This window comes from Rhinichthys klamathensis, unplaced genomic scaffold (genome assembly GCF_029890125.1).
Source record: "Rhinichthys klamathensis goyatoka isolate OS25496 unplaced genomic scaffold, OSU_Roscu_1.1 h1tg000114l_1, whole genome shotgun sequence".
Classification (NCBI taxonomy): Eukaryota; Metazoa; Chordata; class Actinopteri; order Cypriniformes; family Leuciscidae; genus Rhinichthys; species Rhinichthys klamathensis.
In genome coordinates this window covers 1,645,092-1,763,222 of record NW_026606651.1, presented here as the reverse complement: position 1 = coordinate 1,763,222, position 118,131 = coordinate 1,645,092, and the positions used below count along the sequence as shown (strand labels likewise).

The 118,131-nt window shown below is 37.0% G+C and overlaps 5 protein-coding genes across 6 annotated transcripts; 1 reads left to right on the top strand and 4 right to left on the bottom strand.

Moving 5' to 3' along the window:
- Positions 1-1,493: 1,493 nt before the first annotated feature.
- rnft2 (ring finger protein, transmembrane 2) lies at positions 1,494-20,735 on the bottom strand. Of its 2 annotated transcripts, XM_056254758.1 has the most exons (12): positions 20,659-20,735; positions 20,294-20,484; positions 18,143-18,220; positions 16,390-16,769; positions 15,524-15,646; positions 15,261-15,337; positions 14,343-14,443; positions 13,342-13,495; positions 3,857-4,006; positions 3,529-3,594; positions 2,526-2,627; positions 1,494-1,968 (listed from the first exon to the last, which is right to left on the bottom strand). In XM_056254758.1, the coding sequence occupies exons 2-12, from the start codon at positions 20,389-20,391 to the stop codon at positions 1,834-1,836; spliced, it is 1,464 nt and encodes a 487-aa protein (XP_056110733.1). In that variant the 5' UTR covers positions 20,392-20,484; positions 20,659-20,735; the 3' UTR covers positions 1,494-1,833. The 2 variants fall into 2 exon arrangements, with proteins under 2 accessions (XP_056110733.1, XP_056110734.1); XM_056254759.1 differs by lacking the exons at positions 20,294-20,484; positions 20,659-20,735 and adding an exon at positions 19,630-19,787.
- Positions 20,675-29,356, top strand: spring1 (SREBF pathway regulator in golgi 1). Its single transcript, XM_056254663.1, has 5 exons — positions 20,675-20,731; positions 21,684-21,840; positions 24,931-25,082; positions 29,058-29,171; positions 29,273-29,356. The coding sequence occupies exons 1-5, from the start codon at positions 20,675-20,677 to the stop codon at positions 29,354-29,356; spliced, it is 564 nt and encodes a 187-aa protein (XP_056110638.1).
- Positions 29,357-42,278: 12,922 nt separating this feature from the next.
- Positions 42,279-71,403, bottom strand: castor1 (cytosolic arginine sensor for mTORC1 subunit 1). The gene is made up of 9 exons (XM_056254757.1): positions 71,163-71,403; positions 63,614-63,684; positions 60,711-60,904; positions 51,588-51,723; positions 50,286-50,409; positions 49,459-49,569; positions 49,288-49,370; positions 47,609-47,703; positions 42,279-42,393 (listed from the first exon to the last, which is right to left on the bottom strand). Exons 1-9 carry the CDS (start codon positions 71,273-71,275, stop codon positions 42,325-42,327), a joined length of 996 nt encoding a protein of 331 aa, XP_056110732.1. The 5' UTR covers positions 71,276-71,403; the 3' UTR covers positions 42,279-42,324.
- Positions 71,404-78,878: 7,475 nt separating this feature from the next.
- Positions 78,879-89,094, bottom strand: nipsnap1 (nipsnap homolog 1 (C. elegans)). The gene is made up of 10 exons (XM_056254756.1): positions 88,954-89,094; positions 87,798-87,925; positions 87,337-87,382; positions 86,756-86,850; positions 84,374-84,444; positions 84,140-84,280; positions 83,997-84,028; positions 83,822-83,916; positions 82,129-82,212; positions 78,879-79,452 (listed from the first exon to the last, which is right to left on the bottom strand). Exons 1-10 carry the CDS (start codon positions 89,031-89,033, stop codon positions 79,388-79,390), a joined length of 837 nt encoding a protein of 278 aa, XP_056110731.1. The 5' UTR covers positions 89,034-89,094; the 3' UTR covers positions 78,879-79,387.
- A 693-nt stretch (positions 89,095-89,787) lies between these two features.
- lrrc74b (leucine rich repeat containing 74B) lies at positions 89,788-111,416 on the bottom strand. Its single transcript, XM_056254755.1, has 10 exons — positions 110,974-111,416; positions 106,868-107,054; positions 99,349-99,491; positions 97,609-97,741; positions 96,149-96,355; positions 92,255-92,364; positions 90,974-91,089; positions 90,548-90,626; positions 90,293-90,388; positions 89,788-90,211 (listed from the first exon to the last, which is right to left on the bottom strand). The coding sequence occupies exons 1-10, from the start codon at positions 111,130-111,132 to the stop codon at positions 90,077-90,079; spliced, it is 1,365 nt and encodes a 454-aa protein (XP_056110730.1). The 5' UTR covers positions 111,133-111,416; the 3' UTR covers positions 89,788-90,076.
- Between the last annotated feature and the right edge of the window lie 6,715 nt (positions 111,417-118,131).

The window sequence follows — 118,131 nt, the reverse complement described above, 5'->3', positions numbered from 1 at the left end:
GCATCTGTGCTGTACATTACAAGCGTGCTGATCACATTCATAACAACCAATACTTCATCCCGGAGGTTTCTTGATTACCGAAGCATGGCAAGCCGATGTCATTTGGTACGCGTTTGTTTGGTTAGAAGTCTTAAGGTCAGTGCAGTCAAACCCAGCGGTGTCTCCTGGGAAATCCTTCTAAATAAAAGGCTGATGTCATTGTCCCCTGGCGTTTGCGAGGAAATCTTTTCTACCACTATGGCAATAGGAGCCTTGCCTCAACTTTGATGACCTTGCAGTTGAGTTTTTCTTGTTGCTGGTAAAAGTTGAGAGGGTGCTTTGGATATGCAAAAGCTGTAAATGATTAAAATATGATCAATCACGGTCAATCTTCAGAGGAGAGCTACCAAAAAAACACTACTACCAAAACCTCTCCTCTGCTTAATGCACTGTAACATATAGTTATAAGCTACTGTAAGTGACTATGCCATTCAATATCTGAGCTGTGATTTTGTTTCTTTGTGGTTTTTATGAGATATTTATTAATTTGATTGTCCTTAACACTGTACTCTTCTCAATGGAAAGCATATTTATACTGTAGAATGATTTTAAGTGTATTTGAACTTGATGTTGTTCACAGATGAAGACAAATCTTTTTTTAGGACTTTTTATAAAGGGCTTCTGGCTTGATTGTTTGTGTCAGTGTTAATCTAGAAATGTGACATGAATGAGATTTAATGCGAAATGTGAATCAAAGGGCATGCTACTGATGTTTACATAAGCTACAATCTTTTATAGTTTACGTTACTACCATGTGTTTTAAACATGTTTTTACCTCTGCTATTTTGATATTGTGAGTTTTGTCATTTATGAAAATAAAAAGGCTTTAAATATACACAGCAGTGTTATTTAAGTTTTATGAATATTTTGAATCAGTTTTTACTTTTATATATTTATATAGTTTTCATGTTAATTTTAGGATTTTTTTTGTTATTCCGTTATTTAGGATTAATTTATTTAGATTTCAGTTTATATTTGTTTCCAGTTAATAACTTTAGTGCTTCAACTTCAATGTATTTCAGTTTATTGCCAAGGCAACATTTCTAATTTTCATTTAGTTTAAGTTTTTCACCTAATATTTCAGTTTTATTTTATTTCAGTTTTATTTCAATGAACAGCAAAGTTTTTAATAGTTTTATGATTTATTTAAGGATAATAACCCTGACACAGATAACTTAAATGTCATTATGAAACAGATAGCTCTAGACATTTAGGCAAATTAACTGGGCTGAAAAATGACTTATTCAGTATTATTAATAAATGTAATTATCAATTCACCACCACTGTTTTCTATCATATTACTGTTGTCATGATTTTAAATAAATAAACCAATGAGACGATAATGATTTTACCACAGTGAACTCGCTTAAATTTCCCATGGTTAACTTGCTCTAAAGCTTTATGTCTTGTGAATTTTCATTTTAATAAACAATTTAGACCATTGCAAAAAACAATTGACTCTGGATTAAGTTTAATAGCTTGGATAAACCAAAAATAAAAGTGTTACAAAACAGTTGATTATCATGCTTAATAATGATAATATTAAAAAGTCAACAAGTTTTACTTGTTGAAAAGCATGTATAAGAAGACAAAACACACTTTTTCAACTCTGCTATCAGACATAATGTAATGCTATTGTACATTCACCAATGTAACATTTTGTCACACTTCCCTACAGTACACGGCCATGTTTCATCATATGACATTACGAACAGCAACGTTTTATGCATGGTGAACATGTTTCATCTGATTCAACTGGACCAGAAAACCTTTGTCATTCAGCTGGGTCTCTGTTCAGTAGATCTGAAAGTGTGCGGACGTTGTCCCATCCTTCCAGTTACGCAGAGTTTCGACCACTGCTGACCGGCACAGCGGACACGTTCTCTCGCGGTCAAACCACAGGCATAAACACTCCTCACAGAACACATGCTGCAAAAAGACAACACATTTACCACACAGGAACTCCTTCAATACTGTTTTAAAAGCATCTCATAGAGTTGAGAGCGTGCAGATCTGTTCCCATAAATGTTTTTTAAAGTGGTACTTCACCGCTGGCAAAATGGGCTTTGAATAAAACTTGGCTGCCTATACAATAGAAAGGCAAAAAAAAAATTTAATCAGGGCTACCTGACTAGAAAAGGGAGAAAAAAGGCTGCTGTCTTCCCGTTTGTCAAAAATTCAACGCCCATAGGGGGAGGGGGAGGGGATGAACGAAACTTTCGTTTTCATGAAAGCCCCGGAGCTGTCAAAAGTCTGCCGGATGACATGTTTGACGTCATCCGGTGGACTTCAGCGGACAAATAAACGCGAATTTCTCAGTCCAGGTAACACGGAGAATGAGTGTACATTGTTCATTTACTACAGACATTGTAACTGTAACAATACAAAGCACCATATTACCATATTTTTGACCATATTGCACAAATGCTCAAAAGACCCTGTAATATATGTAATATTAGTGGAATAAGTGAGTCATTGTCTGTTACCTGACAGAGCAGTGCGATTGGCTCTCTGAATTCACCCTGGCAGATTGCACACACATCCCCAGCCTCGCTGCACTGCTGAGTACTGGCTCTCATGCCGTAACTCTGTGAAACACATGCAAATGCATATATATAAATAAATAAAAAACAGTAATATTGTGAAATATTACTATTTAAAAGACCTGTTTAATATATTTTAAAATGATTATTTCAGAATTTTCAGCATCATTACTCCAGTCATTAGTGTCACATGATCCTTTAGAAATCATTCTAATATGCTGATTTGCTGCTCAAGAAATATATCCTTTTGATATCAATGTTTGGGCTTTGGCCACTAAAAACAGCGGGACATTCTTAAACGCTTAAGGTGAAAAACACTCTAAGTGCCTTAATGTACTAAAACAGTGATATTGAAAGATCAAAATTCAGTATACACCTTATTAATGATGCATATAGAGGCGGGCAGATGAGCCTCGATTATGAAAGCAATGTGCTAAATGGTTAAGCGGCTTCTTTATAATGGTTTTCTTTGGAGAAATGCTTAACGAGAAACTGTGCATTGTGTTTAAATTCTGGGTGCATCTGCTTGCCTGTACATAGTTTGCATCATCAATAAGGTGCATGTTGAATTTGGTCTTTTAATATCACTGTAGTACATTAGTGCTTAGTACAAACCAGGTAAAATAACTGGCGGGCAATGGAGGAAAGTCTTGTTTTGCCCTCCAGGTGGGCGTTTCTATAAGGGTCTGACTTCATATGAAATTGTATGTCTGTTTTTAAAAAGTATTTTTTAATGTTTCATAAAGAGTAGATGCCATTTATTATAACGATGATGCACATACAAAGTGACACCCAAAGTACCAGAAGCCAAAACGTTTCTGGAGCATCGTTCAGTGACATTTCCAAGTCAAACTACTGTTATTTATTGTTATACATATACAATTGTTACACATATTTCTTTATTGTTCACTTTAATAAATGCCTAGAGAGAGGACAAAGCACTCACCTGTGAGCTACAGAGAATGGCGAATGCTTTTCGAATGCCGGATATTCTTCCACACAAATCAAATGACTGAAACAGAGCAAAATTGCAAATTTAACGCCACACACACGTACAGAAAAGATCGCCTGAATAATGAGCTCTGAAAAACACATTTTGAAAGGCTCTGAAGTGCAACGCCACATGAAATTTATCTTTTAGTCTTTTTTAAAAGGTTTGAAAAATATAACACTATCTGCAACAAAAGAATCAAGTAAATAAAATAAAAAAAAACACAAAGGAGAATGACATCAGCATTAACGTTACATGGAAAAGGCAAAATCAGATAGACTACCTTACAAAGACTGTAAATGATAATCAGCGTAGCCCCCAGGAAGTAGCTGCTGGACGGATCTTCACCCATGATGTACTTGTACCACAGCTGGATGGGAACCAAAGCTCTGAAAAGTTGACTCAGCTCCTCTATGATTAGATAAAACTTCCCCTGAAAGGTCAAACACAGATATAGATCTACATTTAAACCTCTCAAACTAAACCCTTGATAAAGACTCAGAGTCTCTGTGCAGATATGAACGAATTCTTCTGGAGTGGAAGAGCAGGTCAGATGTCAGACGTGCCCACAAAGGTTTCAAAGGATTTAAATCAAACAAAAGATTTATATTAGTGCGTCTACTTTTCAGATCTCTAATCATTGTGGTGTCTGGTGTGAGATGCTAGACTGTGTAATTTAGCAAACCAATAACACTGTATTGATCAATGACCAGGACTATCGGTTCAATAATTGAAAAATCAATCATCTGAAACAATATATTTTATTCTACAAGCCTCATAAATGTAATGGGTTTGTCTAACACTCTCTTTTTTCTGTCTGTCTGTCTGTCTCTCTATATATACACACATATACATACATACATACGCCATAATATATATATATTACACACACAGACATACAGAAAAGTAATAACACATCATACTGGCTAATTATAATTAAAAAGTAGTCATATGAAACAATGTACATACTAACAAAATGATTTATTTACATCATATTTATGAAGCTATTGGGATAAATATCTGTTTTTCATTGGATTGGAAATGGAAAACACCTAGCATAATATTAATAATTATAACAATAATACAGTTTTTCTCAGTCGATTTGGTGCATTTCTCACATCACTATTTCATTTGCACATGTTCAACCTCCACATTTAGTCATTTGGGCACATCATAGTAGCAGTTTTCATTCCTTCCAACAAATTGCAAATGCTTTTGGACATGCATCAATTGCTTTCATAAAACTCTCTGCTGTTTTATAACATTATTATTTGCTTTAGTCATGTCAGTCAAAATTAACTATACTTGTGAATGCTGAATAGGCATTCCATATAAAACTAATAGTCCTCATTTCATTGCTTGAGTCATCACATACAAAAATGTTGATCTAGTAGTCAAAATCTGTCAAGCAAATTGTACAATTCTTTATCTTTTTTTTATCCTAAATTGACCTGATGAGAAGGGATGTGCATGAATGATTTAGTACTATGTATGTTGTATGTTCAGTTCCAATATATACTGCAATATTGTTTACAGTTGTGCACAGCTCTACCCAAAGGGAGTTTATGTTTGTTGTAAATAAGGGTGTATTTTTTCTTTTGCACAATGCTGTGAACAAATTAGAATTGCAAAGAGCATATGCAGTAAAAATGTGAAACATACATATTCAGTGTCTAGTACCTCACTAAATACAGTAATGTGCAACTTTACTGTAGTTTTCAAATGGCTGTGCAAATAGTATATAGTGCTGTCTTGAGCATTTTCAGGTAGTGTCAACAAGATCTGACTTTTTTGCATTGGAAAACATTTACAGAGTAAACTGTCATAATGAAAACATGACAAAGCCATTTGACTATCTTGTTCACTATGGTGTCAGGCCTTTTCATCTCGATGACACTGACACTTTCATGGACATGAATACTTGCTTTTGAGGAATGAGCTATCCATTTTGAGCAAGTGACACGCTTTTGCAGGTTATCAACTAGGTTTTGCAGTTTGTACTAATTGTTTTGAGAACTGCATTAACTGTTGTGCAAATGTAAATAGTGATGTGAGAAATGCACCAAAGCGACTGAGAAAAACTGTAATACATTGTTAATTATGATGAGCCTGTATGATTAAATAAACCTTTAGTAGACAAATTATCATTATTATTTCTTAATTTCCACTAATTTTTTATCAGATAAAGCAGCTAGCATAATAATAACAATATTAAATTCCACTGAAAGTTTATTTAATCATACAGGCTCATCGTAGCTACAAATTAGTCAAATGAAACAATATACTTATGGATAAAACATATAGCATAATAATAATCATTTAAAATTATTATTATTATGCAGTACATTTTGATTTAAATAATTAAAAAAGAATCATCTGAAACAATATACTTACACATACATATTCATGAGGCTTGTAGGATAAATACATGTTTTGTTCATTAAATAAAACAGCTAGAATATTAATAATAATAATAATAATAATGTGTACAATATTATTATTATTATTATCCACTAAATGTTTATAAACCCAAACAGGCTCATTTCACTATGATGCTTGTAAGACTTCCAGCTATGACAGCCAACTGTTTAACAACACTCTTACACACTGAGCGACACTCAAGCACCGGCATGAGATGACAACACTGAAACCACCGCACATCCTTCCTCTAGCTGAATTTGAACATGATCCCAGTCTCATCTCATCTGTTCGTTCAGTAACTGTGAACATCTTACCCTCAAGCTTTAAAGATGCTGTGACATTTTAGGGGGGGGGGGGGGGGGGGGGGGGTGTTCTTCTACCGAAAAATGGCCACAGTCCAGCTCTCTGCGCTCTCCTGGCAATTTACTGCGCAGCAAACAAAACTGGCAGAAACGCAGTACACCTGCTACCCACATAAAATATAACAAGCTCACCCAACCCAATCCCTAATCATAACATTTTCAAAGTAGCGGGATAACAGTAAATCTCATCTAACTTCAGTGTAAAAGGGCAACACTTTCACGCCGAGCTACGTCATGCAACGAAGCCTCTGCGTCTAAACTGATATTGAACAACAGGATCGAATGCTTCAAATATACCCAACAAAGCTTCTGGCTTAAAGCATAGACAGCTTTGTTGCTTATCGAGACAAAAACAGCCATTATCCATTATATAAAATTCATTATATTTCATAATTTTCTATTCTAGGCTTTTTTAGTTGGGTTTAGTGCCTCTGCAGACACCGTAGTGACCTATAACTGTCAGATTATACGTTCGCCGTCTCAGAGTCGAGTGTGGCTGAATGTGTAGCTAATGTGAAGTGGTTTTTGATCAAAAAGACTAAAATCAAGTCTGAAAACACCGAACATGAAGGAACCAACAAAAATAAAACTTGAAATGGTGATTACACCAACATCTACTCTGATGGTAGACGGTAAAAAGCTGTATAATCCAACACAGGGACAAGACACAATTATTAAAAAACTATTCAGGCAGAATATTTATTGTGTTATGATATTCATAGCTACTTTTGTAACTGAAATTAAGTTGGCAATATAAACAATAATGTACGTAAATTATCTAATTAAATCAACATCTATAAATGTATATAGTGATAACTTGTTAAAAGAACCCATATTATGCTTTTTCAAATATTACCTTTCAGTGTAATATAGCTGTTTGTGAATGTAAAAGGTCTGCAAAGTTTTAAAGATCAAAGTGCACGATAAATAAAGTTCTTGTCTCCTACTTGAGTCCTTCAACAAACGCCAGTTGTAAGCTGAGACCGGAAGAGTTTGGTTTGTGTTGTCGACATTTCTGCTTTTTTCTGCGAATACGCTTTGCATGCACTTCCAAAAGATGAAAAACTAATGCCATCCTTCATATCACTGTGTATCAAGTGCTGAGGAAGCCTCAAGAGCTCAGAAATTCAGATATTATAATAATGGCCGTTTAGTTTCAGACACACACTGTAAGCAGTTACCAATCACAACAGACTGGGCTGTTTGACCAATCAGAGCAGAGTAGCTCACGGAAAGGAGGGGCTTAGAGACTGAATCTTTGAACAAACCGTTTTCAGACTCACTGAGAAATGAGGTGATGATGCAATGTATATTATAAGAAAATTAAAGTGATTTTTGACCTTGGATGCATGCAAAACTATTGTAGCAGACCTCCAAAACAAAATTAGGAACCTTTAAAATAGCATAATTCTTTCACCTAGTAAAGATAAAAACCCCAAAATCCAATTAACTTGCACTGATGAAAGTATAAGTCATCTACATATCACATTAACCACCTAGCAACCACCCAGAACACCCTAGCAACCTCACAGAAACCCTTAAAAACAAGTACCAATCATATTTTCTTTAGAAAAATGCACAAGAGTCACCTGTACAGATTTTATAGAAGAAATGTTTTTTTCTTTATACAAAAGATTTCTATTTCAAATAATGCTGCCTGTTTCTATTGATCAAAGAATCCTGAACAAAAATCAGTTTACACGGAATATTAAGCAGCACAACTTTTCAACTTTGATAATAATAAATGTTTGTTGAGCAGCAAATCCGCATATTAGAATGATTTCTGAAGGATCATGTGACACTGAAGACTGGAGTAATGATGCTGAAAATTCAGCTTTGCGTCACAGAAATAAATGACATTTTAAAATATATTCAAATAGAAAAACTGTCATAAAACTTTAAATCATTAAAACTTTAAATCATAATACTCGTTTCAAAATATTACGTTTTTTACTATATTTTTTATCAAATAAATGCAGAGACATCCTGCAAAAGAATGAATGTATTATTGCAAATATTATTACTAACAAAGGATTGGGTATCTCAGTTTAGTTACTAATCCAAGATCCACAATCATCTAGTGAAATTCCAGATAAATGTCTGAAGTCATAATCACCCACATCAAGTGCTGACTGCCTGACACTAGTCACAGCACAGGATGCATAATGACTTGTTGGACTCCACCTGACAGCGATTAATCACCCTGTTGGGGAGCTTGCTAGCTGACTGACGGAGATCTGTAACCTCCGTACGCAAGCAATTCATCTTAGCCAGAGTCCCTGCAGCCCTGTATTCGCTCACACTTAAGCGATTAGACAAACTGGAGCTGGAATTCATCCAACTACTGAAAAGTTGGTCCAACTGCATCGTGGGGGAGCGGCTCATTTCCTCTTAGTTTTAACAGCCCTGTCCGTGACTTCAAAACAACAATAAAGAAAACAATTATCAAACACAGGTGGAGGTCCTCAGGGTGGGAAATGGATTAATTTATCTAAGGGCAACATCATATTTCTTATAAAAAAAAAACTTTTTTCTATGCATACGTTTTTCATTTGGCAGGCACGGGTTTGAATCTGACCCCCATTCCCATTAATTTCAATACACAAATGCTGTATTCAAGTCATGTTATGATATTTAAGATTTTATTATAGCTGCAAATTTAGTGAGACAATTAAAGAAATATTAGAATGAGCAAATCAAGTTGTATGCATTTTGTGTACTGTGTAGATGAAGAAACCAGATCAATCTTGGCAGAAAATAATACTTAATTAGTTGGTTAGGGAAGCAACAAGCTTGTGCAAAAAAAAAAAAATGTCCCATCATTCTTGTGATTGCATAAAAGGATAAACTACAGAAAAAATGCACCACTTGTTCTTCATTAAAAAAATAAAAATGAATAAATGACCATTTCAGATGACACCAACTTTGAATTGACATAAAAAAAAACTGTCAAATGTTATCCATATACTGTATCATTTTGTAATATTAATAGACCTTATTCAGAGCAGCAGCATGACGGGTATGAAATTGAGGCTGTGAGGGATAGACTTGCCGTGTTTCCAATGGCATCCGCTGTAAAAAGCTGTATAAAACTCCTAGATTATGTACAGTTTTGACATAATCTAGGATTATGAGTTTTTTGTCAACTAAAATTTCTTGGAAAGATATTTTTCCAGTGTTTCATGAGCAGAACAATCCAAAAACATTAAATAACAGTACAGCCCATTGAAGAGATGCATGTCTATCCCTCACAGCCTCGCTTTCATTCCCATTAAAAATCAAAGATGGCGCTGCTGTGAATAAGGTCTATTGCTGCCTAACTTGTGTCTTGTTGTGTATAAATGATGTTAACTAACCACATAACATATATTATTGTTACAATTTCTGTCTTGTTTCACCTGTTTTGTTTAAGGACTTTTATTTTGATATGTATTTTCTGTTCCTATTGTTTCACTACCTGTGTTTAGTTCCTGTTTGCCTTTGTTCCCTTAGTCACCCTGTTTGTTACCATAGTTACCCTTGTTTGTTCCCATACTGATTAATTAATCTCACCTGTCCCTTGTTAGCCCCTTGTTATCTTGTGTATATATACCCATGTTTCAGGGGGCGTTTATACAACACCGTTTTCAACTAAACATAGAAAAACAATTATGCGCTTTGGTCATTTATTTACCCGACAGCGATGTTTTAGGGGCCAGAAATCGCAAACTTTTAAAACCGGGATTCAAAGTGCATTTCATTTTTGAAAACGATACCGTTATCGTCACTGTGTAAACAACAAAACCACGAATCTCTGAAAGCGGTGAAGTCATGCACATGTGTATTAAGTGTTCAGTCTATAGGTGCGTAGTGTTTCTTTACAAAGTGACAACGCCAACTACTGGCCAGGGAGCAGAATACAGCGTTTTTATTCGTTTTCGCTGATTGTTTTGACAACGTTGACACGAAAAACACAAAGGAAGAATGTTTACGTTTTTAGTACATCACTGTCGTGTAAATGTCCCCTCAGTAGTCTGTTGTCGATTACTGTCTTTACATCCCTCTTGTGTGTGTGTGTGTGTGTGTGTGTGTCGTTTTCTGCCTTTTTTAATGTTTATAAAAGTAATCACAAATACTGTAAAATCAGTAATATTGTCAAATGTTATTACAATTCAAAATAACTTTTGTATTTGAATACAGTCTTCAGTGTCACATGATCCTTCAGTCTAATATGCTGATTTCCTGCTCAAGAAATATTTCCTATTATTATCAATGTTGAAATCATTTGTGCTGGTTTATATTTTTCCTGAAACCGTGATGCATTTTTGTCAGGAATCCTTCTGAATAGAAAGTTCAAAAGAAGCATTAACATTATAAATGTCTTTACTGTCGCTTTTGGTAGTGTATGAAAAATTATGCTTACATTTCAATTAGGAGTATCAAATTATTAAAATAGTATGCCAATAGTTATTTAAAATAAAATCAACTTCCATTTTCTATGTGCCTATGTTGGTAGTAGACAACAAGGCCACTTACTAGGTTTTGTGACAGAATTATTGATTCCTCAGTCCTCATATACGTGTGCACTGAAGTGTTATGGACAGTGTGAGTTCATACTGACATGCACAGGCTTGCTGAAGCAATTATCTGAGAGGTTATACTGACATGTATGGATGCATGTGTATGTGTTGTGTTGTGTCTTTGTAGCTGTGGTGATGCTGGGCATGGAAAGTCAGTGGAAAGCCTGACACATTGACCATGACATCATCTCCTGAAAGTGTGCCACCTGGGCTTGATACAAGAGGTGGAAAGAGTGTGTTCGTTTTCAGGGGGTGGGTATGGAGATGACTGAGAGTTGAAGTTAATTGCTGTAATATGGGCAGGAACAACAGTAAGTTCCTGGAACAGAGCTTAAGAGGAACAGAAACTGTGCAAATCAGATTATCTTTGCAGATGTGGATGCAAAGTGTGTGTTTGAGTCTAAGAAATGGTTTGGAGCAGGTTGCACATGTTTGATAATTCTATGTTATAGAGAGTGTGATGTGTTTACAGAGCGGTTCTTGCTGTAATAGACTCATACTGTCACTCCAATGAATGGGTGATTGTGTAAGAGCGTATGTGCGTGTCTGTGTACATGTGTGTTCCTCAGAGAGATGACCTCATCCCAGCCCCGGTGGGCCAATGAGCTCACACACTGCCTTCATAGCAGCCAACCACACAGGCAGGGTGGCACGGCACACTATTTTGTTTTTTTCACCTTAACTTGCCAGTTGCACGCAGTTTGAACTGGTACTTTGGAACTGAATGGAGCTACAGGGGATATCCTCCCTGACCATAATCTGATCATGCTAGAGCTGCACGGTTAACTGTTAAAATCTCGATTCAAGCACCCATGCGATCTCATTCATAAATGACAACGATTTGTCTATGTCTATTAAACCTTTGACAAAATCACACGGGAACAAATAAAAGTTTATATCTTGGATATAAACACTGATGTCTATGGAAGTGAACAAAATAGAGCAAATCCTTTTGAAAGTAACTTGCCGCTTCTAAATAACGATTGTATAATTTTATTTTTCTAATTAATTAAACATTTTAGATAGACTGCATCAATTCCCATTGTGTCAGGACTTCTAGTAAATTACATGTTATTTTGTTTAGTTGTCTCTTGTCTGTTCAGAATCGTGGGAAATCGTGATCTCTATTTGAAAGAAAAAAAATTGTGATTCTCCATTTATCCAGAATCGTGCAGCTCTACATCATGCTAAAACTCTAAAACATGAAGACTTCAGAGATCCAATATAAACTGCGTTTTCTAGGATGTTTTATTTGTCAGCGGCTTGATTTAAAGTCCAGAAGACAAAAAAATAATGCATTGCAAACATGTAGAAGAATCAAACATTCATTAAAAAAAGGTTTGCTTTTTGCAATAGTTTGTACATAGTCAACAAATAATTTTAGCACTGTAAAACCTAATAAGTTGGCAGAGCTAAAAAAAAAAAAGAGATTAAGTAGATTCTAAAATCTTGATTTTGTACTACCCAAACATGTTAATTGCAATTTAATTTAAATTTTGACTAAGCTAAATTTCAAATACTTCCCTACTATATAGTATGCGAAAAATAGTATGCCAAAAAAGTAGTATTCAACAAAACAGTAGGCAAAAAGCCCCTGATGATCTATTACTTCTGCCGATATTCTGAAGTATGCACTTTACTATCCCATGAGGCCATGGGAGAGGATTTATGAATGGAAGTGAAGCTGACATTAACTGACACTGGTAGGTCACATGACAGTAGAAACATGGCGAATGTAGTACATCCAAATTTAATTCATTCAACACACATTTTATATATAGAACTTTTTTTAACGGTTGCGAAGTAATTTTTAATTCAAATGTAGTACCTACTCAGATAGTATACCATTTCAGATGCAGCTATATTTTTGCAGTCCATCCTTCACCTAACTACAGGATCTACTCTTCACCATAATGGTAACCCCTGCAACACTGCAACATAACAGAAACCCCTTCACAACACTAACACATCTCTCCCTATATTCATCTTGTGCAAAAACACACAAAATAACACTTAATTTCAATATTTACTCACCCTAAGCAGTGTGATGCACAGCATGCTTGGAACTAGAACTCTGCTGTACTCATTCAGTTTAAGTTCAGCTTATTAAAATCAGTTATTGAGTTCACTTGACCTTTTTCAATTAAGTGCAATGAACTTTCAGTAATATTTGAGTGAAATAAACTCATTTCATCTGGTTAATTTCATAGTTCTGGTTTACAGTGTGCATTTTACCAGAGTATTGTGGAAATATTAATATAGTATACATTATATGCCATTCTGCTCTATAAATACCAGTATGGGCATCTGTTGACATATCGGTTGAACAATATTCAAATGACATTTATATTGTAGGACTGTAGTATTCGACTTGGTACAGTACACTGAAGAAGAGTAAAGTGAAACATGGTAAATTGTCATCTTACCCTGGACTTGAATGCGAGGATCATTTTAGGGAGGAACAGTATGAGGCATTTGAGCTCGATGGTGAAATATTTCAGCACAAAATCTGTTATTCCAACAGCCCAGATCAGGTCAAAGAAATCAAAACTATTGATGTTTGGCTTAGCAAAAATAAGGCTGGGGAGAAAAAAAATATTTTTTTAAATGTTTCTTAATATTGTAATTTATAATAATATCATTTAACTACAAATAATGTGATTTTATAATATACATTTAGAATATTTATTTAGGATATACTACCATTCAAAAATTTGGGGTCAGTAGGAAATGAATACATTTATTCAGCAAGAAAGCATTTAATTAATCAAAAATAAATAAATTGATAATGTTACAACAGATTTATATTTCAAATAAACGCTGCTCTTTTAAACTTTCTACTCATCACAGCATCCTGAAAGAGTGCATCAAGGTTTCCACAAAAAAATATTAAGCAGAGCAACATGTTTTCAACACTGATAATAATAAGAAATGTTTCTTGAGCAGCAAATCATCATTTTAGAATATTAAAGTAATGATGCTGAAAGTTTCTTTTAAAATATATTAAAATACAAAACGGTTATTTTAAATTGTAATAATATTTCACAATATTACTCTTTTTACTGTATTTTTGATCAAACAAATTAAGTCTTAGTGACCCCAGACTTTTGAATGGTAGTAAATAAGAAATAATAACAAACAAACTACTAAAAATGAAAACAGTAAATGATTTAATTTAAAAGCTGGTTCAAATGTGAATAATGAAAAATGATGGAAAGCTAAATACTCACAAATGCTGATATACACAAACATAAAATGAGAGATCACGCTGCAAAATGACAACATGGAGTAAATGAAAATTTTCAAATGTATAAAGCAAAAAAACATAACATTCTTGGAACATGCAGGATAACATAAAAATAGATGAATGTTTGATACACATAATCAGTTACAATAGTGACTCTGAAACTAATGAATGGGACTGTACCTGTTTTGAAGTTCCTCAACACTGAAGGTGTAGTACACATACACAATGTTGCCAGCGAGAAAGATCATAATCCAGAGAGTGGTAAACACAGATCTCTCCTCCTGAAAATACATCCCATCACAATGACACGTACAGCATGTACTAAGCAGAACAACTGGTCATTGTTGAATTAATACAGCAGTGTCATTCTGGCTAGGAACTAATTTTAAAAAAAAAAATAACGTTGAAAGCACAAGTTCATTGTATTTACACTCATCAAGGGAGCTAGTTGCACATTACTGGATATAATAAGAAAAATTTAACAAAAAAATAATATCACACACATGACCTTTATCAAAGCAGTTATTTATTAGAAACTTATCCAATGCGACTTGCGGGAAAACCCCACTGTAGTGACTTAATACAGTGACTTAACACTGTAGTGACTATGTATACACTATACTGTTCAAAAGTTTGGGGACAGTTGATTTTTTTTTTTTATAGAATTTAATACTTTTATTCTGCAAAGTTACCTTAAATATATCAAAAGTGACAGTAAAGACATTTGCAATGTTACAAATTTCAAATAAATGCTTCTAATGAACTTTCCATTCATCAAAGAATTCCACAAAAATATTAAGCAGCACAACTGTTTTCAACATTGTTAATAATAAGAAATGTTTCTTGAGCAGCAAATCAGCATATTATAATGTTTTTGTAGTATCGTGTGACACTGAAGACTGGAGTAATGATGCTGAACATTCAGCTTTGACATCACACAAAAAAAAAATCATACTGACCCCAAACTTTTAAACGGCATTGTATATGTCTTGTTTGAGGGCAAATGCAAATGTCTCCTAGTGTATATGAGCAAATGCAGAAACCAGACCAGCCAGTAATTTAACTAGAGTATAAAACGATGAATCAAACATATCTCACCCGCAATGCCACCTGATGCTTCAGCGTTGAGTTAGCAAAGGCAAATGTGCTGATCATTCCAATGCAAACAGCAATTCCTGAGAAATACAAAGAGAATCATGTTTCAGCAACTTGCATTTTACATATCTTCTGAATATGAATACAGTAATTATTACATTTCAAATTATATATTAATTATCTCTGGTCCAACAAAACATCAGCGATCAGTTGCTCTAAATAGCATATCACAATCTCAGTGATAACAGCTCATATATTGAACCTACCAAGCTTGTGCTGAAAGCAGACTTTAGCAAGGAGTATGAGGATAAAAGGGAATCCTCTCTGAAGCCATGTGACCACAGCCTTGAGCTCAGAGAGAGCAGGAGAAGGTGTAGAGGCATCGTCACCTGCGAACAGGTAGATATGTGAGAAATTTTGAACGGAGAGTTCACCTAAAAATGACAATTCTGTCATCATTTACTCCCCCTCAAGTTGTTTCAAACCTGTATGAATGTCTTTGTTCTGCTGTACACAAAGGTAGATATTTGGGAGAATGTTTGTAACCCATTGACTACCATAGTATTTTTCCCCCTGCTATGGTAGTCAATGGGGCCCAAGATCTGTTTGGTCACCAACATTCTTTAAAATACCTTCCTTTGTGTTCAGCTGAACAAGAAAAAAAGTACCGGTATCATGGTTTTCACAAAAATATTAAGCAGCACAACTGTTTTCAACTTTGATAATAATAAGAAATGCTTCTTGAGCAGCAAAATCAGCATATTAGAATGATTTCTAAAGGATCATGTTATGCTGAAAACTGGAGTAATGATGCTGAAAGTTTACAAACAGTTATTTTAAATTCTAATAATAAAACGGTAGTGTATGTATCATTACACTAAAATTGTTCATGACAAGTCACCTTTATTTCTATAGCGCTTTATACAATACAGATTGTATCAAAGCAGCTTTACAGTGATAAATAGGAAACAAATGATTCAGTGTTGCAAAAAGATTTCTATTCTGCTGTAAAGCAGCTCTAAAAACACAATAGTAAACAGTCATTATTCAGTTGAAATCAGTTCAGTGTTGATTCAGTTTGGTTCAATGGATCATGTGGTCCTTGGTGTTGTAAACTAAATACATCTCTCACCTCCATCATCTCTGCTCCCGTGCCTCTCAGCAGAGGTGGCCGCATGCAGGAGAGAAGAGCGGTGCTGGCCGGAGTGATGATGAAGATGGTGGTGATGATGATGATGATGGTGCGGAGGAGGGCGAGGAAGATAAGGTGGGCTCTCTGTCCGGTGAGAGCTTTCGTCCCTTGAAGAGGACACCATCTGAATGAAGACGTCCGGTGGAGAACCCAGAACCATTCCCGCAGACTGGAAGGGAGCTGAGGACACGTTCCCCGCAGAGACGCCCACCAGACCAGAGAAAAGCTGCTGGGGCGATGTAGGAGAGTCTGGCTTCAGACAGTCAAACACTCCTCCTTCATCAAGACTACTCTCTGAACCGAGAGTTTGACTCCTGTTCCTGCAACGAGACAAGAAAGCAGTCTGCATTTGCACTGCAAGGCCTAATGCACATGTTCCACTGAATCAGTAGCAGAGTTGCTTGTTTGTTTGTTTGTTTGTTTTTTCGAACATTGGGCTAATGGGCTTCAATACAACTACATAAAAAAAATCAGTGTGATTACATGGAAAAATTAATATATATTTGTTAAATAAAGCATTAGCTAATATAAACTAACAATGAGCAATGTATTCTACAGCATTTATTCATTTTTGGTAATAGAATTAAAATTGTTTATTTGTTTGTGTTACAATGAATTAATTAACTGATATTAACAGATAAAACTTTTTATACAAAAATTTTAAATGTGTATTATTGTTGAAATTTGCATTAACTGAGAATAATAAATGCTGTAAAAGTGTTGTTTATTGTTAGTTTATTTATGTTAACTCTGTAAAGCTTGACATTTGAAATAATAAAAAATAAAACAAAAAATTCAATGAAAACATTCATTGAACCTTTAGAAAAAATATTTGATACATCTGGTTTTTGTGGCTTATGTAGTATGATATAGGAGAATATACATGAATTGAAAAAAAAAAAAAAAGTTTATTCAGAGGCCCAATCGGAGCAAAAATATACAATTTGGTACGGTTGCTGATATTTATATGGCCAAACAGTAAGATGAAATTCTGATAGCTTCTCATGAAAATAAAGAAGAATTTTATAACAGTATAGCAGACTTCTTACATAAAATACACATAAATAACAGTTGTCACTCTATATCTGCCAATAATATTTCTTAGTAAGCTCATATTTAAATTCTTAGAAAAAAATTATTTCTAGAAAAAAAACAAGGTATGGATAATCAAGTAACCCTAAGTTGCTTCAGTCCATCATGTGTTCATCTTCAAATATTACCAACAACATTAAAGCTATTTCTAAATTCACAGCAAAAAGACACGTGAACCAAGATCTCAAGGTGGACATATTTACAATTATACTACTAAACAGACATTTCCTTGCTAAAACAGTATAGACTATCAATCAGATGACAGAAGGGATGTAGTAGATCGTGTACAACAGGTTTTTCACCAAAGTTTTGATCATGTTAATTTAAAGGCCTTATAAATGTGCTTTATAGCGTTAACTAATGCAGTTCACAATTGTTGTCAAATGAATGCCCAGTGATTTAATTCAGTAACTATACCTGAACTTATTTGTCAACTTACAGTGACTTAACAGGTAAAGCTTGCTGACTAAGGATGGTTCAGGCTAGAAAGCCTGGAGGGGCAACCAACATCAAACACAAATGCTGGTATCCAGATAAAATTATGTTTTAAAATTAGACTTAAAACTGTAAAGATGTTTAGAGTATATGAGTAAAACCCAACCTTTCTGGTGGCATGCCCTCGGTGTTGCTGCTGTGGCGTCTCTGCATGGCACCCGCTTTATCACCAGGAGCTCCAAAACTAGGGTAAAAGAAACACAAAGTTACGATTTAAGAAAAATGTACTTACTATTTACATAAAACAATTAAAATAAAATTGTGCACAATGACATTGTATAGAATAATTCAGAACATTACATGATATTGTGATGCATAAGAGCATGAACAGTATACACACTATAGAATAGGAAATGTTTAGATGATGAAATTGTGATATACAGTTGTAATTGAAATGATTCAACCCTCCAAAAGTACCAAAGATGCTTGCCATGAAGGGGTTGAATAATTTTGAGACTGCAGAAGTCATTAAAAGTTGCATTTTCAGTTGAATTTGGGGAAACCACTTGAAACATTAGTTGTGTTGAGCGATTTCAATTACTTTTGTTTGATTTGTTTATTGCAAACAGCTGAAAGTCTGTAAATTTTGCTAATAAACCTGATTTGCAATGGGGTTTGAATTTTTTTGATTACAACTGTATATAAGAGACAGTTCAGAGAGGACCTAATTTCTTCCGTGGAACACACTGTGGAAACATCTCTGACAAGAAGTTTAACAGCTAATAATGAGCCGCTTTCTTCCATAAAAAAATAAAATAACATATATTTTTTAAAAAAACCTTCCTCCATGAATGACATTTTAAGAAAAAATAGTAGCAGGTTTTGCACTATATTGCTAGTCTTCTGAAGCAATGCATCTTTAAGCGAGGAACAGGCTGAAATTTCATTATTCGCTGAAAATCATGCTTGACAGCAAAAGTCACCTTTCACTTTTATTTTATGAAATGCAGCCTAAACATACAACTATGAATAACTCCTATTATGTTCCACAGAACAAAAAGTCATATGCATTTTGTAAAATACAAGGGTGAGTAAACGATGACAGAAATTTCATTATTGGGTGAAGGAAAGATAAACCATTTAATGAATTTCATTACATGAATGTGTGTATGTATTCCAGATGTATGTAGATAGATATATCTCATTTATTGTAAAAGATAGATAGATAGATAGATAGATAGATAGATAGATAGATAGATAGATAGATAGATAGATAGATAGATAGATAGATAGATAGATAGATAGATAGATAGTATGGTAAACATTTGAGACAGACTGACAGATAGATAATAGATAGATAGATAGATAGATAGATAGATAGATAGATAGATAGATAGATAGATAGATAGATAGATAGATAGATAGATAGATAGATAGATAGATAGATAGATAGGTAGATTACATTTTCTATGTTGTTATTTTTTTTATGACAGTTGTGTAGTAATATCTATAGTAACTATAGTATTTTAGGCCGAACTAATATTTCTACACTTTGGAAGAAGCCATGGATGAACATTAGCCTGTCTGATGAATACTGCTTTTTTCGGTTTAAACGCCCATCTAGTGTCTTAGAAACGAGCAGAATTATCTTACCTTCATCATAGCTTGCAACAGAAACGCACAAATTAACCTTTAACCGCTGTTTTGCGTGTTTTTCTTTTTAAACATAAACCCTAAAAATGTGAAAACATCAGTCAGTGATGTAGACTGCAGAGCGGATGTGAACCGATTTGTATCCGGAAGTACACACGGTGGGCAGCCAATCACGACGCCGGGTTCCCCCGCATTTCCGCACGGAGAGAGCTGTTGTTGTACAGCCTAATTTCTGTAACTCTAAGTATTTAAACAATTTACGATCTAAACAAATAATCTCATCACAATCCTGTGATCGTGCATATTAGATTAGATTATTAGAGTAAAGCCGCGCAGGTTTCAATCGGGTTGACAGCAATCTGGTTTTGTTTGGGATTTTGCAGCTAATAGTTACATCTCTCATAATGAGATCAATGTATAAGTCTCCATCCAGAACATTTCATGCATAAAATGGGTTAAATGTCTATACAAACTCACTGTTTGTCCAACTAACGACGGCAATCGATCTCTACCGGCGGCCTTTGTTTGTCATATAATATTCTTCACGCGATCGCTGAGAGTGACAGTGAGTGTGTTTGATGCCGGAGATGCTGTGTTAGATGAATCAGCTGGATCTCTCTGTCTGAGATCACTAGTGCTGTTTATTTAGCTCCATCACATCTACCTGGACCTGGTGCACATCCAGAAGAACGCCTCCATGGTGTTCCGCCGGCTCTTGCGCAAGCGTTGGGTCCTGGGTGTCGTGTTCGGGTTGTCGCTCATCTACTTTCTCACCAGCACCCTCAAACAGGTATGTAACGTTAACGTTAACGTTCGTGGGGTTGTTGATGCTGCTGCTGTGTTGCTGTGTCCCCACTAGGGAGGAACCACGATTGATAGTATGTCCGATAGCAAAAGTCTATTTTTTTTTTTTTTTTTTTTTTTTATCAAAAACCTGTGCTGTCAAATAAATATATTTTTTAGTCCATCTCAGACTCTGCAAAACGGACTTCAGGTTAGGAGATGGACTAAAAAACTCCTAAAACTTACTGGCAGATTCTGGAAGATGAATTCTTCAAACAGGATGTGGTCGTGCTGGTCCTTCAAGAGTCACTCTCAATCTGTCTGTCTATAAAGCCTATTAAAAAAATATATTCTTCATGTATTTTACTACACTTCAGTTTGCGATTCTTATTAAGCCAGGGTAATTTTTTAGGGTTCTTTATCTAAGTCTCTGAGATCCTGTCACCTTGCATTTCTGGAGACTCCAGGTAGGTTGCAGTTCTGGAAACTGGTGGCGCTGGAGACTAAAGGGTTTCACACTTAATTCTTCACCTTAATTCTTAATTATTTACATTAATTCTTTTGCAGTTAACATATGCATTTTCTTCTCCCCCTGTATTTGTCTGCACCCTGCTGACCCAATGAGCATTTCACTGTCAAATGGTCATGTCTTAATGGCAATTTCTAGTATTGCATTAGTATTGCATCCTTCTTATGGGCATTTCATCATTTTTGACTTTTCAGTCTGCGTTAAATCTCTTTTTTGGCTTATTTGATCTGTAAAGGAAAACATGCCTAATAATTATGCACACCTGAATATAAGGCGTTTTTCATTTCCAGCCTTCATGAATAGTTATATATATCACTTATAAATAATTAAAAACAAAATGAATAGTAGTTATTAAGATTAATGTGGTTTGTAATTGTTAAAATGTGCCTGGAAAAAAAAAATCAGAAAATCAACGTGCCTAATAATTCGGCACGCAGTGTATATATATATTGGATTGGTTTGTGATGATAGGAAACCACATTTTAGAGACCGTCTTTGGTACACTGCAGTTGTAAGGAGAAAATATTTAGCAAAATGGTGAATTTGCACATGGTTTGTCTTAAATTATATTAAAAACCCCACATAAACAAATAAACAACTTTTAAAACTTGATTTTCACTACAGGGGGTCTTTTAACTAGCTTGACCAGCAATAGGCCCTTGCTCATCTCAACTTCTGAGAGGGGACGAACCATGTATTGGAAAAGGAATGATATTCTGTGTGTGACATGTGATGTGTACAGGAGGAGCGAACCATCCGAGATCGGACCCTCCTGGAGGCGAGGGACTCGGATCACCCTATCCAGTGGAAGGTCAAGTTCATCCTGGGCAACAGCAGCAGGCAGATCTCACAGTGCAGAAACTCAATTCAGGGAAAGAACCTTCTCACTGATGAACTGGGTAAGTGATCATCCCCTCACCACCGTGGCCAACTATTCACAACACAGCCGTTAGGCATTAAAGGTAGGGTAGGCAATTTCGCAGAGGCGAGCAATAGCAAGCTAGCTTTGAAAGCATGAGATCCCACCCTCCCTTCATTCCAAAGCCATGCCTCCTTCAAAACACATGAACGCACTCAGCAGTGTCTGCACAGCGTCGCGAGAGACGTCATTAAATTACCTCATGTCTCAAAAGAACATAACATTACAATAATTTTGAACGTGAACAACTTCCAGAGCTCTAGTTGTACCAGCTGACTGCTGCAGTTACTTTCAGCGCTGATAGAGTTGACCTAGAAACGCATAATCCGAGGCTGTGGACGTGAACAGCTCCGGGTGGAACGCAACGGGTTGCCATCTAGTAATTACAGGGGCGTAGTAACCGGGGGGGACACGTCCCCCGCACTTTTAGAAACAGGTGATTCTGTCCCCCGCGTTTTTTTTTGACCCAGTGCCACTATTTCCGCCCGTGTTCTCTGATTTGTTACTTAAACTTGAGTGAACTAACATTCAGCCAATCACAGCGCGAATCATCTATTGGGCGCGTCTGCCATAAGCTTCATATATCTTGTTGCTCTTGCGAATTTTCGTGTTCGTTTTTAGTCGCTTTGCTGTTTGGCCGTCTAATGCACCCCAGAAAAAAAGTAGAGGACAATTACATAATTTTTTTTTAAACACACTGTAAGTATATTGTGTTACAGTATGTCGCGATGACATGAATCACACGTAAAGTTTCCTTGTTATGATTAAACCTACTGTAACGCAGTAAGACAACAGAACCCGTATGGACCTCGTCACGTCGCGCCGGATTGTGCCGAGTGTTAAATGCTCTCCTACTTGTTGCTTTGGATAAAAGCGTCTGTTAAATGAGACATAACAGATTATTCCCAGCAGGCACACTACGTCATAAGGCGTTGATATTTGGTTAAATTTCGGTTGCGACGTCGGGTGACCAAAATTCAATGTAAATTCAGCATCTAATGTCAATGTTAAATTGATGTCCAATACCGAATACATTGATTTAGGTTTTACTGATATATTTTTATAAAATGTCTGTTGTATAAAATTACTGTAGGCTAGATGTAATCTGTATACTCATTAAACACTTTTTTTTGGTCCAACTGTTAAGAAGTAAGATAAAAGTTATTGTTCAAGTGTAGTTTAACTGAAATATTGTAAATATCATAAAATATTTTTATTTCATAAAAAATAAAGTATAGATGTCCACAGTGGTCTGACAGTCCCAAATCCTGCAGTATTTTTTTATTTCGAGTATGATTTCACAAAAATAGGATGCTGTAAGCTATCATATTGTAGCATATTCCTTTTGTAAAGCTACAGAACTTGTTTGACTCATCAATGTTTTGTAAGTTTGAGCCATGTGTTTATTAAGGTCTGAAATAAAACAAGATGAAATATTCCCAGCACTTTCTGTGATGTAGTATGTTTGTTTATCACAGGAAGTAATAAGTAATGACTCTTTACATTAAGGTAGAAGCCTAGTAGTGAGAACAGGGTGTTGGGGAATCACTTTTTCTCTCTTTTTCATCAAACCGCAGTTTTTGCAAGTTCCCGCAATTTCATCGCATAAAATTGCATAATATCCCGCATATTCCATCGCATTTAAGAAAACGTGCCACATAATCAAGGATTTTTGCCCGCAACAATCACAAAAAAACTCCGCATTTTTCTGGAAGGACTGACCTTTGGGTCACATCACCATACAGCTTTTGTCCCCCCCACTTAAATGGCTGCTTCGCCCCTGAGTGATCACGATTACAACATGGCGTGAACGCAGCATAAGCTCATGGTTTTGGACCAGCAGGAAGTGTAAAGGGCGGCTGCTGTTTTTGCTTGTGGCGCTCGGTGACTGTCTACAACTCTGCGTTACACAACGTGCTGATGACGTGTGATGTCTGTGCGAGCAGGGTGCATGAAATACATATGTTGACAGCTAGGATTATTCAGAGCGAATCCAATGATTGGACGAACATTTTTTGGTCCTGAGACAGAAGATATAAGTACATATTTTTACATTTAGACCACTTCTGTTGATTGCTATCAGGATGTGAAAAGAGTTTCAACCAGTATCACAAAATTGCCTACCCTACCTTTTAAAGAGTGTGCTCTGTTGTAATTACTGGTGTCATTTCCACTCTTGAAACTTGTGCTGTGTAAATTGTTAAATATTGGGGTGAATCTCAAGAACCAATGTCCGAGTCCTATTTCACCCCCACAATCAAAAATTAGAACATTTAAAGAAAATTATGTACATAAAATTTTTTTTTTTTTTTTTTAAATGCACATTTTGCCCCAGTTCTCATTGCCCCAGTTCTCATTAACCCAGTGCAACTTTGAGGGTTTTTAATAGGGATTATTCATTGATTGCCATTACTTTAATACTTACTGTAATCTGGGATTTTTCCCATTATTGATATTTAAAATCAGCCTTACTGAAATTTGCAATCTGTAAAATGCAGTTTTTCTCATTATTATTTAAAATCAGTGTTAAGATAGTACAGTATTAAACACATAAATAAATATATAATTTGTCCATTCTGCGGTAATGAAAATTTGCCAGAAAATGTGGTTAATTGTAATGAAAATAGTGTTAAAATTCTAAAATCTTTTCATTTTTCATTTGGTTTTGGGTTGAGGTATGACTTGGACATGTTCTTTAGTTGTGAGATTCACCTGATTTTGGACTAGTTTTATAAGGTGATTGCATTTGTTAATAGGTGGAACTTCCGAGTGACACTTTTACAGTATTAGTTGAGGGAGAAACAGGGTCGTAGCAACTTTAACTGGATTATTATTGCCTTTGGAGAGCATTTTGTCTTTTTATGGGATTGCATTTAAAAATAGATGAGGAGCGTGACTGTAAAGTATTGGGACAGAGAGGGGAGAATGTGAATTGATGCAGGCTTTAGAATGACTAACCACGCCATGTTTGATGTGTAGCTCCTTTTTTCAAACTGTCTCTGGGCTTATGTGTATTCACGTGTGACCAATTTTCCGTTTAACACAGACTTTCCTTTTTCTTTCTCTTCAGGTTATGTGTGTGAGAGGAAGGATTTACTGGTGAATGGATGTTGCAACGTTAATGCTCCCAGCTCGAGCCAGTATGTCTGTAAAAGCTGTCTGGCCAATGGATGCTGTAGCATCTATGAGTTCTGCGTTTCCTGCTGCCTCCAGCCTGATAAGGTACTTCAAACAACAAATCTTCATTTTTATTACTATTCATAGTGTCTGAATTACTTTTAAACAGTCCAGCAATGGATGAAAATCTTTTTACTAGAATGGTTGTAATCAGGGTCCAAAATGAACTTTATGTGGAGTGAGAAAGTGTACATTCATTTTGTAATAATAAGGAATTTCTTTGTATGTCTATTAAATGCTTTCATCTGCCACAATAATATAATGTACTTGGGTTATCTTATGGGGCTTTTCTCATCACATATCGAATATGTGATTAGTGTATATGATATATTAGTATTATTTATATATTATTTTATTATAGATTTAAATTGACTGACGTTATTTTTATTTGTTTATAATTATTATTTACAACTTATTTCATGGTGTATATATATATATATATATACACTCACCGGCCACTTTATTAGGTACCCCATGCTAGTAACGGGTTGGACCCCCTTTTGCCTTCAGAACTGCCTCAATTCTTCGTGGCATAGATTCAACAAGGTGCTGGAAGCATTCCTCAGGGAGTTTGGTCCATATTGACATGATGGCATCACACAGTTGCCGCAGCTTTGTCGGCTGCACATCCATGATGCGAATCTCCCGTTCCACCACATCCCAAAGATGCTCTATTGGGTTGAGATCTGGTGACTGTGGAGGCCATTTTAGTACAGTGAACTCATTGTCATGTTCAAGAAACCAATTTGAAATGATTAGAGCTTTGTGACATGGTGGAAGTAGCCATCAGAGGATGGGTACATGGTGGCCATAAAGGGATGGACATGGTCAGAAACAATGCTCAGGTAGGCCGTGGCATTTAAACGATGCCCAATTGGCACTAAGGGGCCTAAAGTGTGCCAGGAAAACATCCCCCACACCATTACACCACCACCACCAGCCTGCACAGTGGTAACAAGGCATGATGGTTCCATGTTCTCATTCTGTTTACGCCAAATTCTGACTCTAACATCTGAATGTCTCAACAGAAATCGAGACTCATCAGACCAGGCAACATTTTTCCAGTCTTCAACTGTTCAATTTTGGTGAGCTCTTGCAAATTGTAGCCTCTTTTTCCTATTTGTAGTGGAGATGAGTGGTACCCGGTGGAGTCTTCTGCTGTTGTAGCCCATCCGCCTCAAGGTTGTGCGTGTTGTGGCTTCACAAATGCTTTGCTGCATACCTCGGTTGTAACGAGTGGTTATTTCAGTCACTGTTGCCCTTCTATCAGCTCGAACCAGTCTGGCCATTCTCCTCTGACCTCTGGCATCAACAAGGCATTTCCGCCCACAGAACTGCCGCTCACTGGATGTTTTTTCTTTTTCGGACCATTCTCTGTAAACCCTAGAGATGGTTGTGCGTGAAAATCCCAGTAGATTAGCAGTTTCTGAAATACTCAGACCAGCCCTTCTGGCACCAACAATCATGCCACGTTCAAAGTCACTCAAATCAACTTTCTTCCCCATACTGATGCTCGGTTTGAACTGCAGGAGATTGTCTTGACCATGTCTACATGCCTAAATGCACTGAGTTGCCGCCATGTGATTGGCTGCTTAGAAATTAAGTGTTAACGAGCAGTTGGACAGGTGTACCTAATAAAGTGGCCGGTGAGTGTATATATACTGTATATATATACACATATACAGTGAAAGTGGTACTATTATTTTTTCCTATCTTACACTTGTGGCAAACAGTACGCGCCACTAGGTCACTTGCAATGTCATGCAGTATCCAGTCTTACTGTAAAAAAAACACTTAAAACAATATCGAGACACATTGTGGTTTGTATTTTCCGTTTAGTAAGCACAACAGCAGAAATGCGTTGCAACATGTTCTGAAGTTGCTCATTTTTGCATTATTACGCAATTACTATAAACAAAAATATAAATTGCATAATGCTATAGATATATATATATATATATATATATATTAGGGCCGGGACTCGATTAAAAAAATTAATCTAATTAATTAGAGGCTTTGTAATTAATTAATCGAAATTAATCGCATTTTTATCGCATAAATATTTGACCTGAGAACAGTGAGAAGTAATTTTTTTCACATGGATTTTTAGTATACCATTGAATAATGACTGCATACATAAGCTTAAGCAACAAAATATTGTTTATTTTTGTTCAACCAAGTCCAGCAGACCAGTGCAATTTTTGCCATTAAGTGTAGCAATAGCATATTGCTACACTACACTAATAGCAATAGCGAATTCCTTGTTGCATAGCTTGCACACAACCATGCTCTTATCGACGCTTCCATCCGTTCGTTTTTTGTAACAACATTTCCCAGCCACCGGCCAACCAAAGCGATCTCGTCAGCTTCTCGTCATGAACGCTAGTTGGTGCGCCAGTATAATCGGTCCGCCGAAACTCATCCAGTGAGAAAATATTTTTTTGTGTAATTAATTAACGCGTTAAAGTGTCGGCCCTAATATATATATATACACTCACCGGCCACTTTATTAGGTACCCCATGCTAGTAACGGGTTGGACCCCCTTTTGCCTTCAGAACTGCCTCAATTCTTCGTGGCATAGATTCAACAAGGTGCTGGAAGCATTCCTCAGGGAGTTTGGTCCATATTGACATGATGGCATCACACAGTTGCCGCAGATTTGTCGGCTGCACATCCATGATGCGAATCTCCCGTTCCACCACATCCCAAAGATGCTCTATTGGGTTGAGATCTGGTGACTGTGGAGGCCATTTTAGTACAGTGAACTCATTGTCATGTTCAAGAAACCAATTTGAAATGATTAGAGCTTTGTGACATGGTGGAAGTAGCCATCAGAGGATGGGTACATGGTGGCCATAAAGGGATGGACATGGTCAGAAACAATGCTCAGGTAGGCCGTGGCATTTAAACGATGCCCAATTGGCACTAAGGGGCCTAAAGTGTGCCAGGAAAACATCCCCCACACCATTACACCACCACCACCAGCCTGCACAGTGGTAACAAGGCATGATGGTTCCATGTTCTCATTCTGTTTACGCCAAATTCTGACTCTAACATCTGAATGTCTCAACAGAAATCGAGACTCATCAGACCAGGCAACATTTTTCCAGTCTTCAACTGTCCAATTTTGGTGAGCTCTTGCAAATTGTAGCCTCTTTTTCCTATTTGTAGTGGAGATGAGTGGTACCCGGTGGAGTCTTCTGCTGTTGTAGCCCATCCGCCTCAAGGTTGTGCGTGTTGTGGCTTCACAAATGCTTTGCTGCATACCTCGGTTGTAACGAGTGGTTATTTCAGTCACTGTTGCCCTTCTATCAGCTCGAACCAGTCTGGCCATTCTCCTCTGACCTCTGGCATCAACAAGGCATTTCCGCCCACAGAACTGCCGCTCACTGGATGTTTTTTCTTTTTCGGACCATTCTCTGTAAACCCTAGAGATGGTTGTGCGTGAAAATCCCAGTAGATTAGCAGTTTCTGAAATACTCAGATCAGCCCTTCTGGCACCAACAATCATGCCACGTTCAAAGTCACTCAAATCACCTTTCTTCCCCATACTGATGCTCGGTTTGAACTGCAGGAGATTGTCTTGACCATGTCTACATGCCTAAATGCACTGAGTTGCCGCCATGTGATTGGCTGCTTAGAAATTAAGTGTTAACGAGCAGTTGGACAGGTGTACCTAATAAAGTGGCCGGTGAGTGTATATATATATATATATATATATGCCAGTACTTGGCACAAATTTGTCTGTTTTCTTTGTTTTTTTTAAACATTGGTTGCAGCTAAAAATCTGTAATCAGTCTGTAAACAATGTGTGGTGGACAACTCTGCTGCTATTAATAAATGTTGCATTGGTATTTTGATGACACTATCCTTGCAAAAACATGTAAGATCTAAAAACAATTCTAATTTGATGATCACTAGATGTGCGTCACCTAACCGGAATACGAAAATCAGGCGACTCTCGTTGGAAACTCCCCTCTGACAAAAACTCTTTCTGTCTCCTGCTCTCTTCCCATCAGCAACCTCTTTTGGAGCGTTTTCTAAACCGAGCCGCAGAAGGGTTCCAGAACCTCTTCACTGCAGTGGAAGATCATTTTGAGTTGTGTCTTGCCAAGTGTCGTACATCCTCACTGGTGAGCGTCACACACTCTATGTCGGTTTATTGCGACTTCAGCTTGTTTGTGGCGTTCCAGACCAGAATACATGAAAATACCCTGCTATTGTCTCATTTCAGAGCGTCCAACATGAAAACACCTACAGGAACCCGCAGGCGAAATACTGCTACGGCGAGAGCCCACCAGAACTTCTGCCAATATGACTCTGTTTTCGAATTGTTTGTCAGCGAACCAACCTCGAATAATGAAGGAGATTTCTTGGAGGTCTTCTCAGGGGTCCCGATGGGCCAAAATGAAGAATAATCTGAATGCACAATCATAAAGAGACTTTACACTGCATATGTGCATAGTATCTATTTTTACCTCATCAGTGATGAACATCTCATCAAAGAGTCCGCCCATTTCTAGATTAGGCCACATATGTGTAGCCTGGCTAATTTTATCTTTGAGTGGGATTCCATAAAGAGTCATTGCTTCATGCTAAAACACTCATGGAAACCGTGAAAGCACCTCAGATGTTTCGACAGCAGCACCCCTCACACCCAGGGTATGTGTGAGCTCAGATTTGTACGACCTTGGATGTGAACTACTATATGTTACTTAAATGTGACTGGGACACTGATGACTCTATTTCCACCGACATGACAACATCCTCATTGAACTGCTATCTTTCTGACAGTATTTTTTTTTTTTTTTTTTAAGCACATTATGATAAATACTTTGCTTGTTACATATACATGGAACATTCCAGCCGTAAATAAATTATAAATGTTTGCTAGATTATGTTAATTTCCTGTCTAGCAATGTATGTTTATGCTGAAATATAATTGAATAATGGTTTGTATTTAAAAATAAAAAACATCGGTCGCGTATCATTATGTGTAGTTAAGTTGGCTTCAGAACTTCCATTAGGGAAACAGACTGAATCCAAAATCACCCCTTTTACCCTCAAATAAGGCATTATTAGGGAACAGCCATTTGCAGTGGTGTCCGAAAAGCAAAGTGGACGTTTTCGAGTGCACTCATTTAATCCAATGAATGATATCAAGCTGATGTACTCGTTTTCATTCACTCAATCGAGTGAACTGTATTAGTGGACTAACGCAGGAAATATTGATTGAGGGTTTAGGGTGCGATTTCGGATTCAGCCATAGTGAGCATCAATGCTCCCTAGTTTTCAGGGTGCATTGTGGGACTTTTTAGAGAGCAAAGGTTTCAGTGCACTGGTAGGATTTTGCAAGCGAGACAGCCCTTAAAGGGATAGTTCACTTTGAAATAAATTTTTGGTATGTTTTAGCTTACCTCAAGGGCATCCAAGATGTAGGTGTCTTTGTTTCCGCAGTATTTTCAATTTTGATATTTTTAGGTCAAACCGTTCTTGTCTGTCAGTCATATAATGCAGGTCTATGGTCACCACCTCAAAGAGCATACACAGAGAAGTCCAAATTAAACAGGATTTAATGACTCGTAAATGTAAGTACACATTGATGGCCTAAGACACGAAACGAGCGGTTTGTGTGAGAAAACGAACAGTATTTATATCGTTTTTACCTCTTGTAACGCACAGACCGAAGCGCCCGCGCCCTCAGATCACTTGGACGTGGCTGTGTTTACAAGAGGTAAAAACGATATAAATACTGTTCGTTTTCTCACACAAACCGCTCGTTTCGTGTCTTAGGCCATCAATGTGTACTTACATTTACGAGTCATTAAATCATGTTTAATTTGGACTTCTCTGTGTATGCTCTTTGAGGTGGTGACCATAGACCTGCATTATATGACTGACAGACAAGAACGGTTTGACCTAAAAATATCAAAATTGAAACTACTGCAGAAACAAAGACATCTACATCTTGGATGCCCTTGAGGTAAGCTAAAACATAACAAAAATAAATTTCAAAGTGAACTATCCCTTTAAGACGTCAGACTCTTTGATCATTGCCCTAACTATTGGACTAGGAGCTGATTGAGACGCATCCCATGTAAACCCATTAAACGAATACAGAGAAGGATGTTTCACATAGAGAAAATTCAAACACAGATGTAGGCTGCTTGTGATAAAAAACTACGTTCATCTATTTAAAACAGCAGTCCCACCACGGAATTGACTTCACAGATCAAACATTACTTTAAAAAATTTCTGCACCATTTTTACAGTGATAGTTGACATTATGCCACAAATGTTGCAATTCAACATGCAATTCATGGATTTCCATTTTAAACCACCTAAAATATCTCAAGCATTTCTTTCTTCTTCCTCAAATTTACTTAAGGTCATTTGCGCCCCCGTTTATAACTGAAGATTGTCAAGCCCTAATCTGAGCAATGTTAACTCATTGTGAAAGTGGAAGTATAAATTCACTGCTAGAACATACGGTCCATTGCTCACGTATCTTTGTCAAGTTTCAGTCGTAATTTAAAAGATGACTTGTGGACATGGATCTTTGTTGTGAAATCTTATGAGCATAAAAAGAAAATATATTTTGGCTTGCATTATATCAAAACGGGTCTCTGGTCTTTTTGTTATGGCAATTCCTGCTTTGTAGGTAAACTCATCAAGTTAAATTGTTTATTGCGTTTCTGTGAAGATATTTTTCATGCAAGTTGTTTTGGCTTTTAGCTGTAAGGTGAGCTAGTTCATGGCTACTACAAGACTTTGGGTTAGTTGTAACGTGTTGAATAAAAAGCTTTCTAAATCAATTTCTTTTTAAAATTATTTTATACATATCACCCTGGTGTATATAATGTTACATCTCACCCCAGGGTATGTAACAACTAACCCGACCAGAAGAATATTAAAATGCTGTTAATGGTAAAATAATTTGCGCTACAAACCAGTGTGTTTATGACTACGGTAATAAATTGAAATAATATGAAATTTGCAATATAAAGCAGCATAACAAACAGTTTTTGTACATCTAAAATAACTGGAAACAAATGAGACCAGAAGCCTTGACACATTCAAGTTACAAATAGCCGCACCCGCTCTTAACTTAAAAATAACGTGGATATTTACCTTCCAAATACTGGTGTACTGTTCAGTAAACATAGTTTTCAAAAATTGCCAACGGCCAAAATAAAGAAATCATTTGGGGATACATGCCTACTATTAAACAATTAATCATCCTGATTATTCCAAAAGAAAAAGAAAAAAACATCTGCACTGAAATTAGAAAATTAACAAGCTCAAGTTTTTCATGGCCGCATATGACAGTTTGATTAATGACGGTCACTTGAGACTATAGTATTATCCCACTGCAGACTTAGCAATAAGATTGAGTCGACCACCTGCTTCCCGCTTGTGCAATTAACATTCTGAGGATTTAACACATGGCTATGAGAATTTGTAACAAAAAGTTTATTGTTGTATTGTATTGACAACATATGAAGTAACATTAATATACAATTTTTCATGTTAAATAGAGTGACAATATATCTTACACAACATACAAAAAATTGAAAAGTGCAAAAATATATTTAATAAATAATTTATTCTATTGAATTATGATGCACAACAATATAGATGAAGTAACAATAATATAAATACAATTATGTAGATTTCTTTTAGCTTAAAATACAAAATATTGAAAATGGATAAAATCTTTCATAAATTAATAAGTGCAGTTGACAAATAATATGGACTAGTTTTTTTTGGCGTCAAGCATGTCTCGGTTTGAATTATTTCATGTATGGTTGATGAAGTTCTTCAACTCATCCAGAAAGTCTACAGAGATCTTAAGAACAGCAGAGCCCCACTGTTTTTTTTCATATGTATTTGTATGTGAGAAGACGGGCTTCTTTGTCCCTTTTGTGCATGGACCTATTGCATGTGCAACACAGGCACTGGTATGCTTTAAGTCAACGTCGATTTCGTTAGGTATGGGATTCGCGGTACTATTTAGCTCACTTTGGTGTTTACGTATCAGCTTAACTGCCTCTTGCATGTAGTGAAGTCCGCATTGAGCTCTGTGCCTTTTCTCTTCAGTGGTCGAGTTCTTCAAGTCAAGCTCTGAAATTGGTTCCGCCCATGGTCCAATGTCATTTCCGTTTGCTAAGAGCTGAAGAGAAAGAGAGGGAGATGGTTTTAAATAGTTTAAAAAAGCTGCTATGTCCTGTTAAACCATCTTATGGCAACACTTCACAATAAGGTTTCATTAGTTAACATAATAAACTGCACTTCTACAGCATTTATTAATCTTTGCTAATGTCAATTTGAGCATTTACTAATACATTATTAAAATCAGAAGTTGTATTTGTTAACATTAGTTAATGCACTGTGGAGTAACATGAACAAACAATGAACAGCTGGATTTGAATTAACGAACATTAACAAAGATGAACAAATACAGTAACAAATGTATTGCTCGTTAGTTAATACATTAACTAATGTTAACAAATGAAACCACATTGTAAAATGTTACCCATCTAATGAAACAAAATACCATGTAATGATAGAGAAATAATACTGAACTCCAGAAAGAAATATCTCAGAATCTTTCGGACAGCTACATATATGTTAGTGTTCATCATCATCATCATTATCATTATCATAGTGTAGATGGAATGCAAATACATAACGTGTTATAAAAATAAATGTCTTATCACTTAAATATGTTATCACTAATCACATAAAAATGTCTTATCACTTTAAAAAGTGTCTTATCACTTTAAAAAGTGTCTTATCACTTTAAAAATATGGTTGTAATTCAACAGTCATAATATTCTGTAAAAAATTAGTTTTCGAAGTTGTAAATAAAACGAAGATTATTGGAGTATGTCACCCCTTTTTACTTCAAAATTTCAATTTCAATGGGAAATGGTTTCAAAGTAAATCTTACACCAAGTTGCAATCTCTGCTATAGGACACTGTGAGAACTTCATATATATCCAGTAAAAATTGGTAAATGTTCACAGGGCAAAAATGTAGAATCATTTGTTGGTTTGATATTTCATACGATGCAATGGCATTCAGACATTGTAAAGTGTGGCATAAATTCAGTGTTCTAATGTAATGTATCTCTTGAGCAAACTCATCAGCATTTCTATCTCACTAAATACAGGAAAAGATTGATACTTACAAAAGCGTACAATATTTTTCCCATTCTAAGCTTGGTGAGGTTTATGCGGCTTTTAACATTACACCCTCCACCTGTCTGGATCATCGTAAAAAAACACCAAATCAGAAGTCCTAAAAAGAAAAGTACATTGGTTGATGTCAGGCTTAAACTGTCATGCAAGTAAACTAGTTCTTACAAAAGAATTACAGATTTAACTGACCTGGTTTTGGATCCATGATGAAAATTCACAGTGTTCACAGTAACTCTCGGTGCTAGAGCAAACTCTTCAGAGTATGCTACGTTTTCAAAGTCAAATCTGTCAACTTTCCATCTTTTATATGCCTGTGACTGCTTAGTCACAAGAAAGGAAATGTGTCGGATATATCACACACACAAATCTTACAAACACTTTCAATTAAACCCAAGACGTAAAAATGCTTATCTTCTTTGTGGATGATTATGCTCTGATAAGTATGACATGTCATGCTGGTGGATGTTTCCCTGAGTTCGAATGAACATGTGATGGACGCTTAGACTCTTAATGGGCTGTAGCTAAATCTGAAGTGTTTGGGATGCCAGTACTAATAATCACTGTTGATGACAACACATCTAATGCAATGTTCTGATCATGTGATGTGTGATTAAATCCTATGAAATCCCTGATTTTACTTTTAGACTTGAGTCGGTGAAAATTTATGTTGCATATACGCTGCCTCGAATGTCAATGTAATGTGATGCTTTGTGACTTTGTCGCTGCAAAGTTTGGGTCCTTTGTTACAAACATATTATGTTGTGTCCGTTTTATCATCCCATGCATATATTAAAATACATATACGTACAGGCATAATGTCACATGCTTTCTGTTGAATTGTTGTGACTGTGTTTGTCATAACCTAGATGTGATGTCACACAAAAATGAGTTCCTGTGAATATCCAGTGGGAGATGCACAGAATGTATCTATCCCCTTATAAGTCACTTCCTATTCAAAGTTGGATGATTAATTGGAGATGCTCTTGAGAAGAGACATACTGTACAATACACTAAGTATTGTATTAATAATATAATGCAAGTTTTGTGGTCTGGTTGACAATCTGCACTGGAAGCTGTAAGTTTGTAGGTTTAAACCTCAAGTTGACCCAGAATGATTGACCAAGTGATAAACTTAGTACCGCATACATTGAACAGTCCGTTTCATTTTTTTTAGCAGTGACTCTTTTGGAATAGATAACCAAAACATACTTGTATTGGATGACAAAGAGCCTTTTCAGGTCCTCCTTTTGTGTATACACTATATAGCATAATATTACCAGTCAAAAGTTTGAAATAATTAGGATTTTGTTTTTTAAAGAAGTCTATGCTCACTAAGGCTGCATTTATTTGATCGAAAATACAGTAAAACATGCAGTAATAGTGTTCCCTATTAGCTGGGAGCCCAACCCTCAGTTGAGCGTGAACAGATTGAATTAGGGCTGCAGCTATCGATTCTTTTTGTAATCGATTAATCTAGCACTTAATCGATCGATTAATCGAGTAATCGGATAAAAATTTGTGTGTTTTTAAACAACCAAAACAAATAATGCATAACGAAAATGATGTGGCTGTAAAATGATCAAGCATTTGGCTTTTATTTATCAAAAAAAAAAAAAAAAAAACCTGGTATTTATTCCAACTCCAACATTTGGCTCCAAAACTAAGCCTATTTATTGCATTTTTTACCCATTTAGTATAAGTGCCAAGTAAAAAGGTATATGCAGGTCGTACGAATTCGCCACACTATAAAACATGATTGGTTAAAAACAACAATTTCTGGGTTATTTGGCAACCCAGCACTGGGTAAATATTGGACAGAACAGATGCTGGGTTATTTTACCCAGCTTGTTGGGTTTTGTACATTAACCCATTTGCTGGGTTGTTTTTTGACAGTGCTGGGTCAGTCAATTTGATATTGAAGGTCTTTCATTTTAAATAATAATAATGCACTCTAAAATCTCTGACAGGAACAGTTAAAATTAGGGCTGTCAAATGATTAATCGTGATTAATCACATCCAAAATAAAAGTTTTTGTTTACATAATATATGTGGGTGCACTGTGTATAATTATTTTATATATATAAATACACACACATGCTTGTATATAATTAAGAAATATTTTCATGTATACTGTACATAGATTTATAAATAATTTATATTATATATAAATATAAATATTTTATATATAAATAATATTTTTTTTCTTAAATATACATGCATGTGTGTCTATTTACATATATACAAAATAATTATACACAGTGCACCCACATATATTATGTAAACACAAACTTTTATTTTGGATGTGATTAATCGTGATTAATCATTTGACAGCCCTAGTTAAAATACAATATGTTTTTATTCAATTCGCACTAGATCAACAGCACTCCTATTATATAGTCAGTGGAGCTCACGGCAACTTGTCGTGTCGCGTTTTAGCTCTGGTCGCGTATTCGTTTGGCGGGAGGTGAAAGGTCGTGGTGGCGCTGGCTCATCGTTCGGCTAGCGTTCCCAGCGGATGTTAGCTGTTATTTAAATGTAAACAAGAAAAGGTAAAATGTGAGACTACAGACATTTTCCTCTTTGTACAGTAATAATTTGATAGGAATACATTGTAATAAAAACCTTGATTTCATTCAGGAAGTTACCCTCAGAACAGAAAATAAAATGTTGACAAAGTTATCCAGTGTTAAAGTCCCCATGAATTCAAAATTGACCATACTTACTTTGTTTGCCTAAATTGATCGTTTTGTGGTAAACAATTCATCCATGCAAGTCAATCCACACAAAAAAAATGTTTTGGCTTCGTAATCTTTAATCAAAATCTGAAATTTCCCCTCCCCTCTGCATTGGAGGACCTTCCCTGATGACGTATAGGTTTGACGGTTTGGGCGTCTTCTTAACATCCGTAATCACGCCCTTCCAACTGACAGTAGACAGGCTGAATGAAAACACCTACTTTTCTAGATCCAATCAGGTGCTAGTTGGGGAAAAAGCCACGCCCACTATTTTGCCTCATTTAGTATTCCGTTTCTCTCGGAAATATGTCACAACGCTGGAGAAAAGTCGTTTGCAACTTCCGGTTCACGGGGACTTTAACCGGTTTGGCACAGTCACAGACTACCCAACATTGGGTTACAGGCTGAGTAGGTATGACCCAGCAACTGAGTAACAGAAAAACTACCCAGTACTAGTTAAAAATATAAATAAATAACCCAATAAAACACCCAGCAGGCACTGAACCCAGCATTTGGGTTTAAAAAACAACCCAGCATTTTTTTAGTGCACCGATACTTCAAAACGTAAACGAATTGTCATGAGCATAATGCAGTTTACTGTACTGTAATTCCCTTTGGATAAAAGTGATACACGACTTACTGAATTAATAAATTGCAAATTATCTATTGCAAAATTGCAACAGGAAAGAGATAAAGCATTTCATTACACAAATGTAGCCTAATTTACTCATGTCTTCCTCATTCTATTCTAGACTAGGGCCTGCGCCTCAAGATTTTGCGAGGGAAAACCAGAAACTCGATGTGAGAAAAAGCCCACGCAGGCTTTAGAAATTCTTTTTGACCACTTCACTTTTCTGTGTTCCATTATAAGAACATGGAAAGTAATCGAGGTAACATTACACACAGATCTTCAGTAATCGAGGTAACATTACACACAGATCTTCAGTAATCGAGGTAACATTACACACAGATCTTCAGTGAAATAGCGATTTTTTTCAAAGCTAATTGGCATGTCATCATAGGACTGAAAGTTCAAACGAAATGGTTTTCCTGTTATTATCTATCAAATCAATTTAAATTCCGACAAACATCAGTTTCGCTATGTCTTGGATGGCATTGCGTCGGTTAACATCAAGGCAAGTGATGCTTTTCCACTAACTTCACTTTTATGATACATTTTTTTCCATGACTTAGCAAATAGCTTACTCACTCAAGGAAATGATATACATGTATGTATGTGTGACGGTGTCCTTCTTCCACATGCAGCTGCATTGTTGCACAAAGGAAACATTTAGAGTAAAAGAGATAACCTGTTCCTTTCTGCATTAGGAACACTTTTGGGTATAAGGTATACTCCCTTGTATGGTAGGAACAGATTTTTCAAAAGCAAATATCTGAATCCTTAGATGATGATAACACCAAACAGCACAATCGCCACTTCCCTTTCATGAAAGTGACAGCACAATCAGGAAAGTGTGAAGTTGCCCACAGTCATGTTGTCTGAGATTGTCATTTCCTGCCCACAATCGCATCATGCTCTGACTTTTTAAAAGCAACTTTATCAGATTCATAAGGAGATTCTTCATAAGGTGTGGTGACAATTCACAGATAAAGTGGTTAGTTAGCGATGGGTATTTTCAATGACCAGTATAAAATTCTGCCTTGTGCATCATAAACTTTTCCATATAGCCTACGTGCACCTTTATCTCTAACCGGATAGATACACATAAAAATGACGTTTGTTTGCTTTTGAATGGACAGGATGTATTTTTGAATAAACTATATATACCATGGTCTGTCTGAATACTCGATTCTGATTGGCTGGAAGGTGTGCGGTTAGTAAGGGATAATCCACGGCTAGTTGTGCATTAAACGATTTTAATGCATGATGTGGAGGCAAAGAATCGCCCGATGCAAAATGGAGGGTGGTTGCCTCCGAGAAGTGCATTCAAATCGTTTAATGTGATCAACACATGACACTATATGTTTAGTTTTAAAAACAAAAACGGTTTATTAGATGTGATTATGAACAAACACTATAGGCTATGTTTGTTTTCAGTTTATTATATGGGTGTTTTTTTCTTTTTTCTTTAGATAACCGCATGACAGTTTGGCATAATGTGATGATAATAAAAGTTAACTTATTTGTTAAAAGAGTGAAAACTTATTTGCACTCTTGTGCTTTTAATGTCTTTTGAATGTTTATTTTAATTTTGGGGACCTAGATATTTCTTGTACAGCACTTTGGTCAACCAAGGTTGTTTTATATGTGCTTTATAAATAAATTAAACTTGAAACTAGGTTTTTCAATGAACAATCAATTGAAATAAAATATTTAGTTTTTTTAATTAGTTTAGTTTCTGCTGAAAATGACATGATTGTACATGAGATGGTTCACCCTGTTGTTGATGAGCTCTCATATACTGAAGTCTAAATACACATGCATTAATAGGAGTAACAAAAAACTTGATTTGATAGATTTTTTCCTCATAAATTTCAAGGCCTGTTTTTATTGTATTACAGTACATGGCTAATCATAAGATGCTTTCTGAGAGATGTAGCAATAATAGTCGAATGTCACACTGTCTGTTGATTTCAATCACAATCTGACTAAATACAATAATATTTGCTATTGATTCTGAATTGATGGGAGTTGGAAAAGAATGATTTTAGTATGTCACATTTTGTTTTGTTATCAGGGTGTAAACTCACATCAACAACTGCTGCCATTGTCTGTCTTCACGCTTCACTCCCACGTCGCTATTACAGCTTTTCTCACATAGAAAATGACCAAAAATATGTATGACTTTTGCACAACACAATTGTTTTTCCATGAATGCTTTCTGGGAACGAGAATGTCCCTTCCACTAATACAACCCGCAACAACTAAATTTAAAATGCAATGCAATTCCTTCATAATGACTTATAATAGACATTACATAAGCAGTGGATCAACCCCACTTTTCATGTGTTATGTGGTAACACTTTAGTTTAGGACCCAATTCTCACTATAACTAGTTTCTCATTAGCATGCATATTACTATGATATTGGCTGTTTATTATTATTTATAAAGCGCATATTCTACATCCTTTAACAATATTAACCATTCATTGATAATATTATAATACCTACATTACTACCTTACTAACTATTAATAAGCAGTAAAGTAATTAGTTTGAGTTTGAGTCAAAAGTCTCGTCTCTACATGACACTACAGTACAGACTATCATGCTACTTACCCGCTACCTGAGTTCCAGCCATCGATCACCTGCTAACCTTCACACGGAAGTTCAGTCTCCAGTCTCCGGTCATCAGCCTGTTCCCAGTGACTCTCCATCCGCATCTGTAAACAAAGACTATGGTTATCCTTCAGCTAAGTTCCATCCTGAATATCCTGCTTGCATACTCACCTTATCTCTGTCTGGATCTGCAACCTGTAAATAAACACTATTTCACTTACCACCTGTCTGACTCCTGCTCCATTCGTGACACACAGACATATATGTGTGTGTATATCATGTATTATGCATGCAGAAGTAATTGTCGTTTTAACTTTGTAAAGAAAGACAAAACGCACCCACAAACACATGCCTTAATGTGGGTTTTTAAAGAGGAGGCACACAAAAATTTAGCAGTCGGATTTTTTAACTACTTTAACATGGCTTTTTTTGGTCACTTATAGACCTGAATATTTATAGAAAACGACACAGGCATCAAGACAATATACATATAAGTTACCTTACCTATAGACCTAGTCTACCACTTGAAACAAAAAAAAAATCATTCCTTATGTCTTTTTAAATGTTCATGTTAAAAGAGCACGTTCAGTCGTTTAGTGAAGCTGATTGCTGTAGCCTATTCAACTTAAGCATAGGGTCTTCCTTCATTTTGATTTTGTAGCTGTTGTTTGAATGGTAGTTTAGTAAATTTGTCTGCGGTCAAATATTCAATATCTCTACTCTCCATCAGCGGTAGCAGGTCAATCTAATATCACGTAATTTACGTCTCGTCGATGATTGGTTGTTGATATACCAAGGGAGGCTAGCCTCCTCAAAGACATGATAATACATACACTGACTGCTACATACATTGCACATGACATGATCACATGACAAAGGGAAACACATGGCAAACCAGGAAACATGAACATGAAACAAAAACCAAAACTATACATTAGATACAATCATCTAACAAAGTTTCAAATAAATATGCTGCTGTGATTAGATTTCTGATAAAACTCATTAAATTTTTACTAAACATATGATGTACCCATTATTATATATTTTACTTGTTAACTAATGCTTTTATATATATATATATATATATATATATACACACATGCAGTGCATGCATATTAAAGTGATCACATCTAACTATAAGGTTTTTCCAAGTGTTGTGTGTATTCCAAGTGTGACTGTATGCATGACCCTTTAAACACAATTTCAACAAATGCCAAAATTATTTTTATAATTGTTTATTGATCAAGCAGCAGTTACAAATGTGTTATGCAATTCCTTTGACACTGTATAAAAAGTACCAAAAATGACATTAGTTAAATGCACCTAGTCTACAAAAAGCAAGAAAGAATAACAAATGCTCAGAATCTATACTGACCTTTACAAACAAAAGTTTTTACACACCAGTAACCTTGGTCTTTGCCAATATTGTAGAAATTAGATAAAAATGAACATATGAAAATAGCTCCTTTATGACATTGTAGTAACAAATATTTTTCCAAAATAGGTCACAAAACAGCAGCCTATTCTGACATTGAACAAATAACAAGTGAAACTGTAAGGCCACACTAGAGCTGGGCATGTTTAGAGCTCGCAAAAGAATCAAACAAGAATTTAAACAAAAAGAATCCCTCGTAACAGTTTGACTTCAGTATTTGCGATATGCTAGAAATGCTCATTCAAAAGTGATCAGTATAAATCACCATCAGTAACTGCTTTTCTAAGTGCGATGTTTAAATGACACCAAAAGTTGCAAAACCGTTTAAAATTCCTTTTGCTTGACCTTACGTAAAAATACAAATAAACTGATTCTGAAAACAACGGAAGATTTGTGCAATACACAAAGTATTTTTTTACGGAACATAAATGGCAGTAGGTAAACCAAACAGGGATTTCTGGTTATGTCTTATAATGACCCCTGCAATGAAGAAATAAATGTACAAAATCAATAGCGTCCTCTAATCTTACAATTCCGCTGAGAAAAAAGTGCTTCAAACAGTCTAGCATTAAAACGGTCATGTGAAGTAATACTGTGTTAGTGGCTCAAACAAGATCCACCGTGAAGGTCTTTTTCTACCGTCTATAAGCTGAAGATGCATTCAACCGCAGCCTCAACTGGACATGTCCTTCCTCTGAGCTTGAAGCATCTCGGTCACGCTCACAATATCTTCTTCTGGCACCTGAGGGAAAAAAAAGGTTTCAATTTAGATGACACAAAAACACAGGGATGATCACATCCCATCCAAATATGCATGAAATGACATGACTTTCACCAGATGTTGGTAAAAACCCAAGTAATCCATACATACAAAGAAACCAAAACAAATAAGTTCAGAAATTAAGTTATGTGTAATAATGTGAAATGACTCAGGGAAAAAGTATTGAACACATGAAGAAAGGGAGGTGCAAAAAGGCATGGAAAGCCAAGACGACAGCTGAAAACTATCAGTAATTAAAAAGCAATCCAGCCCCGTCAGTGTAAATTAATATCAGCTGGTTCAGTCCCAACTGAAGGCCTACAAAAAGGTCTCATTGCCAAGGTGTCACACAAGACACATCTCATGATGGGTAAAAGCAAAGAGCTGTCTTAAGACCTTCGCAACCTAATTGTTGCCAAACATAATGATGGCATTGGTATATAAGCTTCTGAATGTTCCAGTGAGCACTGTTGGGGCCATAATACGGAAGAAGTGGAAAGACAATCATTTCACCATAGATTTGCCTTGACCAGGTGCTCCTCGCAAGATTTCTGACAGAGGAGTGAAAAGAATAATCAAAGAGTTGTCCAAGAGCCAAGGACCACTTGTGGAGAGCTTCAAAAAGACCTGCAATTAGCAGGTACTGTTGTCTCAAAGAAAACAGTAAGTAATGACCTCCACCGCCATGGCCTGTATGCACGCTCACCACGCAAGACTCCATTGCTGAAAAACAAGCATGTTGAAGCTTGTTTAAAGTTTGCTGCACAACATTTGGAGAAGCCAGTGAAATACTGGGAGAATATAGTGTGGTCAGATGAGAGCAAAATTGAACTGTTTGGATGTCGTAATACACACCATGTTTGGAGGAGAAATGGCACTGCACATCACCCTAAAAACACCATACCAACAGTGAAGTTTGGAGGTGGGAGCATCATGGTGTGGGGCTGCTTTTCAGCAAATGGTACTGGCAAACTTCACATAATTGAAGAAAGGATGAATGGGCAAATTTGACGAGACATTCTTGACAAAAATCTGCTGCCATCTACCAGGATGATGAAGATGAAACGAGAGTGGACATTTCAGCAAGACAATGATCCCAAACACACAGCCAAGGAAACTCTCAAATGGTTTCAAAGAAAGAAAATAAAGCTGCTAGAATGGCCCAGCCAATCACCTGACTAAAATCCCATTGAAAATCTATGGAAAGAACTGAAGATCAAGATTCATAGAAGAGGCCCACGGAACCTTTAAGATTTGAAGACTTTGTGGAAGAATGGGCCAAACTCACACCAGAGCAATGCATGCGACTAGTTTCTCCATACAGGAGGCGTCTTGAAGCTGTCATTACCAACAAAGGCTTTTGTACAAAGTATTAAAGCTCCTGTAGGTAACTTTTAAAAAACATGTATTTGCTAAAACTGTCATTATGTCCTGACAGTAGAATATGAGACAGATATTCTGTGTAAAAATCAAGCTCCTCTGGCTCCTCCCAGAGGTCCTATTGCCATTTGCAAGAAATACACGCTCCCGGTCAGAAACAACCAATCAGAGCCAGGGGGAGTGTCTTAGCACTGTCAATCACGCTCGTGTACGCGCTGATCGCACCCCTCTCTTGCACAGCGCGAGCACCGGAGCGCGAGCCGTCGTTCAAACTCAAGATTGCCGGCGTGCTGCAGCTGTGCTTATGACGGAGAAACAACCTAAACTGCCAATTCTCGAGTGACACCTGCTCATAAAACAAAGAGGTAAAAGGAAAAAGACTGATGACGATAAACAAGCGAAAAAGAAAGAATTACACAGTTGACTCGGTGTCAAAACTCTAGCCGCATAACATGTAGATAAAATGTCACGCACTCTGCTAAGCAACATGACAAGCCAGTGAATTAGCAGGTTTCAATTGTTGCTTAGCAGAGTGCGTGACATTTTATCTACATGTTATGCAGCTAGAGTTTTGACACCGAGTCAACTGTGTAATTCTTTCTTTTTCGCCTGAAATAATGTACTAGCACACCTTATCTAGCATTATATATCGCTAGAATAATTACTTACATACTGTAACGTTAGTTACCGTTATATTAACGTTATCTTACTAGCTATTTATAACTTATAGAAAGAGTGCAACGTTATAAAATTACATGTAGGCTATTGGAAAATACATAATGATTTGAGGACCAAGTTTGTAGTCAAAGTATGGGCAGGCCATAGTCAATGTAAAGCATATTATTGACGTTTAGTCCCTATTAGTGAATGTGCCATATAACTTTTTATCCGCCGTCATCGGTGGCCCTGTTTACTAGCCTGCGCGTTCACGACAGGCTCCGCTGTGGAGGGCGAGCTGTGGAGGGAGGGCTGTAGCGCAGCAGAGAGCAAGGGGGTGGGACCTGTAAGTTGTGCTTGTTCAAATTTTCAGGCTAAGTCAACGTTTTCTCCAAACTCCCTACTGCAGCTTTAAATAAATATCAGTAAGCGTGTTCAATACTTTTTCCCTGTGTCATTCATTTCACATTATTACACATAACTTAATTTCTGAACTTATTTGTTTTGGTTTCTTTGTATTTATGGATTATTGTGAAAAATTCATGTCAATAGCACCTTTGGAAATATATTTACTGAGAAAAATGGTGACGTGTTCAATACTTATTTCACACGCTGTATATATATAGAGATTTTTATTTTTAATTTTTTTTAAAGCCTGACACTCAAGGAAAAAAAGAAGTATCCATCATGATTCATTGAAATCAGCGAGACACGATTCTGTCATGAAGGGTTTTTAGGAAGTTTTTCACATGCATGGACATGCCATACACAGAACCGCTATTGTCACGGCCTTGCCTGGCTCCTCCTCCTGGCTGTGTTCTGTGTCTGTCTCCTACAGGTGAGCTGGGTGCAGGTGTTTGGAGTTGTGCTAATTAGTTCCTGGTCTGGGCCTTTAAAGATGCTTCAGATGAGACCGGGCAGAACCAGCCTCCGTTTGCATCTCTCCCGCACCGTTTAGGATTTTTGTTTTGCTTATTCATTTCATTGCACTACACTGATTGCTTACATGTTTATTTTTGTCAAAGCCAACTTCATTACTGGCTGTACAAAGTATATTCTGTTAAAATTCTATTAATTTAATAAATCTAGTATATTCCTATTCCGTGTGTGACCTTTCCCTATACTCTGTTGCTTGCTTTGAGCCAGGCTCGTAACACTATACATAGAGTACATTAATGATGATGTAATCCATCAGTGCAAGCCAGTGAAGTCCCCGCCACCACAATTGTATGTTCACATATGACCTCATAGTAAAAGAAGTAGTATGAGGAACTGGCCAAACTATTTCTGCCAGCAATTTCCTTGAAGTACCCTTAGATTTTAAGCTAATATTTAAGCGTTTTATTTTCAAATTATACATTGCCTATATACTATAGGGCTGTATGATTTGGCCCAAAAACATTATCTTGTAGTCATTTTGTCACATATTGCGACTAGGGCTGCCACTTTTGTGAAAAAATCCTGATCGATTTTTGAGACATAAATGTTCATTGAATCGATTGTAAAATCGATTTTCCATGTCTAAAGACGTTTACATTTTCAGCGCCAAATATAGGCAAATCCACGGACAACTAACAGGCATTAGGACGAACGTAAAGAGTGCGCTTGAGACGCGCACAAGTCAGCAATATTTCTGATGATTTATTGGCATGAAGTTTCGTGCACAATGACAAACAGGAGTGCAAGATTCTCGAAAAACAATAAGCAGAGTGGACTGCCATAACATCAATGAAAAACATTACTGCAGGCTTCAATATGGCTGTGTTTATGATTAGAAATGTCAAACAAATTTCGCCTACATAGGCGATTGTAGGCCGAATCTGTATCTGTATGCATGAGACTGTCTGAATACCGGCAGAATTCACATTTTTGTTGTAAAAAGAGACACATTATGCAGAAGTGAAGTATAGTATAGTTTGTATGTGTGTTTGTCAGAGCCTGCAGTTGCTGTGTGACACGCGTTCGCTGCGGGCGTGTCATGACGAGCTGGACGCGCTCCGAGAGAAGGCTGTTAAAATCGATTCCCTATTTTCGTTTTCGATACTTGTGTTGGTTGGTCCGATCGATTGTGCAATCGATTTTCGAACATAAAGTGACAGCCCTAATTGCGACTGTGTTTGTACTGCAATATGACATTTCATTTCATATGAACATGGCTCATATTGCTACTGCAAAGACATCTAGACACAAAAAACACAAAGGCTACAGACCAAAAAACCAACACACACTACAGCTTACAATACAAATGTTTATGTCTTATTCTTCACTTTCAAATGTTCAAACCCTTGAGCTTTTAACATGTCAAATCCTCAAGCTTTTATTTTGGTGGGATATTGGCGAAACACAAACGTTGGAAATGCAAATGTGAGTACAAGTAAAGCGAATAGCGCACATTTCATTCCCAAATGCACTTTAAAATCACAGCGCTTGCAGAGATGGGGTTTTACTGTGAGTCGCTCTGAAAAAAACAGTATTATAAGCTGAATTATGTGTTATAAACATAATTCTCTTCACTCTAAAAAAATGCCTTTAATTAAATCGCAGTCTTTGATTTGAATATTGCAATTTAAAAAGCTATATTTCAGTTTTATTTTAATTTAATTATGCATTTGCATTTATTTATTTTAATGTTACTTTGATTTGATTTTCTGCTGTAAGTAAAAGTTTAGCTCAACTCACACAACAATATTTATTTTATAATCTTTTATTTATTATGAGAAGAAAGAGACACAGTTTCTGCTAAAATTCTTATGGGTTTCCAGGAAAAGTGGAAAAGAATAGGAAACTGATTTAACATGACATAATGGAAATAAACAGAGGCGATGTTGCAGAAATCGTCCAATCAGAGCAGATTCAGAAATTCTTCTGTTTGCCGATTACTAGGCAACCACATGTCCTCCCTTTGGTCAATGTCACGTAAATTTCAAAAATAATTCAAATATACTAAATATAAATGCACTAAACTATGCATTCTGGACCTCTACAGACTGTAATTTAAGTAATCACAAAATAAACCCAAATTTATAATGCACTTATTTTGTATTATATTGAACATTGGGCACCCTGATCTCTAGAGGATTAGAAAACCCCCATCGGTTGACTATTACATAGAGCTCAAACATTATGTGTAACAAAAAGAGAGAGAAAATATCAAACTTACCAGAGCATGATCAAAGCTGAAGGTGCTGATGTAATACGCTGATATATCACTGTCTGCAAGAGGCTGGGAGATCTGAGCAACTATCCCACATTCATCTGCAAAAGGAGACAAAGAGTGAGATAACAGTCAATATTTGGAATAAATAAAAATTTCTGATTTTATATATACTTATATCGCCCAGCTAAACAAATTTCGCTATTGTCTGGACTAGTGATTGGATCAGAAAGAAAAACATTACATTTATATACATAGGCATCCTAACTAAATACTTTTAATATGCATTATCAAATAATCCTGAAACATATGCATCACAGTTTCCACACAAATATTAAGTGACTGATTTTGAATGCTCGTCATAGTCAGCAACTATGTGACATACAAAACGTTGACTACATGGAAAGTGCATGAAAGACTCACAATTTTAGGCCGGGGATTCCCTAACTTTTGTTGTAAGCTTAACCCCTTTGCCGTTAAATATTGACTTAATATAATATTTCAATATTTTAACAACACATTTGCAGTTTCACAGTTCTCTAATGCTGGTTATGGTCACATGTAAACAACTATTTTATGGCTTGGTTTCACAGACAGGGTTTAAATTAAGACAGACTTATTCCTTAGTTCAATTGGGACATTCAAGTAGCTTTTATAAATGTGCCTTACAAAAAAAAAAAAAACATTACTGGTGTGCATCGGGAGACAAATCAATGGCACTGACATATTTTAAGATATGTCAGTGTAAGTTGCTTTCAGTTAAAACAGCTCAAACATGCATTTATGCTCAAATATGCATTTAATTAGCATGTTTGTGAATTTTGACAGTGGAGCAATGAATGGAGGGGTGTGTTTGAGTGGGTTGATTTCAAATATCAACAGTGCTCAACAACAATTCTCAGAAATTGCATACTACCCCTTTAAAAGTGTCCCTATTATGCTTTTTCAGATATATAATTGCATGCAGTGTGTAATATAGCTGTTTGTAAATGTAAAAGGTCTGGAATGTTTTAAAGATCAAAGTGTACGATAAATGGAGTTATTGACAATTGACAGTTATTAACAAATTTGCATAATTTTTGCATAATGCAAATCCAATTTTCGCGCACTTCCAAAGGATGAGGACTCGGCCTCGAATTGATACGGTAAAACCGACGCCATCGTAACTGTCCATATCACTGTGCATCAAGTGCTGAGGAAGATCCAGAGCTGAAATTCAGATATGGTAATGGGTGTTTGGTTTTCGAAATGCAATGTAAGCGGTAGACCAATAACAACAGACTGGGCCATCTGACCAATCAGAGCAGAGTAAGAGGGGTTTAGAGAGACCGAATCCTTTATAGAAGCGTCTGAGAAAAGAGGTGATGCTGCAAATGCAATGTATGTTGTGAGGTCAATAAGAGTGTTTTTTGACCTTGGATGCATGTAAACCTATCATAAGAAACTCCAAAACAAAATTAGGAACCTTTAAAACAGCATATATGGGTGCACTTTTTCAATTATTAGAAAAAAAAAAGAAAACAATTATTAAAATGTGAATTTTTATATTGATGCCTTGCAATACTGAATGAATTGTACTTTAAGTACATTATTTTTTTCTTTTCTTTTACTTAACTAACTGTAATGCATTGTGGGATTGTTGAAGGTCACATGGTGCCTTTGAATGTGTCTAAAAGAAAGCTCACCGAAGCCGAGAGGCTGCCCTCCTATTCTCACCATCCTCCAGAGCTCACCAGAGGAGCTGGTGAAGAGAAGATCAGCTGGGAATCTGACACAAACACACATTTTTATTTTTTTGAAATGTGCAACTAAAAAATCTTTGATATCACCCGTTCATGACTGTGTGAGGGTCTTACTGTCTCTGTGCTTCTGTGTCCATCACCAATGAGACGTATCCATCAATCAGAGAGAAGGAGAAGAACTTGATGCATTCCATGTCCTGATCAACACTGGCGCCCTCTTTAGGACTGCAGGAGAAAAATGCATGAAAAAAACTCAGTGTCAACAGCACACACATAAAAATGCTCATTTTTCTTATTTCAATAAATGGATTACTTTGGAATGGGATTTTTTTTTTTTTTTTATATATATAATTGTTTTTGAAATGGAACTCGATTACATATTCCACATTATTCAACTTATCCCTTGACATGAAACAGGCAATTTCTTTATTTTTGGCTCACTTTTCTATGTCTCTGTGTTCCAGGTCTTATACAAAACATAGAACCACCATTTTACTCAAGATACCTTCAAAGGAGCGAGCAAAGATGAGCATAACTAATGTCCCTCGCATTTCAAGATTATTATCTCAACGTTTTTTTTATTTTTCTTCTCACTAAAAATGTAGATAGATTAGCTGATTATCTTAAAAGTCCATAGATATCGCTGTCAGGTCATACTGCTGTTAACACTTTATCCCACAAGCGGATGTGATGAGACCGGTTTCAGGTTTGGTCATGTGACGTTCAAGATATAACCCATTAGACAACTTACAGTATGTAAGTTATACAAGCAGGCAAATTGTGAGATAAACTGAAATTAGTTCAAGACGCCTCTTGGTGGCAGTAAATACCAATCAATTTGGGCCTGCTATTGTTGGTGCCAATCATGTGGAAATGAAATGCAAAAGTCAAAGCAGTGAAAACAGCATCACCACATGCCTTTGCAGCAGCGTGTTTCATACCTGTTCGAGTAAAACAGAACATCTATGAGGGTGGTGGCGATCGCTGGCAGAGTATCCGGATCCAAACTCATTACGCAAAACTGATTCTCAGGAATCAGCACTGGATGAACTGTGGCATGCGGAACTAAACACACACAAAATAACACTTCAAAATGTCAAAAACAATACTACCACTTGGAATACTAACACTCAATCAACGTGTCAATACAAAACACTGGTAAAAATTATGAATTATACAAAGAAATGGGGGGGGAGTCAAGTGTTAATGACATCAGGGGCCAGATTTATTAAACAGGGCAAAGTGAGAACGCAATATCATAAAAGCGTTGATGGGAGTGGGAAGTTCTGAGCGTGATCCACTGACGACAAACAAAATAAAGAACACAGACGCAGTCGGATCATTTCCATAATGACAATCTACCAAGAGCAGCGCAAATTAGCGTCTGGTTTAAGACATGCTTTTTTTGGGGCGATAAATAATGGTGCAAATACCAGTAAAATGACGAGCGCAAACCGTAGTAAATCACCTTGCATGATTCATTTAAATACTTTCCTCCCATACATTTTGCATCTGAAAGGGAAACTCCTGCAAATGCATATTATGCAATAACGTCAGCCGCAAAAATAACCCCGTCCGCACCTTTTCAGAGCCAATTCTTCACCGCGTGTCTTTAGGAAATCCTGACAGTAGTTTTTTTAATGCCGTTTATTTTTAAGATGTTAGTTAATCTGCCTTTAGATCTTTTTATACCAGGGAGGAAGTTTAGAAATATTAAAGCTACAGTATGTTTCCATAGTATAATTAACTATTCTTAAAAAGATCAATTTTACAATTTCACATTATTTGTCCTCTTTAAAAAAAAAAAAAAAAAATACACTACCATTAAAAAGCTTGGGGCCAGTATGATTTTTCTAAGTACTTTTATATTTATCAAGGATGCATTAAACTGACCAAAAGTGACAGTAAATGCATTTATGTTACAAAATATTTATATTTTAAATAAATGCTGTACTTTTTGTACTTTCTACTAGTCAAAGAATACTAGAAGATAAATTTGTCTCCATAACAATATTAGGCAGCACGAGGGTTTTCAACATACAGTAGACACTAAAAAGAAATGTTTCTTGAGCAGCAAATCAGCATATTAGAATGATTTCTGAAGGATCATGTGACAACACAAATTGAATAGATTTAGTTTTTACTGTATTTTTGATCAAATATATGCAGCCTCGAGACTACTTTCATCATACCAACTCCAAACTTTGAACAAAAGTATATGCCTTTCCTTTATCCACTCTCACCCTCTCTTCCGTTTCGCTGAAGGCCGTTGCAGGCGTCCTGACTGTGGACAGGCACGGACTCTCCCCCCTCTTCTCTGAAAATATTAAACTCCTCCACTAGAGTCTCCACCACCACCGAGAGGTCTTTCTCCCGCACCTAAAACACAAACATCCAGTTCAGTAAGTTGATCAAATACATTTTTATATAAAACTCCTAACAGCACTCCCTGAGGTGGCCATGTTTATTTTGTACTTCAGTTTTGTAGTGTTATTGCATTTTTAGCACTTGTTAAAAAAACCGGCAAAACTTTATTTGACAGTGTCCTTGTTAAAGATGTTACAGTACATGTAGTTACTATAGTAATAACTGTAAATTATGCATAACCCTAAACCTAATCATAACACTATAGTAAGTGCATGTAGTTAATTAATATTTCTCAGTACTTAAATGTATGACAAGGACACCAAAAAAAAGTGTAACCAAAAAAACAAGCAAAATTGAATCAAACAGTTATGAAGATTAAGTTTTTAGTTGTTGTTGTAGCACCCCCTGTGGGTGACTATTTGGTGCCAGTCTTCTAAATGTCTTCTTTTTTGGAGGGGAAATCAAGGTCAAGGATTCAGAAAAAAAAGAAAAAAAGAGTTCTGATTCTAGCACATAAATCTCCAGACATCATCACTTTCATTACACATCTACCAACTTATTGAAAACAAAAGGGGGTCATAAAATTGTAAAACATTTACAACAAGCAGGTGTGTTTTATGTTAGAGCATGTTTCCTTAATACTTTATTTATTAACACTGTTCTGTGTCTCTGGGTTCAGCCAAATGTCCGGCAGCTCCACTTCTGTGTTTGTTGCTTTCTCTGCTTAGTAAATCACATTCACAGCACAAAGCTATTTTTCCCCAACAACAGATAAGCAACAAATACATACAAATAATTATGAAATAATACTGCTGCGTTCCGGTCATGTCAGAGTTATCATAATTATCAATATCTAAAATAAATAAATAAAGTTAACATTTAAGTTGGAAAGTTTATGGAAGCTTTAACTTCTCCTTGAGGGTTGTGACACGTAAAGAATATGTCATATGACATGCAAGAATAAATATTAAGGTCCCCATGAATTCAAAATTGACCACACTTACTTTGTTTGCCTAAATTGATCGTTTTGTGGTGAACAATTCATCCATGCAAGTCAATCCACACAAAAAAATGTTTTGCCTTTGTAATCTTTAATCAAAATCTGAAATGTCCCCTCCCCTCTGCATTGGAGGACCTTCCCTGATGACTTAGGTTTGACGGTTTGGGCGTCTTCTTAACATCCGTAATCACGCCCCTCCAACTGACAGTAGACAGGCTGAATGAAAACACCTACTTTTCTAGATCCAATCAGGTGCTAGTTGAAAAAAAAGCCACGCCCACTATTTTGCCTCATTTAGTATTCCGTTTCTCTCGGAAATACGTCACAACACTGGAGAAAAGTCGTTTGCAACTTCCGGTTCACGGGGACTTCAAGGATAGTCACTGACACAATACTTCCAGGCTAAACTCATCCAATTATTTCTAGGAAAGTTGCTGATAGGCTTGAATAAGAAATATGTTTGTTATTAGCTATGTTTCTATTAAAAAAAAACGCTAATTTAACTTGTGCACAAAATTGGAATATTGCATAAAACATTTGCGAATAAAGTTTCCATCCCATGTGTTCAAGAGAACAAAACGGTCACTAACTTCCTGGGAAATGGGTGCAAAATATCTGTAATAAAAATGGAAGTGTATGCAATCGGGGAGACCACTGTGGCTACTTTATCCTACATCATAAATGACTAGAATCTCAGAATGTGCAGACGAAATGCAATAAACTCTGTCATGCTATGCTGGTGTTTGGGAATGCAATAGGGGTGTAACGCCGGTACATGTATTCGTCCTGAACCGCCACGGTTTGGTGCATACAGTCAAACACCGAGTACAGTCAGTAACAGGTGATCCACACTCCAATCCAGAATGGGTCACGTGCAGTAATGCAATGCTGTCTGCTAACTGCCACAACAGGAAAAAGAGCAGAAGAGGAGAGAATCTATGCACCAACCCAAAACAATGGGTGCTTCTCAATACTCAATTTGACGATGACCTCAGCCATTTTAAAGGGCATCTCAATTCTCTAATTGACCTATGGCTAAGCCACGCCCCCAAACGCGATGAGCCAATCACAGTGCGCATAGCTAACCTAATACACTCGGACATTCTCTGCTTCCACGTCCATTGAAATGCATTGCAGTTAGTCAGTTTTCATTCGTTTTTATATGTTTTTTCTTGTCATTTTAAGTTTAAAATGGTCAAACGGTGTGCATGGGGTACATGCAACTCCGACACTCGGTATCCCGAGAGGCAGGGCGACGGTGTGTATTTTTTACCCTTTCCCAAGCCACATCTCAACCGAGATAAGTGTCTGCTCTGGATAAATTTATGCGGTAGACCACAACACCAACTAAACGTGGATAAATTAAACAAGGATGTCTACATCTGTTCTAAGTCAACAACGTATTTGAACGTTATCTTTAACATCTCTAACGTAACGTTAGGCAAGGCAAGGCAAGTTTATTTATATAGCACATTTCATACACAATGGCAATTCAAAGTGCTTTACATAGAAGAAATTAAAATAATCAAAACAAATAAGAATAATTAAAACAGTTTAGAATAAAAAATCAAATAAAGTAGTACTGGTCCACCCCTAACTGAGATGGAAGAGATTGAGCCGGTTTACGGTGCCACTGGACCTCTAGCCCAGGGACGTACTCTGCTGGGGTGGTGCTACACCAGTAATGCCCAGCGGGGCCCCCACAGAGCACGCTTCGTGCGCTGTCTGCTGCCGTTACCCTTAACGACGCTCTCAGCGACTTCTTATACAGCAGTATAACTTACTCCTTCACTCGCCTCATCGGAGTGAAGACTCTCCCGCTCTCCTTCAAAATCTCTTCCAGAGATTATAAAAATAAATAAATTAGAAATTAGAAAACAAACAAAGACAAAACCAGTACAGTAAAAACAGTCGGACGGACAGTGGCACAGTGCTCATTCAGTAAATGCATAGCTAAACAGATGTGTTTTGAGTCTGGATTTGAAAGTGACTACTGTAGGAGCACATCTGATCTCCTCTGGAAGCTGGTTCCAGCTGCGGCTGGCATAATAGCTAAAAGCAGACTCTCCTTGCTTAGAGTGAACCCTTGGTATTTCTAGCTGATGTGATCCTAATGATCTGAGTGATCTGTTAGGTTTATATTCAGTGAGCATATCTGCAATATTTTGAGGTCCTAGCCCATTGAATGATTTATATACCAGTTATAATACTTTAAAATCAATCCTAAATGTAACTGGGAGCCAGTGTAAAGACCTGAGGACTGGTGTGATGTGTTCATATTTTCTGGTTCTGCTCAGAATCCTGGCAGCAGCGTTCTGTATGAGCTGCAACTGTCTTATGGTCTTTTTAGGAAGGCCAGTGAGGAGTCCATTACAATAATCCACCCTGCTGGTGATAAAAGCATGCACAAGTTTCTCTAAGTCTTGATTGGAAACAAAGCATCTAATTCTTGCAATATTTTTCAGATGATAGTATGCTGATTTAGTTATTGCTTTGACATGACTACTGAAACTAAGGTCTGACTCTAGAGACACACCAAGATTCCTGACTTGATTTTAAGTTGTTAGACCCCTAGCGTCAAGGTATGCATTCACCTTGAGAACTTCATCTTTGTTTCCAAACGCAATGACTTCAGTTTTGTCTTTGTTTAACTGAAGAAAGTTTTGGCACATCCAACCGTTGACTTCATCAATGCATTGGCACAGGGAGTCAATGGGGCTGTAGTCGTTAGGCGATAGGGCTAAGTAGAGCTGTGTGTCGTCTGCATAGCTGTGGTAAGAGATTCGGTTCTTTCTCATTATTTGGCTCATTGGGAGCATATACAGGTTGAACAGGAGTGGTGCAAGAATTGAGCCTTGAGGGACTCCGCAAGTCATGGATGTCCACTCAGACTTATGGTCTCCTATACTCACATAATAACCTCTCCCTTCTAAGTATGACCTGAACCATTTTAGGACTATCCCAGAAAGCCCCACCCAGTTTTCCAGCCTGTCAAGAAGTATGTCGTGATCAACAGTGTCAAATGCAGCGCTGAGGTCGAGTAGTACCAGCACTGATAATTTGCCTGTATCAGTATTTAAGCGAATATCGTTTATTATCTTTATGAGCGCTGTCTCTGTGCTGTGAAGCGATCGGAAACCAGATTGAAAATTGTCAAAGTATCCATTTGAGCTTAAGAATTTGTTCAGCTGATTGAAGACAACTTTTTCAATGATCTTGCCTATGAAAGGAAGATTTGAGATCGGTCTATAGGGACGTCCCGCGTGACGTCACGCCATTTGGAGCAGCCATCTTGACGGTATAGAAAATGCTAAACCGCCGGTGATAATACAGCTCGTCGCGAAATATTCATATCATGCCCGAGCGATGCTGTGCATTTGGATGCGATCAGATACGTGATCATACAAAAGGAATATCTTTATACCGTATCCCAAAAGAAACAAAACGGAGAAAAGTGGTTGGCGGCAATAAACAGGCAAAACGCATACATGCATTCCTAGATCAGTTAATTCGTTAGGCGGCGGCCTATTATCACATTACATTCTTTCGTTTTCAAATACCAAAAGCTGATCTTGTATTTTATTTGACACTTCTTATAAATCGTTAGAAACACAGGTTGAGACAAGTATAAAAAAGAATATAGGCTATTATTTCGTTTTTCTTGGATCAAACTAGATTAAACAAATTCATTAAAGATACACTTAATTAGGGTGATCAACAGTCCTGTTTTACCAGGACATGTCCTGTTTTCACGTCCTGTCCTGGCCGTCCTGGCTGTTTTTTATAAAGTGATGAAAATGTCCTGCTTTTCAAAAAATTGCTTGGAAAGATCAGCTCTACAGCAAAATATAGATGGGCAAACAAGGACGAGGAAGAAAAACAGGATAAAGAGGAAGAAAACTAAAGATATAAATACATTTTGTTAGTTCGTTTTTGTAAGTTTGTGAGAGCTATTTTTGTTCAATTTGGAGGTATTTCTTTTAGTTATTTATCATTTATATATTTATTTTTCTAATACAGAAGAGACATTATTTCTATCATTATTTCATTGATTATTTTTTAAACCTGTCATAATAAAACATGTTGAGTAACCTCTGAGAAGCCTATCTGAATTTGTGTCTTGTAATATAACAATTTTCTATCCATACAGAGGAGGCTACTTTAAATGTATTAATTAATAAGGCATCTTTGAGTAAATATCGAGTATCATTTGAGTAGCCTATCTGTTTGCCGGGAGTGTCCTGTTTTTTGGTAATCAAAATATGCACTTAATCTTGTTGGTGATTTTGTTTTGTGTTTTCCCCTGTAAACTCAGTTTAAAAATTATTACAGGTACTATAATTTGATGAAAAAAATACATTGACCAACCTTTGCGGTGATGATTGAAAAATAATTTTCTTTTAATGAAGCTCCGGTGTAGCGTGATGGGATGTGAATAAGGTAGCTGTAATGTCACCGAACTCAATGTCAGGAAGTTTTTCTACACATTTAATGCCTGTAAAAAGAACTTGTGGTGCTTCATATGGATATATGATTCCTAATTCCTTTATCTTCCTCTTGTATATTTATTTTTGTGATGCTAATAATAAGTGTGATGACATGACGTGGTGGGGGAAAAATCGATTCTGTTCAGTATCGAGATATTTTGTACCATGATTTTGCGCATGCAATTATATCAATACTGTAGCGCAAAGTATTTCAATATTTAGGCTAATTATACTAATAATTATATTATTAGTATAATAATATACTAATAATTATATTATTAGTATAATATACTAATAATATATATTACCCACGGTAATGGATCTAAGAGTAGCCGATGGATGTATTCCGTCAAAATGGCTGACAAGCGGCTAGGGGTCACGTGACTGGGAGATCCCTATAGTTGCTCAAGATGGTCTTATCCAGATTGCTCTTTTTCAGGAGGGGCTTGACAACTGCAGTTTTCAGGGAGTTTGGAAAACTACCAGAGAGAAGTGAGGCATTTACCACTTCTAGGAGATCTGCTTCTAAGCTGTTTAACACACTTTTGAAAAAAGATGTGGGAAGTGCGTCAAGGGCGCAGGTTGATGTTTTAAGGTGCTGTACGGTTTCTTCCAAAATTGAACCTTCAATTTCTTCGAAAACAGACAAAGTAACTACTTTCTCAGGTTGTGGTCTGATCTGTCTGACCCCAGCGCTGTCTGGGGGTCTGATCTATCTGACCCCAGCGTTAGGCTAACATTAGAAAACGTTGAAGTTAGCTTCTAGCTGCGTTGTACATCATGTCACTTAGCTTCATTAACGTATCTTTAAATAACCGAGATAACAAATGTTAGCAATGTTGTGCTGAAAGATTCATGTAAATACTGCAGGGCGTGAACAATGCTGATCCTCTATCTTGTTGTCTGAGATGGTGATGGCAACGAGATGTGGTTTATCACGTTTACACTGTGACCTGTACATTTTTGCCTGGAGCTGAAGCTTTTCATCGACCTTCTCAACAATAAAATTATTAATATAACCCTCCAATGAATAGTTAAGGCCCTTTTGGTGACTTCGAGATGATATATAATCTTTCTGTCTCCAAAAATCATCAATTGCCTCCTGTGAAATGTCTCCTACTGTGACGGCGCCTGTCACGGAATGTTGACTGTTTTTTTCGAGTGAGTGGAGGGGGCGTGGCTTAGCCATAGGTCGATTGAACCGCGAGGACACGGGAAACGAGGAAACACAGGTGTATCCTTCCCTTGCATCCTAAGGGGTGGAGCTAAGACACGAGGAACGGAAACGAGGATCCACAAATAAGAAATGAGAAGCACCCGAGGAGTTCAGACGTGTTCAGAATAGCTTGCTAATACGCACTCCACTAACTTCACGGAAAGGAAACCGGGACGGCAGAAAGAAGCATTATTTTATAAAAGCAGAATGATTTGTTTTTATTGTGAGTGTACAACGACAAAAACAGACGAATGATGTCTTACTCTTATCTGTATGACGAAAACGACGTAGTATTTTAAGTTGTTTCCGCTGTTATAACGAGTACCAATTTGTGTCGTGGAAATTCAGTGAAGAAATATGCGAGTCCTATGCTTGTTGTTGTCATCTGTTGACGTTTGTACAAGCAGAATGTGGCGGTTGGTCGGCAGTGTTGTGTGTAACAGCGTTACAGTAACGCAACTACTTTTTCGGGTAAAAAGTAGTGTAACGCGCTACTACTGAAAATTTGGTAACGAAACGTAGTTCCTTTTTCAATTCGGCACAAAGTTACTTTTCCCAGGGACAGATTTGACAGCAATCTCCGTCATTTGACAGATTTGACAGCGATCGCCATCTCCGTGAACGCCTACAGAGGGAAATGCACATAATGGATTACATAATCAGAGATTAGCCTATTTCTTTTCGTTTTGAATTGTTTCGTTTAAAGACATTTCAAGCTTTCTATATATAGATATATTTCTCATGTCTGTGAGGCATACGCTGAGTTTCAGTTAATTTATGATGAGATGCTCCAGTTCACGCGCAACAAGTGACCGCGCCGGCGCCTCCATGTCATGATTATATTGTCTGCTATATTTGCTGCTTATTTATTAAATCCAGGCAATTGGTTGATAAAGAAATTGATTAAAATTAAGACACGATTTATACAAAACGAAATTCACTTTAAAGAAAGGCTTTCTTCAAAACAAAACTTAATGAAGTGGTCAAAATCATGTCTGACCCACTCATTGCCTCCGATATATTGCGCATCCATCTTACTCATGCTGTTCACTTTTCATAATTAACATAGATGAAAAAAATAACATTATAATATTTTAACAAATATGAAACTAAATGCTTATATCATGGCTACAACACATAAAGTAGGCCTAGACTCTCTATTTGTACAAATTGCTGCACATTCATTAAATTCTAAATTTTGCACACATAAGTTGAAAGGCATTTGTTTACGTGCAAAACCTATCAGCAACATTTATCAAGTTTTGATAAATGCATATATTAATCATTATGATACTAACATCATAATAAAGTAGGCTATACTATGTACAAAAAAATCAGATGAGCCTAGAATATGAACGCAACGTGTTTAATTACACATTAAGCATTTTCCTCCCATAGAAAACCATTATAAGAAGAACGCTTAATTTGGCTTAATGTAGATTAGAATATCCCCTTATTATGTCGAAATAACAAGATAAGTTTTTTTTTTGTTTTTTTTTCACCATGCGGTTCAGGACTTCCATAGAATACAGCCTGAATATAATTGCTTCCAGAAATTATTCTTGGGGGTGCTAACGGGGAGCTTTGGTCTTTATTGGGGGCTTTCTTTCTAGGTTTCAATCCATTAACGGGCATTTCTTTATAAATATTCAAAATTTTGATAAATGCATTATGCATTTATGGCATTATATATGGCATTTTGCATAGAAGAACTTTATGTAGGCCTACACATTTAGGAACAGATATTGGGTTCTGCCCAGTCAAGCAACATAAAAGTAACGTAAAAGTAACGAGTAACGTAAAAAGTTACTTTACATATGGGGTAACTAAGTAAAGTAAAAAAAGCTCAGCACCTCGTTACGCTCATGGCGTTCTAAAAACGCGGCGCTCCCATTGAAAACTATTTTTAAAAATACGCCAGCCGCGTGAAAAAACGCTTTGGTGGACACATGGCCTTTCAGAATTCAATCATGTGAGACACTTCAGGGAGGGAATTAAACCAGATCAAAAACAATTTTCAGATGCTGTGCAATGAAACTGATCCACTGGTAAGTCCAGTTATCCAATCACATCCACTCCTGGTCACATGAGTGTTGTGTTGCGCATTCCCTGATTGTGTTTCCATCGTAGTTTAGGAGCATGTCTTATCAGATAAAAACAATTATGTGCATATTTAGAATTTATGCGCACCTTGGCGTTTCCGCCCAGCCTTTTTATGCGATAATCCAACATTTGCAGTAAAATAGGTGGATGGAAACATAGCCAATGATCTCAAAGACACAACACACTCGCTTACCAGAATAAAGTCGGTCTGATACGTAGAGAGCATGAACACGGATACATGCTGCTCAGCCAATGGCGCAATAACGGACTTGGCGATCTTGGTGACACCCACGGCCTGTGAGCTGCTGGAGGCGTTGCCATTGGAGACGACATTGAGCGGGAGCCAAGTAGAGGCCTCCACCTGCAAGTGCTCGGACAGCTGTAGCTCTGGAACAACAGGAGGATGGATCAGTCCGTATCAATCAAATATACCAGTTTTAAACAACAGGTTTACATTCATTTCCAAACACACTATACGACATTTGTAGAGAAAACACCATTTTTAGTGGAGAACTTCATTGAGAAACTCATTCTGCACTGAATGATAGGGTGATTTTTACTTGGTGGATGATAATGCCTTGCATTGAAAGAAGGACTGATACATTACAGTTTAAAAGTTTGTGGTCAGTTTGATTTTTTTTTTGTGTGTGTGGAAATAATTTAATACTTTTATTCAGAAAAGATGCATTAAACTGATCAAAAGTGACAGTAAAAACATTTAAAACAAAATAAAATAAATAAATGATTACTATTTAAAATAAATGCTCTAATAATAATCTATACATCAAATAACAGTTTACACATTCCAATATTGATAATAAGAAATGTTATTTGAGTAGCAAACCATCGTATTAGAATGATTTCTGAAGGATCATGTGACACTGAAGACTGGAGTAATGATGCTGAAAATTCAGCTTTGATCACAGGACAAAAAATTCATTTTCAAGAATATTCAAATAGAAAACATTTTAAAATGTAATAATATTCCACAATATAATGGTTTTTTTTTTTTTTAATCAAACAAATGCAGTCTCGGTGAACAAAAGACTTCTTTCCAAAAATACTAAAATAAAAAAATGTATCTTACTGACCCCAAACTTGTGAACAGTAGTGCATCTTAGGATCTTTTTGGACCTCAACCAATAAGCAAACAAACTCTAGCATCATGGCAGAGAGATTTGCACAAGAAAACAGCACTCACTTTTTCTTCAGATAAACCCTATGCAATGAAACTAGTCCAATGAGATTACAGTATCACAGACTAAACCACAGAGCAGAATAGTAAGTTATTTCTCAAATACTGATTGTGTTAACACTAACTAATCCAGAGTCTATAATTATTCACAGAATTACAGCAGGAAGTTGCAAATGTCTTCGTGAGCAGGCATGCCACTTTGACAGCATAAGAGATCAGAAATGAACAGGGTGATTCTGTAACCAATTAACACCTCGCACAGGATTATACGTTTTAGACACACAGACCTCTCAAAATGAAAGAAAACATCTTGTTCTCGTATCAGAACACCTGCAAACAAACACTGCCTCTGAAACTTTGTTCCTATATAGTCGTTTTTGCCTTCCTGTAGACAATGAGAAGAAAAGGTTTTAGCTGTAGAGTCGCAGGGGTTTGTCAGCACAGAGGAAACAGCTGTTTGGATCAGAGGCGAAGGACAGGGTTACAGAGGGGCTCGATGATAACAGCCAAGAACTCAGTGTGCTGTTCACCTGCTCACTGGTCAATGCTCCAGAGCCAATAGAGATCGTTTGAGGGATTGACAATCTTTTCAGGGATCAACAACAACCAGGATATTTTTCTGCTGGTCGAATTGGGTCAGTAGTTCAGATTTGCAGTTGCCCTGCTAATAATAATAATAAATTAATAAAACAAATAAATAAATAAATAAATGTTAAAATAAATAAATAAACGTTAAAATAAAAACATTTATTTATAAAAAAAAAAAATTATACTTTCAATGTGTCTTAGTTTGCTCAATAAATTGATCAAGTGACAGCAAAGGCATTTATATTCAAGTTACAAAGAATTTCATAAAATATTAAGCAGCAAAACCATTTTCAACTGAGCACCAAATCAGCATATTAGAATGATTTTGGAGAAGAAAAGAAAAAAATGTGACACTAAAGACTGGAGTGATGCTACCACACGAATAAATTGCATTTAAAATATATTAAAAGAAAATCGTTTAATAATATATAATATAATTACAACTAATTGATTACACATAAAATATAATTTAAAAAAAAGATTTAATAATTGTAATAACATTTGACAATATTGCTGTTTTTGTTGTTGTTGTTTTTTTAAATAGCATTTTGATCAAAGAAATGTAGCCTTGGTTAGCATGAGAGCTCTTTCAATATATTTATAATTTATAAATATATATTTAGCAACATATTTTATACATGGTAGAAAGTAATGATAATAATCAATATTTAATGTTTTCTATTAATATTTCACAAAATGAATGATTAGTGTGTGCTGCTAATAGAGCAGATTTTGATACTTGAACATATTTTTTTATATAATTAATGTTTTATTGCTTCAAATACAAACAGCATTATTTTGAATAATGAACCTTTTTATCAGCCAAGTAAATCATGGAAAGCATTATTCTGTCTATCTTGTTCAAGTATGTCAAATTTCCATATTCTTCTTCACATTTCAATGCAGTTTCAAGTAATAAATCAAATAAAGACTAATTTCAACTTGAATGTAGTCAAAAAAAGATTAAGTATTTAAATACTGAATATTCTAGCTGAATATTTTTGCCGCTGTATTTATCCAATCATGGCTGTTCACACTGCATATATGCAAATAAGAATGTTAACTCAGGGTTTAGAAATGTACAGTGTGAAATGTCAGATTATTAATCCCCAGGATCAAAGTTGATATCACATATAATCACAACAAACAGAATTAACAAAGAAATGATATAATTCTCAGTACATTCCATGGCAATGCGTGTCAACATCAACTGAACACAAGAGAATTAGGAGAGCAGTTTGTTGTGTGTGTGTGTGTGTGTGTGTGTGTGTGTGTGTGTGTGTGTGTGTGTGTGTGTGTGTGTGTGTGTGTACCTTTAAATCCCTCCTCATCAAGGACAACTGTGTAATTTTCCGGAGTTTCTGTGAGGCTGAAAAATTTGCATCTGTGAGAGAAAGAGAAAAGCCACAGGAGAGAGGGAAAACAAATAAAGGGAGAGAGAAAGAAAAAAACAAAACAGACAGATCAGACATTGCATTAATGGACAAAAACAATGGCAGATTGTTGTGAAGAGTGTTCCAGCAGCGAGGCGTGAGATGGAGAGAAACCACATCAGACCACTTTGCAGAAAAAGTGAAAGCTGTTTTTTTCTTTCACTTAAAGTTAGAGCCAACAACATCTGAAATTCATTTATACGATTCTGCATTTCGGTTGATGCTGAACTGGTTTGTTGCGATTGATAAATTTGAGGTGAAGAGAACGCAAGATTGTGTGTTTGTGTGAATTGCTTTCTTCACGATGGGGTTTGACCCAAATATTTTAGGGGCCGGTCCAGGAACCCAGAACAACGTGCTCCACTTCATTCAGTCGATCTATTGTCTAAGAGCCACAGAGCTGAGAAGCAGCCGGGAATCATGGGAAAAGAACTCTTGAGCTGTTGAATTGTGCAAATGAAATCTAAACTGGGTCATGATTTTTTTTTAACTGAAACAAAAAATAAAATACAGTAATATTGATTATTTATTTACAGCAGTCATGTACTCTAATAATGTTAATTCATTAAGTTAAATATACACTACTGTACCTTTCAGAAGTTTGGGGTCTGTAAGATTTTTTACTTTTTTTCGAACAAGTAAAATGCTCAACAAGCCTGGATTTATTTGATAAAAAATACACAATTGGAAATCATTGAAACATTTTTTTTTTCAGGATTCTTTGATGAATAGAAAGCTCAAAATAATGGAAATATAAATCTTTTGAAACATTATAAATGCCTTCACTGTCATTTTTAATATTTAATCCACCCTTGGTGTATAAAAAATAATAATTTCTTCACAAAAATAAATAAATAAATTGCTGACCACAAACTTTTGAAAGGTGATACCCTTTATACATTTACACTCAAAAAAAGGTAAACAAAAAGATTCAATAGTTAGGCTAATGAATAATATTAGAATTTTTTTCTCAATTTTATCATACTACTTTTGTGACCTCACAACACCCTTAAAGTTCACTCAAAAATAAATTCTGGCATAATTTACTAACCTGTATGACTTCATTATTCTATGAAAAATGTCCCGGTGTTTTGTTTCCCTATGCAATCACAATGAATGATGACTGAAACTGCTTGCAAAAATGAGTTTTGTGTAGCAATTTTATTGATTTATTTTTGCAGTAGAAACCACTAAGAAACTTTGCTTTGACTTCAGTACTCATTCTTGGAGTAGTCCGCTAACATGGTGCACAGCACTGTTTAACTTTCACATTAACTCCTGCAGTTAAAGAAGTCTGAAACACTATCAGACCACCAGTGCGCCAGCCCTTATTTGAATGAAGAGCTAATATACACGACCCACAGGCCCAGTGCAGCCGATTCCTGTGCTGTCTGCAACTCAGCGGAATACAATCCGGACCCCAATGACTAGGCACATCAATCCTGGGGCCGAACAGAGGGAAAATAATACATCCCCACCCTCAGGGCTAACTCAGCACAGCAGCATTGTGTCCGCTAGTCTCACACTTCCTAACAACATCTAGAGCTCCCGGGGTTCAACTTCCTGTGAGAGCTCTGTAGCCTTCTGGAAAAAAGAGAAATATAGGAGTGGTGTTAAACCAACATCCTCCAGAACGGTGAGAAAAGAGAGGGAACTATTTTCTATATTGGTGCACTCTATTCAAAGTCTTCCCAAGTCAGAAAATAGATTTAATCCATTATTAACTGTTAAATCCTTAGTTCTCCTTTGCATGTTCATGAGAAAAGTAACAATGGGTATCATTCACTAATAATTATGTGAATTATTTGTATGCGTGTAATTTAACTAATACAGTATATACTGCAGGGTAGGGGTGTAACGGTTCAAATTACTCACAGTTTGGTTTTTATCACGGTTTTGGTTCGGTGTGTGCTATGTTATACATAAACTGCATTATATTTTGCATATTTTAGAGTGGCCTTTTATTGTGGCCAGCCTAAGGCACACCTGTGCAATAATCTAATCAGCATCTTGATATGCCACACCTGTGAGGTGTTTAGACACAGATTTAGACAGATTTGTGAACAATATTTGAGAGAAATAGGCCTTTTGTGTACATAGAAAAAGTATTAGATCTTTGAGTTCAGCTCATGAAAAATGGGGGCAAAAACAAAAGTGTTGCGTTTATCATTTTGTTCAGAGTAGTTTGGAAAGATGGTTGGCCATGTAGTGTTCCCGAATGCATGTTAAAGAGACCTAAAATTTAGAGCGGATTATTTACTACAGCATTTACTGCATCTGCTTATTTACTACAGAGCCGAGCCGCTTTGAAATGCTGCAAACACTGTGTTGGAAGTGTGTAAGAGCACAGTGTCGAGCTTCACTTTGAGACGCATTCATATAATTTAATTTAATCAGAGCCCTAACAATTTGATAATTGCACAAAGCCATAACCGCAATACCATTTTATTTAAATTAAACATATACAGTAGGGCTGGGGTAAACGATTATTAATTAAACGATTAGTCTGTCGATTATTTTATCGATTAGTCGACTAATCTAACGACTAATTGAACGATTCTTTTTTGTAACATGGAAATTGCAGGAGTGCACATTCAATGCACAACAATTTTGATCTGGTTCTTACAGAGTATCTACACTGTAAAATGTTTGGTAGGCTACTCAAATGAGCCCTATCACACTTGGATGTGGTGCTCATTTTAATGTTTTCAGTGCTCATAAAAAACATCCGGACTGATTTTTCGGTTTTGTTGACGGGGGTGGGGTTTACATGCGCTTCATAAGGCACACACGCACATTTGCACACACATGCGCAAGGTCTCTCGCTCTCTCCCTCGCTGCGCGCGCTACACGGTTTGGAGCTCGCGAGCTCTAGATTCCGGGAGATTTTAACTAATTTGCGGTCATCAGGGAGCCGCTATCACTATGCGGGAGACTTGGGATGTCAACTCCATTTGACAAAGAGCGCAAATAACGACACCTTTACGTTTGGGACTAAATTTGAAGTATTCCCATACCTTCGATGATTTAGTGCGAGCTGGGTTTTTTTTAGGACTTTTTCTTTTGTTGGGACTTTTGCATGGCTTTGTTGTGAATTCTGTGAAGAGGTTGCTGTTTCGTCCTCGATTCTGCAATGTTTCGGTCTCCCACGTGTGTGTGGCGAGCTGTACCGCCGGGAACGGTGCAAAAATATAAATAAATAAAGAAGCGTCGACAAAAAAATATGACGTTGACGAATTTTTGACGTCGAAGCGTCGACGTCATCGACGCGCCGCTACAGGCCTAATATACAGCTGTGGCCAAAAGTATAGTCAATGACCATAATTTTGTGTTTGTAGATTATTTTTCACATGTTTCTATGGTATACTGGAAATCAATAATTTGTATTTCATCAGTTTTAAAGGCTTTTATTGACAAAAAAACAAAACACTTAATGTATGCAAAAATTTTGCAATTTGCTCTGGCATGCTGGATATCAGCTTCTGGGACAAACCCTGACTGATGGTGATGCATTCTTGCCTTATTAGTGCCCGGAGATGATCACAATTTGTGGACTTCTGTTTGTCCAATCGCCATTTGAGGATTGACCACAAGCTCTTTATGGGATTAAGATCCTCGGAGTTGCCTGGCCATGGATCCAAAACGTCAAAGTTATGATCTCCGAGCCAATTCATAATCCCTCTTGCCTTGTGACATGGTGCTCCATCATGCTGGTTAATGCATGGATCATCACCAAATTGCTCCTGGGTTGTTGGGAGAACCAACCACACATGTATGGTCTCAAGACAGGATGCCTCACTGTTGGAATGACACAGGACTCATGGTAGCGTTCACCTTTTCTTCTCCAAACAATACATTTTCCAGATGTCCCAAACAGTCATAAGGGGGCTTCATCAGAGAAAATAACTTTGTTCTAGTCTTCTGCTGTCCCATCCTTGTACCACCTGCAGAATTTCAGTCTGACATGATTCTGTAGCGACTCCTCAGGAGGAGACGTCCTGGCGCTTGCTAGACACTAGGACATCCTGAAGCCTTCTTCACTGCAGGTGAACCTCTCCGCTTGAAGTTCTTGATGGTCCGGTAAATGGTTCTTTCGGGTGCAATAATCTTTGCAGCAATTTTTTTTATATGTGATGATGGCTGCATGGCTAATGTTTGCATGTAACCATTTCTTACACAAGAACACAATGATTGGAAGCACTTTTTCCATCCTTTTATAGCAATCAGTATGCTCTTGTAATCCAATCAGAATGATGATATTTTACTTGACTAATGGGCTGTTTACATGACACCGTTTTCAACTATAAACATAATTAAAACGCATTTTTATGCGTTTTGGCCGTTTGTTTACACGACAACGGCGTTTTGGGTGCCTGAAAACGCAAACTTTTGAAAATGAGTTTCAAAGTAGGCCTACACGTTTTTGAAAATGGTCTCGAATCTCTAAGGTGAATCTCTGAAGTCGATGACGTCATGTTCAGTCTATAGTGTTTCATTGCCATCTTAATGGCCTGGCAGCAGAAATTGGCATTTTTAGTCGTTTTCGCGGGTCCGTGTGGTCCTGGATCGTTTTGACAATGGTGTCGTCTGTACACGGAAAACTTCTCCGTTTTAAGCATATCTTGTCGTGTAAACATACCCTAATACTTGTTCACACTTTACCATGTGCTGATGATATGATTAGTGAAATTATGTTAGCTGATAAATTTGTGACAGGGCTAAACTGTGAAATTTGGGTTTTTGTGATAAAGTTTTTTGGCCAATGAAGATTTTTGCAAATATTTAAAATGCATCTGATCAATCTGCACAATAATCTAGAAACAAATTGAATCAACACCACAACAACTGAAGCAGCAAACTTTGCAAAACACAAAATTTATGTCACAGCCAATACTTGGCCACGGCTGTAGTCTGTGACTAAAAGTTTACATGTCCATGTAATATTTCATCTTAACATGTTTAAAACATTTAAATGCAGATTGTAGTCACTGTGCTCATAGCTGTACATGTGGAGAAAATAACATTAACACATGAGTTCTTGTATTTGTGTGGGGACCCCTTCTGATCTTTGAAAGTTCACCCAAAAATTTAATTTTTTGTCACCACCTACCCTCATAACATGGCACATTTGGTTGCAATACACATCAAGAACTAGGCTAATGCTGCTTGGTGTCAAGCTATGTTTCCATCCATCCATTTGTATGTGCATTTTGGGATGATGCATTAAAAAAAATGGATGGAAACACCAAGATGCGCATAAAAAAATCAAGAAAAAAAACCTCATAAAAACGTATGCACTCAATTGAGGAGGATACTTTTTTTATCCGATAAGACGACGCCATGCACATAAACTACAATGGAAACGCATTTAGCCTACCTAATAAATCCCTCGATGTGCAACAAAAAACGAACATGTCTTTGCTTCACTGGACTAACCAGTGGATCAGTTTTATTGCACAGCATCTGTTGGTTTGTTCATTCTGAAATACCTAAGCCAAAGTCTGATATAATGGTATAATGACCAATGTACCAATGATAATTGGTATAATGACCACCTAGAAGCGTCTAACATGTTTGCGTTTCAGGCATCTGACAGTATAGATAAAGATTATCTGCAAGATAATATGACAGTGTTTATTGCGTTTCGTATGCACACTCTGAGAGTCATTTATGATGTAGGAAAACAAGCCACAGTGGTTTCCTCGATTGCAGGAACTTCCATTTTTATTACAGATATTTTGCACCAATTTCCCAAGAAGTGATGATTTTTCACAGGATGGAAACTGTGCTTTATTCACAAATGATTTATGCGATATTCCACTTTTGCAAATAAGCTAAATTCGCAACTTTGGATGGAAAGATAGCCAATTATTGAAATTGGCATGGCAAGTTTGAATATGCACTATATTTAAGAAGCTACAGTTGCACTGGATTTTCAGAGAAAAAAAACATGTATTTTATTTCACTAAAGCTATGGATTGTTTCAGAAGACTTTGAATATAGATGATGAAGTCTCATGCTCTATATTGTAAACCTCATCATATTGTTCCAAATTTTTTATTTTTGGAACAATATGAGGGTCAGTAAATGGTGAGAGAATTTTTGGGTGAACTATCCCTTTAATTTTTGCATTTTAAGATTAAAGGGGGCTTCGATTTAGGTTTAGGAAGTGATATGCTGAACTCTGGAGCATTATCTGTAGCATTCAAGGTTCTGGAAAGTTCAACAAGATATGGCTGAACGAACCAGAAAATGCATATTGAATACACAAACACATATCTTTTCTAAGCTCTGTGGGAATCCAATCCTGAAAGTCTCCACAGGCTTGAAAAAAAACTCCAATTCAACGGCATTTAGCAGATACTAAAGTCACACGATGCCCAAAAAAATACTTAAAGGGATAGGTCACCCAAAAAATATTGAGTTCTGTCATTAGACAGTTGACAGTACCAATCATACTTTGGAAAAAAATAATATGAATACTATAAAAAAAAAGTCAATGGCTACCGTCAACTGTCTGGTTACCATCATTCTTCAAAATATCTTATTTTGTGTTCAGCAAAAGAAAGAAAAAACAGATTTAAAACAACTTGAGTGTGAGTAAATGACAAAATTTTCATTTTTGGGTGAACTATCCCTTTAAATCGGTGACATTTTCCAATCACATAGAAAAAAGAAAAGGAAAAAAAAAAAACCTTCAAACAAATCTTCTTTTCCATAGATGTCACTTTGGCCATGTGTGCCATGTATAAAGATATTACCCAAACCCTAACTTGTATTCAAAGTGTAAAAATTGCAGAGTATAACTCAGCACATTAACCCAGACAAAAGTAATGTTTTGATGTTGCAGTAGGCTAAATTATGGTTTAACTGTGAAAGGCATATTCCACTCTACTTAGGAAATGCATTGTATACTTTTTATTCAGCACTATCATTTTAAATACATGGTATAGGCCAACAGACCTACACATTGAAAAAAGTTTTATTTTGTCCCATGTTAATTTACTCTTAACGCGAGGTTTGCATAAAAATGTAACTTATTAGATGTATGTCAAAACCTGCATGCCCAAGTATGTTGTCCAGGTAGGCAGCACACTGGGTTTCAGTTACAGCCATTATTTACAAGTCATTTACATAGCCGAGCACACGAAATTGCTCACTTTATGAAAACAGCTTCATTTTAGCTATATCAGTGTGCAACTGTAAGCTTACAAAGGCCTCGTGTGCATGATGTGACATTTTTTGGTTATTTATCATTTCTCCAAACTAACGTTAATATTAGTTTGTTAGATATTTGCTTTGTTAGATGCAGTTGCACGCACTGCAAAGAAAGTATGTACTTGAATTGGTGTCTAGACAAGATATAAATTGCATCATCAAACGCGTAATAACATGTTTGCAAACTCATTCAGGCGTTGACTGTTCTTACCTCGTCCTGTTTCTTAAAAATATCAGTTTGATCAGAGGATGGGTGTAATGTTCCAGACCAGATTTGCTGATACAAGTGACCCTTAACCTGTGGTCCAAGATATGCAGGTCCATCGTTTACTAGTCCACCAGGAAAACGCCGTTGAAAATGTATTCTATACAGTGCAGTTGGACGCGTTAAATAACGCTACGCGAGATCCGCCTATGTTATGTTACAAGACCCTGCGATCAAAACGCTTCATCCTCGTGCACTGGGCACGCTGGTGGCTGGCTGGCTGGTGCGAGTGACACATTCAATGTAATCCGATTCGAGAAATTATTGGAAAGTGGATTTAAAGAACTGTTTACAATTAGATATACAGTCCGCTTCCTCCAGGGGGCGTTTGGAGCCTCAGAAAGCTCATTCGAATTCACATCGCTGCTTATTTGTCTTATTGGAGATATTTGTAGATTAAACTTTTTATTTTTAACATGTAGATTTAACATTATTAATATTTTAAAGGATTGTCACCTGACACGTGAATAGATCTATCCTTGCAAGCTGTTAAAACATTTTATTTTTTTTAAATCATCATCACAAGTGATCGTGATTTCACATGTGATTGGTCGATCCCGAGCCGCGCTGAGAAAAGAAACAGGTATCACGTGACAACGCCGTTTGTATTTCACTTCTCTATCAGTATTTTATTTATTTTTTTCTTGAAAAATATCTAAAAATCCCTAAACCAAACATTCCAGGCAGTAATTAACACCTGTAAAAATGACATGGAGCAACTGAGAAAAACGTTTATTATAAAATAGGAAAATTATTATTTAAATCCATCAAATCCCCTTGCGCGAAGCCCCGCCCACCTTGAGCGCACGTTTCCCGCTAACTGTCTTTCTACCAGTTCATTTTCTTCTACTTGTATGGTTCGGCAGTTGTGTCACACGCCCCCTTGTTCTTAAAGGGACAGCAGCATTTAAGATGGGCCAATTTCACAAAAATAACTGCTCTACAGATGAAAAATGTACCTTTTTTATGCATATCTGGCACATTTACATTTATGTTGTTCATTAATGTGCACTGCCCCTGTAAACAAGTGAAATAAAGTAAACATGAGAGACTGCAAGACTGAAAAGAAGTCAGCACAGCCATATTTGCTTTGTTTTAAAAAGCAATGTTTGCATAGTAGTATGATTTTACATTACTATATCTATATGTTGCTGTTTTTTTCTCCACTTTATTTGTACTTGAGTGTATGTGTGTATATATATATATATATATATATATATATATATATATATATATATATATATATATATATATATATATGTCATTGGTCTCTTAAGCAGCTATGTCTTGTTAATAATAAAAGGTACAGAAATACAATCAAATAAAAACACATTTTGTTTTTAAAATTAAGACAGTCATCTCTATTTAATACAGATTGTTTCAAAGCAGCTTTACAGTGATAAAGTGGAAGATAATGTTCAATGATGCAAACACAATTCAATTCTCTAAGATTCAGCTCTAAGACAGTAGTGTCATTTATTCAGCTGCAGTTCATAGTTGATTCAGTTCAGTAATTGTGTAAAGTTCATCAATTATGTAATGAGTTCAATTCAGCTGTATAGCAGCTCTGCAGAAAACAGTGATGTCATCATTCAGCTCAAAAAAATCTTGACAAACGTTTTAAGTGGATCTATGGGATTATAAAAAAAAAGTATGACATGATCCCCTTAAATAAATGCTTTCAAAGAATAGAAAAATTAGGTGCAGGACAGCCCTCTCCATGGTTGTTTATAAAAAAAAAAAAAAATGTCAGCCTCTGTTTTCATTTCATTTCTTGTATTATTAGAAAGATTAAAAAAATACATATATTTTCATCATTATTTACTAATTAACCCTTATGTTTCTCCAAACTCGTATAAGTTTTTTTTTTGTTTTTTGTCAGTTTGAAGTGAAAGGCAAAGGCCTATTTTTGTGCTTCCTGAAATAAAATCTCAATCTACTTGCTGCAATCTTCAATGCACTGTAGAACGTTTAAAACATAACCTACAATAAATGAGACTAGAGCCTATTTTGACATAATAATAAAACAATTTTTGGTGCATGGCATCATCACTGGTTATTAAGGTTACAGAAGCTGTTATTGTATTATTAGAAAGATTTAGGTCAATCTTGAAGCTTATTGGAAGAGTTACCCAAAAGCAAATTCTATCATCATTATTTACTCCAAAGTCATATAGGCCTACACCACTATTTTTACAGTGGAACACAGTTTTGGGAGGGCAATTGTGAAGAATCGTTACGCAGCTCTTTTCCATACAATGCCTTTTATAGTCACCATGTCTGGAAAGCTCCAAAAAGGCATACGCGTCACGTCCATATGATCATATATGCTGTATATTCCAAGACTTCTGGAGCTTTGTATGAGAAACACTTATTTTTATTCACTGATAGACGGAAGCTCTGAAATGTCATTGCAATGTTTAAAATATTGTCGACAGCATGTTTTAGTGAAAACAGACAATTGTTTCTTATATCAACCGGCAGAGAGGCACAAGTTCCTTCAATTGCATAAGTAACTAAATAGCTGATTGTGTGGTGCGACACACGGCTTTCATCCATCAGGGCAACTCATGTTCCGGGGACACTAAACAGGGGAGCAGATTTATTGTCCAGGGGAAACAATCTGTACGTGGAGTGGAACCTTGTGGCGTACGTTGGGTAAGGGGGTTTGCTGGACTATTTATTAAATATAATGAGTAATTGTGTCTGATTGGTAGGCCTACAGCCGCCACAGCTTTTTGATGCTGGTTAATTCACTGCCATTATATGGACAAGCAGGACTTTTTTTCTCTTTTTGTTGTTCGAAAAAAAAAAAAAAAAAGGGCATACATCATTAAAACAACACCAGGGTGAGTAAATGATGACTTGATGTTCATTTTAGGGCGAACTATCCCTTTAACTGCAGTTTGTATGTGGCCAGTGAGGATCCCAGGCAATAAGCACTGTTTTAGAACTTTTGCCAGATTTAGCCACCGAATTTAAACTTTTAAAATTTAAATTAAATTAAAATTGACAATTTAAAATTGTCAACGACATTTAGCCTACCTGTCAAGCTAAGTGAGGTCTGCATCTGTTTTCAAGCGCTCTCAGCTTCCGGTTTCGCATATGAACGTGACTGCCCTGAAATGATTGACAGACAGGAAGCCTGTTTTAATTGTATTGTATTTTGTGGCGGAAATTTATACTATTAATACCACTTGGACATAAAGGCAATCTCACGGGATGCGGAAAGCACAATCTCTAGGCCACACACGACTCTCTCTCTCACACACAACAAGCCTTTCAGAAGCGCGCGTGTCTGGCTTTAAAAGTCACTAGTCATCATCAGCATGCAAGTGCTCCATCTTTTGTATTTATGTCCGGATAGTTGTATTTGTTTTGATGACATTTTCGCGTACATCGGGGTCTTTTGCAAGTACATGTAGATTAATTCGCCTTTGGCTAAGCCACACCCTAGAATGTAGATTGACCAATCACAGCGCAGCCAAGAACGAGCTCCCACAGAGGTCCGACACTTTTTCACAGCGCTCCATTGACTTTAACACAGCCGTCTCATATTTTTGGTCTCGGCAGGCTATTACCGTCGTAGTTTTATCAAAAATATGGTTAAACGTTGTGCCTGGGGCATTTGTAACACAGATACGCGTTTCCCAGAGAGGTTGGAGGGGGGTGTGCGTTTTTTTCCCTTCCCAAAACCGAAGTCAAATCCTGACAACTAAAAGTGTCGTCTAGCACACGCTGCTAATAAATACAACGTTATACTCGCGTAGTCCGTTTGCTTTGTAATAACGATTATAGAAGTGAATAGAGACCTACCCAGCTTTGCATGAACAGTGTTGCTCCTTGATATTGTTAGTCCCAGCCTCCGTCTCGATTAGTACGATATGCGGTGGTTCATTTTTTGACTGTGACCGGTATGCATTGCCTCTATTTTGGATGCCTTGTTGTTCCTTGCGTTTCACCTGTATGTCATGAACGTATGCCTTCAAACGTATATCGCAGCCCCTTTTGACTACTTCTATCGGACACTTTATTTGCTGCTTTATAAAAGTTTGATAAAATTTCAGCAGGAAGAGCTGTCACAGCATAAGCCATGTTGATACCAGAGCCCAGATGAAGTTTGTTTGTCGGACGTAGCAACAGTAACTAAGGGGGGCGGGGCCTAGCCAAAGGCGAATTGATGCTGACTTCAGGTCTGCGTGCGATGACGATTCGAATTTTAGTTGCTATAGCGACGCGCCTTATGAACTTGTTTGTTTGTACACTCAAACATCGCTATCTGTTGCTTGAGAGACGAGGCGAATTCAGAGACTTTTGCCGAGTATTTTCTGCGCAGATTAAAGGAGAACTCCGGCGCAAAATGAACCTTTGGTCTAATAAAACATTGGTACCTAGTCGACCGTTCTCTGAGATTTGTTTTCATGATAATCGAATGTAAAGAGTTGTATCTCTAAAAACTGTTTAGCGTATAACGCTAGTATGGGGGCATATAATAAGTAAAAAGAAATCGCCAGTTTATACCACTAACAAGGCTCTAAATAGCCCCACACGAACACAGTAACATAATGAGGGTCCCTACATGCAAAACGAAGCATTGAGAACTTTGTAAGTGTACAGACCGCTTAATAAGAAGATAAAGATAAAGACAGTCCACTTCGTGTATACAGACAGACAGGAGCCATCTTTGGAAAACAGTCGCGACTAATCAAACCACGAACGCCATTCATACAGTTCAGAAGTTCACTGAACTTCATACAGTTCAGCTCACTTAGCACGGCGTTCGTGGTTTGATTAGTTTATTAGTTTTCAACCAGTAAGAGTTGCGTTTGTGGTGTTTGAGTTGGGAGAAGGCGTGAAGCATGCAAGGTCTTGTGGAAACATGTTCTTTTTGATGCAGAAACTGCATACTTCACCTTTAAAGTAAAGATAAAAAACACGCTACCTTACATCTATCATGTTTAGATGCCAAGTCACATGCTCATGACTAACCAGCTCTCTTCTTATTAATATTGGTACAGAATGCAGTGATCTGGCGCCTTACAAAGGATCCAACTAAACGGCCGACGTTAGAGCAGATGTTACAACATAAATGGATTAGAAAATGATCTTCTTGTAGATTGGAGAAGTTCAGGAGATTCACATGATCAGTAATTACAGGTGTGAGGAAGTGTAACAGAGTAGGATTATTATCATTTGTTGTTATCATTTATCTATTTTCAAATTTGTGTGTGTGAGTGAACAGAGTTCATTTTAATGTTGTTGTCATAGTCTAGTCACCTTCATTTATATAGCGCTTTATACTATACAGATTGTTTCAAAGCAGCTTCATGATATTAAACAGGAAAATAACAGAATCGGTGATGCAAACAGAATTCAATTCTGCTGTAAATACATTTATAAGTTGACATGGTCATATAATCTTTGTATTGGATAGGAAATAACATACTTGCTGTCCTTGGTGGAGGGCTTGAGCTCGTGATGTGACCCGAAGCCCGAAATCCAACTTCAACTCGACAGGGAACTCGAGCCGCCACACCAGAGAGCTCAGAGCCTGGCAACACGGGGGATCTTTCGGACAGTAAGTCAATCAAGGACAATTTGGGATCCTAAAGTTAAGCCAAGGGGCCTCTTAGGTGGTCATTTGAACACACAAAGTATTGTATAATAAAGCACTTTATTATATCAAAAAGTGATCAAATTCATCATCTTTTACTGGACTCTAATTTAGATTTTCTTTGTTTATCTGAGACATGGCTTCATGTAAACTCCCCGTCAGCAGCATTATTAGAAGCACCTGCTTTTAAACTGTATAAGAAAGATAGAGTTGGTTCTAAGGGGGGTGGAGTTATGATCTATGTGAAAACTGGTTTCCAGTCTAATGAAATCGCTTGGTCAAATTGTATGGGTTTGGAATGCATTGGTCTGAATCTTATTCTATCACCACAAAGGTCATTTGTATTAATTGTAATTTATCGTCTTCCCTCCTCAAATAGTAGTTTTTAATACAATTTAAAAACTTCTTCTTTTTTTTTTACATTAGTATATCTAGCTAATACAGTGGAACAAGCATTTACTTTAAAAGGAGTCAATGAATTAGACATTTTTTGAACATTACATCTCTTAAACCATCCAGAGCAAAGGATATATTTGGTATGGATGCAGTAATGCTTAAAGAGCTCAGTGAGTCACTAGTTAAAACTATCACCAAAATGATCAACTGTTCACTTGGAAGTCATCATCTGCTGTAGTGCCTATATCTAAAAGTGGAGATTCTCATGCTGTTAGTAATTGCAGACCTATTAGTGTTTTACCAATAGTCTCAAAGGTTGCAGAGAAATGAATGGCTGTGCAAATCACTGATTATCTAAATACTAGTTCATTTCATACTAGTTCATCCGATGCAATTTGGCTTCAGAGCAAACTTCGACTAAAAAGTTAAGTCACAAAGGTGGGGTTTTCGGGCGGTGTTTCTTGACCTCACAAAGACTTTTGACACTGTGAACCACAGAAGTCTTATGTCTAAATTATTAGCTACCACTACTCTAAAACCATTGGACTCTCTACATAAACAATCACAAAAATTCTTGATTAAAAAAATTCTGTTAATTTTCATCATTGCTCAATACTAAAAAAAAAAAATACAATTTGCTAAATTGGGATAATCTGATGTAGATGTTTGTCTTATGTTTAAGACTATACATAGCCTGTCTCTCCTGTTAAAACTGTTAACATTAGAACAACTGCACATCGGTCCACAAGGGCTGGAGAAAGAGGGGACTGTATTATTCCTCTCAGAAAAAGTCAATTTAGTCGGTCTGTATTTTCAGCAAAAGCCGCAAGGGAATGGAACTCCATCCCATCAATAATTAGAAGACTGGATATACATATGGTTAAAAAAAAAATGGTTACTTACTACTCAGCACTGTCAACATTAGTGTCTTAATATTCTGATTTTAGCTTCTTTGTAATAATTGCGCTGAGTTATTTGCTTTCTCCTGTCACCATTTTTTCTTACCTCTTATGTAGCACAATATGTTTAGAAAAAAATTTCTGTTAGTGTATTTTCTCAATAAAAGTGTATCAATACTCTTTTTTCTTCTTTCTCTTTTGAGTGTTTGTAGATGCTTGGTTTTTAGGGTGACTTTTAAACATTCTGTCAAGGCCATGAACTGTTAATATCTTCAGTCTAGATCTTAAATATCAAATCTCTACAATTTTTTATATTGTAATTAAATTATTTTATTTACAATAAGGCCTTAATAATATAAAATCCTCCACATTATGCTTTTATGCACTAAACGCAATTTTTTTTCTAGATCTGCTGTAAAGCCGAAACAAACTTTGTCATATTCTTTTCCCTGTTATCACTGTAAAGCTGTTTTGAAACAACCTGTATTGTAAAAAGTGCTATGGACTATATAAAGGTGACTTTACTTAACTTATACAATATATCATTAGCATCAAATTAAACAATTGTAAATCATTGTTTCATAGGCAAGTGTTTTTTTACGCAGTGAACTCCAAAACCTTACTGCTTTCATTTTAAACCAGGCAAATACTATACTGTTACAGAAATTTACCATGGTAACACTATAAACGTATTATAAAATCATAAATAAACATCCAGGATTTCCCTCAAACAGTGTAAGAAGAGACTACAAGTCAACAGAAATGTATCAATTTATTAATATACACCTAAAATCGAGTTTTCAATTTCTGTGCTCTAATTAAGGACATCATGATAAAGTATTCTGATAACTGCATAATTGCAGGTAATTGCATAATTTAATTGTTAAGCTATAGACAAGCACCAGCCTTTCAGATAAAAGTTTCCTCAAAAACAGGTCAAACAAATCAAATGATCCAATAGAAAAGAGAACAATGTCTAAAAATTACAAGACTGTAATTTTTAAATTGTATGTGTATATATATATTTCAGATTGCTGTTTTAATTTTACACTAAAACAGTCTGATACAAAGGCACCAGAGTTTATCATTGTGGTTCTCAGAATGGCATTTACAGTTCTACTCTAACACAACTGTCTTCTTCAAGAGGACCTGAAGACCTTGATCATCTGGTTCAGATGTGTTTGAACAAAACTCTACATGAATTGGATTTCCAGATGAATTGTCAACCTATTGAGAATAATCACAGGGGAAACACTGTTGCTTTACTGCAGAGAGGAGTGTTGCATTGGAATCATAATTCTAGATTCCATCTTTTGGATGAGAGGCACTGTCAAAAAGAAGACATAAACAAGTCAATGTACTGATCAAAAGCTGTTGCATTGCTTAGATGTGATGTATCGTGTGTGAACAGTTCTACTGAAATTCACTTTTGCCAAAGCGTCTATATCCAGCGCACATGGCACCCTTTAGCGTCATATGAGACGCAGATATATGGCGCCTCCTAGTGGTTTAACCCTAACACTACCCCAGACCTAAACCTACCCAAAACCGAAGCGTGTTATATTGACGCTAAAGGGTGCCATATGCGTTGGATATAGACGCTTTGGCAAAAGAGTCAATATATTACGCTTTGGGATGAGAATGCGTTGGATGGCATCGTTTACAAAGAAAACACTTTGATTGCTTACTATTTCTGTAGAACACTATATACTGTTTGCAGAATGCAAATTCCTGTTAGCTTGGAATACCCTGAATTCCCTAATCTCTTTTTTTGACTCAGTATTTGATCAGACGGACAAAAGTTAAGACATTTTTACATCATTTGAAAAGAAATAGCTAAATATCTTTATTTCAGAGATAATAATAAGTGGACAATGTAGGATACCAACATTTAAAACATTTCTGGTTGTAAAAACAGTAATATTGTGAAATATTATTACAATTTTAAATAAGTGTTTTCTTTTTAAAGGAACACTCAGACTTTTGGGGACTTTAGCCTATTCACCTTATCCCCCAGAGTTAGATAAGTCCATACATACCTTTTTCATCTCTGTGCGTGCTGTAACTCTATCTGACGCACCCACCGATAGCCTAGCTTAGCACAAAGACTGGATGTAAATGGTTGCAGCTAGCATACTAATCCAAATAAGTGACAAAATAACGCAAACATTTTTCTATTTACATGTTGTGATTTGTATAGTCACAGAGTGTACAAAAAACAAAGTCACATGAGACACAGACATATTTTAACCGTATAAATACTGGGAACTATATTCTCTGAAGGCGAAGCACTGCTACTTGGGCGGAGTGATAACCGCAGCACCTGAGACGAGCCGTGGTGAGGAGCAGAGAGCGCGTCTCAGGTGCTGCGGTTATCACTCCGCCCAAGTAGCAGTGCTTCGCCTTCAGAGAATATAGTTCCCAGTATTTATACGGTTAAAATATGTCTGTGTCTCATGTGACTTTGTTTTTTGTACACTCTGTGACTATACAAATCACAACATGTAAATAGGAAAATGTTTGCGCTATTTTGTCACTTATTTGGATTAGTATGCTAGCTGCAACCATTTATATCCAGTCTTTGTGCTAAGCTAGGCTATCGGTGGGTGCGTCAGATAGAGTTACAGCACGCACAGAGATGAAAAAGGTATGTATGGACTTATCTAACTCTGGGGGATAAGGTGAATAGGCTAAAGTCCCCAAAAGTCGGAGTGTTCCTTTAAATATATTTTAATGTATTAATTTCTGTGATGGCAAAACTGAAATTTCAGCATCATTACTCCAGTCTTCGGTGTCACATGATCCTTCAGACATCATTCTAAGAGGCAGTTCACATAGAAAGGTTTTTTTTCATTCCACTGCACTACTTTTCCACTGTTTTTCAATGTGAACACACACTAGACGGACGTCTTTAACCTTTGTGCTCGCGTCTAGCATCTTTCTTGCAGTGTCTAAAAACGTAGCTTTCAAGTTAAAAGAATTTCAACTTTTTAAAAATGCGTCCCTAGACCTTGCCTTTTCTTCCATTTCAACAAAAATGTAATAACAAATTCCATTTAGCAACAAAAAAGCGAACGGTAGTGTACATCTCTGTAAAGCTACTTTAAATGATATGCATAGTGAAAAGTGCTATATAAACATGACTTAACTTGACATGCTATTTTACATTCTTTTCTAAATATATAGGCAGTAGCCTATACAGTATATTATGGAAGCTTGTTTCTGCCATGAAAAAAAGAAGAAGGTAATTGCTTTTTCTTGCAATTGTGAGTTTACATCTCGCAATTCTTACTTTTTTTCTCCAGAATTGCATGATATAAAAGCGCAATTGCCTGTTTTAAAGTCAGTCTTTTTTTCCTCAGAATTTGACTTTACATCCCGCAATTCGGAGAAAAAAGTCAGAATTGTGAGATAAAAATAAACGGAAAGCTTCCATAGTATGCATAACGTTATAGACATTAGACGCCATATTGAATTTCAGTCGCGGTCACAGATTATGAGCAAGCGAAATTTCTATGGGCACTGCAGCAGTCGTGATATGACATCACACTCTGCAGCATATTTTTTATAAACATAAATTTAACATAAGACAAATAACAATGAATCCAAAAAGTAAAAATATACAATCTACTCCACTTTTCAGCAAAAATAAGCATTCTTTTAATTCAGCCAAGAGGTCAAGCCATGGCTTATCTATTCTATTAGCCACGCGTCTTCACCAAAAATTTGGAACGTGCCGAAATGCGAAACATCTTCGCAAGAACTAGGTTTCATTGTGGTTTTGTCTAGTGAATGTTTTTCTCTGAAAGATGTTTCGTCAGCTGAACAATTGGTATGTTGTTAAACAACAGTACAATCCATTAAATGCACTGTACTTCTATACCTCACAGCCTCATTTTCATTCCCAACAAAACCTGCCCTGACTAAGGTCTATTATGCAGTATGCAATAATCAGTATGCTAATATTTTATTCCAAACATCCCCTGTCTTTGTTCTTACTCACTTGTATAGTGCACATTTACATCCCAGCCCTCTTTTAACCATGCAGTGTTTCTGGTCTCTTCTCTGGACTGCAGGTCTTTATAAGCTAAAAACACATTAAGTATTTTCAGAGATTTTAAAGTGTTGCCACTTATTAATATGCAATAGGGATGTCCCGATACCACTTTTTCACTTCCGATACCGATACCAATGCCGCAGCTTTGGCTTTTGCCGATACCGATATTAATCCGATATTTTTATTTTATTCTTAAACTAATAAAAAATATAGCAATTTTCTCAATTAGCCAGCTAAAATATACCTCCTATATAGTCCACAACAACAGTTGATTATGAAAGATTGCCACCCTTTATTCAAACACTACAAAAAAATAAAGAAATATATAAATGAAAGAAAATACAGGTACTTCAGTACTTAAAGCTAGCTAGCTACCAACAGGTTTAAAGTTAAAACAATTTAAACAGCAGCATTCTACATTGTAAATACCAGTACAGTTTTTGTTTTTTAAATCAAGTAGAATTTCTATAACTGTGTGTTAAACTGATTATCACTCTTGTGTGTGTTAAACACAATCTACTTAATACAGACAGCTTCATTATAAAGATAAACAACAAATCCCCAAAATATATGATCATAATCTATGACAAAAATGCTATTATAAACTAGATTAGTGGATAATACACATGGCTCTTTTTATTGTTGTAAAATACATTCATGAAAAACAAGATAACAAAAATGAAAAAGATAATTATTTTAGATATAGCTAAATCTGCTATAAAATTGAGACATGTTTTAAGTGTATTGCACAGCTATTTAATGAGGCAGCAACATTAATAATTATTAATGTTAATAAGCTTTAATTGCGTCACTGCATTATGATATGAAAGGCTCCAATACAGTGCGGCACAAAGCGCTTATGCGCATCCCGAGCGGAGAATGATGCGCTTGAAGCCACGTGGAGTTACAGCACGCAGCGCGTCGAGTCCGCTTTGAAAAGTTCAAAGCACAACGGAGATACATATTGATGGACAGTGTATTATACAGTATCTATCTATGCAATCGTTTATTGAGCCTTTTCTTTTAACAGTTTTAAATTTCAGTTACTGTGCGCGTGAAGAACAATTATAGTGCTCTGACTCTAGTGTTGTGATCAAACCGACAGCGTCCGACACCCGGTAGAGAGTAACACGATTGAGTTACAGCAATAAAGTCCAGCAAGATAAAGTTGTTTTATGCGAAAACATAGACCTTTATCTTACAGATCAAGTATAATAGTATTAACATTGAATCATCTTGAAGATAGTTTCATCATTGACTGTAACCGAACGCGACGCGCTGTTTGAATGCTGAATGGAGAATGACTGACAGCCGCGAGAGGGAAAAGTTTACGTGAACTTGAATTTAATGACTTAAATATTAATTTATATCTCACATAATGGCTTCAGAACACTTATAATAGAGTGCACGAAAACGTTATGGTACTTTAGAATGTTTTTGTGCCTTTTGTGGGGCTTAACAATAACACATAATAGTATACCCACAATATCGGATTTGGATCGGCCTCGTCTGATCGATGCTGATCGATACCCGATCCCGCAAAAATGACAGTATCGGAGCCGATACCGATCCTGAGTATCGGATCGGGACATCCCTAATATGCAACGATCAGAAGGAGAAGAAAAAGGATGTTTCATACCCCATAAATGATGAACAACATACAAATCACCGATCTGTGTGAAGAAGCCGCCCACTGCTTCATTGTTTTCCTGTCTATATTTGATTGCTCGAGCCCTGAAACATGATAAAACAGATCAAATATGCAACATGGTGATATAATATCAATATTTTTCACAAATCACACACAAACTTACCAATGATTTCCCCATTCGATCATTGTACCAGGCTTGATTGAGAAATTTCAGGACAAACAAACCAAAAAAAAGAAAAAGTAAAAAAACGGTGTAAAATGCAATGCATATTATTTTTTTTAAAAGAACGATTAAATGGTCTTTACTAGTAGTTGATATGATCTCATTTCATAAATGTTGGGGCCGGTTCTGGGCGCAGGCTCGTTCCAGAAACTAAACTCCAGAAGAAGCTGGTTGCGTCGAGAGATCAACATTTTGCTCCTTTCTTTTCGAAATGCAAGATACGTCTGTACAGGAAAGATTTTTGGTAAAGGACACAAATATATGGATTATGACATCATTAAATGCAATTTTTAAGAGCACAGAGATGTGTTAAATACCGTATTGAGGTTGAGTTTGTGCAAACACTCCATAAGAGCAGGATATCCACCAGAGTATCTCCAGAGATGCACTACAACCACAAAACAGCATGTGTCACTATAGTACTGTCACATCACACACAAAACATCCAGACGGTGCTTGAAAAACCCAGTGATGTATCACTGATAAAAAAATACTATATGCTACAGAAAAAACACATAATTTCTACCGGAATAAGTTAGTTCAGGTGAGAATAATAATAAAAAAAGGAATTTCTATATTAGTACTCAATTTAAGCTTGTAGAAATTAAAGCGTAAATACAAACTTAATAAAATGAAGTAAGACCAACTCAACTTTCTGATACTGGTGTTCCCATCATGCACTGGGACATTTTTCACTGTTTTCCTGCTGTATTTACACAGTTTTATCATTGATTTTGCGGTTAGGTTTAGTACTTGCTGTTTAGTGACATCTTTTCCTAATCAAAATTCCACATTCATACTCAATGATCCAACAAATGTTACCGTTATTGTGTATTATGTACCAAGTATTGCGATCTCTGTGTTCGATGGGGTAGCACATTACTTCTATTATGTAGATATGTTTACAGATATTTATAGTACTTAGATGTTCTAAGTAAAGCATACACTTTACAAGCATGGCTTAATTCAGTGTTACATTGTTTGAGAAAAGGGTACTTGAAACTGAGCATTGCAAAGTAAACTTCAACTTCAAAAAAATGGAATTTACTCAACAAACTTTCACTGGCCAAGTTAAAGTTACTTATTTTCTTTGTTAATTTTACTTAACTTAAATGTGTGTGCAAAAACTGGCAAAAGAAAAATTAAGTAGATTTTACTTCTTTTTTATCTGTGTACAGTAAGAACAAACTAACTTTAGTAAAGAATTATACTTTCATTCACTAAGGACACATTCAATTGATCAAAAGTGACAGTCAAGACATTTATAATGTTACAAAAGGTTTCAATTTCAAATAAATTAATTTTTCTTTTGAACTTATTACTCATCAAAGAATCATTTCAACACTGATAATAATAAACAAATGTTTCCTGAAATCAGCATATTAGAATGATTTCTGAAGAATCATGTGACCGAGTAATGATGCTGGAAATTCAGCTTTGATCACAGGAATACATTTACATTTAAATTGTGTTGCTGTATTTTAAATTACAATGATATTTCACTATATTACTTTTCTTACATTTTTGTTCAAATTAATGCAGCTTTGGTGAACATTAGAGACTTTTTCCAAAATATTAAAAAATAACTGACTTGAAACTTCCGAACGGTATACATAAAAAAAATATTTTATTTATAAAGCACAGTAAAAACAACAGTAGTTGACCTCTGTGCTGTACAACTGAAATTAAAGGGATAGTTCATCCAAAAATGAAAATTCTGTCATAATTTACTCGCCCTCAAATTGTTTAAAAAACCTGTTTGAGTTTCTTTCTTGTGTGGAACATAAAAGAAGATATTTTGAAGAATGTTGGTAATGTTGGACCCCATTGACTTCCATGGCATGAAAAAAAAATCGATCAACTGTTTAATTACCCACATTCTTCAAAATATCCTCTTTTATGTTCCACACAAGAAAGAAACTCATACAGGTTTGGAACCCATTGAGTGTGAGTAAATTATGACAGAATTTCCATTTTTTGTGTGAACTATCCCTTTAAAGGAAGACACTGAATTTAGACCACAACTCAATAAAAAGAGGAAGAGTCAAAACACTTATAAGACTCTAATAGTAGCTTAGATTTAAAGGGGTGATGAACTGAGAAATCAAATTTTCCTTGAGCCTTTGACATCTAAGAGGTCATCATATAAGAATATCCTGTAAGTTTCAGAACTGAAAAAGGCCTTGTTAGTCCAATAAAAGCTTTTATTGACACCAGGCTCAGCAAACGACTTGTTTTTCAAAGCGGGGAACTATGACGACAAAGAGGATAAAACGGCACCCCCGCAGAAGAAGATCGACGCCTACTTCAACACGGCCGGTTTAGCCCCGCCCACCGATTCGCGCATTACACGCATAGCTAAATAACATAGGCCTACCTCATTATAATATGCAAAACTGTTATCCACTCACAGCAGTGGGCGTTTACTTCCAAGTCTTCAATGGGAGACGCCCATAAAAACCGAGCGTTTTTGAGCTAGGCTCAAAACTAGGGTAGAAAATAGCCTATTACTTATTCATTTTGATGTTTTTGAATGTAAAAACCGAGCGAACGTCATAAGTTGACCTCGGACAACAATATAAAAAAATTTAAAAAGCCAGTTCATGACCCCTTTAATTCAGATTCTGTCAAAACTACTCTGAGATTATTCCACAGTTTTGTCCCAGCAATGGAAAAAGCAAAATACTTTTTCATCTCACCTGCTTGATCCTGTTCACCATACCAGGTGTTCCAGCTTCCGACGACTTCACATGGATAATCTGCATCCCGATGGAGTTCTTTCTGAACCTCATCCCTAAAATCAGACAGTGGGGAGTGATTAAAAAAAAACATGGTTATTAATTTAAACTTGTTTTAAACTCATATAATATGGTCAATAGGCTATTAAGAACCACATGAAATGGTTTTGCGTGCAGTTTTCATTTCATATCGATGCTATACAACACTGTAAAAAAAAAAAATTAAGTACAATCAACTTGAATGTTTAAGTAATTTCAACTTAAATTACATTAAACTGATTTTTTTTAAAACGAGTTAAATCTTTAACTTATAAAAAAACTTCTTTTTATGAGTTAAAAGCAATGTAAAAACATATGTTGTCATAACTTATTGATCATATCATTTTTTTACAGTGTAATGATAACATATCACGGTCACATGGGACAATCAAGGAATCAAAGTACATCAAATCTAGACATGCAGACCTGAGAGTGTCATACTGAGAGAAAGCAAGGCTGCATATGAATAAAATAGGCTTGATCCGCTGTATATGATCACTTACGACAGTTTGTTGTATGCCTCCATGCACTCTGGCTTGACATTGTGAACTGCAAGAAAAAATAAGATTTGAAGATGTCAGGAAAGACAAATAGACCAGTATCTTAATTTTGTAAAGTTTTGAATTTAGTGACATCCCTTGTGATTTTATCACTCAAATCAACCGTTTTTATGAAATATCACGCTCATTTTTCTAAAGCCAATTTTCATTACAATTCTCCATACAGCTGGTCTCCTGAAAATAAATGAAATCTTCAAATAAACTCTTTGGAAGCTGATTTATTAAAGCAATTAGTGTAAAACAAACAGTTTAGGCTGTTTCTCTGGAGCCAAACGACAAGAAAGCACATCAATTCATGCATGGGAATATTTTTAGCAATTGCTATCAACTATATTTCATGCACAATTTCTCCCAAGGCCTGAACATTTGAGCGCATCTAGAAGGTTTTAGATGGATTGGCTCACATTGGATCTTGTAGAGGTTGCTGGTTTCTTTCTTGGAGAGCAGATTGGAGTGGGCATCTTTCCTGGCATCCACTTTGTGTGCAAACATGGAACTCAACCAGCCTTCATCACTTTTATTTGCAAAACCTCTAAAGATTCACAAGCAAAACTGTTTCAGCAAGTGTTTAATAAATATATAAATGATGCATCACAAGCTGCAATGCAGAAGCGTGTACGTACGCACATGGGTAGTTAGTTGATGTGACGTTTCAAGGAATGACATTTTAAATTCCATCTTAAATAATTATTATGCACGCAGTTTTAGTGACTTAATATTAACTTTTAAAGTGCATACGTGGGTCAAAAATTAATGCAAAAATTAGATGCATATTGTTACATAACATGAATTATGGCAATAAAAAAATGCATTTGAATGATAATTTACATGGAGAGCTTACTTCACTATACTTTGGGGACAAATTTGCTCCCTGTGGAGACCACTGAGTCATAAATGAATTCATGTTTTTACTCTAAATATGCAAAAGGTTTTCTTTGGTGAATTAGCCTGTAGATATTATTATTTTTTAGCTTTATATAGCAGTCTATGTATGTCTTCATTAGATTGGTAGGATAAGTAAGTAAGTGTGTGTGTGTGTGTGTGTGTGTGTGTGTGTGTGTGTGTGTGTGTGTGTGTGTGTGTGTGTGTGTGTGTGTGTGTGTGTGTGTGTGTGTGTGTGTGTGTGTCTAACCTCAGGTTGCTCCAGGTATACTATAAATTGCTACAACTTATGAATATACAAAGTCTTTTAAAATAAAACTTGTCTTGTTCCAAGTTAAAACTAAGTGCTCAAAGACAGAAATGATTGGAATGTCAGAGGAAATATTTAATGTGAATAATCTAGCAATATTATATGCATTGTGGGTGCACATTTAGAGACTAGAACTAGATGCACTCTTAGAAATGTCAGACTGCAGGACTCTTATGCAGCACTAAAACCTATATCCATTATGCATTTACATGCATTTTAGCATAAAACACCTGATGTAATATCAACTACCCACATACTGAATATGACTGATTTGACTCTAGATCTGCACTTTTACTTGCATTGCTGATTAACTTTAATTAGCAATTGTGTCGTATTACATGCATCTCAAAGTGACAAAAGCACATTACCTGGCCAGCCATGCGGAATGCACCTTGTTAAGGAAATGCTGCTGTCTCTTGAGGATATGTAGAGACCGTGTTGCCGCCATTATTCTCGCTGTTGTTTATAGATTCACGTCTATATGAAGTTGCAGGAGTTGCAACACACGCGCTTCTCGGAGTTAATGTTTGACGCGCGTGAACTGTTGGACTTCAGCTCCATGTGCGCCTTTGATTCATGAAACGTCACTTTTAGAAACTCATTAATCAAGATGATTAATCTGTTGATTTGGTCGCTGAGGTAATTAAATTACAGTCAAAACAGGAAATAAAGAAAAAAACAGTTTGAAACAGACTACTACGCTGGTTTGCCCGTTTTAACGTGCTGCCTAAATACCATAGTTATTATTTGTAAGGAAGATGTGACACTGACATGATGTTGTTCACTTGAATAGTCTTCCAGTGTGATAAATAAGTTTTAGAAGTGCAAATATTAATACTGTTATGTTTTATTCAACAATGAAGGATTAAATTGATCAAAAGTTACAATCCTAAAAAATGCATCATACTTTTCACAAAACCTTCGAGCAGAACAATTGTTTTCAACATTGATAATAATTAAAAAATGTTTCTTGAAATCAGGATGTTAGAATGATTTCTGAAGGATCATGTGACACTGAAGACTGGAGTAATGATGCTGAAACTTGACAGGAAGAGATATATTATTTTAAATTGTACTAATATTGAATAATATTCACTGTATTTTGAGTAAATGCAGTCTTGGTGAGCATAAGATATATATATATTTTTTTTAAACATTAAAAAATCCTGCAGACCCCAATTTTTTAAAATGGTATTGTAGTAATGAATTGCATAAATGTTGTTTACAATGATTTTACACAAATTCTAGCTTGTTAATTGCTCCACACATCATGTCAACTACCCATTTTGTTTGATATGTTTTAAAGTGTAAGGTCACTAATGCCATCAAACCCTGATCTATACATCATTCTACTGAATCATTGTTCCCATAATGCCAGAAACCGATCCATCATCTATGACTTGATCCAATTTACCATATGGAGGAGTGTGAGGCTAGATTCAAATCAGTTTAGTCTCAATTGTATGCAAGATCAAAAATACATTTGCAGTTTTACATGCCTATGGATTGTCCAGAATGTTTTACACATTTCAGGTCTTTTTTTCCACTGTGATTCACTTGGAGGTTTGGGAGTGTTTCTTTGGTGCTGTTGAGTAAGTCTTTAAATTCTTGGTCCACGCAAATGTCCTACAAGAAAACCGATGTTAGAAATAAAGACCAATAAATATCAACGGAAATATGAGAAATGAATGGGTAAGGGTCACTCACCGTGAAGTCCAAGAACTCAACTGCAGATTCTGGGTTTGCTTGAACTGATTTTAGAATGGCGAAGCATCCCGCCGACTGCATTGGGTTCCTGGACATCTGGATCATTCCGGAAAACCAACAGAATTAGTCATAATAACACATACAGAAATGCTATAAATCTCTTCTGGCAAAGAATTGGAAGTTTACGCTCAAAAGCCACTTTAGTATTACTCGCTTCAATAACTCATCTGCTGTTCCTATTCTAATGTTTCGTACCTTGAGAATTCGTAGAGTTGTGTTCACTTTGAGGCCCAGCGCAAAATGCATGGCTCCTTCAAACGGTATGCGATTATTGCTGCAGACAAAGAAAAAAGACAATACTGAAGTATTTTTGGCAATGGAAGTAAAAGTGTTTATGAATGCGCTTGTCAAGTCTGGTGTTTGTTGATTTCACCACTGCAAATAAATCATGAATAAATGTGCATTGTGGACATTCAAACAAATTTAGCCGACAAACATAGAACAATTTCAGCCGTCGACCATCTCATAATTACGGCAATAAATCAAGACAACTGTCCAGTGTCCACGTGTGCACGAATAAGTGAGGGCAGTATGTGCCTTCAAATCATTGACTCGTGGTTGAGCACATCCTGCAGTCCATAAACACAGTTATGATATATAACCATACTATGACGACAGTACCTAATGTTCAGATCCTCCAGTGTATTGTTGTTTTTGAGTGCCTCCTCTAGAGCCACGGCACCTTCTTTGGCCAGGCCATTGTACGACAAATCCAGGGTCCGCAAGAAGATATTTCCCTTAAAAAATCAAATCCAACAGACCGACTATAGTAACATATGTGCAGAAATTAAGTGCTCCTTTTTTAAAGGGGTCATATCATATTCTACATGCAATCTGGAGGCAATCACATCATTACCACATGGTACAAGCTGATTGGCCTCTGCTGACCCTGCAGCCAATGAGAATGCTTGTCCAACATTTAAATAGTCTGGTTTGCTATAAACTAGTCAGAGTTCCTCTGAAAACCTCCACCTCTCCCAGTTCCACTTGCCTAGATCTGCTATGGGATCTATGTATCTATGTCTATTTATGCAGCATATCTTACAAGCTAACATAAAGTATCTGTGTATCTATCAGCAGTAGAAAGTCCATATTGCAGCAATAATCAGCAGCAGCAGCGTAGCAGATTTACGTAAATGTAAGTACACATTGATGGCCTAAAACACGAAACGAGCGGTTTATGTGAGAAAACGAACAGTATTTATATCGTTTTTACCTCTTGTAACGCACAGACCGAAGCGCCCGCGCCCTCAGATCACTTGGACGTGGCTGTGGTTACAAGAGGTAAAAACGATATAAATACAGTTCGTTTTCTCACACAAACCGCTTGTTTCGTGTCTTAGGCCATCAATGTGTACTTACATTTACGAGTCATTAAATCATGTTTAATTTGGACTTCTCTGTGCATGCTCTTTGAGGTGGTGACCATAGACCTGCATTATATGACTGACAGACAGGAACGGTTTGACCTAAAAATATCAAAATTGAAACTACTGCGGAAACAAAGACACCTACATCTTGGATGCCCTTGAGGTAAGCTAAAACATATCAAAAATTAATTTCAAAGTGAACTATCCCTTTAACATTGGTCTATATTCAATTACATGCTAAAACTATTCCAAGAGTTGTCGTGATGGAAATGCTCTTTGTTCATTTATTTTTGGACAGGGGAGGAAGTTTCAGTATGTTTTCATAGTGAAATTAACTCTTTGGTCTCAAAACATCAAGTGATCTTTGACTCCTCATGATAAGACTCCTTTACTGCATATAACGGGGGATCTAACAGCATTTTACTCTATCTGAGTTGTTAAAACTTGACTTGATCAATGGATTTTAGGCTAAAGTAAATTCTTAGCATGAGTGACTGACTCTGGCAGAGGATGGACTTTACTTTTCTCTTACCCCCAGGCCTTCAGCAAATGCAATGGCTCCTTTTCCTCGAATGCAGTTCCAAGCCAGATTGAGTGACTTCATTCCCGTGTTCTCGGCAATAGCAGCACCCAGGATTTCCCCTGAGGGGAGGAGAAAGATGCAGAGCAACATGGGGGAAGTTACTGTTATTAATTCAGTGTTTATGTGCCTTCCACTAATAATTTGATTTCTGTATGATCTGACTGACTAGTAATTTAGGCCCAAAATATGGTGGTCCTCTTGTAAGTGACCCTCTTCCTTAAAGGTGCATTGCGCAACTTTTCATGTTAAAAATACCTGTTTTTCTATCCTATACATGCTTAAAGAACTGCCTGATGGGCTGAATGAGCCCTTCTCTGCGCACTGAGATTGCCTCTATAATCCTGTACAGTAAAATATATAAGAGGGATTCGGGCTCGAATTTGAGACTGGGCGTGACGTCATCCGCGTTCACGCTCACCAGGCTATGTCTCGCAGGTTTGTGTATTCGCCGGCGCCGCCATTCTCCACATCAGCGAAGACAACTCGTGCGTCAAAGGTAGAAGATGGATTCAAAGAGACCGGCTTGTAGTCCATTCCAAACCCCAACGCAAACTCCACGTAAAGTAAAGAAAAGAAAAATTTTGTCTAGTGCCACCAAAAGGTCCAAATTGGAGTCAGACAGGCGTCGGAGTAACTGTACGTTCACACCGCCGCCGACTTGAGCTTCCAAAGCGGCCGGAAGTCATTCATTTTCAATGGAAGCTGGCTTTTCTCAGCTGCAAGGAGCGTCAAATCCATCGGCGTCGCGTTTTGGGCGTTTTGAGCGTCAATCAGAAAGTTGAAAGAAGCTCAACTTTATGGTAATGAGCTGTGACGCGGTTCAGCGGCAAGCAGCGGCAAAACGCCAGCAACCAATCGGAATATAGACGTCATTCGCGCTGGCTGATTCCGGAGAAACATACAATGTAAACTTTAGTTCCTACCAAAACATTAGTTCCAAGAAAATGGAGGAGAAGCTAATAATCGCCGTTGCTGGGTTTCCTATCATTTATGACATGACGTTGTTTGCTTATAGGGAACATGAGCGTGAGCGCAACTTTTATTTGAAATATTTACGAACGCTCGTTTTAAAGCGGGAATGCAATTCATTTGCTCACGGTGACACCGATTTGACCGCAAATAATAATAATAATAGCTAACTATTCTTTTTTCCCCGACCAAATGTGACCAAAACGGTTATAAAAATGCTGTCATTATAAAAGGTTTCTTTAATGTATTGCTAGTTTTTTTCTGTTTATTACATTTTATGTTGTGACACTTCTATTCTCCCTGCAACGTCAGAGCGTTCAAAGCGTCCAAAGCGTCAACAAGCTTCCCCGTACTTTTTGACAAGCGTCCTTGACAGGGCGGCCAGAGCTTCTTTGACGCTCAAGTCGGCGGTGTGAACGTACAGTAAGACGAGAGTCAACCTCGGGAAGGCATTCAACAAATGGAGAGATCTCCGGTCTGCTCTTGGTCTCAAACGGGATCCTCAGTTGGCTTTTTTCGTGATAAAACGGTGAGATATAGCCCAGTCTCTAATGTTTGATACTGTCAATCTATGTATGACAACAAATGACGATGCGTAAAATGTGTAATGCTTTAGCGTAAGCTAGATACATGTCCAATCAGAATTGGTTTTACTACCATTGTTAGTGAACAGTTTCATAAACTAGGAATTGTTTTCGGAAGAATAGTACAACATGAAACATAAAACATATCCAATAAAAGATGCGTGTGGTCCATGAGCGTGCACAACTCTAGTTGCAGTTTCGCTTGTCGCCAGAGGGGGCGTAGTTCTGCAAAAACTCAGAGACTTGCGTTTTGCACCTTTAAATAAAAAAAAGTTACAATATAATATGACATTTTTATTTATAATATATTATATTAATTAAACTATTATAAATATGTGTCAAATTTTATCTTGAAAAAAGATTTATTTATTATTAAATTGACACTGTGTTTTCTTTATGCCCACTCATAGGTTACCTTTAGATGCATAAACCTGAAGAGAAACAAAATTAAATAATATAAAAAAAATTGAGCAGTCTCTAAAAAGCAAAATGGGTTACGGTTTGATGCCCTTGATGTAAAATCATGGGTCCTGAAGCGAAACTAGTTGAGAGCCACAGATTTAGTTGAAACTTTTATCCAAAGCAACTTATTACAAGGACAACCCCCTGGAGTAACCTGAGGTCAAGCACGCAATGCTGATCGTTTATATTTCACTCCTTGCTGGGATTAAACCTGCAAACGTGCAGAAATGAATACTTTTATTCAACAAGTCTGCATTAAATTGATAAAAAGTGACAGAAATATTTTGTAATATTTGAAATGTCTTTACTATTTCAACATACACAAAATCCACAAACATATTAAGCAACACAACTGATTTCCATACTGATAATAATAAGAAATGTTTCTTGAGCAGCAAATAATCATATTAGAATGATTTATGAAGGATCATGTGACACTGAAGACTGGAGTAATGATGCTGAAAAGTCAGCTTTGTGTCACAGGAATAAATTACATTTTAAAATATATTCAAATAGAAAATGGTTATTTTAAATTCTAATAATATTTACTGTATTTTGAACAAATAAATGCATCCTTGGTGAGCAAAAATCTTACAAACCCCAAACTTTTGAACGGCAGTGTGTTACGTACAACAAATACTAGCAATTCCTTAAACTGTTTCCATTTTCAAAGCTCTTAAATAAATAAAAACTCAATGAATATCATATTTGATTTATATTACTATATCAGGCCTTATTGAGCATATTTTCAATGGTCACCAGGGTAGCCTGCCAAGAATAAGCAAGCAGTGTATGATTATAAAAAGAAAGCCATCACCATATGTAATATGAACAGAGATGTGCCAGTGGAATCTGTTAAGGATGTATGAATCATGGCAGGTCATGGAGGAGTTCCTCTTGATGATTATATGCAATATTTTATTGAGGCAATTTTCCTATTTTCACAGTTTTATTCATGCTGACAGCTATGGGGCTTTAGGACTATATTCTATATCTCTCATCATCATACTGGGGTCTCTGATCATTTGAGATCCAGCCCTCTGGATATGGAGATGTTTGCAAATAGGAAGATATTGTGCTTGTGTTGAAGCTGAATATCATTTCCAATTTGCATTGCAGTTAAGAAGAGAGCACTTAGCTATAAAAAAACAACATTATTTTGAAGAATTGCTTTTCCATACATTCTCACAGAAAGATGATCTTTGGTGAGCCAGATGTGTTTGAAAACAGCAGATTTGAAGGTTTTTATCAGCAGGGTTTGCCACTCTGACATAATATCTATGTTTGTCAACATATTAAAAAATGATTAAACGGTGTAGGTAAAAAGTTTGTTTAAAAACAAATGCACAACCTCTAATTATAGTTGGCATGAAATGGAAGTTTTCTGTTGCAGGAATGCAACTTCAAAAAGCTCAGTTTTCGAAGTACAAAAACGTTATTGTGAATTGAAACTAAATTATGAAAATTTTGAACCTAGACATTTTATTTTATTACACTCGGGAGTGCTGTAAAATCATCAGCATAATCAAAGTAAGAGAAACTGTCATATTTAATTTGATTCCCATTGTGGAATATTGCAGTGAATGTTAATGTTTTTTTATTATTATGCATGTGTTAGGTCAAATCTCAAGCTGTTTTCTTCTAGTACTTGTCATACTAAGTGCCATGCAATAGTCTTTCAGTTCAAGTGTTATGTGTAAGCATTCAACATTAGGCAGCCAAATACCACTAAATGCCCCTTTAAAAGCAAAGTTATTGAAGAAGAGGTCTCATGTCTAAGCTCAAGGAGTGAACCTTTCAACCGCAAGCTTTTCACATCATCTCACACCTGCCATATCTGTGAATCTGTTGTGACTCAGGTCAAGGTGCTGGAGTTTCTGGTTGCCGATCAGAGCTGGGGACAGGTGTCTGGCCGCTCGCTCATCCAGATGGTTCCCGGAGAGGTTGAGAGAGAATAGGGTAGTGTTTTCCAACAGCATGCTGGACAGAGCCCTGGCTCCATATTCACCCATCCGGTTTTCTGACAAATCAATGTCTGGGAGGGAGAAACACAATCAACTGCATAATCATTCAAAGTTTTACTTTTAAATTTACAACAAAATATCTGAGTTACTACTTTTTTAAATAAGTAATGCAAATTACTTTCTTTCTATTTATTGACTGCATCCTATTCTTCCCCAATCAGGCAGCAACAATTCAATTCACTTTTATTTGTATAATACTTTTCACAATATATGCATGTCTACATTACAATTTAATGTATTTAATTTCCAAATAATGTATTTCAGAAATTGACATATAAGTCACGCAGTTAGCTAACAATGTATTAATTTAAGGTGTTAAACAATGAGCTCATTGAAGTAATTATCACAAGTTGTGAACATAATTAATACAATATAGAATATTTACACAACACAGCTGAAAAATTAGTTTGAGCTGCGCCCTCTACTGTACAGGCGTGGATCTGCATTTCCTTCAGCCTGAGGTCTGTTCATTTCACTTTTGGTGTGAAAGGGCCAGTTTACATTTGCCAAAAATAGAACTTTTGTTTGTTATTAAAAAACAAGCAAGCAAGCCCAGATCAGGTGAGAAAAAGTAACGCAAAAGTAATGTAACGCATTACTTTCCATTAAAAGTAATAAGTAATGCAATTAGTTCCCTTTTTAGGGAGTAACACAATATTGTAACACATTACTTTTAAAAGTTATAAAAGTGACTATTTTTGAAGTTGTAAATAAAACAAAGATTATTGGACCACATTTGACAAGAAAATACTATTTCAGTTTTTCTACTTCCAAATTTCACGCTTAATTCAATGGCTTTGCTTGCCAATTCGTTGTGAAATTTACTAGCAATTTCTGAGAGAACATTGTTTCAAAGTCAATCCTACGCCTTTTTTTCAGTTAAAGTGTGCGTTTAATAAATTATGTTTACGTGATGTTTTGGGGGCTACCGGTATATTCACATCAACAGAATTAACTCATTTCTCATTATTCTATCATTTAAACTGGATCATTTCAATAAAATGTCTCAGACATTTGAACACCGTTGTATGTGCTCAGATATCACAGTGCAGGACAGGAACAATAAAACACCTTGCAAAATACTGGGGGGTTCTAAAAGATTCCAGACTTGTCCGATCACCATGTTCCTCTATAAAATACATGACAAGACTGTCTCGATGAGATCAAATAGACTTGAAGTTCACACTGCTAGTGAATCCCAAATAAAAGTCCAACAGGAACCAAGCCAGTATTGTAAAGTAGAAGCAGTGTGTGCCACTGTCACCTGTGATGTAGCAGTTCTCTTTGAGCATGTCAGCGATGGCAGCGGCACCCGTTCCCTCCATACAATTATCTCGCAGATTCAGTTTCAAGATGGAGATGTTGGTGACCAGAGAAACCGCCAGAGCTTTGGTTCCCTACAGAGGAGAGTTTTTAAAACGTTTAACGTTGTTTTGTTGCCCTTTATGCCGTGTCCACAAAAGCATTTTTTCCTAAAACCCGCGGTTTTTGATTTAAATGGCAGCGCCGTGTTTTTAAAAACGCTAGAACCGCGACAACAGACATGAGTGCAACAGAACTAAAAATCCCATTCATTTTCACAATAGGAGAAGTGATTTTTAACTTATAAACCTTAAAAAAAGACCTTGATGCCTATGGTATATAGTTTTACTGAAGCCATCAGCTCACATTATTTTGACTTATTTTTAAATAATCATGTTTAACAGTGAAGTGGGAATCCTCATGAAAATTAAAATGACATTACTCATGTCATGATTCTGGAATAAAATCTTGAACAATCAGAGAACTGAAACAAACAAATCACGCCAAATAGAGTGCAGCAGTCAGTTCTGGAAATAAAAATTCCATTCATTTTCTTTAAAAGGAAATTGATTTTGAACTATATAAACCTTCAAAGACAGTCCTACTGTAAGCAACGAAGTTGTTAAATAATCGTGTTTAACGCTGCAATTCCTGGTGGAAAACTACGTTACCCATGATGCTGTACAGAAAAATACACCAATCACAGAATCGAAATAAGCATCACCAGAGAATGTCTAATTGGCTTTATTGGACAAACTGATTAATCCAGGTGTGCCTGGCCTCAGTAACAATAATCAGGCACACCTGGATTAATCAGTTTGTCCAATAATGGCAGACAGGAAACAGAGCTGGCTGAAGTTCAGGAAGTAGTGAAGCTGTGCATAAACCTGGCACTGTCTGGTTACTTCCGGTTTCTGGACTGGCTGCAGTAACACGTCTCTGTCCATGCGGGGGCGCTCGCAGGCGAGTGCAGAATGAATGGGAGTCTATGGGGTTTCACCCAAAAGGGGGGGCTAAGATAATACACTCAGCTGAAAATTGCATTTTTAAGTTCACTTATCTGTTCTAAAAATCCGTTCAAAAATGTGATGACGTCACATAATAGCAGAATGCTAGCGTGTTCCGGCCAACAACGGCCTAACCTGTAAGAAATCGAAAGGACATAAGTACTCGTTCATTCGACTTTTGGCCTATAATCTATATTGTACTTGCGGAATCAACAATAAAATCTATGTTGATTCAACGACAAGCAGGAGAAAGAGATACATTTAGCCGTTTAGCTCCATAGACTCCCATTCATTCTGCACTCGCCCGCGATCACCTCCAGTGGAATTCTAACGGAACTGCAACCAATATGATACACAATGGGGCTAATAGGAAGTGCCAAGGCTCTCCGTTAGACGGGCTCTGGCATCACGCTCCAAAATACCTCGTTAGCCCCGCCCACTCCCATGAAGCACTGCGAATGGCGTAATCGAGTCGATCTCTCTGCGGTCTCTAAATACTGAAATGTTAGTATATATAAGCATAATTTGCAATAAACTTACAATATAGTGTTTTTATACATATAATCAAAATTTGTAAATGAGTAGTTTTATATTTCTCCATCGTTTTTAATTCAATTATGCTGTTCACAATGCTTCATTGTAGTTCTTTCCCTCACTAAAGCCGTCTGGCATTAAATCTGTTTATTTGCTCTTACCTGTGATCCCAATCCATAATGCATCATGTTGATTTCACTCTGTTTCATATTTCGGAGGAAGTAGGATACAGGAATTACGTTCAGCATCTTACAAGCCTCTTTGTAAGCAGACTGGCCTGTAGGGTCATATGCTTGTTTTTCATCTAAAACACAATAAGAATTGGTTTAATACCTCTTGTATAAATTATGCAAATTGGTAAAATATTGACAGTTGCAATGAAGATGAAAGCAAAATTTCAAAATCAGTACAGACAAACACAGACAAGAACCAAGGATGTTATAAATGGTTGGACCATTGCATTGCTATGCGGTTGCTAAAGTGTTCTAAGTGATGTTTAGAGTGTGTTTCTATGTGGTTTCTAGGGTGTACTAGCCCAAGCAATGAGTCAAGGTTTGGACAGTTAGCATGTCTAGTTATCCATTTCACTTAATGGGTTAGTCCACCCACAAATTAAAATTACCCTCACCCTCATGTCGTTCCAATCCGTTCATCTTCAGAACACAAATGAAGATCCTTTTTATGAAATCTGAGAGCTTTCTGTCCCTCCATTGACAGCTACGCAACTACCACTTTGATGTTTCAAAAAGTTCAAAGAGATCGTAAAACGAATCCATATGAATCGAACGGTTTAGTCCAAATTTTCTGAAGAGACTTGATCGCTTTAGATGATAAACAGATTTTATTTAGTCTTTTATTCACATATAAACATTCATCAACTCACACATCAGTAAACGGATGTTCGATTGAGGTGCGAGAACCAATGAGGTTCATTCTCGTGTTACGCAGCACGTTTGAGCTTCTGCAAGAACCAATGAGGTTCATTCTCGTGTTACGCAGCACGTTTGAGCTTCTGCAAGAACCAATGAGGTTCAGTCTCGTGTTACGCAGCACGTTTGAGCTTCTGCAAGAACCAATGATGTTCAGTCTCGTGTTACGCAGCACGTTTGAGCTTCAGCAAGAACTTGTCATGATTCTGCCATCATGTTATTGATTATTCCTAGTCTTGTGGCAGGATCATGACAGAACCAATGTTTTGTGTACAAGGCGCATGGCCAATTGTTTGACCATGTGCTTGTGTTGTCTCGTTACGTTACCCCGCCCCCTTGTTATCTCGTCTCGTCATTATTGTCTAGTCAGTTTCACCTGTCTTTGTCATTTGTGTCTCCCTATTTAATCCCCTTGTGTTTGCTGTCCTGGGTCGGTACATTGTCTAACTTTGCGTGTATATCCCTGTGAGTATTTAACCTGTAAACCTGTTCAATTAATTGTGAGTTTGCTTCTTGTCAAGTCAGAACCTTGTTAGTCATCGTGTCTTAGTTTTGTTGTACTCTGCTCCAGTCCTGTTTTGCCCCCTCGTGGGTTTTGTTTTCTCTGTTTTCTGTTTATAATAAACTTAGTTTCACTGCATCCTGTCTGCGCTTGGGTTCACCCGCTAACTTCATGACAGAATGTACCGACCATCAAAGAAACCAGCAGACAGTATGTCCTTCCAATCGGAGTTCCGGAAGCGATGCTGGTCGTCCGCACCAACCAACGGTGAACGGGTCATTTGCCCTATCCCGTCCCAGGGTGAGCAGATCATGAGGGATTATGCCCGTCTATGGGATCTCTTTTCCCGGGAGGATCTGCAGGTCTCTTCCACGGGCTCTCCACCCTTTGCTAGTCTGCCGGTGATCCCGGAGGGTCGTGTTATAGGCGTCGCGACGCTTGGGGACCAGGCTGGCTCCCTCACGACTCCTGGCACTTCATCTACCCCCTTCAGTCTTCGTGGAAAACGAGGAAGACGGCTGTCGTGGGAGTCGGCGTCAGAGTCCTCCTCCGCTGAGTCTGCTGTACCTGCGGTGGTTTCCGCTGAGCTTCCCCAACCCGTCTCAGCTCCGGCGATGGTCTCTGCTTCGCGACCTAGGAGAAAGAGGAGGAAGAGGGGAGCCTCCCGTTCTTCGCCCGCTGCAGTCACAGAGCCCGCTGCAGTCACAGAGCCCGCTGCAGTCACAGAGCCCGCTGCAGTCACAGAGCCCGCTGCAGTCACAGAGCCCGCTGCAGTCACAGAGCCCGCTGCAGTCACAGAGCCCGCTGCAGTCACAGAGCCCGCTGCAGTCACAGAGCCCGCTGCAGTCACAGAGCCCGCTGCAGTCACAGAGCCCGCTGCAGTCACAGAGCCCGCAACTTCAAGCGCCGTCCGTGAGCCCGCTCCAGCAAGCGCCGTCCCAGAATCTACTGAGAGACTGGCGGCCGATCTAGCCGCAAAAGAGGTTCTGAAATCGGTTTCTGCTCATCAGGAGATGCCCATCTTCCTTGCTGCCAAGACCCTCTCTGATTATTTGTCCTGTCTAGCTAAGATCCTCGAAGTCCCTGTCTGTCCGACTTGTCCCCAGTCCCCGAGCCTGGCGCTGCACCCAGTCCTGCCCCTTCGCCTGCTATGTCCCCCGTCAGGAGTCCCGTTTCCTCACCCTCTGTCTCTGAATCTGTTGCTGCTACCACTGAAGCAGTATTCCAGTCTGTTCTCCCGGTCTCCCCTGTCTCCACTAATTCCCGGACTGTTTCTCCGTTCGTCCCTGTCTCCACCAGCCCCCGGACTGTTTCCCCGTTTGTCCCTGTCACCAATAGTTCCCGGACTGTTTTCCCTGTCTCCACTAAGCCCCGGACTGTTTCCCCCAAGACCTCTCCTCGTGTGTCTCCGTCTAAACCTGCCCAGAGTCCTCGTCCTCAGCCCTCATCCCGTGGACCCAAGAACCCCAGTCCTCCCATCCACCCTGGACCTCCCCCCATGAACTCTGTGTTTCCTCCACCTCCTTTGCCTTGTATGTTGTTTTTGATGTTTCACCCTAACCCTGTTATTGTTTATTCATGTATGCCGCTTTTAGTGTTTTCCATGTTTTGTTGGTTTTTGTCAATGTCTCGTTCCGTCTTGTCTTGTGCTTAGTGTCCCTTTGAGGAGCGTCTGGTAGCCGCTCCTTAAAGTGGGGGTTCTGTCATGATTCTGCCATCATGTTATTGATTATTCCTAGTCTTGTGGCAGGATCATGACAGAACCAATGTTTTGTGTACAAGGCGCATGGCCAATTGTTTGACCATGTGCTTGTGTTGTCTCGTTACGTTACCCCGCCCCCTTGTTATCTCGTCTCGTCATTATTGTCTAGTCAGTTTCACCTGTCTTTGTCATTTGTGTTTCCCTATTTAATCCCCTTGTGTTTGCAGTCCTGGGTCGGTACATTGTCTAACTTTGCGTGTATATCCCTGTGAGTATTTAACCTGTAAACCTGTTCAATTAATTGTGAGTTTGGTTCTTGTCAAGTCAGAACCTTGTTAGTCATCGTGTCTTAGTTTTGTTGTACTCTGCTCCAGTCCTGTTTTGCCCCCTCGTGGGTTTTGTTTTCTCTGTTTTCTGTTTATAATAAACTTAGTTTCACTGCATCCTGTCTGCGCTTGGGTTCACCTGCTAACTTCATGACAGAACTAATGAGGTTCATTCTCGTGTTACACAGCACGTTTGAGCTTCTGCAAGAACCAATGAGGTTCAGTCTCGTGTTACGCAGCACATTTGAGCTTCAGCAAGAACTAATGAGGTTCATTCTCGTGTTACACAGCACGTTTGAGCGTCCTCAAGAACCAATGAGGTTCAGTCTCGTGTTACACAGCACGTTTGAGCGTCCTCAAGAACCAATGAGGTTCATTCTCATGTTACGCAGCACGTTTGAGCTTCTGCAAGAACCAATGACGTTCAGTCTCGTGTTACGCAGCACGTTTGAGCTTCTGCAAGAACCAATGAGGTTCATTCTCATGTTACGCAGCACGTTTGAGCGTCCTCAAGAACCAATGAGGGTCATTCTCGTGTTAAGCAGCACGTTTGAGCTTCTGCAAGAACCAATGAGGTTCAGTCTCGTGTTACGCAGCACGTTTGAGCTTCTGCAAGAACCAATGAGGTTCATTCTCGTGTTATGCAGCACGTTTGAGCGTCCTCAAGAACCAATGAGGTTCATTCTCGTGTTACACAGCACGTTTGAGCTTCCTCAAGAACTAATGAGGTTCATTCTCATGTTACGCAGCACGTTTGAGCTTCTGCAAGAACCAATGAGGTTCAGTCTCGTGTTACGCAGCACGTTTGAGCTTCCTCAAGAACTAATGAGGTTCATTCTCGTGTTATGCAGCACGTTTGAGCTTCCTCAAGAACCAATGAGGTTTATTCTCGTGTTACGCAGCACGTTTGAGCTTCCTCAAGAACCAATGAGGTTCATTCTCGTGTTACGCAGCACGTTTGAGCTTCTGCAAGAACCAATGAGGTTCATTCTCATGTTACGCAGCACATTTGAGCTTCTGCAAGAACCAATGAGGTTCATTCTCGTGTTATGCAGCACGTTTGAGCGTCCTCAAGAACCAATGAGGTTCATTCTCGTGTTATGCAGCACGTTTGAGCGTCCTCAAGAACCAATGAGGTTCAGTCTCGTGTTACGCAGCACGTTTGAGCTTCAGCAAGAACTAATGAGGTTCATTCTCGTGTTACACAGCACGTTTGAGCGTCCTCAAGAACCAATGAGGTTCATTCTCGTGTTACGCAGCACGTTTGAGCGTCCTCAAGAACCAATGAGGTTCATTCTCATGTTACGCAGCACGTTCGAGCTTCTGCAAGAACCAATGAGGTTCAGACTCGTGTTACACAGCACGTTTGAGCTTCCTCAAGAACTAATGAGGTTCATTCTCGTGTTATGCAGCACGTTTGAGCTTCCTCAAGAACCAATGAGGTTTATTCTCGTGTTACGCAGCACGTTTGAGCTTCCTCAAGAACCAATGAGGTTCATTCTCGTGTTACGCAGCACGTTTGAGCTTCTGCAAGAACCAATGAGGTTCATTCTCATGTTACGCAGCACATTTGAGCTTCTGCAAGAACCAATGAGGTTCATTCTCGTGTTATGCAGCACGTTTGAGCGTCCTCAAGAACCAATGAGGTTCATTCTCGTGTTATGCAGCACGTTTGAGCGTCCTCAAGAACCAATGAGGTTCAGTCTCGTGTTACGCAGCACGTTTGAGCTTCAGCAAGAACTAATGAGGTTCATTCTCGTGTTACACAGCACGTTTGAGCGTCCTCAAGAACCAATGAGGTTCATTCTCGTGTTACGCAGCACGTTTGAGCGTCCTCAAGAACCAATGAGGTTCATTCTCATGTTACGCAGCACGTTTGAGCTTCTGCAAGAACCAATGAGGTTCAGACTCGTGTTACACAGCACGTTTGAGCTTCCTCAAGAACTAATGAGGTTCATTCTCGTGTTATGCAGCACGTTTGAGCTTCCTCAAGAACCAATGAGGTTCAGACTCGTGTTACACAGCACGTTTGAGCTTCCTCAAGAACTAATGAGGTTCATTCTCATGTTACGCAGCAAGTTTGAGCTTCTGCAAGAACCAATGAGGTTCAGACTCGTGTTACGCAGCACGTTTGAGCGTCCTCAAGAACCAATGAGGTTCAGACTCGTGTTATGCAGCACGTTTGAGCGTCCTCAAGAACCAATGAGGTTCATTCTCATGTTACGCAGCACGTTTGAGCTTCTGCAAGAACCAATGAGGTTCATTCTCATGTTACGCAGCACGTTTGAGCTTCAGCAAGAACCAATGAGGTTCAGTCTCGTGTTACGCAGCACGTTTGAGCTTCTGCAAGAACCAATGAGGTTCATTCTCATGTTACGCAGCACGTTTGAGCTTCTGCAAGAACCAATGAGGTTCATTCTCGTGTTATGCAGCACGTTTGAGCGTCCTCAAGAACCAATGAGGTTCATTCTCGTGTTACACAGCACGTTTGAGCGTCCACAAGAACCAATGAGGTTCATTCTCGTGTTACGCAGCACGTTTGAGCTTCCTCAAGAACTAATGAGGTTCATTCTCGTGTTATGCAGCACGTTTGAGCGTCCTCAAGAACCAATGAGGTTCATTCTCGTGTTACGCAGCACATTTGAGCGTCCTCAAGAACCAATGAGGTTCATTCTTGTGTCACGCAGCACGTTTGAGCTTCTGCAAGAACCAATGAGGTTCAGTCTCGTGTTACGCAGCACGTTTGAGCTTCCTCAAGAACCAATGAGGTTCATTCTCGTGTCACGCAGCACGTTTGAGCTTCCTCAAGAACCAATGAGGTTCATTCTCGTGTTACGCACTGCAGCACGTTTGTCAATGTTTAAATGTAAATAAAAGCATAAATTCAATCTGTTCATAAAGCGATCAAATCTCTTCAGAAAATTTGAACTAAACCATTCAATTCATATGGATTATAGTTTTACGATCTCTTTGTGAACTTTTTGAAGCTTCAAAGTTGCGTAGGCTGTGAATGAAGGGACAGAAATTTCTCAGATTTCATTCAAATATCGAAGTAAAAATATAAAATTAAATAAAAAAGTATATTTCTCCATTGATGGCCATTCAAAACATACATATTTTTTGTAAGCAGCAAATAAATTGCAGATATTTTAATGTATTATAGTCAATATTTTGGAGCACTTTTAAAAGAATAAAAATCTATATCTAAAAATTGTAATACAATATTATAATTTAGTGTTATTTTAAGTGCTATTTTATACAAACAATATATTTGTAAATATATGAATATATTGATATATAAGTAATAATAATAATACTTTTTATTTATAATTCACTTTTCTCATTTTAAAGTGCTACAATACAAGAAATACAAATCTAATATAATTACAAAACAACAAAAGTAATAATAAATCGTAAAAAAAAACTGCGTAGAATCTGATTGTCTGTAGCACAAACAGTGCGGGGACAAATTACTCATTGAAGTTTAAAACATAAAATTAGGGGTCTACTATTATTGTTATGAGCAAAAATAATAATGATGCTTTCCTCAGCAAGCGCCGTTAATCAGTCGATACAGAAGATAACCAGTGGCGTATTAACACATGCAACCTTACAGCTCAACTGAGATGAACTGCTGTGACTTTGTAAACCAAATACGACAACAGTGTATCATTGTTTCTCATTGAGATGCGCAATTATCATGAATGTGGAAAATTCCCAAGCCATTCATTAAGCTACAGTATGCGGAGGCACACAGCAGTAATCTAGCAGATGGCTATCTCTAATAAGCTGAATAAACAGCCATCAGAGAGATAGTGAGAGATGGATCGAGCCGTGATTTATGTATATGTAGAGGATTGTGTAGGTGTTTCGGTATCTGCAGAACAAGCAGGTGAAAAATGAGAGAGAGAGAGAGAGAGAGAGAGAGAGAGAGAGAGAGAGAGAGAGAGAGAGAGAGAGAGAGAGAGAGAGAGAGAGAGAGAGAGAGAGAGAGAGAGAGAGAAGCCTGTCTGAAATTACAAGCATGACTCATGACCGTTTGCCTGTTTTATTCCCCATTGAGTGGAAACATCATATTCTCTGCCCCTTAGCTCTTTGACACCCTCTATCAGAACGTGCATCACCCACGCCCCCCACCACCCCCCCAACCAGCCCACTCTCTCTCTCTTGCTCTTTCTCTCTCTGTTCATATTCACACTTTCACTTTTAATAAGAACTCACTGCGAAATCTGCTGAGTTCCAGGTCTATGTCAAAATCTTGGTCAGCGATGGCACACTCTTCCTCCTGCTGCTGTCCATCACCTGGGAGGCCTCGACCTTCATCCACCTCGTCTTCTTCATTTGTATAATCTTCGTCCTGTTGGGCCATTCTTATGCTTTGATGCTGGCTGGGGGATCTAGGCACTCTCTGAGCAGAAGGATGCACATTTTCAGGCAGGGAATATGCTCAGAAATTATAACTCATTAGCCGTCTGTCCAAAGTTGTACTATTTTGTCTAATAAGTCTTATTAACCCTCAAACTTTTTCAACATTATTAAAAACATTCTAATAAGACTTTGTTGCTGATAACATTTCCATCCATCCATCTATCTGTCTGTCTGTCGTGTTATTGTTCACTTGTCTACAAGTCGTATAAACCTCTAAACTTTTTCAAGGCTTTTTCAACCTTATTCAAAACTTTCTAACAAGACTTTCTTCCATCCATCCATCCATCCATCCATCCATCCATCCATCCATCCATCCATCCATCCATCCATCCATCCATCCATCCATCCATCCATCCATCCATCCATCAATCATCTATCTATCTATCTATCTATCTATCTATCTATCTATCTATCTATCTATCTATCTATCTATCTATCTATCTATCTATCTATCTATCTATCTATCTATCTATCTATCTATCTATCTATCTATCTATCTATCTATCTATCTATCTATCTATCTATAATCTATCTATCTCTATCTATCTTTCCATCCATCGTTCACTTGTCAACAAGTCTTATAAACCTTTAAACTTTTTCAAGGCTTTTTCAACCTTATTAAAAACTTTCTAACAAGACTTTATTCCATCCATCCATCCATCCATCCATCCATCCATCCATCCATCCATCCATCCATCCATCCATCCATCCATCCATCCATCCATCCATCCATCCATCCATCGTTAACTTCACTTGTCAACAAGTCTTATAAACCTTTAAACTTTTTCAAGGCTTTTTCAACCTTATTCAAAACCTTCTATCAAGACTTTATTCCATCCATCCATCAAACTTATTCAAGACTTTATTTTTTTTCTATAAAACAAATTTCTATAAATAACATTTCCATCCACGCATCCATGCATACTCAAAACTTTCCAATAAGACCTTGTCAAGCCAACGTTCCAAACAAACTTGTCAAACTTTGCTGTTCAGTTAAACATTACAGTTATATGAATTCTGAATGGTGCACAATTCTATCATTTTACTTCGACAAAGTGACATATTTCCAAATGAAACATTCTGTGAGGGGAAAAAAAACATACTGTAAGGGTAGAAATTGATTTTTTTGGATTGTGTAAAGTGCCAGATAGCAGAATGGAGCTGCAGATGGTTTGTGGTGAGTGGTTGAAAAGTAACTGTGTGTGCCCACTGGTGCTGAGATGAGCGGGCGTTTACTATTCATTTTCTATGGGAGCTGAGCGACAGGCTCATGCGGGGGATTGTGGGATTGACAACGGTGAGAGCACCAAAAAGTTGAGAAAACCTAAACTATATACAATGAGACATAAACAAACACTGGGCCATCACTTTCCAATCAAGCTCAAAATTATGCTGATGATATAGTGTGAGTTTCTGATGAATTTGGTGCTTAAATTACATCATTATATACAGGTATCCAAAAACATGTAGGGGTCTTCTTTTGAAAGAAGTCTATTATGCTCACCAAGGCTGTATTTATTTGATAAAAAATCCGGTAAACAGAAATATTCCAAAATATCATTACATTTAAAAAAAACTTTTTTTTTTTTTTTTTTTTTTATATTACATTAAATGTAATTTATTCCTGTGATAGCAAAGCTGAATTTTCAGTATTATTACTCCAGTCTTCAGTCACATGATCCTTCAGAAATCTTTCTAGTCTAGCTGGAGAAATAGGTTCCCATGTACCCGTTTGTCATTTTTTTGTAACCTTTTTTGTCAAAAATTCTAAACTAGACACCATTAGGGTCCCAAAAAATGCCAAAAGGGTGCATGGGAACCTACACTCACCTAAAGGATTATTAGGAACACCACACTAATATTGTGTTTGACCCCCTTTCGCCTTCAGAACTGCCTTAATTCTACGTGGCATTGATTCAACAAGATGCTGAAAGCATTCTTTAGAAATGTTGGCCCATATTGATAGGATAGCATCTTGCAGTTGATGGAGATTTGTGGGATGCACATCCAGGGCACGAAGCTCCCGTTCCACCACATCCCAAAGATGCTCTATTGGGTTGAGATCTGGTGACTGTGGGGGCCATTTTAGTACAGTGAACTCATTGTCATGTTCAAGAAACCAATTTGAAATGATTCGAGCTTTGTGACATTATCCTGCTGGAAGTAGCCATCAGAGGATGGGTACATGGTGGCCATAAAGTGATGGACATGGTCAGAAACAATGCTCAGGTAGGCCGTGGCATTTAAACGATGCCCAATTGGCACTAAGGGGCCTAAAGTGTGCCAAGAAAACATCCCCCACACCATTACACCACCACCACCAGCCTGCACAGTGGTAACAAGGCATGATGGATCCATGTTCTCATTCTGTTTACGCCAAATTCTGACTCTACCATCTGAATGTCTCAACAGAAACCGAGACTCATCAGACCAGGCACCATTTTTCCAGTCTTCAACTGTCCAATTTTGGTGAGCTCTTGCAAATTGTAGCCTCTTTTTCCTATTTGTAGTGGAGATGAGTGGTACCCGGTGGGGTCTTCTGCTGTTGTAGCCCATCCGCCTCAAGGTTGTGCGTGTTGTGGCTTCACAAATGCTTTGCTGCATACCTCGGTTGTAACGAGTGGTTATTTCAGTCAAAGTTGCTCTTCTATCAGCTTGAATCAGTCGGCCCATTCTCCTCTGACCTCTAGCATCAACAAGGCATTTTCGCCCACAGGACTGCCGCATACTGGATGTTTTTCCCTTTTCACACCATTCTTTGTAAACCCTAGAAATGGTTGTGCGTGAAAATCCCAGTAACTGAGCAGATTGTGAAATACTCAGACCGGCCCGTCTGGCACCAACAACCATGCCACGCTCAAAATTGCTTAAATCACCTTTCTTTCCCATTCTGACATTCAGTTTGGAGTTCAGGAGATTGTCTTGACCAGGACCACACCCCTAAATGCATTGAAGCAACTGCCATGTGATTGGTTGATTAGATAATTGCATTAATGAGAAATTGAACAGGTGTTCCTAATAATCCTTTAGGTGAGTGTATATGTCCTGCTAAACTATTCTAATATGCTGATTTGCTGCTTAAGAAACATTTCTTATCATTATCAATGTTAAAAACAGTTGTGCTGCTCTCTGCTCAAGATTTTTTTTGCATTTACAGCATCTATTTTTAAATTTCGACAAATGTCTTTACTGTCACTTTTGATCAATTAAAATTTTAATCCATCCTTGCTGAATAAAACCCTTTCTTTAATTCAGATGCCATTTGGACGCTTTTATGGTGGTTATATTTAGGCTGGGTCAAAAAGTATTGACACTGTATGTTTACTTTGAGTATTCGTAAATTAAGTTTGCATTTTCTACCCCTCAATTAAATGAATGCATATTTATTGACTGTGTATTGAAAGTATTCATAAACCATACTGAAGACATTCACACTCACTACTTCAGCAACAGTGGACACGATAGAAGGGATTTGGGATTTCAGAAACCAGTGTTCAACCTATCCTAGGCTAAACCATGCCACTTCCCCTAAACCCTAAAATCCAATTGGTTGAAAGGAAGTGAGGATCCAGGAACATGTGCTAGTCATCATGTGTTTTCTACCATACAAGCATAAGAAACAGAGAAACACTTTACAATAAGGTTTGATTTGTTAACATTAGTTAACTACATCAGTTAACATGAACTAATGAACAATTCTTCTGCAGCATTTATTAATCTTAGTGAATGTTAATTTCTACATTTACAAAAGTTGCATTTGTTAACATTAGATAATGCACGGTGAACTAACATGAACATTAACATTTTTATTAACATTAACAAAGATGAATAAATGCTGTAAGAATATATTGTTAAGAAAGTGTTAACAGAAATGGTGAAATATGAGCATGGACACTCACTTGGCCATCAACACTTCCTCTGCTGTAGACACTTCTGGGTCTGCTGACCGGCCTGCTCGCAATTCCACCCAAATCCTCTTCTTTTCCTCCTTCATCTCCATTATCTTCACACACAGATGGAAGAATACTTTCTTTTGTCATCTTTTTACCCGCAACCATTCTGGGTATGTTTTGAGACTTTGTGATTGTTTTGTTCAAACTAAATCACATTTGATTCACTCTGCTTTCCCAAGTCAGACAAGATCGATATCCTTCAATTAAATCAAATCTATGAGAAAGCAAATCAGTGCAGTGTTGTCTCCTGTTGCCCCAGACTAACCTGCTCTGTCGGAGGGTCATGTTTGACTGACAGTCACTTTGACTAATTGTAGAGCTGCATTTTTGGACAGTTTGTCCAATCATCAGTGGAGCCTGAACAGCGAGGGTGGGCTATTGTTCAGCTCATTTGTTTTGTTGACTGGTTTCCATGGTGTTACTTCTCCTCTCATAAAGCTGTTCTCAATCTTTTTCTGCAGTGTAAGAGAGATAAACAATTAAATAAAACTAAGAACATACTTCTCCCGTCAGTACAGATATCAGCTTCATTAGAAAAACTAAATAACCAGCTGCTCTCTACACAATTTAAATTAAATATAATTTTATAATTCATATATATATATATATATATATATATATACAGAGAGAGAGAGAGAGAGAGTGTGTGTGTGTGTGTGTGTATTGTTTTATGGTGCGTAACTCGGCACCTTTACCTTATTTTTATTATTCTGCAGGTTTGGTAAGTTGAATCGGACCTAAATTATAAGCATTTTAAAATACTTACAATACGTACCAAAGACTTCTCCGTGGTCTTTTCTGGCTTATAAATCAATGCCCCGGGAGGCAGACGTTATAAAAATAATCAATGTATTTATTACAATTAGTATCTCTAGCAGTACAAGTATTCTACAAATACATAAGTATTAAGCAAAGTACAAATATCAAAACGTTTTCCAATCAAGGCAATATCAGTGATGGTTCTGGCGCCAGAGAAGCTCTTCAGGTGTTCACAAGCAGCATATGAGTGTCACTATCGTCGTCACAGATATTTAAAGATAAATTAGTCACCAAATGAGGTCATCTAGACTGAACGCCTCCTTTTAAAGGGCCTTTTTTATGTGTTCTCCTGCTCATTTGGCGAGTTCCTCTCCTTTTGTCGGCATCACTTTTCATTCAACAGTTGCTCTAATACATGTTTTCTTCTCTACTTCATAAGTCATAGAGTGATATGTAGAGTGGTCTCATCCTTATCTCTTTGACCTTATATTTAACTCTGTACAGCCGCTTACTTGCACACATGTATTACTCGGCATCACTCTCCAGCCTAAAGGTCACAGCTGACAGCACTACTGGGAGAATACTATAAGACATGAATATTATATTCATTGTATTATAAAATAAAATCCCTATGTAACAGTTACATCATTACCCATATGAAAAGGCTTTTCGGGAAAAAAAAAACATTATACAGTACATAATATATTAGCTAAATATGTCCAACAATGAGGGGGATTTTATTCTTATGCATTTTAAACAACAATATATTCATTCTATGTTTTTATGGCCTATATATCTTTTATTGTATATTTATTTTTAAATAATTTGTAATCCCCACCACTTATTTATATTTACTAAATAGTCTTTATATCATTTATTTTTTATCTAAAATGTCTGAACTAAAAATATATTTTAGTTTTTCTTTTGCATGGTTACATTTTAAAGATCTTTTTTTTCTTTCAAATTTAGTACGGCAACATTTAGTATGTGTCTTTTTCTCCAAAAGAATTTTAAAATGAATATCTGAGACCAAATTGTCACTCGATGGGCAAATATGGGCTCGATGTAGAATTTAGAAACCCTTGTTATTAGCGACACCGGTGGCCGTTAGGTGAACTGCAGCCAGCAACTTATTGCTCACAATCGTGCACACGAAATAAACGAGACTGGATGTGATTCAAGTAAATTTTGATGAGGTAGGTTAGGTTAACAGGGGTTCTCAAAGTTTTGATAGGTGAGGGCCAATTTAGGAACCCAACATTGAACTGAGGGCCGCCAAAGTGGCGGGGGAGAAAACGAAGAAAAAAAAAACTGAAAAGAAAATCCCATTTGAAATTATTTTAATGACCAGGTTGCATCTCTACAGTTTACATTAGTTGCAATAAACACATTTTAATTCATAACTGAGGCTAAACCTGGCAAAACTTGTGAAAATTTTGGGGGGGAGAGAAAGAAACTTTTAAAATAGAAGCTTACCAAACAAGTCATCATCATCATTCATTTCTATCATTGCTTGTCAGTCGCGTTTCCATTATTGCAGATTTGCATATTATTATCTTTCTTTTTTAACCCGTAACTGAAAAACGAAAAATGAACGGTTGTTGTCTTTTTAAAACGCAAAGTTGAACAAAATTTTAATTTGAACTGGCTTCACCAACTGCTGCGCAAAAAAAGCAAATATCGACAGACTTTTTCAGATTTTTGTTTAAATGACTTTCTGCCCCATTTATTAAACATTTTAAATATTCACAAATTAATATGGAAAACATGTCGATTTTACTGGTTTTCTAAGGCCAAATTAGAACCTGGAATTTATATTTTTCCCGCAGTGATGAATGAGAAGAGCCATATAGCCTGTAACTTACGTGTCTGATCTAGCCTGATTTATAGGTGAGTTATAGGCTAATGATAATAAATGCGTCTGAAAAAACAGCGAGGCATTTTAATTGTTTATTAATAAACTATTGTTTTCTAAGTGTCGGCTAAAAACATATCTCCATCTCCGCTGTTAAGCAGATGCGCTTTTAGAGAGAAATCCACCTTTCATACGGATTACATAATCAGGTATTTGCTTTCGATTCGAGTTTGTTTGTTTAAAAGTGCACATTTTAAGCTTTAGCCTACATAGGCTATATTTTGTTTCAGTTCTCGCGCTCCAGTTCACGGAGATCATGAAAGCGCGTAGTAGCCTAGGCTACTGATTGTTTTATTTTATTTTACAAAAGCACGTTTTACTTGTTATGAGTTTACACAAATAAAAGTAGTTGCGAATAATGCATTATTATTTTCTGTATGACCAGAAATGATAGACTATTTTAAGTTGTTTCCACTGTTGATAGGAAAATGCAAGTGTTCGCGCCCGCGAACATTTTGAAAGGTAGGCTAATGGAAACGCGGCTATTAATAAGCTTGACATTGTTAAGATTATTATTAAGTCACATTGAATATTGATTACTTGGTCAACATACCCTTTTAAATTGCAATGGGATTTGTGGTGCTGGTTTCGGTTGGCCACGATTCCTATTCCTGTGTAGACAACCACTGTTCCTGGTGGCCTTGGGAGTGAGGTCAAGTGCGATCGGTCGGTCGGACCATGTAATTACCGCGTATGCCTATGGATGCCGCTAAACACCACTAAACGGAGATATTCATTTTTTCAAAGCAATAGTTTTAACAGTTTTACAGATGTTATCGCGGGCCGCCAGAAATGTTTCGGCGGGCCGCCATTGGCCCGCGGGCCGCACTTTGAGAACCTATAAGGGTTAAAGAAGTATAGATAGACCTGAAAATATGCTTTCTTATTCATTAAATGTGGTCAGTAAAGTCCCCCTGTGGTAAAAATTACGTTTTTAATGTTGTTTATATGTTTAAGTGGTGTTTTTAATATGCTTTAAAACAAACCTCAAATTACAGTGAACTCGCAAGAGAAGCCAGATTATCCTGATATATTTTTCTGTTGAAAAATCGGGTAGATTTAGCAATATATCAGGTGTATAATGTATATTACGATGTTATGATGAACTATATGCCTTTCTCCACTGACTGAGTTCAAAGAGTGTCTGATGATTGTGTTTAAGATGATTGTAAAAAGGCAGACTGAGATGGCGAACGGGAACATAGTTTGTGTAACATTAGCAACACATTATTAGCTTGATAACATAGTCAAGCAAATGGCTAATCATATTAATTACCTTTATGAGTCAGACGTGGTAAAGAGCGATACCATTGAGCAGCGTTTGGCTTACCTCAGTAAATTGACCCTGATGTGACTGGAGGCGGAGCTAATCTGCATATTCATAGTTCCTCCTAAATGAAGCAAGAGTTACAATCAAGCTATTTTAAGGCAAGCTATTTCACAGGATATATTTTTTTAAATATGTAATTTAATAAAATTATTGACTACAGGGGAATTTTAAATAATTTGAATCATTTAAAACTTGAAGGCTACTGTAAGGCCAGCTGAAGCAGAGAAATCCTGCGCCTCTTTAATCATACGCCTCGGCCCTAACCTCTCACTGTGCTCCTCCTCCTTCACTTTTCCTCCAGATCACCCTAGATATTTTTAAGTTTGGGTCTGTGCATCAAACTCTCGAAACGGTCCTTTTTCGTTCTTCGCTTAGAAGTAAAAAGTTGAAAATACCTTTGCAGCAATATACTGTTAATGAACAATCCCGACATTTATGTGCTGCACACTTTCCTCTCAATAACAAAATAAATATACAATGACAGTGGTGAGAAAGCAGCAGTTAAGAAAGCATCAGATCATAGCGATGTGGATATGTTTGTGGATCCACACCGGCATCATGTCGACAGATGAGGTAATTCAAATTAGTTATGGTAGTTTGATTATAAAGTATGTTTGAAACTAAAGGCTATAGATCTGGCTATGTGAGATTATAGTTCTAAATAATCCCTTTTCTTTGCAGGACACATTGAAATTACAGTACAGAATAGCTCTTTCAGCATTATCCTGAACATTGTATAAGCATTCATTAAATGCGTCATAAGGAAGAGAGGGTCTCTGGAGCGCACGTAAACGTCACATCATTTTGATTTTCCCAATGTCCCCGAGTCCTTTTAATAAAAATCAGTCGACATGCTTTCATAGACAACGTAGAAAGTCAAGGAAGGACTTGTTTTTTTAAAGTTTTGTTACAAGCCGTTCACACATCGTCAACAAGAAAGCGATTAATACATTACATTTTTCTCTTTACATGACACACCGTAATCTCCTTAACTCAAATTGTCACATATTCTTTTCTGCATTACAAAATGTCTTAAATGAACAGCAAAGAACTTCAAGTCTTGACATACAAATGTTTTTTATTATTAAGTAGATGCAAAGTTCTTGCAGTATATGCATTAAAATGGCAAATGTTTCAATGTTCAAAGTTCTACAATAGAAGATTCACACCGGAAATTGATTGGAACAGTTTCTTTTAGCAGCAGCAAAGAACAAACACAAAAACAGTCAACAAAATCCCGTAAGCTTCTTCACCGTCCAGTCACAGAGGAAGGGGGCGATCACAACAGTTCAACAGACACAGTGCAGGTTAAGAGAAAAACAGGACGGTAACATCATGCATTCAGCATAATAATGCTTCAGGTTCCCCCAAACCAAGACCTCATATATTCACATAATATATTACAAGCAACTCAGAGGGACAAAACCAAATCAAAACCCATAATCAAAATACATTCTTAAAAAATTCTCATATATATTTAGATATTTACTGCACCCTTTAATATATGCATGTGTGTGTTTCTTTTTTTGCCAGACTTTTTAATAATCACAGAGTTTCAACGGTGCAAAACCCAAATGCGGGGAAGGAAACATTCAGTGTTAACAGCATACATAGAACAGAGAATATTCTCCTACAGAAAGACAACAGAAAGCCCCTTGAAATCAAATTACCTCATATAATATTTTTCATGCCAGAGGCCACTCATAACCCAAAGCTTTCCAAGCAAATCCGAAACGAGCAAGGATCTAACCGAACATACGTATCAGAAGCTCAAAGGATTCATCTCCAGAAACCCGTCCTTTTGAAGCCATCAAAAAGGCATTGCATGCAAAAAAAAAAAAAAAAAAAGAACTATGCGCGGCACTCATTTTTTGCTCTCTGTTGCAAGCGTTTACCCTTTAATATGAAACCCCAACTACAACGGTTGAAATCTAAAGAAATCCAGGTGTCAGTTAGATTCAAAGAGAAGGGTCATCACAGCCACGTCTCAGAGAAGCAAGGAAAAAGGGATATAGAAGTATAATAAAATGCAGGTGCATCATTTGTGCAAAATTAAATTGGTCAATTCCACCTGTATACTGAAGATCAGAGCTTCAAGGACGATTCATAAAAGCCCAGCCTAGAGAGATATTTAAAACTCCTGAAGTCTTTGAAATAGATGCATATTGAATGTGGCCTCATCTTAGTTTTATTGAGCTTAAAATCCAACCCGTTTTCTTTAAATCCACAATCATGTTTTTATTCGCTGAATTTTTGTGTATCAGGAAATAATACAAAATAACCACTCTTTTTTTTCTTCTTAAATGTCATTATATTTCATTTCATAATTGAAGGGTAGTTGTTAACAAGACAAACGTTTATAACTGCTTTAGCACGTTCAGATGCACAGTAAACCAGTGTTCCGTCAATTAGCAGTGTGTGTCATTGTTCCGGCGTAATAGAAAACCATGCTTTATATATTATCACTTTATTATAACTCATCTGCTACACAGCTGACATGCTGGTGTATATTAACTCTTTCTCCACAGTCGTTACCTCTTCATGGGTTCAACGTTTCATTCAGTAAGGTTGGTCAGTTTTGAAACAGCATTTTGATATTCTGTAATAGCGCCCCCTACAGGATAACAGTGAAAACACAGATTGCCGAAAAAAAGAAAAAAATCCGTCAATGGCGGGGAAGCGTTATAAATGATGAAAAATTGCATCATTGGCGGGGAAAGTTAATTAATTCTCAGTCAAAAAAAAAAATATGTAACTCAAATAAAATATTATTTAATTATTAAAGTATTATTGTTAAAAAAACAACGACTAGTATAGAAAAATGCTGATTGCTGTGTCTATCTATAGAGTGCTTTAACATTTTGTTTGTATTAGGGGCCAGAGATATATTTTTATTTTATAACATGATAATAATAACAACAACAACACTTTACAATAAGGTTCCATTGTTAACATTAGTTAACTACGTACATAAGTCAGCATGAACTAACAATCAAAAATACTTATTGAATATTTATTAATCTTAGTTAATGTTAATTACAACGTTTACTAATACTTTATCAAAATAATATGTTTTAATATTATTTGGTGGGCCTTAACT

Coding starts and splice junctions, on each gene's coding strand:
- nipsnap1 (XM_056254756.1), bottom strand. CDS start 89,033: ATGGCGGCAACACGGTCTCTACATATCCTCAAGAGACAGCAGCATTTC. Junction 87,383..87,797: donor CAACCTCTACAAGATCCAAT/GTGAGCCAATCC, acceptor TTTTTCTTGCAG/TTCACAATGTCAAGCCAGAG. Junction 84,029..84,139: donor TGAGATCATATCAACTACTA/GTAAAGACCATT, acceptor TTCTCAATCAAG/CCTGGTACAATGATCGAATG.
- lrrc74b (XM_056254755.1), bottom strand. CDS start 111,132: ATGGTTGCGGGTAAAAAGATGACAAAAGAAAGTATTCTTCCATCTGTG. Junction 107,055..110,973: donor GAGGAAGTGTTGATGGCCAA/GTGAGTGTCCAT, acceptor CCTTCTGCTCAG/AGAGTGCCTAGATCCCCCAG. Junction 91,090..92,254: donor CATTTGCTGAAGGCCTGGGG/GTAAGAGAAAAG, acceptor TGATTTTTTAAG/GGAAATATCTTCTTGCGGAC.
- rnft2 (XM_056254758.1), bottom strand. CDS start 20,391: ATGAGCGACAACCCGAACACGACACCCAGGACCCAACGCTTGCGCAAG. Junction 15,647..16,389: donor CGGGAGCAGAGATGATGGAG/GTGAGAGATGTA, acceptor ACCTGTTCGCAG/GTGACGATGCCTCTACACCT. Junction 4,007..13,341: donor TCCTCGCATTCAAGTCCAGG/GTAAGATGACAA, acceptor TTGACCTTTCAG/GGGAAGTTTTATCTAATCAT.
- spring1 (XM_056254663.1), top strand. CDS start 20,675: ATGAATTCTTCAAACAGGATGTGGTCGTGCTGGTCCTTCAAGAGTCAC. Junction 20,732..21,683: donor TCAAGAGTCACTCTCAATCT/GTCTGTCTATAA, acceptor TGATGTGTACAG/GAGGAGCGAACCATCCGAGA. Junction 21,841..24,930: donor CCTTCTCACTGATGAACTGG/GTAAGTGATCAT, acceptor CTTTCTCTTCAG/GTTATGTGTGTGAGAGGAAG.
- castor1 (XM_056254757.1), bottom strand. CDS start 71,275: ATGGACCTGCATATCTTGGACCACAGGTTAAGGGTCACTTGTATCAGC. Junction 51,724..60,710: donor ATCAGACCGACTTTATTCTG/GTAAGCGAGTGT, acceptor TTTGTGTTTTAG/GTGCGGGAGAAAGACCTCTC. Junction 49,570..50,285: donor GTTCTGTTTTACTCGAACAG/GTATGAAACACG, acceptor TTTCTCCTGCAG/TCCTAAAGAGGGCGCCAGTG.